This window comes from Coregonus clupeaformis, chromosome 24, assembly GCF_020615455.1.
Source record: "Coregonus clupeaformis isolate EN_2021a chromosome 24, ASM2061545v1, whole genome shotgun sequence".
In the NCBI taxonomy this organism is placed as follows: domain Eukaryota; kingdom Metazoa; phylum Chordata; class Actinopteri; order Salmoniformes; family Salmonidae; genus Coregonus; species Coregonus clupeaformis.
In genome coordinates, this window is record NC_059215.1 from 48370855 (window position 1) to 48515033 (window position 144179).

The following is a 144179-nucleotide window of genomic DNA, read 5'->3' on the forward strand; positions in this document are numbered from 1 at the left end:
TGCCTCCGGTAAGACAAGGGGTGGCGGTGTATATTTGTAAACAACAGCTGGTGCACAAAATCTAATATTAAGGAAGTCTCGAGGTTTTGCTCTTATGGGGTAGAGTATCTCATGATAAGCTGTAGACCACACTATTTACCAAGAGAGTTTTTCGTAGCTGTCTATTTCCACCACAAACCGATGCTGGCACTAAGACCGCACTCAATGAGCTGTATAAGGCCATACGCAAACAGGAAAATGCTCATCCAGAGGCGGCGCTCCTAGTGGCCGGGGACTTTAATGTAGGGAAACTTAAATCCGTTTTCCCTCATTTCTACCAGCATGTTAAATGTGCAACCAGAGGAGAAAGAACTCTAGACCACCTTTACTCCACACACAGAGACGCGTAATAAGCTCTCCCTCGCCCTTCATTTGGCAAATCTGACCGTAACTCTATCCTCCTGATTCCTGCTTACAAGCAAAAACTAAAGCAGGAAGCACCAGTGACTCGGTCAATAAAGAAGTGGTCAGATGACGCAGACGCTAAGCTACAGGACTGTTTTTTGCTAGCACAGACTGGAATATGTTCCGGGATTCTTCCAATGGCATTGAGGAGTACACCACTTCAGTCACCGGCTTCATCAATAAGTGCTTCGATGATGTCATCCCCACAGTGACCGTGCGTACATACCCCAACCAGAACCATGGATTACAGGCAACATCCGCACTGAGCTAAAGGGTAGAGCTGCCGCTTTCAAGGAGCGGGACCCTAACCAGGACGCTTATAAGAAATCCCGTTATGCCCTCCGAAGAACCATCAAACAGGCAAAGCGTCAATACAGGACTAAGATTGAATCGCACCACACCGGCTACGACGCTCGTCAGAAGTGGCAGGGCTTGCAAACTAGCACATACTACAAAGGGAAGCACAGCCGCGAGCTGACCAGTGACACAAGCCTACCAGACGAGCTAAATTACTTCTATGCTCCCTTCGAGGCAAGCAACACTGAAGCATGCATGAGAGCATCAGCTGTTCCGGATGACTGTGTGAGTAAGACCTTTAAACAGGTCAACATTGACAAGGCCGCAGGTCCAGACGGATGACCATGACATGTACGCCAAGCATGCGTTGATCAACTGGCAAGTGTCTTCACTGACATTTTTAACCTGTCCCTGACTGAGTCTGGAATACCAACATGTTTCAAGCAGACCACCGTAGTCCCTGTGCCCAAGAACACTAAGGTAACCTGCCTAAATGACTACCGACCCGTAGCACTCACGTCTGTAGCCATGAAGTGCTTTGAAAGGCTGGTCATGGCTCACATCAACACCATTATCCCAGAAACCCTAGACCCACTCCAATTTGCATACCGCCCCAACAGATTCACAGATGACGCAATCTCTATTGCACTCCACACTGCCCTTTCCCATCTGGACAAGAAGAACACCTATGTGAGAATGCTATTAATTGACTACAGCTCAGCGTTCAACACCATAGTGCCCTCAAAGCTCATCACTGAGCTAAGGACCCTGGGACTAAACACCTCCCTCTGCAAATGGATCCTGGACTTCCTGACGGGCCACCCCCAGGTGGTAAGGGTAGGTAACAACACATCTGCCACGCTGATCCTCAACACGGGGGCCCCTCAGGGGTGCGTGCTCAGTCCCCTCCTGTAATCCCTGTTCACCCATGACTGCAAGGCCAGGCACGACTCCAACACCATCATTAAAGTTTGCTGACGACACAACAGTGGTAGGCCTGATCACCGACAATGATGAGACAGCCTATAGGGAGGAGGTCAGAGACCTGGCCGTGTGGTGCCAGGATAACAACCTCTCCACCACCAACAAACTATCATGGTCCAAACACACCAAGACAGTTGTGAAGAGGGCACGACAAAGCCTATTCCCCCTCAGGAGACTGAAAAGATTTGGCATGGGTCCTCAGATCCTCAATAGATTCTATAGCTGCACCTTCGAGAGCATCCTGACTGGTTGCATCACTGCCTGGTATGGCAACTGCTCGGCCTCCGACCGCAAGGCACTACAGAGGGTAGTGAGTACGGCCCAGTACATCACTGGGGCCAAGCTTCCTGCCATCCAGGACCTCTATACCAGGCGGTGTAGACCCTCAAAATTGTCAAAGACTCCAGCCACCCTAGTCATAGACTATTCTCTCTGCTATTGCACGGTAAGCGGTACCGGAGCGCCAAGTCTAGGTCCAAAAAGCTTCTTAACAGCTTCTACCCCCAAGCCATAAGACTCCTGAAAAGCTAATCAAATGGCTACCCGGACTATTTGATTTGATTTGAATTGAGACTAGAAAGAGCAATACAAATGTGTCAAGCTAGAGAGGTGACACAGAGTCGGATACGGTCAATGGACAGGCGTGTTCTTACTGACACAGTATGCAAAAGTGGAGTATGTTAGCAAAAGGAAGAGCAATAGCTAAACGGCTAACTTCAAAGGACAGTGCCGACAGCAGTCAGCAGTTCACTTCAGGGGAACCAGCGCTCGTGCTGCAACTGCGGAGGAGAGATGCCAGTGCCCAGCATATAGAAAAGAGTGTCACAACTGTGGCATGAAGAACCAAAACGCAGACAGCGGAAACAACAAAATACAGTACACTGGGTGGACCTCTTTATGGTCCAGACGAGGACTGGACCGCTACCTACAAGACTAATGGACTGACATTGTGTTCAAACTTGACACTGGAGCACAGTTCAACATCATTCCAGGGACTGAATTGTTACGGTTACAGGTAAAACCAGTGGTGAACACAAAACTAAAAGGATAAGACTGAAAGCTTACAGCGGTGAAGCAATTGCCACTTCAGGGACATGCACATTGGTGCTGGAGGTAGATGATGGATTTCACAAGGTTCCGTTTGTCATAGTAAAGGGAGAAAAAAACACCCATCATTGGGTTAAAGTCATGTGACTTACTGGGGTCTAGTGAAACGGGTTCATACAGTGAATGGTGAAAAGACTAATGTTGAGGATCCATATGCTGATGTTTTTCAGGGAATAGGAAAACTCAAAGTTCAGTACAAAATGGAGTTAGATCAGCCAGAGAGACCAGTGATCCATGCACCTAGAACGGTCCCATTATCACCAAGAGACTAGCTAAAAGCAGAGCTGCTGAGGCTAGAGTCCTTAGATATCCTAGACAAAGTAGAACAGCCTACTGAATTGGTCCACTCACTAGCTGAGAAGAAAGACGGCTCTCAGACTGTGTATGGATCCAACAGAGATAAACAAGCATGTAAAAAGGGAACCCTTTCAGCTGCCTACCAGAGGGGAGATATTCGGGGACACAGCAGGGGCTAAATACCTCTCAAAGCTAGACGCCTCTTCAGGGTTTTGGAAGATCAGTCTAGACAAGGAGAGTACAAGGCTTTGTACTTTCAATACTCCTATTGGTAGGTAGTCGTTTAAAAGGCTCCCGTTTGGTCTCACTTCAGCACCAGAAGTCTTTCATAGGACAGTACCACATGATATCTGAGAGTGTGTCAGGCACCACAGTGTCCATTGATGATGTGTTAATAGGGTGTCAGGCTGTTGAAAGCAGCACTTGATCTAGCCAGAGATAAATCGGCTAAAGCTCAACACAGGACAATTGTGAATTCAGAAAGACAGAAATAACCTTCTTGGGTGAAAAAAAACGAACATGTGAAGGTGTTCAGATAGACCAGAGCAAAGTGACAGCCATCAATAACATGCCACCGCCTACCGATCAAGAGGGCGTACAAAGGTTCTTAGGTATGGTTAACTATGTGGGCAAATCTGTACCTAATCTGGCAACTCACACGAGCCAGGTGAGAGGTCTACTGTGTAAAACTACAGAGTGGTGTTGGAAACAGTAATCACCAGAAAGAGTTTTGAGGAGGTCAAGTCATTAATCATGCACGCTCCAGTACTGAGGTTTTAATGATGAAAAGCGCATTAACCAAAATCTCAGCAGATGCCTCCGAAGCGGGTTCAGGTGCAGTGTTGTTACAGCAGTACGACACTAGATGGCGCCAAGTCGCACATAACTCCAGGGCTCTGACAACTTCTGAGTGTAACTATGCTCAGATTGAGAAAGAGGCATTGACACTGTCATATGCATGTGAGAAATTCCATGTGTTTATCTGTGGTAAAACAGTGTGGGCCGAAAACAGATTGTAAACCTTTGATTACTATTGCAAAGAAGGGTCTAACACACACACCACCAAGGGAACAGAGACTGTTTCTAAAACTTCAGAAATATGACTTGCAACTCGAGTACAGGCCAGGGAAAGAATTGTTAGTGGCAGACACATTGTCCAGAGCTTTTAGACAGCTCAGAACCAAACCAGATATAGGAGCAGGACGAGACCGTACATGTAAACCTTATCAGAAAGAGGTTGCCCAGTCTCGGATGAAATGTGGACAGTTATTTCACGTGCTGCTGCAGAAGATGAGTGTTTGCAAAAGGTGATTCAAGCCGTAACATACGGGTGGTCTGTATAAGCTATACCATACCCCTTATTGGTCAATACAGGGATGAGCTATCTGGACTTGATGGAATTCTGTTTAAGGGTTCAATAATTGTGATACCAAGTGTGTTACAGAAAAACATTCTGATCAAAGTACACGCGGGCCATCTTGAGATGGAAAAGTCAAAACGACGTGCAAAAGCAGTCTTATTCTGTCTGATATATTGCAGACAGTTAGAGCCCGTGAAAACATGCCAGAAATACAGGTCAAAGAGGTACTGAGACCGAAGTAGGAATAGATCTCTGTTCTCTTGAGGGCAAGAACTACGTTCTACTGATGGACTGTTACTCTCATTATTTATTTTATTTATTTATTATACATTTAGCAGACGTTCTTATCCAGAGCGACTTACAGGAGCAATTAGGGTTAAGTGCCTTGCTTAAGGGCACATCGACAGATTTTTCACCTAGTCAGCTCGGGGATTAGAACCAGCGACCTTTCGGTTACTGGCACAACGCTCTTACCCACTAAGCTACCTGCCGCCCATTACCCAGAGAGCTTTGCTGAAGGACACTCCTGCTAGTCAGGTGATTACTGACATCAAGTCATCCTTTGCTCGCCATGGGGTCGCAGAGGTAGTCCGTACGGACAACGCCTCACAGTTTCAGCTTTCAGTGATTCTGCTAAACTGTGCGGGTTCAAGCATGTCACATCCAGCCCACTGTACCCACAGCCTAATGGGTTAGTCGAGAACGGTGTCAAAACGGTGGAACTATCGCTTAAGAAAGCTCTCGACTCAAAGACAGATCCGTATCGATCTTTGTTAAAACTACAGGGCTACTCCACTAAAACATGGTCTGTCTCCTGCAGAGCTCTTGTTCAACTGGAAACTCAAAACAAGGTTGCCTAAAAAACGGGACGACAAGAAACTATGACAAAGGTTCCAAGGTGCTCAGTGCACTCAGTCCAAATGATAGGGTGAAAATACATGATGGTAAAACATGGAGCGTTTGAGGCTTGTGTGGTGAAAACAGTGGCAACCAGGTCATTTGATGTAATGACACCTGAGGGAGTTACATACAGGAGAAATAGGAGACACTTGTTTCATGTACCTGAGCGTGAGCAAACAGACAGGCGAGAGTAGTGACATTACAGGTCAGACAACTTCAAGCCCAGACACTCCTGTGTCAGACCCACCTGTTGAAATGAGACGGTCAGGCAGGGAAGTAAAAGCACCTCAGAGGCTGATTGAGGAAGTAGAAATGTGTTATTGAAATGCAGTGTTCACTATGCAAAGAATTGTAACCAGGATTTATAGAGAACTGTTGTTGTTTTATCTTATAAGGGAAAAAGGCATATCTTGATAAGGGGGATGTGGCATGTTGTATCGGAGGCCACGTTATCACTTAGGGGACACGCAGCCCGAGCACAGCAGTGGGAGAGCGGGAGATCTCATCTCAATGCACTATACTTGTACGGCTCCGGTTAACTTGAATAAAGAAGGACTAATGTTTTAAAGAACAGTTGTTCTTCAACTTCCGGACCCCCTCCGGACCACCCCCCAGCCATCCTCACGTTCTTTGTGCCCCCTCAGATTTTTTGGGTGCATGATGCCCCTAAGCATTATTATTATTATTACTATTATTATTATAAGTATGTTAAGAAGGTATTCAAAACAATTAGTCAAGTTGTGTGCGTAGTTGCTTTCGTATTTTAGGGATTACTGTGAGTAGCGGCTTACTTTGCGTCATCACTGTAAGTAGCGGCTTACTACTGAGTCTCCCTTTATATGGCTCTTGTATAGGATAAATTACTTATGCTATATCTGTTGTGGAGTATATCTGTTGTAGCAAAGGGACGATTTTAGCTAGCTAGCCGCTGAAGGACAACAACACAACGAGATGCAACAATTCAAAAAAAAATTCTGTCAATAATGAGGTTTGGCTTGGGATGTGATTGGTCTGAAGCCAAATCCAAACTGGCTTCCCTTGACAGTTTTTTGTTGTTGTGGCCAGAACCATTCACAGCTGAGCTCACTCAGTTTAGCTCAACACTGATTGGCTATTATTTTATATATTTTTTGCCAAATATGCTCGCTGGCGGCAACAATGTATGAAATATGCTCGCTGGCGGCAACAATGTATGACATTGTTGCCGCCAGCGAGCATATTTGGCAAAAAATATATAAAATAATAGCCAATCAGTGTTGAGCTAAACTGAGTGAGCTCAGCTGTGAATGGTTCTGGCCACAACAACAAACAACTGTCAGATATATACACATACTGAGACAGAGGGGCGCTGTTTCATTCGCTTGGACGCTTTCTCCAGTGAGATATATTCAGCCTCTTGCGAATTGAAGGTAAATTATGAAACACAGAGAGAGACGACAGATACTTTATTTGTTATGTTTTTTTCTTTGGGGAAGCCTGACTTCCCTTGGCATCCATGAATACACGCCACTGCATGTCAAGTCTTTCCTTAACCCATACAGGAGCAATTAAGGTTAAGTGCCTTGCTCAAGGGCACATTGCCAGATTTTTTCAACTAGCCGGCTCGGGGATTCGAACAAGCAACCTTTTGGGTCCTGGCCCAACCCTCTTAACCGCTAGGCTACATGTGTCATGACTTACCTGGACCACCTATTGGGAAGTGCCTTCTGTTAAGTAAATCAGGTATTAAATGAGGTGAAAAGGAGACTGGAGTGCCAGTTTAACCCAGGTCAAGTCCCACTGTCCATGCTAAAACAGGCTTTGGGCCAAGTGCTCCCTCTATCCAACTCTATGGGTAAGCTCATTGACTACAGGTATAAATAAAGGATAAGACTTATCTACAGAACCCCTCTCTGGTTTCTAAACACCATCTGTTGAAGCTTAAACCACCATAATATCACCCACCACAGTGCCATAGTGTCAATTCAAAGCGAATGAAGATCATTTATCCCTGATTCATTCACTTTGAATTGACACTATAGGGATTGGTAGCAAGAGAGGTAGAGAGAGAGAGAGAGAGAGAGACAGAGACAGAGACAGAGACAGAGACAGAGAGAGACAGAGAGAGAGAGAGACAGAGACAGAGACAGAGACAGAGACAGAGACAGAGACAGAGACAGAGACAGAGAGAGAGAGAGAGAGAGAGAGAGAGAGAGAGAGAGAGAGAGAGAGAGAGAGAGAGAGAGAGAGAGAGCTCTACCAGGAAGGGACTGGGACCCTTTTTTTAAGCTGCTGCTACTTGCTGCTTATTACTGTATCTATGCATAGTCACTTTACCTAAAGTGTACCACTATCGAGTCGATGTACAGGTGTTCGAGGTAACTGAGGTATATACAGTGCATTCTGAAAGTATTCAGACCCCTTGACTTTTTCCACATTTTGTTACGTTACAGCCTTATTCTAAAATTGATTAAATATCTACACACAATATCCCATAATGAAGAAGCGAAAACAGGTTTTTAGAAATGTTAGCAAATTTATTAAAAAATAAAAAACAGAAATACCTTATTTACATAGGTATTCAGACCCTTTGCTATGAGACTTGAAATTGAGCTCAGGTGCATCCTGTTTCCATTGAACATCCTTGAGATGTTTCTACAACTTGATTGGAGTCAACCTGTGATAAATTCAATTGATTGGACATGATTTGGAAAGGCACACAACTGTCTATATAAAGTCCCACAGTTGACAGTGCATGTCAGAGCAAAAACCAAGGCATGAGGTCGAAGGAATTGTCCGTAGAGCTCCGAGACAGGATTGTGTCGAGGCACAGATCTGGGGAAGGGTACCAAAGAATGTCTGCAGCATTGAAGGTCCCCAAGAACACAGTGGCCTCCATCACTCTTAAATGGAAGAAGTTTGGAACCACAAACATTCTTCCTAGAGCTGGCCGCCCGGCCAAACTGAGCAATCGGAGGAGAAGGGCCTTGATCAGGGAGTTGACCAAGAACCTGATGGTCACTCTGACAGAGCTCCAGAGTTCCTCTGTGGATATGGGAGACCCTTCCAGAAGGACAACCATCTCTTGGGCTCCCGAGTGGCGCAGTGGTCTAAGGCACTGCATCTCAGTGCTTGAGGCATCACTACAGACCCCCTGTTTCGATTCCAGTCTGTATCACAACCGGCCGTGATTGGGAGTCCCGTAGGGCGGCGCACAATTGGCCCAGCGTCGTCCGGGTTTGGCCGGTGTAGGCCGTCATTGTAAATAAGAATTTGTTCTTAACTGACTTGCCTAGTTAAATAAAGATTAAATAAAAAATTTAATAAATTAAAAACTCCACCAATCAGGCCTTTATGGTAGAGTGGCCAGACGGAAGTAACTCCTCAGTAGAAGGCACATGACAGCCCACTTGGAGTTTGCCAAAAGGCACCTAAACGACTCTCAGACCATGAGAAACAAGATTCTCTGGTCTGATGAAACCAAGCGTCACATCTGGTGAAGCATGGTAGTGGCAGCGTCATGCTGTGGAGATGTTTTTCAGGGGTAGGGACTGGGAGACTAGTCAGGATCAAGGGAAAGATGAACAGAGCAAAGCATAGAAAGATCCTTGATGAAAACGAAGGTTCACCTTCCAACAGGACAACGACCCTAAGCACACAGCCAAGACAATGCACCCGGTCTAAGGTTGTTGATGAGTGGCCCAGCTAGAGCCCAGACTTGAACATTTTAGTCATTTAGCAGACACTCTTATCCAGAGTGACTTACATTTTTATTTTTTTCACACTGGCCCCTCATGGGAATCGAACCCACAACCCTGGTGTTGCAAACGCCATGCTCTACCAACTGAGCTACATCCCTGCCAGCCACTCCCTCCCCTACCCTGGACGACTTGTGCGCCACCCCATGGGTCTCCCGGTCAAGGCCGGCTACGACAGAGCCTGGATTCGAACCAGGATCTCTAGTGGCACAGCTAGCACTGCCTTAGACCACTGTGCCACTTGGGAACCTGATCAAACATCTCTGGAGAGACCTGAAAATAGTTGTGCAGCGATGCTCCCCATCCAACCTGACAGAGCTTGAGAAGAATGGGAGAAATGTGGCAAGTTTGTGGCGTCATTCCCAAGAAGACTCGAGGCTGTAATCGCTGCCAAAGGTGCTTCAGCAAAGTACTGAGTAAAGTCTGAATACTTATGTAAATGTGAAATTTCAGTTTTATATTTTTAATACATGTGCAAACATTTCTAAAAACCTGTTTTTGCTTTGTCATTATGGGGTATTGTGTGTAGATTGATGAGGAAAACAATTTTATATGTGGTCCTCTGTAGCTCAGCTGGTAGAGCACGGCGCTTGTAATGCCAAGGTAGTGGGTTCGATCCCCGGGACCACCCCATACACAAAAAATGTATGCACGCATGACTGTAAGTCGCTTTGGATAAAAGCGTCTGCTAAATGGCTTATTATTATTATCAATTTTAGGATAAAAGTGAAGGGGTATGAATATTTTCCGAATGCACTGTACATGTACATATTACCTCAACTAACCTGTACCCCCGCACATTGACTAGGTACCAGTACCCCCTGTATATAGCCTCGTCATTCTTTTTTTATAGTGTTTTATAGTATTTTTGTAACTTTTTTTTATTGTTTACAAATTGCACTTGTAAATTTCGTGCCAAGATGACCCCGTTATTAGCCAAAAAATAATTATCATGGGCATTTGCTTCAACTGCCCTATGGTCAGTCTGTTTCTGACCTCTACCTCACAAGCCCTAGCTTCGGCTAAAGGCAGTGTTACAAAAACAACCTGTAGTTAGTTAACAAATGAACAAATTGGTTTGAGGCGGCTTGCAGTGAATGGGCAGACGACACGGGTTCAAAGACCAGTCGGTCAACACATGGCACTGATTCTGCAAATAGTTCTGTGAACTAACAAGACCCAAAAAGGTCCAAGAGGCAATAGGATTGGCCCCGCTGGGTGTCTATTTACGTGGTTTTGGGTGCAGTGGGGGGCCTCTCATTCCTTTATCTTAGTCAGGGCCAAACGCCTCGTATTAAACAGTTAACCTCTTGACATGCAGAGCTTTTGGAGCTTTTCGCAGGCTTCAGGTAGTGATGGTAGAAAACCCTCTTATGGATGGGTCCTTATACTGTATACATGGTATGGGGATTCTGTTCGTGTTCTTCAATGACCACAAACACTACATGATCTAAGAATGGAGCATGTGTAACATGTGATCTGGGTGCTTGCGTGATGAGTAACTCAGCGGGGAAGGGTGTAACTCAGCGGGGAACCTCGCAGTGTTGTGGTGCGCAGATGACCCGGGTTCAAAGACCAACGGTACCCCAAAAAAAGGTGCAACACGCTGGAGATTGGCTCTGGGAGTCTGGGACTGGAGATTGGCTCCGGGAGTCTGGGACTGGAGATTGGCTCTGGGAGTTTGTCACCAGCTTGTTATTCAACTCTTGGCATGCAAAGCTTTGGGGGTCGTTCCATGGCTGAGCAGGGTGACCCAGTTGCCCAAAACAAGCCACAGTCCACCCACACAGATGGCCATCTGCCCAGCCTGTCCCTCCCTGGGTGGATCAGGGGCTCTGTGGGGGTAATCTCTTCAAAAGATCAGAACCTTGGTCTCCAGCGTGCGAAACCAACGTCTTAACACACCCGATACAAATAATCGACTAATCACTTTCTCTATCTGGACCATGACGATTAGCTGAATAAGGGGTGTTACTGCAGGGCTGGATCAAAACCCTGCACACCCACTAGCTCTCTAGGACAGGAGTTGGAGAAGAACCCCGGTCTAAGGTCGTGATGAGGTTGGTTAACCCTGGTCTAAGGTCAGCCCCTTAGAGCTTGACCTCTGAACTCTGACCTCTGTTGACCTCCAGGTCAACCCCCTGCTGTCAGGACCACAACAGTTAAGACAAGCTTATAACAGATACACTATATATAAAAGAGTTTGTGGACACCCCTTCAAATTAGGGGATTCTGCAATTTCAGCCACACCCGTTGCTGACAGGTGTATAAAATCGAGCACACCGCCATGCAATCTCCATAGACAAACATTGGCAGTAGAATGGCCTTACTGAAGAGCTCAGTGACTTTCAACGTGGCACCGTCATAGGATGCCGCCTTTCCAACAAGTCTGAGCATCAAATTTCTGCCCTGCTATAGCTGCCCCGGTCAACTGTAAGTGCTGTTATTGTGAAGTGGAAACATCTAGAAGCAACAACGGCTCAGCCGCGAAGTGGTAGGCCACACAAGAACACACAACGGGACGCCGAGTGCTGAAGCGCTTAACGTATTAAAATCGTCTGTCCTCGGTTGCAACACTCACTACCGAGTTCCAAACTGCCTCTGGAAGCAACGTCAGCACAAGAACTGTTCATCGGGAGCTTCATGAAATGGGTTTCCATGGCCGAGCAGCCGCACACAAGCCTCAGATCACCATGCGCAATGCTTACTTTATCCTATCCCAGGTATTGACTGGGCTGAGCGGGAACTGTGCTTCCGCAGAGGTAGGGGGGCCAGCAGGCCAGAGGTGGATGAACGCATTGCCCTCGTTTGGGTGTAGGGACTGATCAGAGCCTGAAGGTACGGAGGTGCCGTTCCCCTCACAGCTCCGTAGGCAAGCACCATGGTCTTGTAGCAGATGCAAGCTTCAACTGGAAGCCAGTGGAGTGTGCGGAGGAGCGGGGTGACGTGAGAGAACGGGGTGACGTGGGAAGTCACGATTCTTTAAGTTTTGTGTATATAGACTACAGTACTGGAAGCATCAGCGTAATAGGGGCTTGCATATACAAGAGCCCTTAAAGGGGAAATCTGCAGTTCAAACAATAACTAAATCGGTTAACGCCACTTTTGGGGGGTAAACAGCTCAGGGATGGGGCTGGAGAAATGTAACCACTCTTAAAATCATAGACACAGCTATGGATGCATCGGACTGACCATCCAGGAGATGAACCATGTTTTGGATGCATCGGACTGACCATCCAGGAGATGAACCATGTTTTGGATGCATCGGACTGACCATCCAGGAGATGAACCATGTTTTGGATGCATCGGACTGACCATCCAGGAGATGAACCATGTTTTGGATGCATCGGACTGACCATCCAGGAGATGAACCATGTTTTGGATGCATCGGACTGACCATCCAGGAGATGAACCATGTTTTGGATGCATCGGACTGACCATCCAGGAGATGAACCATGTTTTGGATGCATCGGACTGACCATCCAGGAGATGAACCATGTTTTGGATGCATCGGACTGACCATCCAGGAGATGAACCATGTTTGGATGCATCGGACTGACCATCCAGGAGATGAACCATGTTTTGATGCATCGGATTGACCATCCAGGGAGATGAACCATGTTTTGGATGCATCGGACTGACCATCCAGGAGATGAACCATGTTTTGGATGCATCGGACTGACCATCCAGGAGATGAACCATGTTTTGGATGCATCGGACTGACCATCCAGGAGATGAACCATGATTTTGGATGCATCGGACTGACCATCCAGGAGATGAACCATGTTTTGGATGCATCGGACTGACCATCCAGGAGATGAACCATGTTTTGGATGCATCGGACTGACCATCCAGGAGATGAACCATGTTTTGGATGCATCGGACTGACCATCCAGGAGATGAACCATGTTTTGGATGCATCGGACTGACCATCCAGGAGATGAACCATGTTTTTGGATGCATCGACTGACCATCCAGGAGATGAACCATGTTTTGATGCATCGGACTGACCATCCAGGAGATGAACCATGTTTTGGATGCATCGGACTGACCATCCAGGAGATGAACCATGTTTTGGATGCATCGGACTGACCATCCAGGAGATGAACCATGTTTTGGATGCATCGGACTGACCATCCAGGAGATGAACCATGTTTTGGATGCATCGGACTGACCATCCAGGAGATGAACCATGTTTTGGATGCATCGGACTGACCATCCAGGAGATGAACCATGTTTTGGATGCATCGGACTGACCATCCAGGAGATGAACCATGTTTTGGATGCATCGGACTGACCATCCAGGAGATGAACCATGTTTTGGATGCATCGGACTGACCATCCAGGAGATGAACCATGTTTTGAAGCTACTGTGTTTGTTTACAATTACATTGATAACAATGGAGTTAAACAACAAGCAACAAGCTCATGAGGCATTAAGTTATACTCTTCAAGCATCAATGCGCCCGAGTGGCGCAGTGGTCTAAGGCAGTGCTAGCTGTGCCACTAGAGATCCTGGTTCAAGTCCAGGCTCTGTCGCAGCTGGCCGCGACCAGGAGACCCATGGGCGGCGCACAATTGGTCCAGCGTCGTCCAAGGTAGTGGAGGGTTTGGCCGGCAGGGATGTGGGTTCGTTTCCCACGGGGGGCCAGTATGAAAAAACAAAACAAAAAACATGTATGCATTCACTAACTGTAAGTCGCTCTGGATAAGAGCGTCTGCTAAAATGTATATATAATGCATTTTATAAAGTCCTCTAATGGAGGTACCAGTCCCCTTTAATAAATCATAAACAAAAGCTCTGAAGAGCCATTATCTGGTGTCCAAGTTACAGAAAACAGAAAAAACTACTTTCCCGGCTCCAAAGTATCAACAGTCAGAGCATCTCTCCATCCCAAATCCCCAACCAACCCTAGTGGAGCCAACTGGGCCTGCTTTGGACTTTTCACTCCAGACCTAATTAGCTGTGTTAATAGGATTTGGCTTCTGGTGGTTCCATGTTGTAAGACATGAGCTTTAAACCACAGAGACTACCTGAGTGATATTTAGCCTCTGAAGCTGCAGAGGAGCGACACTTTGACTTAGTAACCCTTGAACAGTAGCCCACCTAACAACTCATTGTCTTTTTATCTGGAGATCTTGATCATCTAAGGGGTCTTCAATCACCTCAACGACCTGTCAATCAAACAATCTTCCTGTAGGAGATCGTTTGTTTTGTTTTAGCACACGTTTAGTGACTGCAAACCTGTTTCTGTGTTGCTAAGCACCCAGAACATCTAACCGCCAAGATGTCGATGGACGTGCCTGAGGATCTGGAGATGGAGGGAGAGGAAGGGATCGACTCCAAGGAGCTGAAGAAGCAGCTGGCAGAGTCCAAGGCAGTTAAAGTGCTGATGCTAGGTAAGTGAACCAACCCATTGGTGTGAATGTATGGGAGATGCTTCGGAGACATGCTCTTGTGATGAGTAGCCCTGTCTGAAACTTGTAAGGCTGGAGAATGTACTTTTTTGGTCTAATGGCTAAGATGTTGGGATCCCCCATTAGATTTGGTTCCTCTTCATAAAGGAACTGAAAGGCAATTATTTCAGCTAAATACCATGGAATCGTAAACAGGATATTTGTTGTGACGTGTGATGTGATATCAGAGATTTGGTTGAGGTCAGTGGTGGAAAAAGGTGCCCAATTGTCATACTTGAGTAAAAGTAGATACCTTAATAGAAAATGACTCAAGTAAAAGTGAAAGTCACCCAGTAAAATACTACTTGAATAAAAGTCTAAAGGTATGTGGTTTTAATATACTTAAGTATCAAAAGTAAATGTAATTGCTAAAATGTACTTAAGTATCAAAAGTAAAAGTACAAGTATAAATCATTTCAAATTCCATATATTAAGCAATCCAGACGGCACTATTTATTTGTATTTATGGATAGCCAGGGGCACACTCCAACACTCAGAAATTTTACAAACAAAGCATGTGTGTTTAGTGAGTCCGCCAGATCAGAGGCAGTAGGGATGACCAGGGTGGTTCTCTTGATAAGTGTGTAAATTGGGCCATTTTCCTGTCCTGCTAAGCATAAAAAAATGTAACGAGTACTTTTGGATGTCAGGGAAAATGTATGTGGTAAAAAGTACATTATTTTCTTCAGGAATATAGTAAGGTAAAAGTTTTCAAAAATATAAATAGTAATGTAAAGTACAAATACCCCAAAAAACGACTTAAGTATTACTTTAAAGTATTTTTACACCACTGGTTTGTCTTAAACTGCCACCCATTTCCATCAAAAACAGACAATAAGGCCTAGATTCAATCAGATCAAGCGTCAACAGGCGATAGCCGACACCCGCATGGCTGACGTTTTGGCGAAGTCGGAGGTGGAACTGCGTTGGAGCTGTTAAAATCGGTGAACAGCTCCAACACAGTTCCACCTCCGACACCGCCAAAACATCAGCTATGCAGATGTCGGCATCGCCGGTTAATCTGATTGATCACTGATCTGATTGAACACCCGCATTAGAAGTTCAGAACGAGAAAGTGTAGGCTATATAGAAATAATGACGCTCAAATTGAAAATCATTCAGCCTAACCAACGTGAAGATTACTTCTCACATTCCAGTGTTACAACTTGTAAACAAGTCTGCATGGGATTTCTATTGTTGCGACTGTGCAGCCAATGGCAATGTCCGCTTTAGGTTTAATGCCCGGCGTTATGAAACTGATGATTTGTCTCCAACAGATGGTTTGTTTACGTTTCTACCGTTGTGGCTAGATGGAGGCTTACAGCTCCATCTAGTGGTTGCGTCGGGGACAACAGTTGTTGACAACTAGCGTTGTAGCTAAACCGAACTCTAATCCTTTTCCAAACCTTAACCTCATTCTCCTAATTTGCTGCATTAATTCACCTAACCTGCCTTGCTAAGTCACCTAACCTGTCACTATAATTATCCTAACCTGCCACATAAATTATCCTAACCTGCTATGTAAACAAATCCTCATTACTACCACACCGGAACTGCTTGTGGATTTGACAGCTCTATAACAGTTCCGCCTCCAACACCGTCAGAACAACTGCTATGCAGATGTCGGCTGAAACGGATCTGATTGAACCGGGCCCTGAGTACTGATTCTGTCTGTGAATTGAATATGCACTTTGTCTGAACATTGACAGTTAAGAGCAAACAAACACACACAGATCAATGCATAATGTTCTTTCTCTCTGAATGTTTAAGCTATATGTGACTGAACCTATACAAGAAGGAACAGATTGTTTGTGGTTTCTTAAAGTACAGATTCAGACCTTGAGGTACATTGAGGTACATTGCTCCCGCCCAGTGAGTCCAGTCCAGGGGAAAGTCAGGACACAGTGAGATGGTCAAAGAATCACTACTAAAAGGTCCAAGCGAAACATGGAACCCTGCCGATGAGATGCCAAGCCGATTACACTAACTGGTTTAGCCCAGACAGTAGACCCATGCTCTCCTCTGACAGCATTCACCCTTTCACACTACTGTGCCAACCCAATCCAAACTGTACTGTGCTGGCTCAGAATTTAAGTATTATTTTTTACACAGTTATTTTTACAGCACAGCACTCTTCCAGAACCTATGATGTATGGATTCAGATGGGCTCTGGGCTCAGCTGGATTTAGCTGGGCTGAGCCTCAGTAGTGCCAAAGGGTAATTCCCTTAGCCTCTCTGCATGTCACTACTTAAAGGCTCAGTCAATGCCAATGATCCTAATCCAGAAACAGGTCTCAGTATATACATCCAGATACTGGAAATAGACAGATCTATTTTGATAAGCCTAACCAGACCTACTGGCTAACCCCGAGGTCTCCGCAAGCTGTTTTAGCAACTTGTACCCTTTTCACACTACTGTGCCGAACTAAGTCAAGATGAGCTGATTTGGCCTGGTTCCACTTCCACTGGAACCGTGCTGGAAAGGTGGTGTCATGTCTCACACAGTGCTCTCACTCCTACTAGTGGTAGTGTAAAAAATAGTGTTGTGTTCTTTAGCAGACAGTGTTAGTGTGACCGACTGACCGGGGTTCAAATTCTGTGTTAGCCCTCTGAGCTAAAGCCTAGACATTAGATTGGAGACAGGGGGAGATAACACAAATCTTAAGGTCTCAGGTTGCTGAGCAGGCAAGCATAGTTCAATTAACGACTTCTGTTACTTTAGCTCTTGTCTTGATACAAAGTGGCAAGATGACATGTTTCCAGGTTGCATTATGCTTGCTGTGTTAAGACACAGGACCAGGTTACATAATGCTTGCTGTGTTAAGACACAGGACCAGGTTACATAATGCTTGCTGTGTTAAGACACAGGACCAGGTTACATAATGCTTGCTGTGTTAAGACACAGGACCAGGTTGCATAATGCTTGCTGTGTTAAGACACAGGACCAGGTTGCATAATGCTTGCTGTGTTAAGACACAGGACCAGGTTGCATAATGCTTGCTGTGTTAAGACACAGGACCAGGTTGCATAATGCTTGCTGTGTTAAGACACAGGACCAGGTTGTATAATGCTTGCTGTGTTAAGACACAGGACCAGGTTACATAATGCTTGCTGTGTTAAGACACAGGACCAGGTTACATAATGCTTGCTGTGTTAAGACACAGGACCAGGTTGCATAATGCTTGCTGTGTTAAGACACAGGACCAGGTTGCATAATGCTTGCTGTGTTAAGACACAGGACCAGGTTACATAATGCTTGCTGTGTTAAGACACAGGACCAGGTTACATAATGCTTGCTGTGTTAAGACACAGGACCAGGTTGCATAATGCTTGCTGTGTTAAGACACAGGAGACACAAAGCCCATCCATAACACTCAGCAAGGGGGTACGTGAAGAGGAGGGTGGGCCAACCTTAATCTGGAAGGGTACTGAGCCCAATGGGTGCTGTCTGTGGCTAGGAGTGGCGCAGGGCTCATCCAATAGAAGCCTCTCCATCAGAGGCTTCTATTGGATGACGTCCCTCTATGGTCTCTATTACTGTTGTGTTGTTGAATAATCTAATCAACTTTACTACAATTACAGGATGACATTATATACTGACTGGCCTGGTTACAGGATGACATTATATACTGACTGGCCTGGTTACAGGATTACATTATATACTGACTGGCCTGGTTACAGGATGACATTATATACTGACTGGCCTGGCCTGGTTACAGGATGACATTATATACTGACTGGCCTGGCCTGGTTACAGGATGACATTATATACTGACTGGCCTGGTTACAGGATGACATTATATACCGACTGGCCTGGCCTGGTTACAGGATGACATTATATACTGACTGGCCTGGCCTGGTTACAGGATGACATTATATACTGACTGGCCTGGTTACAGGGTGACATTATATACTGACTGGCCTGGCCTGGTTACAGGATGACATTATATACTGACTGGCCTGGTTACAGGATGACATTATATACTGACTGGCCTGGCCTGGTTACAGGATGACATTATATACTGACTGGCCTGGCCTGGTTACAGGATGACATTATATACTGACTGGCCTGGTTACAGGATGACATTATATACTGTGCCTGGCCTGGTTACAGGATGACATTATATACTGACTGGCCTGGCCTGGTTACAGGATGACATTATATACTGACTGGCCTGGTTACAGGATGACATTATATACTGACTGGCCTGGCCTGGTTACAGGATGACATTATATACTGACTGGCCTGGCCTGGTTACAGGATGACATTATATACTGACTGGCCTGGCCTGGTTACAGGATGACATTATATACTGACTGGCCTGGCCTGGTTACAGGATGACATTATATACTGACTGGCCTGGCCTGGTTACAGGATGACATTATATACTGACTGGCCTGGCCTGGTTACAGGATGACATTATATACTGACTGGCCTGGTTACAGGATGACATTATATACTGACTGGCCTGGCCTGGTTACAGGATGACATTATATACTGACTGGCCTGGCCTGGTTACAGGATGACATTATATACCGACTGGCCTGGTTACAGGATGACATTATATACTGACTGGCCTGGCCTGGTTACAGGATGACATTATATACTGACTGGCCTGGCCTGGTTACAGGATGACATTATATACTGACTGGCCTGGCCTGGTTACAGGATGACATTATATACTGACTGGCCTGGCCTGGTTACAGGATGACATTATATACTGACTGGCCTGGCCTGGTTACAGGATGACGTTATATACTGACTGGCCTGGTTACAGGATGACATTATATACTGACTGGCCTGGTTACAGGATGACATTATATACTGACTGGCCTGGCCTGGTTACAGGATGACATTATATACTGACTGGCCTGGTTACAGGATGACATTATATACTGACTGGCCTGGCCTGGTTACAGGATGACATTATATACTGACTGGCCTGGTTACAGGATGACATTATATACTGACTGGCCTGGCCTGGTTACAGGATGACATTATATACTGACTGGCCTGGCTCTGGTTACAGGATGACATTATATACTGACTGGCCTGGCCTGGTTACAGGATGACATTATATACTGACTGGCCTGGCCTGGTTACAGGATGACATTATATACTGACTGGCCTGGTTACAGGATGACATTATATACTGACTGGCCTGGCCTGGTTACAGGATGACATTATATACTGACTGGCCTGGCCTGGTTACAGGATGACATTATATACTGACTGGCCTGGCCTGGTTACAGGATGACATTATATACTGACTGGCCTGGCCTGGTTACAGGATGACATTATATACTGACTGGCCTGGTTACAGGATGACATTATATACTGACTGGCCTGGTTACAGGATGACATTATATACTGACTGGCCTGGCCTGGTTACAGGATGACATTATATACTGACTGGCCTGGTTACAGGATGACATTATATACTGACTGGCCTGGTTACAAGATGACATTATATACTGAACTGGCCTGGCCTGGTTACAGGATGACATTATATACTGACTGGCCTGGTTACAGGATGACATTATATACTGACTGGCCTGGCCTGGTTACAGGATGACATTATATACTGACTGGCCTGGCCTGGTTACAGGATGACATTATATACTGACTGGCCTGGCCTGGTTACAGGATGACATTATATACTGACTGGCCTGGCCTGGTTACAGGATGACATTATATACTGACTGGCCTGGCCTGGTTACAGGATGACATTATATACTGACTGGCCTGGCCTGGTTACAGGATGACATTATATACTGACTGGCCTGGCCTGGTTACAGGATGACATTATATACTGACTGGCCTGGCCTGGTTACAGGATGACATTATATACTGACTGGCCTGGCCTGGTTACAGGATGACATTATATACTGACTGGCCTGGTTACAGGATGACATTATATACTGACTGGCCTGGCCTGGTTACAGGATGACATTATATACTGACTGGCCTGGCCTGGTTACAGGATGACATTATATACTGACTGGCCTGGTTACAGGATGACATTATATACTGACTGGCCTGGTTACAGGATGACATTATATACTGACTGGCCTGGTTACAGGATGACATTATATACTGACTGGCCTGGTTACAAGATGACATTATATACTGACTGGCCTGGTTACAGGATGACATTATATACTGACTGGCCTGGCCTGGTTACAGGATGACATTATATACTGACTGGCCTGGCCTGGTTACAGGATGACGTTATATACTGACTGGCCTGGCCTGGTTACAGGATGACATTATATACTGACTGGCCTGGTTACAGGATGACATTATATACTGACTGGCCTGGCCTGGTTACAGGATGACATTATATACTGACTGGCCTGGCCTGGTTACAGGATGACATTATATACTGACTGGCCTGGTTACAGGATGACATTATATACTGACTGGCCTGGTTACAGGATGACATTATATACTGACTGGCCTGGTTACAGGATGACATTATATACTGACTGGCCTGGTTACAGGATGACATTATATACTGACTGGCCTGGTTACAGGATGACATTATATACTGACTGGCCTGGTTACAGGATGACATTATATACTGACTGGCCTGGCCTGGTTACAGGATGACATTATATACTGACTGGCCTGGCCTGGTTACAGGATGACATTATATACTGACTGGCCTGGCCTGGTTACAGGATGACATTATATACTGACTGGCCTGGTTACAGGATGACATTATATACTGACTGGCCTGGCCTGGTTACAGGATGACATTATATACTGACTGGCCTGGCCTGGTTACAGGATGACATTATATACTGACTGGCCTGGCCTGGTTACAGGATGACATTATATACTGACTGGCCTGGCCTGGTTACAGGATGACATTATATACTGACTGGCCTGGCCTGGTTACAGGATGACATTATATACTGACTGGCCTGGCCTGGTTACAGGATGACATTATATACTGACTGGCCTGGCCTGGTTACAGGATGACATTATATACTGACTGGCCTGGTTACAGGATGACATTATATACTGACTGGCCTGGCCTGGTTACAGGATGACATTATATACTGACTGGCCTGGCCTGGTTACAGGATGACATTATATACTGACTGGACTGGCCTGGTTACAGGATGACATTATATACTGACTGGCCTGGCCTGGTTACAGGATGACATTATATACTGACTGGCCTGGCCTGGTTACAGGATGACATTATATACTGGCCTGGCCTGGTTACAGGATGACATTATATACTGACTGGCCTGGCCTGGTTACAGGATGACATTATATACTGACTGGCCTGGCCTGGTTACAGGATGACATTATATACTGACTGGCCTGGCCTGGTTACAGGATGACATTATATACTGGCCTGGCCTGGTTACAGGATGACATTATATACTGACTGGCCTGGCCTGGTTACAGGATGACATTATATACTGACTGGCCTGGTTACAGGATGACATTATATACTGACTGGCCTGGCCTGGTTACAGGATGACATTATATACTGACTGGCCTGGCCTGGTTACAGGATGACATTATATACTGACTGGCCTGGCCTGGTTACAGGATGACGTTATATACTGACTGGCCTGGTTACAGGATGACATTATATACTGACTGGCCTGGCCTGGTTACAGGATGACATTATATACTGACTGGCCTGGCCTGGTTACAGGATGACATTATATACTGACTGGCCTGGTTACAGGATGACATTATATACTGACTGGCCTGGCCTGGTTACAGGATGACGTTATATACTGACTGGCCTGGTTACAGGATGACATTATATACTGACTGGCCTGGCCTGGTTACAGGATGACATTATATACTGACTGGCCTGGCCTGGTTACAGGATGACATTATATACTGACTGGCCTGGCCTGGTTACAGGATGACATTATATACTGACTGGCCTGGCCTGGTTACAGGATGACATTATATACTGACTGGCCTGGCCTGGTTACAGGATGACATTATATACTGACTGGCCTGGCCTGGTTACAGGATGACGTTATATGAACAGGCAAGCTTAGTGGTTAAGAGCGTTGTGCCAGTAACCGAAAGGTCGCTGGTTCTAATCCCCAAGCTGACTAGGTGAAAAATCTGTCGATGTGCCCTTGAGCAAGGCACTTAACCCTGATTGCTCCTGTAAGTTGCTCTGGATAAGAGTGTCTGCTAAATGACTAAAAATATACTGGCCTGGCCTGGTTACAGGATTACATTATATACTGACTGGCCTGGCCTGGTTACAGGATGACATTATATACTGACTGGCCTGGTTACAGGATGACATTATATACTGACTGGCCTGGCCTGGTTACAGGATGACATTATATACTGACTGGCCTGGTTACAGGATGACATTATATACTGACTGGCCTGGTTACAGGATTACATTATATACTGACTGGCCTGGCCTGGTTACAGGATGACATTATATACTGACTGGCCTGGTTACAGGATGACATTATATACTGACTGGCCTGGTTACAGGATGACATTATATACTGACTGGCCTGGCCTGGTTACAGGATGACATTATATACTGACTGGCCTGGTTACAGGATGACATTATATACTGACTGGCCTGGTTACAGGATGACATTATATACGATGACTGGCCTGGTTACAGGATGACATTATATACTGACTGGCCTGGTTACAGGATGACATTATATACTGACTGGCCTGGCCTGGTTACAGGATGAGGTCGGTACCATAGTGTTGATTGATTAATTTAATTTATTTGATAAGTGAAAGTAAAAGGCCCCTCCAGCCAGAGACAACATTAAATACATTAAAACGATAAAAACACAATAAAGCCTGAGGACTTATTTCCATTACGGTCCTCTCTGAGTAACCTCTTTCCATTACGGTCCTCTCTGAGTAACCTCTTTCCATTACGGTCCTCTCTGAGTAACCTCTTTCCATTACGGTCCTCTCTGAGTAACCTCTTTCCATTACGGTCCTCTCTGAGTAACCTCTTTCCATTACGGTCCTCTCTGAGTAACCTCTTTCCATTACGGTCCTCTCTGAGTAACCTCTTTCCAGTATGGTCCTCTCTGAGTAGCCTCTTTCCATTATGGTCCTCTCTGAGTAGCCTCTTTCCATTATGGTCCTCTCTGAGTAGCAGTAGTAGTATGATGTTTAAATAAGTGACACCAAGGCCTTTGTCCTGAAGTGTCTGAGACCCAGTGAGGCCCAGAGACTTCAGTGAGGCCCAGTGAGACCCTGTGAGGCCCAGAGACTTCAGTGAGGCCCAGTGAGACCCTGTGAGGCCCAGAGACTTCAGTGAGGCCCAGTGAGACCCTGTGACTTCAGTGAGGCCCAGTGAGGCCCAGAGACTTCAGTGAGACCCTGTGAGGCCCAGAGACTTCAGTGAGGCCCAGTGAGACCCTGTGAGGCCCAGAGACTTCAGTGAGGCCCAGTGAGGCCCAGAGACTTCAGTGAGGCCCAGTGAGACCCTGTGAGGCCCAGAGACTTCAGTGAGGCCCAGTGAGACCCTGTGAGGCCCAGAGACTTCAGTGAGGCCCAGTGAGACCCTGTGAGGCCCAGAGACTTCAGTGAGGCCCAGTGAGGCCCAGAGACGTCAGTGAGGCCCAGTGAGGCCCAGTGAGGCCCAGAGACGTCAGTGAGGCCCAGTGAGGCCCAGTGAGACCCTGTGAGGCCCAGAGACGTCAGTGATCTCCTCACAGACTGTCCTCTTGCTCTATTGTCACTCTTCCTCATAATCTAACTGGGTCACATTAGTGAGTGGTGTTTATTATGTTTCAGTAGTGCACTATATAGGGAATAGGGTGCCATTTGGGACTTAACCTATATTTCTCTAGCCACCAGGTCCAAGAGTATTCTTAGCCTGAGGTACTGTAATTATGTTACATATTGTGTCACTGATAAAAGTCAAAAGATATGTAATGAAAAGGCTTTTGTTTTGACACTTTACCACCAGCAGGACTTACTGTTCTTCTAATGCATTACATTATCTGCCTGTGTCAGTGATGAAAGCCATGTAATGAAAAGTTAAATGGATGACATTTAACTGTCAATAAATTGTGTATTTTTGTTTTCTTTCAGGTGCTGAGGAGTCGGGGAAAACAACCATCGTAAAACAAATGAAGTGAGTTAATTAAAAACTGAAGCCTCTCACTGTGAATGTGGGGCAGCTGAGAGAAGTGAGCCACAGTGTCACAAATACACCACTAGGTGGCAGTTTGGATAAGTGAGCAACTAACTACTTCTTCTTCTTCTTCTTCTTCTTCTTCTTCTTCTTCTTCTTCACAGAATCCTCCACCTGGGTGGTTTTAATAAGGAGGAGAAGACGAAGTACAGAGAGGTGATCTTTGGTAACATCCTGCAGTCAGCTCTGTCCATCGTCAGAGGAATGAGCATCCTGGGGATCAAGTACGGATCACCAGCCGCAGAGGTGGGTACTGCAGGCTGGGTGTGTGTTTGTAGAACTATACTATAATATAATATACTCTACCATACTACAGTATATTATACTACACTGTATGGACCTGTTATACTAAACTGTACTGACATATGTGTTGTTCTCTGTGTCCAGGATGAGGGCAAGAAGCTGGAGAACCTTTCCAACTCTATTGAAGAGGGCACCATGCCTCCTGAGCTGGCTGAGTGCATCAAGAAGCTGTGGATGGACCCTGGCATCCAGGAGTGCTTCGAGAGAGCAGCTGAGGGCTACCAGCTCCTCGACTCCGCTCACTAGTGAGTTAATATATCTGCCTTTATTACTCAGGACCCGTATTCACTAGTGTCTCAGAGTAGGAGTGTTGATCTAGGATCTGTCTTATTCCTTTTGATCTAAAAGGCAAACCTGATCCTAGATCAGAACTTCTACTCTGAGACGCTTTATGAATACGAGCAGCTTTGCCATTTACAGCTCCCTCAGTGATCTGATCTTGATTGATTGACTCCGCGACTCTCCCACAGCTCCCTCAGTGATCTGATCTTGATTGATTGACTCCGCGACTCTTGATTGATTGACTCCGCGACTCTCCCACAGCTCCCTCAGTGATCTGATCTTGATTGATTGACTCCGCGACTCTCCCACAGCTTCCTCAGTGATCTGATCTTGATTGATTGACTCCGCGACTCTCCCACAGCTCCCTCAGTGATCTGATCTTGATTGATTGACTCCGCGACTCTCCCACAGCTCCCACAGTGATCTGATCTTGATTGATTGACTCCGCGACTCTCCCACAGCTCCCTCAGTGATCTGATCTTGATTGATTGACTCCGCGACTCTCCCACAGCTTCCTCAGTGACCTGGACCGCATCACCGTGGCTGACTTGATCCCCAATGACCAGGACATCCTACGGTGCAGGATCAAGACCGGCGGGGTTAACGAGGAGAGGTTCATCTGCAAAGACGTCAAATTCAGGTGAGTGTAACTGGTGCGATTGAACCGGGGACCTCTTGCACAACAACCCAACGTCTTAACCATTAGAGAAAATCCTTGTGATCTGAGAGCAGCATTTGGGCTTACAACTCTAAAGGCCGTGTTTACAGAGGCAGCCCAATTCCAATCTTTTTTTCTCACTAATTGGTATTTTGACCAATCAGATCAGCTCTTTTGCCATTACCAATTACGCGGCAAAAAAACAGAATTGGGCTGCCTCTGTAAACGCAGCCTGTCAGGGCTATGTCTTCACGAGAGTGTGATTCCAAATCACCTCCACTACACTAGCTCATTACCGTAAAGACTTATAGTGTGTGATTCCAAATCACCTCCACTACACTAGCTCATTACCGTAGAGACTTATAGTGTGTGATTCCAAATCAACTCCACTACACTAGCTCATTACCGTAGAGACTTATAGTGTGTGATTCCAAATCAACTCCACTACACTAGCTCATTACTGTAAAGACTTATAGTGTGTGATTCCAAATCAACTCCACTACACTAGCTCATTACCGTAGAGACTTATAGTGTGTGATTCCAAATCAACTCCACTACACTAGCTCATTACCGTAGAGACTTATAGTGTGTGATTCCAAATCAACTCCACTACACTAGCTCATTACTGTAAAGACTTATAGTGTGTGATTCCAAATCAACTCCACTACACTAGCTCATTACTGTAAAGACTTATAGTGTGTGATTCCAAATCAACTCCACTACACTAGCTCATTACTGTAAATACTTAGTGTGTGATTCCAAATCAACTCCACTACACTAGCTCATTACTGTAAAGACTTATAGTGTGTGATTCCAAATCAACTCCACTACACTAGCTCATTACTGTAAAGACTTATAGTGTGTGATTACAAATCAACTACACTACACTAGCTCATTACCGTAGAGACTTATAGTGTGTGATTCCAAATCACCTCCACTACACTAGCTCATTACTGTAAAGACTTATAGTGTGTGATTCCAAATCACCTCCCCTACACTAGCTCATTACTGTAAAGACTTATAGTGTGTGATGTATTTGTTTTATTTGTATGTGATCGCTGCTGGAATTGAACCATCAACCTTGGCATTGCAAGTGCCACGCTGTCACCATTTACACCAACTATGTGTAAAAAGCACACACTGGAGGAGCTGTGATATGTTCCTGATGCATGCTCACGGTGATGAAGTGATGTAGCTGCTGACAGCTCCTCTCCTGTAAAAAAAAAGGGCTTGATTGGTTAACTGATTGATTGCTGTCTCTCTCTCTCTGATGGACAGGATGTTTGATATGAGCGGTAGAAGAGAAGAGAGGAAGAAGTGGATCCACTGTTTCGAGGGCGTCCATTGCATCCTGTTCTGTAGTGCCCTCAGCGCATATGACCTGGTGCTGCTGGAGGACGAGGAGATGGTGAGTGATTACACACACACACACACACACACACACACACACACACACACACACACACACACGCACGCTTCAAAGTTAAAACTAAAGGAGACTACCTCACTGGGGACAGTTGAGAGGGAGATCATTCAACCACACCACAGGAGACGCTAATATGATTCAACCACACCATAGGAGATGCTAATATGATTCAACCACACCATAGGAGACACTGATATGATTCAACCACACCATAGGAGATGCTAATATGATTCAACCACACCATAGGAGATGCTAATATGATTCAACCACACCATAGGAGACGCTAATATGATTCAACCACACCACAGGAGATGCTAATATGATTCAACCACACCATAGGAGACACTGATATGATTCAACCACACCATAGGAGATGCTAATATGATTCAACCACACCATAGGAGATGCTAATATGATTCAACCACACCATAGGAGACGCTAATATGATTCAACCACACCACAGGAGACGCTAATATGATTCAACCACACCATAGGAGATGCTGATATGATTCAACCACACCATAGGAGATGCTAATATGATTCAACCACACCACAGGAGATGCTAATATGATTCAACCACACCATAGGAGATGCTGATATGATTCAACCACACCACAGGAGATGCTAATATGATTCAACCACACCACAGGAGACGCTGATATGATTCAACCACACCATAGGAGATGCTAATATGATTCAACCACACCATAGGAGATGCTAATATGATTCAACCACACCATAGGAGATGCTAATATGATTCAACCACAACATAGGAGATGCTAATATGATTCAACCACACCACAGGAGATGCTAATATGATTCAACCACACCATAGGAGATGCTGATATGATTCAACCACACCACAGGAGATGCTAATATGATTCAACCACACCATAGGAGATGCTGATATGATTCAACCACACCTCACTGGCTAGTGACAGCAGCTAGTTAAGGTTGTTGACTGTTTTGTAGCCCAACGATGATCATGATGATGATGATGATGATGATGATGATGCATCCTTCATTCCTCTGCCCTCCTCTTTTCAGAACCGCATGCACGAGTCTCTCCATCTATTCAACAGTATCTGCAACCACAGGTTCTTCGAGGCCACCACCCACGTGCTTTTCCTCAACAAGAAGGATGTCTTCCAAGAGAAGATCAAGCATGTCCACCTCAATGTCTGCTTCCCTGACTACGACGGTGAGTCCTACTCTGAGTCCCAAATGGCAAAAAGTTGTTTTCCCCTGAGCTTTTGACCTTTCGTTTGGAGTTTATTTACCATGTGTGACGAATGAATGAATACATTGGAAATCTTTCTCAGCCGATTTGTTTAAAAAGTTTAAAGTTGTCACGTGCACTAGTTCAGTGAAATGCCTTTCTTGCTAGCTCTTTCCCAACAATGCAGCAATCAATATCAGTTTATAAAAAATTGTCTAGGGTCAGTAGCTATATACAGGGACAGTTCCAGGGTCAGTAGCTATATACAGGGACAGTTCCAGGGTCAGTAGCTATATACAGGGTCAGTGCCAATCCCATATTTACAATGTGCAGGGATACTGGAGGGGTAGGGTTAGATATGTACAGGATTAAGGTGACTAGGCATCAGGGTATATGATTAACAGAGTAACAGCAGTGCAATATGATAATTGTATGTGCGCGTGTGTTTAGAGTCAGTATGAATATGTGTGCGTGTTATGTGTGTGTGAGCAAATTAAGTGTGTGTGTTTGAGTGTCAGTGTGAGTGAGTGTGTGCGAGTGAGTGTGTGTGAGTGTGTAGTGTGCATAGAGTAAGTGTGAATGCATAGAGTCAGTGCAAAACATTTTAATAAAATTGAAGGGTCAATGCAGATGGATGGCAGGAGTCTCAGCCCCATGGATGTACTGGGCTGTCCGCATCACCCTCTGTAGCGCCATGCGATCGAGGCCGGTGCAGTTGCCATACCAAGCAGTGATGCGGCCAGTCAATATGCTCTCAATGGTGCAGCTGTAGACCTTTTTGAGGATTTGACGGCCCATGCCAACCTCAGTGTTAATCCAGGGCATTTGAACATCAGGTATTCCAAGACAAGTGAACAATGGTTGAGACTGCCACAGTGCTAGAGTCAGCACACCATCTGTTGTTGATGAAGATGCATACCCCTCCCCCTTCTCGATCTCCCTGAATCCAACGTCCTGTCTGCTCAGTGAATGAAAAGCCATGTTTCAGTCTTCAGAAGGCTTGAGAGAAGAGGTGGTCTAGTTTTCCCTTCGCCTTAATAAAAATCGTCAGGGCTCCCGTCTCCTGCCTCTTTTTTGCCTGCGTTTCCTTTTGGATAGCCCGAAAATGGGGTCTGAATTACACAAAGAGCCCAGGGCGGATGAGTTGAAGTCGAAGTTGAAGGCGGAATTGAGGTCGAAGTTGAGATCTAAGTTGAGGTTAGCAACTGCCAATCTGATGTTCAAAAGGTATTCTCGATGGTAAGAAATGACAGCGGATACATTTTGTGCAAAAAAAAGTCAAGAAATAAAAAGTAGCAAAGTTGGGTCGGAGCTCACAAGACGGCAGACATACAGTACGGCGCCATCTTCCATCAGTGTGAACACAGCTTAAAACAACAATAAAAAAAAAACTCATTCCCTCTGGACGGCCAAACGCATACAAAGAGGTCAGCAACTACTCTCTCTGTCAGTTTTTGAACCTCTATATTTGTATTATCTCCATTTAGGGCCAAATACATATGAAGACGCCAGCAACCACGTGAAGATGCAGTTTGAGTCTCTGAACTTGAGGAAGGCAGAGAAACCCATATATACCCACATCACCTGCGCTGTAGACACACAGGACGTGAACCAGGCCTTCGACACCATCACAGACGTCATCAAGACCAACCTAAAGGACGCCGGGCTGTTCTGAGCAGCTCCTGACTGAAGGTATGACTATATTACTTCCTGATGCACGCACGCACGCACACACACACACATGCACACACACACACGCACACCCGCACACACACACACACACACACGCACGCACACACACACACACACACGCACACACACACACACACACGCACACACACACACACACACACGCACACACGCACACACACACTTCAGTGCCTAACAGGAAATCCCTGTCTGAGAACCGACATTAGTGCTGTGGCCTCACTGACACACTGTAACAAGGGCCAGACTATCGGCAATTCAACTTAAAACAACACAATGACATACTGTATTAGGTCTGACATATCTCAATGACATATTTATGGTTATAATTATTACAACCTAATTATACTCCTATTACACGGTCAGTTCAGACCATAGAAATTGATAACTAGAACCGACATACCATTAATATTTCCATGTCCGAGGCGCTTTGTCCCTTCTAGTCATTTTGTTTCTATGGTTCAGACCGTTTGGGACGACTGAAGGATGAGGATGGATGGATGAGTCATAAAGCTAACATTGACTCAATACTATCCCTGTCCATCGCATGACACTACCGTCCACTCTCCCGTCCACTCTCCCGTCCACTCTCCCGTCCACTCTCCCGTCCACTCTCCCTGTCCACTCTCCCCGTCCACTCTCCCGTCCACTCTCCCGTCCACTCTCCCGTCCACTCTCCCGTCCACTCTCCCTGTCCACTCTCCCGTCCACTCTCCCGTCCACTCTCCCTGTCCACTTCTCCCCGTCCACTCTCCCTGTCCACTCTCCCGTCCACTCTCCCCGTCCACTCTCCTGTCCACTCTCCCCCGTCCACTCTCCCGTCCACTCTCCGTCCACTTCTCCCTGCCCACTCTCCCGTCCACTCTACCGTCCACTCTCCCGTCCACTCTCCCGTCCACTCTACCGTCCACTCTCCCGTCCACTCTCCCGTCCACTCTCCCGTCCCGTCCACTCTCCCGTCCACTCTCCCGTCCACTCTCCCTGTCCACTCTCCCGTCCACTCTCCCGTCCACTCTCCCGTCCACTCTCCCGTCCACTCTCCCCGTCCACTCTACCGTCCACTCTCCCGTCCACTCTCCCGTCCACTCTCCCGTCCACTCTCCCGTCCACTCTCCCCGTCCCGTCCACTCTCCCGTCCACTCTCCCGTCCACTCTCCCGTCCACTCTCCCGTCCCCGTCCACTCTCCTCGTCCACTCTCCCGTCCCGTCCACTCTCCCGTCCACTCTCCCGTCCACTCTCCCTGTCCACTCTCCCCGTCCACTCTCCCCGTCCACTCTCCCGTCCACTCTCCCCGTCCACTCTCCCTGTCCACTCTCCCGTCCACTCTCCGTCCACTCTCCCGTCCACTCTCCCCGTCCACTCTACCGTCCACTCTCCCGTCCACTCTCCCCGTCCCACTCTCCCGTCCCACTCTACCGTCCACTCTCCCGTCCACTCTCCCGTCCCGTCCACTCTCCCGTCCACTCTCCCGTCCACTCTCCCTGTCCACTCTCCCGCCCACTCTCCCGTCCACTCTCCCGTCCACTCTCCGTCCACTCTCCCGTCCACTCTCCCGTCCCACTCTCCCGTCCACTCTCCCGTCCCCGTCCACTCTCCCTGTCCACTCTCCCGTCCACTCTCCCGTCCACTCTCCCGTCCACTCTCCCGTCCACTCTACCGTCCACTCTCCCGTCCACTCTCCCGTCCACTCTCCCGCCCCGTCCACTCTCCCCTGTCCACTCTCCCCGTCCACTCTCCCGGTCCACTCTCCCGCCCACTCTCCCGTCCACTCTCCCGTCCACTCTCCCGTCCACTCTCCCGTCCCCGCCCACTCTCCCGTCCACTCTCCCGTCCACTCTCCCTGTCCACTCTCCCGTCCACTCTCCCGTCCACTCTCCCGTCCACTCTACCGTCCACTCTCCCGTCCACTCTCCCGTCCACTCTCCCTGTCCACTCTCCCGTCCACTCTCCCGTCCACTCTCCCGTCCCACTCTACCGTCCACTCTCCCGTCCACTCTCCCTGTCCACTCTCCCGTCCACTCTCCCCGTCCACTCTCCCTGTCCACTCTCCCGTCCACTCTCCCGTCCACTCTCCCGTCCCACTCTCCCGTCCACTCTACCGTCCACTCTCCCGTCCACTCTCCCCGTCCACTCTCCCGTCCACTCTACCGTCCACTCTCCCGTCCACTCTCCCGTCCACTCTCCCTGTCCACTCTCCCGTCCACTCTCCCGTCCACTCTCCCGTCCACTCTCCCGTCCACTCTCCCGTCCACTCTCCCGTCCACTCTACCGTCCACTCTCCCGTCCACTCTCCCTGTCCACTCTCCCGTCCACTCTCCCGTCCACTCTCCCGTCCACTCTCCCGTCCACTCTCCCGTCCACTCTCCCTGTCACTCCCTCTCACATTGCCTCAACACTATCCCAACACTATTAGTCTCCAATGGACCATTACACAGACCTAATTCAACTATACTTCTCTCAAAACAAATGTGGTCAAATATACATTGGAGCAGGGGTGGGCGTTGACACTGCAGTCTTGGAGCGAGAGTGTAGGCTTTTGTTCCAGTTTGGGTGACCAAAACAAACTGAATTTGCAGGCATGATCTATGGCAACAGTAGCATTCACATAGGCACAACAGATTTTCAAAAAATCTCGTAAAAATATGTCTCCAATTGAATTCCTATTTTCTTCCCCTCTCCAGAATTTTCTTCCTACCATCCATCCATCCTTCCTTCCATCCATCCATCGGTTTTATTTGGCCACGGTGCTGGAGGAGGTGAACAGTTGGTGGACAACTGTTTATCTGCTGTCACTGTCACTGTCCTGGTTCCTCGGATGCTCCCTCAACATCAACAATGCTTCACCATCAAGGCATTGGTTTGAAACAAGAGTATCAAGGCAAATTACCTACGGCAGCAGCAGCGGGCCATGTGCTCTTCTTTGTGTGAGGCATTGGACAGCACTTAAATTGTGGAATGTACCTTTAAACCCCTGAAGCTAGTGTTTTTTTGTCTTACCTTCAGTAATCTCCTTTGGTCTCCATTTTAACTTTTAAAAGTTATAACGTAAACAGCTGATATTTCATCGTTTCTAAATGCTATTTTGATCTATTTTAATGGAATAATAACTTAGTAAATAATAGACCTTTATGTCGAGAATAAAGACTTTATCTGAAGTACTGCGAGAAAGAAGGGATCTGTTATTACATGAAATAAAGATGCATAGACTTCCCTTTTCGGTTTCTGATCATTGAAGGTTACACAATCCTATTACATTTACATTTACATTTTAGTCATTTAGCAGACGCTCTTATCCAGAGCGACTTACAGGAGCAAGTAGGGTTAAGTGCCTTGCTCAAGGGCACAACGACAGATTTTTTTTTTTTTTCACCTAGTCGGCTCGGGGATTAGAACCAGCGACCTTTCGGTTACTGGCACAACGCTCTTAACCACTAAGCTACCTGCCGCCCACCTTCCCTACTATTATTACATAGTAGGGAACATGAACATAAAGACACTTTCCCACGGTGGTTGAAGTGAAATGAAAAGATGCCGGTACACATTAGTGATGGGGGGAAAAAATCTATACAGTTATTTTTTATTTGTTTTGACAATATCGCAATATTATTTTTGCGCTAGCTGGCTATACCTGCAACAAAACTCCAGTATTTTTCCTTCATAGCTTGTTCTCCATCTTATTTTTAAATAGGCAGTCAATTCTTCTGCACTTTTATTTCCCTGACTGATCAAAACTCACGTTCTCATGCTCTCTCGTCTCTCCGCCGCAGACATACGGTGAGCAATATGTCTGAAAACACAGAATCGCAATAAATAAAAAAATCACAGTACCGAATTGCAATACACATAGAATCGTGAGAATCGCAATGCATATCGTATCGGCACCTAAGTGTGGTGATAACGTCTTATCGCGAGGTCCCTGGCAATTCCCAGCCCTAATACTCATAATATCTTAAAGAGCAGATATTCTAACGAGGGTGCCAGAACTCAAGCGGTAGAAAATGACAAGTTCTGGTGCTACAGCACCGGCCCACATCAAGCACTGCTTTGCCATTGGCTGGGTTGTAAAGACAAAAGACAGATAGAGATGAGCAAAGAGCTTTAGTGCCATCATTTAATGGTGTTAAGATTAACAACACATCTGTACAAAGTCAAAACTGAACCAGAAATATAACGTAACCCCCAACAATCTGATCCGTCTCCAGGGTCGTGTTCATTAGTGCACGCCGTTTCAAATATTGTTGCAAAAAAGTTATTATGAAAGTCTTATTGGACAATTCCAGGTATTCCCCTCCCTGTTTCAGTGTATTTTCTTCTGTTGGGGCCCCTAATTGTGTATATGACCCTGTAAGGTATGGTTCGGAAGTGGTGACAGTCTTTAACCCAGATAGAGTAGTTAGTGGTCATTTGGGAAACCGTTTTCTGGACAAGATTAACGCTCAGTGGAGTTCTCCTTGGTTCCGAACTAATCATATTAACCCAACCCATAACCACGTGGAATTACATACTTACTGTCTCATTTCTCGCCTAAACTTAACCAGTCACATTTGGATCTGTCCTCGAGGCAGAGTTGCCAAGATGGGATTAAGGAAAATTCCATTCTGCAAGTGGGGTCTGAGCGTAGCTTCCCCCCTCTGTAACAATACATTTTGTTACACACTTGATCTAGTTCCCTGGTCAGTTCATTCTTAACTGAAATCCACAGGATTAAAAAAAGCACTTTGAATGAAAAAAGTCTCTGAATTAATTATAAAAGGCCATAAAATATCAAGCTGTGAATTCCAAAATTCGCTTTCATGCAGGTAATCAATAATTCTTGTTTTATAAAGCGTTGTGATACAATTCTTAATCTCACTTGACAATAATCAATATTCAATTATCAATAAATGTACAATAATGTGCCATACTGAACAACAGTCCTAAATATAAAAATATTGTTCAATACAAAGTGGTCCATAAAAAAAATAAAAATAAAAAAAAGATTCTGAAATTAAGATGTAGCCTTGGTAAAACCTCATGTTAAAGTCTACACAAGACTATTGAATTCATGAAAGACGGCTGATTAAAATCTCAAAACGTGAGTAGTACATAGGTGCACATCAAATCAAAATCACATGAATTCCTGATCCATACGTGAACAATAGAGCATTCACACCACTCATAGATGGAAATAAGTGCAATCTGATATTCTTTAAATGAAAAAAATAAACTATTCCAACTATTTTATACAAAACAACATGCTATAAAATACATAAAATTAGGCATATTACTCAGATTACAACAGATTGGTGGGAGAAAAAAATTAAAATAAAAACAATTGTGAAATATTAAGATGAGATGTTCTGCTTGGTGGTTTGGTCCTTTTTGCATATATACCAGTATTGTGTTAATCTATAGAATGAAGAGAAGGGATGGTCAAAACTCTGGTCAAAAGTAGTGCACTATAATCGGGTATAGGGTGCCATTTGGGACAAAGGCAAGGATTATTTTTCTATCTGTGTGATTGGTTGGTTAATCACCAACTAAATGCCATAAAAACATCACTCCACTCCATATACATTACCTGGAACTAAAAACAGAAGTGCTCTGTAGTCTGACTTGGCAGTTCCCATAGAAGTCACAGTGAGTGTTTCACTAGCGAAGGTTTTACCCACAGTTCAGTTCTGTCCTGCTACTCGGTGTATCAGTGTTGAACATGGAGGAAAATAAAGTGGTCAAAAAAGGACCCAATCCCAAAATGCAGTATTCATCATGGAGCTGCATGCAGTGTCGCAACGAACAGTCTCAGGTTCTACTTTCTATAATCTTCTTCTACTTCCACGATCATCTAATTCAAACATCCCAAGTCATCACCATCCCCCTCCCATGAGGCTCACAGCCCACCAGACACCTACAAAGGATGAAGAGAGAGGACAGGATAAATGTTAACCATTATAAAACTCTGCCAAAGTCTCGTACCGATGACTGCATCTCAGCTGTGCACCTTTATCCAATACCAGGTCTAGGACCTGCACCTTTAACCTTATCCAATACCAGGTCTAGGACCTGCACCTTTAACCTTATCCAATACCAGGTCTAGGATCTGCACCTTTAACCAATACCAGGTCTAGGACCTGCACCTTTATCCAATACCAGGTCTAGGACCTGCACCTTTATCCAATACCAGGTCTAGGACCTGCACCTTTAACCAATACCAGGTCTAGGACCTGCACCTTTATCAATACCAGGTCTAGGACCTGCACCTTTAACCAATACCAGGTCTAGGACCTGCACCTTTATCCAATACCAGGTCTAGGACCTGCACCTTTAACCAATACCAGGTCTAGGACCTGCACCTTTATCCAATACCAGGTCTAGGACCTGCACCTTTAACCAATACCAGGTCTAGGACCTGCACCTTTATCCAATACCAGGTCTAGGACCTGCACCTTTAACCTTATTTAATACCAGGTCTAGGACCTGCACCTTTAACCATATCCAATACCAGGTCTAGGACCTGCACCTTTAACCATATCCAATACCAGGTCTAGGAACTGCACCTTTATTCAATACCAGGTCTAGGACCTGCACCTTTAACCTTATCCAATACCAGGTCTAGGACCTGCACCTTTAACCTTATCCAATACCAGGTCTAGGAACTGCACCTTTAACCAATACCAGGTCTAGGACCTGCACCTTTAACCTTATCCAATACCAGGTCTAGGACCTGCACCTTTAACCTTATCCAATACCAGGTCTAGGACCTGCACCTTTAACCAATACCAGGTCTAGGAACTGCACCTTTATTCAATACCAGGTCTAGGACCTGCACCTTTAACCTTATCCAATACCAGATCTAGGACCTGCACCTTTATTCAATACCAGGTCTAGGACCTGCACCTTTAACCTTATTTAATACCAGGTCTAGGACCTGCACCTTTAACCAATACCAGGTCTAGGACCTGCACCTTTAACCATATTCAATACCAGGTCTAGGACCTGCACCTTTAACCAATACCAGGTCTAGGACCTGCACCTTTAACCATATTCAATACCAGGTCTAGGACCTGCACCTTTAACCAATACCAGGTCTAGGACCTGCACCTTTAACCAATACCAGGTCTAGGACCTGCATCTTTAACCAATACCAGGTCTAGGACCTGCACCTTTAACCTTATTTAATACCAGGTCTAGGACCTGCACCTTTAACCAATACCAGGTCTAGGAACTGCACCTTTAACCAATACCAGGTCTAGGACCTGCACCTTTAACCTTATTTAATACCAGGTCTAGGACCTGCACCTTTATCCAATACCAGGTCTAGGACCTGCACCTTTAACCAATACCAGGTCTAGGACCTGCACCTTTAACCTTATTTAATACCAGGTCTAGGACCTGCACCTTTAACCATATCCAATACCAGGTCTAGGACCTGCACCTTTAACCTTATCCAATCCCAGGTCTAGGATCTGCACCTTTATTCAATACCAGGTCTAGGACCTGCAACTTTAACCATATCCAATACCAGGTCTAGGACCTGCACCTTTAACCTTATCCAATACCAGGTCTAGGAACTGCACCTTTAACCAATACCAGGTCTAGGACCTGCACCTTTAACCTTATCCAATACCAGGTCTAGGACCTGCACCTTTAACCTTATCCAATACCAGGTCTAGGACCTGCACCTTTAACCAATACCAGGTCTAGGAACTGCACCTTTATTCAATACCAGGTCTAGGACCTGCACCTTTAACCTTATCCAATACCAGATCTAGGACCTGCACCTTTAACCATATCCAATACCAGGTCTAGGAACTGCACCTTTATTCAATACCAGGTCTAGGACCTGCACCTTTAACCTTATTTAAAACCAGGTCTAGGACCTGCACCTTTAACCAATACCAGGTCTAGGACCTGCACCTTTAACCATATTCAATACCAGGTCTAGGACCTGCACCTTTAACCAATACCAGGTCTAGGACCTGCACCTTTAACCAATACCAGGTCTAGGACCTGCACCTTTAACCAATACCAGGTCTAGGACCTGCACCTTTAACCTTATTTAATACCAGGTCTAGAACCTGCACCTTTAACCAATACCAGGTCTAGGAACTGCACCTTTAACCAATACCAGGTCTAGGACCTGCACCTTTAACCTTATTTAATACCAGGTCTAGGACCTGCACCTTTAACCAATACCAGGTCTAGGACCTGCACCTTTAACCATATCCAATACCAGGTCTAGGATCTGCACCTTTATTCAATACCAGGTCTAGGACCTGCACCTTTAACCATATCCAATACCAGGTCTAGGACCTGCACCTTTAACCTTATCCAATACCAGGTCTAGGATCTGCACCTTTAACCAATACCAGGTCTAGGAACTGCACCTTTATCCAATACCAGGTCTAGGAACTGCACCTTTAACCTTATCCAATACCAGGTCTAGGACCTGCACCTTTAACCTTATCCAATACCAGGTCTAGGACCTGCACCTTTAACCTTATCCAATACCAGGTCTAGGACCTGCACCTTTAACCAATACCAGGTCTAGGACCTGCACCTTTATTCAATACCAGGTCTAGGACCTGCACCTTTAACCTTATCCAATACCAGGTCTAGGATCTGCACCTTTAACCAATACCAGGTCTAGGAACTGCACCTTTATCCAATACCAGGTCTAGGACCTTCACCTTTAACCTTATCCAATACCAGGTCTAGGACCTGCACTTTTAACCTTATCCAATACCAGGTCTAGGACCTGCACCTTTATCCAATACCAGGTCTAGGACCTGCACCTTTAACCATATCCAATACCAGGTCTAGGACCTGCACCTTTATTCAATACCAGGTCTAGGACCTGCACCTTTATCCAATACCAGGTCTAGGACCTGCACCTTTATCCAATACCAGGTCTAGGACCTGCACCTTTAACCAATACCTGGTCTAGGACCTGCACCTTTATCCAATACCAGGTCTAGGACCTGCACCTTTATCCAATACCAGGTCTAGGACCTGCACCTTTATCTAATACCAGGTCTAGGACCTGCACCTTTAACCTTATCCAATACCAGGTCTAGGACCTGCACCTTTATCCAATACCAGGTCTAGGACCTGCAACTTTAACCTTATCCAATACCAGGTCTAGGACCTGCACCTTTAACCTTATCCAATACCAGGTCTAGGACCTGCACCTTTAACCAATACCAGGTCTAGGACCTGCACCTTTAACCTTATCCAATACCAGGTCTAGGACCTGCACCTTTAACCAATACCAGGTCTAGGACCTGCACCTTTATCCAATACCAGGTCTAGGACCTGCACCTTTATCCAATACCAGGTCTAGGATCTGCACCTTTAACCATATCCAATACCAGGTCTAGGACCTGCACCTTTATTCAATACCAGGTCTAGGACCTGCACCTTTAACCAATACCAGGTCTAGGATCTGCACCTTTAACCATATCCAATACCAGGTCTAGGACCTGCACCTTTATCCAATACCAGGTCTAGGACCTGCACCTTTATCCAATACCAGGTCTAGGATCTGCACCTTTAACCATATCCAATACCAGGTCTAGGACCTGCACCTTTATTCAATACCAGGTCTAGGACCTGCACCTTTAACCAATACCAGGTCTAGGATCTGCACCTTTAACCATATCCAATACCAGGTCTAGGACCTGCACCTTTATTCAATACCAGGTCTAGGACCTGCACCTTTATCCAATACCAGGTCTAGGACCTGCACCTTTATCCAATACCAGGTCTAGGACCTGCACCTTTAACCAATACCAGGTCTAGGACCTGCACCTTTAACCAATACCAGGTCTAGGACCTGCACCTTTATCCAATACCAGGTCTAGGACCTGCACCTTTATCCAATACCAGGTCTAGGACCTGCACCTTTAACCTTATCCAATACCAGGTCTAGGACCTGCACCTTTATCCAATACCAGGTCTAGGACCTGCACCTTTATTCAATACCAGGTCTAGGACCTGCACCTTTAACCTTATCCAATACCAGGTCTAGGACCTGCACCTTTAACCTTATCCAATACCAGGTCTAGGACCTGCACCTTTAACCAATACCAGGTCTAGGACCTGCACCTTTATCCAATACCAGGTCTAGGACCTGCACCTTTAACCAATACCAGGTCTAGGACCTGCACCTTTATCCAATACCAGGTCTAGGACCTGCACCTTTATCCAATACCTGGTCTAGGACCTGCACCTTTAACCTTATCCAATACCAGGTCTAGGACCTGCACCTTTATCCAATACCAGGTCTAGGACCTGCACCTTTATCCAATACCAGGTCTAGGACCTGCACCTTTATCCAATACCAGGTCTAGGACCTGCACCTTTATCCAATACCAGGTCTAGGACCTGCACCTTTAACCTTATCCAATACCAGGTCTAGGACCTGCACCTTTAACCTTATCCAATACCAGGTCTAGGACCTGCACCTTTAACCAATACCAGGTCTAGGACCTGCACCTTTAACCAATACCAGGTCTAGGACCTGCACCTTTAACCTTATCCAATACCAGATCTAGGACCTGCACCTTTAACCTTATCCAATACCAGGTCTAGGACCTGCACCTTTATCTAATACCAGGTCTAGGACCTGCACCTTTAACCTTATCCAATACCAGGTCTAGGACCTGCACCTTTATCCAATACCAGGTCTAGGACCTGCAACTTTAACCTTATCCAATACCAGGTCTAGGACCTGCACCTTTAACCAATACCAGGTCTAGGACCTGCACCTTTAACCAATACCAGGTCTAGGACCTGCACCTTTAACCTTATCCAATACCAGGTCTAGGACCTGCACCTTTATCCAATACCAGGTCTAGGACCTGCACCTTTAACCTTATCCAATACCAGGTCTAGGACCTCCATTTTTAACCTTATCAAATACCAGGTCTAGGACCTGCACCTTTAACCAATACCAGGTCTAGGATATATACAGTGCTATGAAAAAGTATTTGCCCCCTTTCTAATTTTCTTTACTTTTGCATATTTGTGATACTAAATGTTATCAGATCTTCAACCAAAACCTAATATTAGATAAAGGGAACATAAGTGAACAAATAACACAACAATTACATATTTATTTCATTTATTCCATAAACAAAGTTATGCAACACCCAATTCCCCTGTGTGAAAAAATAATTGCCCCCTTACACTCAATAACTGGTTGTGCCACCTTTAGCTGCAATGACTCCAACCAAATGCTTCCTGTAGTTGTTGATCAGTCTCTCACGTCGCTGTGGAGGAATTTTGGCCCACTCTTCCATGCAGAACTGCTTTAACTCAGTGACGTGTGGGTTTTCAAGCATGAACTGCTTGTTTCAAGTTATGCCACAACATATCAATTGGGATTAGGTCTGGACTTTGACTAGGCCATTCTAAAACTTCCAATTTGTTGCTTTTTAGCAATTTTCATGTAGACTTGATTGTGTGTTTTGGATCATTGTCTTGCTTCATGACCCAACTGCGCTTCAGCTTCAGCTCACAGACGGATGGTCTGACATTCTCCTGTAGAATTCTCTGATGCAGAGTAGAATTCATGGTTCCTTCTATTAAGGCAAGTCGTCCAGGTCCTGAGGCAGCAAAGAATCCCCAAACCATCACACCACCACCACCATGCTTGATCTTTGGTATAATGTTCTTACTGTGGAATGCAGTGTTTGGTTTTCGCCAGGCATTACTGGAACCATGTCGTCCAAAAAGTTATACTTTTGAATCATCTGTCCATAGAACGTTCTTCCAAGAGTCTTGATGATCATCCAGGTGCTTTTTGGCAAACTTGAGTCAACTTTTTGGACGAGATGGGTCCCATTATGGGTGTTGCATAACTTTGTTTATGAAATAAATTAAATAAATATGTAATTGTTGTGTTATTTGTCCACTTATGTTCCCTTTATCTAATATTAGGTTTTGGTTGAAGATCTGATAACATTCAGTATCACAAATATGCAAAAGTAGAGAAAATTAGAAAGGGGGCAAATACTTTTTCATAGCACTGTATATATATATATTTTTTACAGGGATTCAGTAACTACAAAGTTCAAAGGTCACTGACCTGAACATCCCCGTCACCTCAGTAGAGTCCACACTCCTGGAGGTTGATCTTGATGATGACGTCTGTGACAGCGTCGAACACGAACTGGACGTTCTTGGTGTCGGTGGCGCAGGTAAAGTGGGTGTAGATCTCTTTAGTGCCCTTCCTCCTGTTCAGGTCCTCAAACTGACACTGGATGTAGGCTGCAGCCTCCTCATATGTACTGGCACCTGTAATAATAATAAGTGCATTATGGGTACTGTAGTACACTAGATATAGGCTGCAGCCTCCTCATATGTACTGGCACCTGTAATAATAATCATAATAATAATAATAAGTGCATTATGGGTACTGTAGTACACTAGATATAGGCTGCAGCCTCCTCATATGTACTGGCACCTGTAATAATAATCATAATAATAATAAGTGCATTATGGGTACTGTAGTACACTAGATATAGGCTGCAGCCTCCTCATATGTACTGGCACCTGTAATAATAATCATAATAATAATAAGTGCATTATGGGTACTGTAGTACACTAGATATAGGCTGCAGCCTCCTCATATGTACTGGCACCTGTAATAATAATCATAATAATAATAAGTGCATTATGGGTACTGTAGTACACTAGATATAGGCTGCAGCCTCCTCATATGTACTGGCACCTGTAATAATAATAATAATAATAATGATAATAAGTGCATTATGGGTACTGTAGTACACTAGATATAGGCTGCAGCCTATATGTACTGGCACTTGGGTTGATGAGACAGACAGACATCAGAACAAGAGCATTATGGGTAATGTAGTACACTGGATGTAGGCTGCCCCCTCCTCATATGTACTGGCACCAGGCAGGGTTGGTGAGGAGATGGGACACCATGATGTTAGCTTCAGAGCAATCATTACTAAGACACACCAGGCTCTTGTTCAATCGTCATGAAACTGAACAAAACAGGTAGGGACTCCCTGAACTTCAAAAATACCCCCACCTCTGCATCAACATAATCAAAAACCAAAGACATGCCAATAGTTACCAATTCTGTGCATTATATATATATATATATATATATATATATATATATATTTAATGTTTACTACTCCTATACAACTAATACAGAGGAGAAACCTCATTCAGTACAGTTCCCTAACTAATCAACCTACTCCATCCTACAGTGCATTCCCTTGTCTCCTTAAATCCTATCATAGGAGTGGAGATCAGGAGTAAGACAGGGGTCTGGGTCAAACTGACAAGCCTCAGAAAGAGCACTGATACAACAGGGGAGACACATGCATGTGTAAAACTCCTATTCTGACGTGATCTAATAGAGTTGGATGAAATTATTCAGAGACTAAGGGTTATATCCACATCTGGTTAGTATTAGAGGTATTAAACTCTATATTATTCAGTGTAAACTTATACCAGATGTAAAGTGTGTAGAAAGGATAATGGAGCTGTATACTCCGAGAATTGAAAACATTTCCATAACATAGACTGACCAGGTGAATCCGGCTGAAAACTATGATCCCTTATTGATGTCACTTGTTAAATCCACTTAAAATTAGTGTAGATGAAGGGGAGGAGACAGGTTAAAGAAGGATTTTTAAGCCTTGAGACAATCAAGAATGGTCCACCACCCAAAGGACATCCAGCCAACTTGACACAACTTTGGGAAGCATTGGAGTCAACACGGGCCAGCATCCCTGTGGAACGCTTTCTACACCTTGTGGAGTCCATGCCCTGACCAATTGAGGCTGTTCTGAGGGCAAAAAGGGGGGGGTGCAATGTTTTGTACACTCAGTGTATATTTAAATACATCTTTGAGATCTAACAAATCACCAAAATAAAAACTAGTCAGTCAGGAAGAATGTGTGGCATGGGGCCCCCATTGATTCTGTTATAATGTTTGAGTCACTTGTAACGCCAAGGTAGTGGGTTCGATCCCCGGGACCACCCCATACACCAAAAAAAATTATGCACGCATGACTGTAAGTCGCTTTGGATAAAAGCGTCTGCTAAATGGCATATTATTATTATTATTATTATTATTATACTTACATAGCATAATAACACGGCATAAGCCAAGGCAACATGTGTAGAATTGCAGGAAATTAGCTTTAAAACTGAAACATTTCTCTCAGCCCCATGTCAAAATGTGTAGAATTGCAGGAAATTAGCTTTAAAACTGAAACATTTCTCTCAGCCCCATGTCAAAATGTGTAGAATTGAAGGAAATTAGCTTTAAAACTGAAACATTTCTCTCAGCCCCATGTCAAAATGTGTAGAATTGCAGGAAATGAGCTATAAAACAGCAACATGTTGTCTCTAAGGCCAAGAGGGTGGCCTCTAAAACCGTGCCATTGCTGAAAAAATTAAAATCCTGTGTGTCTGTCAGTATGGTTAGTATTAGAGGTATTAAGCTCTGTATCAGTCTCTCTGTCAGTATGGTTAGTATTAGAGGTATTAAGCTCTGTATCAGTCTCTCTGTCAGTATGGCTAGTATTAGAGGTATTAAGCTCTGTATCAGTCTCTCTGTCAGTATGGTTAGTATTAGAGGTATTAAGCTCTGTATCAGTCTCTCTGTCAGTATGGTTAGTATTAGCAGCCTGGTCTCATAGACTAGAAGTAACATAGTAAATGAACAACTTTAGCATTATAACTAATTAACAACTTTTCAACTACTTACTACCTTTTAGCTATAACTCACAACCCAAAGGTTGCGTGTTCGAATCTCATCACAGACAATTTTAGCCAATTAGCAACTTTTCAACTACTTACTACTTTTTAGCTACTTTACAACTACTTAGCATGTTAGCTAATCATTCCCCTAACCTTAAACGTAACCCTTTAACCTAACTCCCAAACTTAACCCTAACATTTATTCATTTTTTACTTAACCCTAACCTTAACCCCTAACCTAGCTAACACTAGCCAGCTAGCTATCATACATTTTGCAAATTCGCAACATATTGTACATTTTGCTAATTCATAACATATAATACGAATTGTAATTCGTAACATATACGAAATGGGTGATTGACATCAACAAATTAATACATACCATACGAAACGTATCATATTAAATGGAGTATCTCGGATTTACGTACAGAATAATACAAAATGCTCTGAGACCAGGTTAGTATTAGAGGTATTAAACTCTATGTCTGTGACTGTCTGGTTAGTATTTGAAGTATTCAGCTCTGTATCTGTCTGTCTCTCTGTCCGTCTGGGCTTTCACGCCTTGTATTATATATAGCAGACCATAAAATTGTATTTTAAGACTGTCACTGAGCCAATGTCAACAAACATACAGGTAACTGCCAATATATTTAAAACACTTGAGTAAATGAGGGATACAAAGTATACTGTACAAAAATATAATTGCAACATGCAACAATTTCAAAGATTTTACTGAGTTACAGTTCATAGAAGGAAATCAGTCATTTGAAATAAATTAGTTAGGCCCTAATTTATGGATATCACATGACTGGGCAGGGGCGCAGCCATTGATGGGCCTGGGAGGGCATTGGCCCACCCACTGGGGCCCAGCCAATCTGAACTAATTTTCCCCCTTCTCCCTCAGACGATCCCGCAGGTGAAGAAGCCGGATGTGGAGGTCCTGGGTTGGCGTGGTTATATGTGGTCTGCGGTTATGAGGCCGGTTGGACGTACTGCCAAATTCTCTAAAATGACGTTGGAGGCGGCTTATGGCAGAGAAATGAACATTCAATTCTCTGGCAACAGCTCTGTCGGACATTCCTGCAGTCAGCATGCCAATTGCACGCTCCCTCAACTTGTGGCATTGTGTTGTGTGACAAAACTGCACATTTTAGAGTGGCCTTTTATTGTCCCCAGCACAAGGTGCACCTGTGTAATGATCATGCTGTTTAATCAGCTTGTTGATATGTCACACCTGTCAGGTGGAAGGATTAATTTGGCAAAGAAGAAATTCTTACTAACAGGGATGAAAACTAATTTGTGCACAACATTTGAGAGAAATAAGCTTTTATGCGTATGGAACATTTCTGGGATCTTTAATTTCAGCTCATGAAACCAACACTTTACATGTTGCATTTATTTTTTGTTCAGTATATATTGAAAGCAGGTGCTTCCACACAGATGTGGTTCCTGAGTTAATCAAGTAATTAACATCCCATCATGCTTAGGGTCATGTATCAAAATGCTGGCAGGCCATTATTTTGGCTAACATGGCAATGCCCCCATAGGATGACAATACCCCCATCCACACGGCACGAGTGGTCCCTGAATGGTTTGATGAGCATGAAAATGATGTAAACCATATGCCATGGCCGTCTCAGTCACCAGATCTCAACCCAATTGAACACTTAGGGGAGATTCTGGAGCGGCGCCAGAGACTGCGTTTTGCACCACAATCAACAAAACACCAAATGTTGGAACTTCCTGTGGAGAATGGCGTCGTATCCCTCAAATAGAGTTCAAGACACTTGTAGAATCTATGCCAAGGTGCATTGAAGCTGTTCTGGCTCGTGGTGACCCAACGCCCTACTAAGACACTTCATGTTGGTGTTTCCTTTATTTTGTCAGTGACCTGTGTAAATCGGTAGTACAAATGCAAGCCAAAGCAAAGTTCTGAGAAGTTCAGAAAAAAGCTAACAGTTGCTATTTAAATATGCTTTATTTAGGTTGCTAATGGAATGGACCCAAAATAGCAAACAAAATCGGCATCAGCGGCTTTCTCAACACAGCCTAAGGTTTTTTTTTTTTTTTAAGTACACAAGCTCCTTAGTTAAACCAGGAACACCTAAAGCACTTCCAAATATTTTACATCATGTATTTGGTGTGTGAGAGTGTGTTTGTGTGTGTACTACTCAATGTGTGTGATCCTCACCTGCGTACTCGGGGTAACAGATGGTGAGTGGACTCCTGCCGATCTTCTCATCAAACAGATCCTTCTTGTTGAGGAACAGGATGATGGAGGTGTCTGTGAACCACTTGTTGTTGCAGATGGAGTCAAACAGCTTCATGCTCTCATGCATCCGGTTCTGTAGGGGAGGACCGAACGGTTCATTAATAGGACCCAGGCCAGGTGGCAAGTAACGTAAATGCTAATGCTAAACTAAAAATGCTAAGTACCCTGAGCCCTGAGCCGGGTAGCACCGAGACGTTTTGAAAAGGAGGTGTGAGAATAGAGTAAGGGACATCTCCCTCACACTTGTATCTCTCAGTCTTCCACTGGAGACTGAGCCGACCCCACCACCACCCCCCTCCTCTATCTCCCTCTTCACCACCTTCTTCAGACTGAATTGAACCCCATCCCCTCCCTCCTCACCCCTCACTCTCTTCCCCTCTCCCTCCTCACCCCTCACTCTCTCCCTTCTCTCCCCCTCTCCCTCCTCACCCCTCACTCTCTCCCCCTCTCCCTCCTCACTCTCTCCCCCACTCCCTCCTCACTCTCTCCCTTCTCTCCCCCTCTCCCTCCTCACCCCTCACTCTCTCCCTTCTCTCCCCTCTCCCTCCTCACCCCTCACTCTCTCCCTTCTCTCCCCCTCTCCCTCCTCACCCCTCACTCTCTCCCCCACTCCCTCCTCACTCTCTCCCTTCTCTCCCCCTCTCCCTCCTCACTCTCTCCCTTCTCTCCCCCTCTCCCTCCTCACCCCTCACTCTCTCCCTTCTCTCCCCCTCTCCCTCCTCACCCCTAACTCTCTCCCTTCTCTCCCCCTCTCCCTCCTCACCCCTCACTCTCTCCCTTCTCTCCCCCTCTCCCTCCTCACCCCTCACTCTCTCCCTTCTCTCCCCCCCTCCTCACCCCTCACTCTCCCTTCTCTCCCCCTCCCCCTCACTCCCCCTCCTCACCCCTCACTCTCTCCCTTCTCTCCCCCTCCCCCTCCTCACCCCTCACTCTCTCCCCCTCTCCCTCCTCACCCCTCACTCTCTCCCCCTCTCCCTCCTCACCCCTCACTCTCTCCCTTCTCTCCCCCTCTCCCTCCTCACCCCTCACTCTCTCCCTTCTCTCCCCCTCCCCCTCCTCACCCCTCACTCTCCCTTCTCTCCCCCTCCCCCTCACTCCCCCCTCCTCACCCCTCACTCTCTCCCTTCTCTCCCCCTCCCCCTCCTCACCCCTCGCTCTCTCCCTTCTCTCCCCCTCCCCCTCCTCACCCCTCACTCTCCCTTCTCTCCCCCTCCCCCTCACTCCCCCTCCTCACCCCTCACTCTCTCCCTTCTCTCCCCCTCCCCCTCCTCACCCCTCACTCTCTCCCTTCTCTCCCCCTCTCCCTCCTCACCCTCACTCTCTCCCTTCTCTCCCCCTCCTCACCCCTCACTCTCTCCCTTCTCTCCCCCTCCTCACCCCTCACTCTCTCCCTTCTCTCCCCCTCTCCCTCCTCACCCCTCTGCTCCCCCTCTCCTCTCCTTACCATCTCTTCGTCCTCTGCCAACACCAGGTCATAGTCGCTGAGCGCCACACAGAAGATGATGGATGTCACTCCCTCAAAGCAGTGGATCCACTTCTTCCGCTCCGACCGCTGGCCGCCCACGTCAAACATCCTGGGGTGAAACAGAGACAAAGACACCGAGCGTGTGTTACAGCAGGGTCAGGGGTCAGGGGTCAGGGCAGGAGGGAGGTACTGCAGTGTGAAGGTACACATACAGCAGAACTATTGATAGATTTGACAAGATTTGACGACCGATTACCCATTTTGGTTGTTTTACTTTGCATGCATGCACCATACACCTCTCACTACTTTCACTTGAGCAAATTCAGGCTAATTTCTTGACCTGTACCCCACCATGGTCCCAGACTGTAGAGGACACGTTTACACTGAGCAACTCAACTCAACTGAAATAACACACAGACTGACAGACACACAGACAGAGAGACAACATATGCCCCTGCCTGCATTAACCCAGCCAATGCAGTCATCCCAGTCATTTCTAGGAAATAATCTTTGCTGAACATATCAACCGCATGAACAGACTGTGTCCAAACCACTTTTTAACTGTGCATTCCTTTTATTCTAGGGAGTTGTTCCACTGAAGCTTTGGCTTCTCTTTGACTGTCTGCTTACTGTAAACTAGCTGGTGTCTAAGGGCTGACTGATTATATGGCTGCACGGCTGTATTTGCTAGCCATTACCTGGTTGGCAATTAATTAACAACAAATGGGATTATGTTTGTCTAAACTAATTAGGTCTGATTAATGAAGCGATCTAATTAATTCATCATGTTGACACTGAAACTGTTGTTTGCCTCATTAGGCTCTGGCTTGGCACTGAGCTGAGTATTCTCAAATGACCAAAATCTGTCTGAATCAAAAGTGTGTGTGTGTGTGTGTGTGTGTGTGTGTAGATAGCAGTGGGTATACTGACTTGAAGTAGAGCTCTTTGAAGGTAAAGTGTGTCTCCACGATGCCGGTAGTCTTGACTCTGGTCCTCAGCACGTCTTGCTGGGTGGGGACATAAGTCTGTTGGGTGATACGGTCTAGGTCATTCAGATAACTGAGGGACAGAGACAGAAAGAGAAAGAGAGAGAGATCAATGAAAAAAACAATTGCATACATAATCCTTCCATACATGTAATCTGATTCAACAAGGGATTCCAATACGGCAGAAATTATTTTAACAATCAATACACAGTGAACACTTAATAACTGATTTAATGAATCAATGACCGTCCTACAACTGTTCACAGACAAAACATACATATAGTTGACCAGCTTCAAATACCACCATAGACAGCATGTCTAGACCATCTTCAAGCACCACCATAGACAGCATGTCTAGTCCCGCTTCAAGAACCACCATAGACGGCATGTCTAGTCCCGCTTCAAGCACCACCATAGACAGCATGTCTAGTCCCGCTTTAAGAACCACCATAGACAGCATGTCTAGTCCCGCTTCAAGCACCACCATAGACAGCACGTCTAGACCATCTTCAAGCACCACCATAGACAGCATGTCTAGTCCCGCTTCAAGAACCACCATAGACAGCATGTCTAGTCCCGCTTCAAGCACCACCATAGACAGCATGTCTAGTCCCGCTTCAAGCACCACCATAGACAGCACGTCTAGACCATCTTCAAGAACCACCATAGACAGCATGTCAAATCAAACTTTATTTATATAGCACATTTCAGACATGAATGGAACGCAATGGGCTTTACAGGAAAAACATTATAAATATTGAAAATAAAACAAATATTTACTAGACAACAAACATAAGAGGATAAAAAAAGAAAGAAAAAGAATAACAATAAAACTGAATGACTAAAAAAGCTCCCTGAGGAAAACTAAGCTAAAAAGGTTTGTTTTTGTTTGTTTTTTTGTACATACACTACCAGTCAAAAGTTTGGACACATCTACTCATTCAAGGGTTCTTCTTTATTTTTTTTCTATTTTCTACATTGTAGAATAATAGTGAAGACATCAAAACTATGAAATAACACATATGGAATCATGTAGTAACCAAATAAAAGTGTTAAACAAATCAAAATATATTTGAGATTTGAGATTATTCAAAGTAGCCACCCTTTGTCTTGATGACAGTTTTGCACACTCTTGGCATTCTCTCAACCAGCTTCATGAGGAATGCTTTTCCAACAGTCTTGAAGGAGTTCCCACATATGCTGAGCACTTGTTGGCTGCTTTTCCTTCACTCTGCGGTACAACTCATCCCAAACCATCTCAATTGGGTTGAGGTCGGGTAATTGTGGAGGCCAGGTCATCAGATGCAGCACTCCATCACTCTCCTTGGCCAAATAGCCCTTACACAGCCTGGAGGTGTGTTTTGGGTCATTGTCCTGTTCTAAAACAAATGACAGTCCCACTAAGCCCAAACCAGATGGGATGGCGTATCGCTGCAGAATGCTGTGGTAGCCATGCTGGTTAAGTGTGCCTTGAATTCTAAATATATCACAGACAGTGTCACCAGCAAAGCACCATCACACCTCCTCCTCCATGCTTCACGGTGGGAACCACACATGCGGAGATCATCCGTTCACCTACTCTGCGTCTCACAAAGCCACGGCGGTTGGAACAAAATATCTCAAATTTGGACTCATCAGACCAAAGGATAGATTTCCACCGGTCTGATGTCCATTGCTCATGTTTCTTGGCCCAAGCAGGTCTCTTCTTGTTATTGGTGTCCTTTAGTAGTGGTTTCTTTGCAGCAATTCAACCGTGAAGGCCTGATTCACACAGTCTCCTCTGAACAGTTGATGTTGAGATGTGTCTGTTACTTGAACTCTGTGAAGCATTTATTTGGGCTGCAATCTGCAGTTAACTGTAATGAACTTATCCTCTGCAGCAGAGGTAACTCTGGGTCTTCCTTTTCTGTGGCGGTCCTCATGAGAGCCAGTTTCATCATAGTGCTTGATGCTTTTTGTGACTGCACTTGAAGAAACTTTCAAAGTTATTGAAATTTTCCGGATTGACTGACCTTCATGTCTTAAAGTAATGATGGACTGTCATTTCTCTTTGCTTATTTGAGCTGTTCATAATATGGATTTGGTATTTTACCAAATAGGGCTATCTTCTGTATACCACCCCTACCTTGTCACAACACAACTGATTGGCTCAAACGCATTAAGAAGGAAAGAAATTACATTAATTAACTTTTAACAAGGCACACTTGTTAATTGAAATGCATTCCAGGTGACTACCTTGTGAAGCTGGTTGAGAGAATGCCAAGAGTGTGCAAAGCTGTCATCAAGGCAAAGGGTGGCTATTTGAAGAAACTCAAATATAACATATTTTGATTTGCTTAACACTTTTTTGGTTACTACATGATTCCATATGTTATTTCATAGTTTTGATGTCTTCACTATTATTCTACAATGTAGAAAAAATATTAAAATAAAGAAAAACCCTTGAATGAGTAGGTGTGTCCAAACTTTTGACTGGTACTGTATGTCCACAGTTTCGGCCCCCCTCCGGATCTCTGGCAGGCTATTCCAGAGGCAGGGGGAATAGTAACTGCCTCTCCATGCCCCTTTGGGATAGTTAAAAGGCCAGTGCCAGAGGACCTGAGGGACCTACTGGGTACATAACTCAAAAACATGTCTGATATGTATTGGAGTGCACAATCGTGGATTGATTTAAAAACCAATAGAAGAATCTTTAAATTAATTCTAAAGACTCACAGGCAGCCAGTGCAGATACTTTAAAACCGGTGCAATGTGTGCTCTCCGTCTGGTCTTGGTCAGTACCTGTACTGCAGCATTCTGTACATTTTGCAGTTGACCAATGGCTTTCTTGGGTAACCAGACATGAGAGCATTAAGGTAGTCAAGCCTGCTTGTAATAAAAGCATGGATGAGTCTCTCTGTATCAGCCTGAGATAGAAACCTGTTTCTCAGGTGGTAAAAAGCTATTTTGATCATATTCCTAATGTGTGATTCGAAATTGAGTTCATAATCTAAAATGACACCCAGGTTGTTTACCTGGTGTTTTATCTTTATTACCCGGTAATTAAAATGTGCGGCCAGATTCTCTCTGTGCTTTGGCTCCAACAATAAGTACATAATTCTTGTCTTGATTTAGCCGGAGGAAGTTGTGAGCCATCCAAGTAATTCAATCACTAATACAGTCTAATAATTTATCTGTGGCGCTAAAATCCTCTGGTGACACAGAAATGTAAAGTTGTGTATCGTCTGCGTAGCAGTGAAAATCAATGCCGTGCTTTTTGATAATGCTGCCAAGGGGTAACATACAGTACATTCGGAAAGTATTCAGACTCCTTTACGTTTTCCACATTTTGTTACATGCCTTATTCTAAAATTAATTTAAAAAATATATATCTTCATCAACCTACACACAATACCCGTTAATGACGAAGCAAAAACAGGTTTTTAGACATTTTTAGACATTTCTTAAAAAGGAAAAACTTAAATATCACATTTACATAAGTATTCAGACCCTTTACTCAGTACTTTGTTGAAGCACCTTTGGCAGCGATTACAGCCTCGATTCTTAGGTTTGACGCTACAAGCTTGGCACACCTGTATTTGGAGAGTTTCTCCCAATCTTCTCTGCAGATCCTTTCAAGCTCTGTCAGGTTGGATGGGGAGAGTCGCTGCACAACTATTTTAAGGTCTCTCCAGAGATGTTCGATTGGATTCAAGTCCGGGCTCTGGCTGGGCCACTCAAGGACATTCAGAGACGTGTCCTGAAGCCACTCCTGCATTGTCTTGGCTGTGTGCTTAGGGTTGTTGTCCTCGCCCCAGTCTGAGGTCCCGAGTGCTCTGGAGCAGGTTTTCATCAAGGATCTCGCTGTACTTTTCTCCGTTCATCTTTCCCTCAATCCTGACTAGTCTCCATGGTCCTGCCACTGAAAAACATCCCCACAGCATGATGCTGCCACCACCATGCTTTACCGTTGGGATGGTACCATGTTTCCTCCAGACGTGACACTTGGCATTCAGGCCAAAGAGTTCAATCTTGGTTTCATCAGACCATATAATCTTATTTCTCATGGTCTGAGAGTCTTTAGGTGCCTTTTGGCAAACTCCAAGCGGGCTGTCATGTGCCTTTTACTGAGGAGTGGCTTCCGTCTGGCTACTCTACCATAAAGGTCTGATTGGTGGAGTGCTGCAGAGATGGTTGTCCTTCTGGAAGGTTCCCCCATCTCCACAGAGGAACTCTGGAACTCTGTCAGAGTGACAATCGGGTTCTTGGTCACCTCCCCTTCTTCCACAATTTTGGCCGGGTGGCCAGCTCTAGGAAGAGTCTTGGTGGTTCCAAACTTCTTCCATTTAAGAATGATGGAGGCCACTGTGTTTTTTGGGACCTTCAATCCTGCAGAAATGTTTTGGTACCCTTCCCCAGAGCTGTGCCTCAACACAATCCAGTCTCGGAGCTCTACGGACAATTCCGTCGACCTCGTGGCTTAGATTTTGCTCTGACATGCACTGTCAACTGTGGGACCTTATATAGACAGGTGTGTGTCTTTCCAAATCATGTCCAATCAATTGAATTTACCACAGGTGGACTCCAATCAAGTTGTAGAAACATCTCAAGGACATGACCAATGGAAACAGGATGCAGCTGAGCTCAATTTCGAGTCTCATACAAAGGGTCTGAACACTTATGTAAATAAGGTATTTTTGTTTTTTATTTGTATACATTTGCATAAATTCCTAAAAACCTGTTTTCGCTTTGTCATTATGGGGTATTGTGTGTAGATTGATGAGCAAAAAAATTAATTTAATCTATTTTAGAATAAGGCTGTAACGAAGAAGAAAAAATGCACTGTATATAAACTGAATAGTACGAAAAACGTTGGAGTACTTTAAATGAAATGATGGACAGAAAGAAATTCAACTCCAGATGGCTTTTTCATCACAAAACCATTTGATGTTGCCAATTATTTTAATGATTCCTCCATTGGCAAAGTGGGCAAACTTGGGCAGGAAATGCCAACAACGAACAGTGAGCCATCGAATTCCTGCATTAAAAAAATCTACTAATGAAAGAAAAGCATTGTAAGTTAGAATTTTGTAAAGTTAGTGTGGGAGAAGCAGATTTTTTATTTTTATTTTTTTTATCAATAATGACAAACCTCCTGGCATTGGCAAACTTAGATTGAAAGCTACTGAGGATGGTAGCTGACTCTATAGCCACTCCTATCTGTCATATCTTTCATCTGAGTCTGGAGGAAGGTGTTTGTCCTCAGGCCTGGAGGGAAGTCAAAGTCATTCCGCTACCCTAGAGTGGTAAAGTGGCCTTTACTGGTTCTAACAGCAGACCTAATCAGCTTGTTGCCAGCTCTTAGCAAACTGTTGGAAAAAATGGTGTTTGACCAAATAGAATGCTATTTCTCTGTAAACAAATTGAAATAAGAGACTTTCAGCATGCTTATAGGGAAGGGCACTCAACATGTACTGCACTGACACAAATGACTGATGATTGGTTGAAAGAAATTGATAACAAGAAGATTGTGGGAGCTGTACTGTTAGATTTCAGTGCAGCCTTTGATATTACTGACCATAACCTGTTGTTGATAAAAAAAACTATGTTTTATGGCTTTTCAACCTCTGCCATATCGTGGATTCAGAGCCATCTGTGACCGACCACCTCAATCTTATGTAGCAAAATGTGAAAACGTTTTTATTTTTTATTTTTTACATCGGATAAAAATAGAGACTCAGAGCTAGAAAATGGTATATCATACACTGCAGTTGAGGAACAATGAGAAAGTGATTCTGCTTGGAAAGTTCATAGTTCCATATAGCTCAGTTGGTAGAGCATGGCGCTTGCAACGGCAGGGTTGTGGGTTCGATTCCCACAGGGGACCAGTATGGAGAAGAAGAAAAAAAAAAGTATGAAATGTATGCACTCATTACTGTAAATCGCTCTGGATAAGAGCGTCTGCTAAATGACGTAAATGTAAAATAAACTTGTAACCCCACTTTTGAGAAAATGGCCCTTGAATGTTTTGGTACACCTACTGGAGAGTTCTTCTTTGTCTACACCCATTCAGCATCGTTCACACCCTCTTAAGCTTTAGCCCCACCCATCTCTTTAAGGATTCACATGTGAGGCCATGTGCTAAACAGAGTGAGTCGTTTTGTAAACAACCAAAGATTAAGACTAAAAGTGGTAAAAGTAGTAGCCTACAATGAGGAAAAACTCTAGGTAAAAATATATTTTATCTAGTCCTTGGCCTATATCCTAATCTGACTTTGGTGCAGGTCATGTTGTTCTTCACATTACCGTCTCTGGTAAACACACACTATATTAAATAAAATCTATGTTTATTTGTCACATCCACAGGATACAGAAGGTGTAAACGGTACAGTGGTTACTTGAATAGTAGCAATATCAAAACACAGAAAGTGTCCAGATAAAAATATTTTATAAATATTTTACAATTATTCGATTACGCTTAACCAACACAATTGTCTAAATTGATGGGTCATGTGAAGGAAATGCTATAACCACCCCCCAGCCACATCTATCTAAGTGGATGGGTCACTATTGTCTAGACACATGTTCATGAATACAATAGATGGCTGTAATCACCCCCAGACACACCTGGCTAACTTGATGGGTCATGTAATCATCTGGCGAAGTGGAGTCTTTTGTTTAGCTAGCTAAACAATGAACCGGCATAATCTCAACTCATACTACTTCCAATACAAACATTTTCATAGCTGTAGTATGAATCTGCAGGTAGCTAAAGAGCTAACCAACTAGGTTCAATGTTAGCTAGCTAACATTATGCTATAACTAGCAATGCAAATGGTTTTCTGATTCGCATAATATTACTACACAGCTCCTACACATAACTTTAGCAAGCGAGCCAGCAAGCTAATGTTCGCTAGCTAGCTAACAGTACGCTTTAAAAACTTGCAATGAAAACAACTTATACAAAATTAGAAACGTATAATATCTGAAAATGTAGCGTTGTGTCAAGTCACTCAGTCTCTCTACTTTAACCGCGCCCTGGTTGTCTTTCTTTGTCTTTGGTTTGACCCCGGAGGTGAAGGAGCAGGAGGGAGAAGGAGAGCGTAAGAAAGGAAAATAGGCTTACAAGAAGGATTGAACTCCCCCAAAGACAAAGCTTGGAGGACCGTCCACGGGTAGCGAAGTATTTATTTGTTTGTTTTGGGTATGATTTGTCAAGAACGCTGCCAAAGCCTGATCGTAAAAACAGGTTTAACCCTTTACTTGGACTTGTGTTGTGTGGTTGTGTGTCTAAACCCTGCCTTGCAAAGAACCCGGCCCAGAAACCGCTACAATACATACAAAATAGGGGAGCGGCGTTGTGCCAGGTTTGCTGTTCATTTGAGCAATATGAGATGGAAGGGAGTTCCATGCTATAATGGCTCTATATAATACTGTACGCTTACATTTTTTTCTGGATTTGGGGATTTTCCTGGTGGCATGTGTGGTGGGGTAAGTGTGTGTGTGTCAGAGCTGTGTGTAAGTTGATTATGCAAACAATTTGGAATTTTCAACACGTTTCTTATAAAAAGAAGAAGTGATGCAGTCAGTCTCTCAGCCTTCTTATTACGATGAAGAGCAAGACGTGCTGCTCTGTTCTGGGCCAGCTGCATCTTAACTAGGTCTTTCTTTGCAGCACTTGACCACATGACTGGACAATAATTAAGATTAGACAAAACTAGAGCCTGCAGGACTTGCTTTTTGGAGTGTGGTGTCAAAAAAGCAGAGCATCTCTTTATTAAGGACAGACCGCTCCCCATCTTTACAACCATTTGAATCTATATGTTTTGACCTTGACAGTTTCCAATCTAAGGTAACACCAAGTCATTTAGTTTCCTCAACTTGTTCAACAGCCACACCATTCATTACCAGATTCAGCTGAGGTCTAGAGCTTAGGGATAGATGTGACTCGTTTCAGGCAACTAGGTGTCGCACGTCACTACTTCACAGGAGAGCCATTTGAACGTAAACATTCATTTTTTAAAATCAAAATGCGTTTTTTTTGGCAGAAATGCCTTCTGGAACATGTGAACTTTCATGTGCTTCAATAACAAACTTGTATTCTATCCGTAAATACTAATATAATTGTTAAATCACGAGCCTAGTTTGTTGAGCCACTGAAAAAGACCGGAACCTTCCCACTAGCCATTATTGCCTGAGATAATGGATGGGCTGGACATGCCGTGAGAGGAGTTTGGGTTGGTCTGCCATGTAGCATGCTTCTGTCTATAACGATAGGCTACTTTCTGCACACGCCATTGGTCAGTGTGAACCTGATTGGTTTCACCTGTCGCAGTTTGGCTCTGATTAGAGACAGGTGTGGCTGTTCTGCTGCAGTCTAGAAGTTTCCCCGGAGCTGTCTGTGGTCCTGCCTCTGGGTGAATACTTCGCCTTGCTGTCCGTGGTTCTGACAGCCAAAAAACTAAAAAGAAACCTTGCAGGCACATAACGTCCATCCACAACACGACCCCTGAAACCGCTACAGTATGTATTGATATGTAGGCCGTTTTTTAAATGTGTAGTTCTGTCCTTGAGCTGTTCTTGTCTGTTAACGTTCTGTATTATGTCATGTTTCATGTGGACCGCAGTAAGAGTAGCTGCTGCTTTCGAATCCAAATAAAATTTACAAAATTACAAGTACCGGACCCAAAAATTCCCTCAGCGTTATGTTCCCCAAAGGTTACAAAAAACTATTGACTGGTTAAATAGGTCCTAAACCAATTTAGAACTGGACTAGAGAAGCCAACCCACCTCTCCAGTCTGTCCAGGAGGACATCATGGTCACCAGTGTGGAATGCAGCACTTAAATCCAAGAGTACAAGGACAGAGAGCTGTTTGGCATCTGGGTTGGCTCTAAATCCTTTACCACTTTAACTAAGGCTGTCTCTGTGCTGTGGTGGGCACACAACCCAGATTGGATTTTTAAAAATCTTTTAGCTGTTTGAAAACCAATTTCTCCAGAATTTTGCTTAAGAATGGACGGTAGGGTGAAGGGGTTTCACCATAGCTGTTTTTAGTGCAGTGGGGAAAGTGCCTGTGAACAGGGAGTGATTAACAGCTTGCACTTCTTCAGACATGCAATTAAACATTGTTTTGAAGAAGGTGGTGGGGATAGGATCGAGAAGGCAGGTAGAATAATTAAGTTGTGATATCACCTTCCTGAGCATGTCTGTGTCAACCAGGGGAAATAACTCCATAGTGCCTTTGCGTGGTAGGCTAGTGTACGTATCATCAATCTTCTCATCAGGTCTTGCTTGACTGATACCCATCTCTGAAATATGCCGCAAAAGTCATCACATGTACATTTGGAGGAAAGGTTTGCGGGGGTAGGATTTATCAGGCCATCAATGGTCGAGAAAAGTACGCTCTGATTATTAGTGATCAAGTTAGAAAAACCAGCCTTTGCAATCAACCGTTGCTCTCTCAGAATAGGCTTCAATAACAGTGCTTTGTTGGCCTATACAACATTATGACCAGCACTGCTGGTTGACATTTAAACAGTATAGCATGACGCTCAAAAGACCCAAAGTTCCCAAACAAAATGTCCTTACAGCAGAGAGAATTAGTCAAAATAGAGGCTGTCTGAAAAGCTGTAGTCCGGGGAGAGACTTCAATAAGAGCGGCACTACAGTCTGAAGACAGCCATGTTTCAGTGAGAAACATCCAATCAACTTTGTGCTCAGCAATGAGGTCATTCACGAGAAAGGTTTAACTTGTGATTGCTCTAACATTTAAAAGCGCCATATTCAATGAGTGTGGGCCACTCTGCCTCGAGGTAACCAATGGAATAACAATCAAATTATTAACGTTACAACCACATTTTCTGACAGTCTCCAATCTATCAGAATGGTAGGAGATGACAGTTTGTATAAACTCACTAGAAGGTGGAGTTAAAGGAACATAAATTAGGTTACTCACAACAACCAAAGTGCCATTTCTACAGGAGTTGATATGCTTTCCAAGTCCTCTGTTGCTTATCCTGACAGGGAGAACTGGAGCGCTACCAGACCCTGTCCGTCAGTCTCTAAAACAGTTTGCGATGTTGCTGGAAATAATCCTGGATCCCCTGCGGTTAGGGTGAATCCTGCTTGTTGCTCCCACAGCAAATCAAAGTTGTCACAAAAGGAGACATTCCTGTCGTTGCAAAGTTTCTTCATGTACTCGTTTAGGGTTTGTAGTCCTCCATCAGATCGCCTAAAGCGAAGGTCATTAAAACCTACGTGAGTGACGATGGTGTCAATATTAGAGTAGTTGGCCAGAACCATTTACGTAAAGCCATTTTTACTACATGAACAACAGTTGTTCAAAAGAACATATTCTCTGAACAGAGACAGCCGAGGACTGTGAAATCCGTTATCCATGTGAATTCAGTCAAAATATGGGTTCATATGTAGATAAATGATAAACATTGGTTGCTAGTGAAAACAGAGAAGGCAGGTTAAGGTTAGACTGACTCACTGCTGGTCTCTCCAGCCAAGCAGCTATGCAACGTGCAAAGACAGAGCACCTACAGTGGGGAAAAAAAGTATTTAGTCAGCCACCAATTGTGCAAGTTCTCCCACTTAAAAAGATGAGAGAGGCCTGTAATTTTCATCATAGGTACACGTCAACTATGACAGACAAAATGAGAAAAAAAAGTATTAATTTTAATGAATTTATTTGCAAATTATGGTGGAAAATAAGTATTTGGTCAATAACAAAAGTTTCTCAATACTTTGTTATATACCCTTTGTTGGCAATGACACAGGTCAAACTTTTTCTGTAAGTCTTCACAAGGTTTTCACACACTGTTGCTGGTATTTTGGCCCATTCCTCCATGCAGATCTCCTCTAGAGCAGTGATGTTTTGGGGCTGTCGCTGGGCAACACGGACTTTCAACTCCCTCCAAAGATTTTCTATGGGGTTGAGATCTGGAGACTGGCTAGGCCACTCCAGGACCTTGAAATGCTTCTTACGAAGCCACTCCTTTGTTGCCCGGGCGGTGTGTTTGGGATCATTGTCATGCTGAAAGACCCAGCCACGTTTCATTTTTTATTTTTATTTTTTTATTTCACCTTTATTTAACCAGGTAAGCCAGTTGAGAACAGGTTCTCATTTACAACTGCGACCTGGCCAAGACAAAGCAAAGTAGTGCAACAAAAACAACACAGAGTTACATATGGGGGTAAAAAAAAAAAAAAAAAACATAAAGTCAGAAATACAACAGAAAATATATATACAGTGTGTGCAAATGTAGCAAGTTATGGAGGTAAGGCAATAAATAGGCTATAGTGCAGAATAATTACAATAGTATTAACACTGGAATGCTAGATGTGCAAGAGATTATGTGCAAATAGAGATACTGGGGTGCAAAAGAGCAAATTAAATAACAATATAGGGATGAGGTAGTTGGGTGGGCTAATTTCAGATGGGCTGTGTACAGGTGCAGTGATCGGTAAGGTGCTCTGACAACTGATGCTTAAAGTTATTGAGGGAGATAAGAGTCTCCAGCTTCAGAGATTTTTGCAATTCGTTCCAGTCATTGGCAGCAGAGAACTGGAAGGAATGGCGGCCAAAGGAGGTGTTGGCTTTGGGAATGACCAGTGAGATATACCTGCTGGAGCGCAGACTACGGGTGGGTGCTGCTATGGTGACCAATGAGCTAAGATAAGGCGGGGATTTGCCTAGCAGTGATTTATAGATGGCCTGGAGCCAGTGGGTTTGACGACGAACATGTAGTGAGGACCAGCCAACAAGAGCGTACAGGTCACAGTGGTGGGTAGTGTATGGGGCTTTGGAGACAAAACGGATGGCACTGTGATAGACTACATCCAATTTGCTGAGTAGAGTGTTGGAGGCTATTTTATAAATGACATCGCCGAAGTCAAGGATCGGTAGGATAGTCAGTTTTACGAGGGCATGTTTGGCAGCATGAGTGAAGGAGGCTTTGTTGCGAAATAGGAAGCCGATTCTAGATTTAACTTTGGATTGGAGATTCTTTATGTGAGTCTGGAAGTTGAGTTTACAGTCTAACCAGACACCTAGATATTTGTAGTTGTCCACATACTCTAGGTCAGACCCGTCGAGAGTGGTGATTCTAGTCGGGTGGGCGGGTGCTAGCAGCGTTCGATTGAAAAGCATGCATTTAGTTTTACTAGTGTTTAAGAGCAATTGAAGGCTACTGAAGGATTGTTGTATGGCATTGAAGCTCGTTTGGAGGTTTGTTAACACAGTGTCCAATGAAGGGCCAGATGTATACAAAATGGTGTCGTCTGCGTAGAGGTGGATCTGAGAGTCACCAGCAGCAAGAGCGACATCATTGATATACACGGAGAAAAGTGTCGGCCCAAGAATTGAACCCTGTGGCACCCCCATAGAGACTGCCATAGGTCCAGACAACAGGCCCTCCGATTTGACACACTGAACTCTATCTGAGAAGTAGTTGGTGAACCAGGCGAGGCAGTCATTTGAGAAACCAAGGCTATTTAGTCTGCCAATAAGAATGCGGTGGTTGACAGAGTCGAAAGCCTTGGCCAGGTCGATGAAGACGGCTGCACAGTACTGTCTATTATCGATCGCGGTTATAATATCGTTTAGGACCTTGAGCGTGGCTGAAGTGCACCCGTGACCAGCTCGGAAACCGGATTGCATAGCGGAGAAGGTACGGTGGTATTCGAAATGGTCGATGATCTGTTTATTAACTTGGCTTTCGAATACTTTCGAAAGGCAGGGCAGGATGGATATAGGTCTGTAGCAGTTTGGATCTAGAGTGTCACCCCCTTTGAAGAGGGGGATGACCGCGGCAGCTTTCCAATCTCTGGGGATCTCAGACGTTATGAAAGAGAGGTTGAACAGACTAGTAATAGGGGTTGCGACAATTTCGCGGCTAGTTTTAGGAAGAAAGGGTCCAGATTGTCTAGCCCAGCTGATTTGTAGGGGTCCAGATTTTGCAGCGCTTTCAAAACATCAGCTGTCTGAATTTGTGTGAAGGAGAAGCGGGGGGGGGGCATGGGCAAGTTGCAGCAGAGGGTGCAGAGTTGGTGGCCGGGTTAGTGGTAGCCAGATGGAAAGCATGGCCAGCTGTAGCAAAATGCTTGTTGAAATTCTCGATTATTGTAGATTTATCGGTGGTGATAGTGTTTCCTAGCCTCATCTTCAATGCCCTTGCTGATGGAAGGAGGTTTTCACTCAAAATCTCACGATACATGGCCCCATTCATTCTTTCCTTTACACGGATCAGTCGTCCTGGTCCCTTTGCAGAAAAACAGCCCCAAAGCATGATGTTTCCACCCCCATGCTTCACAGTAGGTATGGTGTTCTTTGGATGCAACTCAGCATTCTTTGTCCTCCAAACACGACGAGTTGAGTTTTTACCAAAAAGTTATATTTTGGTTTCATCTGACCATATGACATTCTCCCAATCCTCTTCTGGATCATCCAAATGCACTCTAGCAAACTTCAGACGGGCCTGGACATGTACTGGCTTAAGCAGGGGGACACGTCTGGCACTGCAGGATTTGAGTCCCTGGCGGCAGTGTGTTACTGATGGTAGGCTTTGTTACTTTGGTCCCAGTTCTCTGCAGGTCATTCACTAGGTCCCCCCGTGTGGTTCTGGGATTTTTGCTCACCGTTCTTGTGATCATTTTGACCCCACGGGGTGAGATCTTGCGTGGAGCCCCAGATCGAGGGAGATTATCAGTGGTCTTGTATGTCTTCCATTTCCTAATAATTGCTCCCACAGTTGATTTCTTCAAACCAAGCTGCTTACCTATTGCAGATTCAGTCTTCCCAGCCTGGTGCAGGTCTACAATTTTGTTTCTGGTGTCCTTTGACAGCTCTTTGGTCTTGGCCATAGTGGAGTTTGGAGTGTGACTGTTTGAGGTTGTGGACAGGTGTCTTTTATACTGATAACAAGTTCAAACAGGTGCCATTAATACAGGTAACGAGTGGAGGACAGAGGAGCCTCTTAAAGAAGAAGTTACAGGTCTGTGAGAGCCAGAAATCTTGCTTGTTTGTAGGTGACCAAATACTTATTTTCCACCATAATTTGCAAATAAATTCATTAAAAATCCTACAATGTGATTTTCTGGAATTTCTTTTCTCAATTTGTCTGTCATAGTTGACGTGTACCTATGATGAAAATTACAGGCCTCTCCCATCTTTTTAAGTGTGAGAACATAAACAATTGGTGGCTGACTAAATACTTTTTTCCCCCACTGTAGATACAAATCAGACCTGGGTCCAAATAATATTTAAAATCTTTCAAATACTTTCAGCCTTTTCTCTAGCCTGCCTGTAGTTCCAGTGGGGTGGATCTTTCACTCTTGGGACTATTATATTAGTCCATTAAGCCAGGCAAGCTCAATCAAGCACAGATAAAGTATTTGAAATGAATTTAAATACTATTTGAACCCAGGTCTGACGTGGACAGACAGCTCCAATCTACAACTACCACTACACTTCCTGTCTTCACACTAACCTACTTTACCCTGGGATATAGACGCCAAAAGGTAGCCATAACTTTTGCATTTATCAGAACCGTAAAATAAACTCACTGGGACAAGAAAAATACACCATTGTTTTTTGGTCTCATTGATCTTTCTCCTATCGTAAACATTGTCTAAATATTCAGTACATGTATAGATAGTTAGTTTCCTCTTTTAGCTCCTGGTGTACAATTACAGTATATTGTACTTACACTACTGCACAGTGTAATACACTGTGTGTAGACTACATTATGTAAGGGGTAACGAGGGGCTATGTGTACACTGAAAAATAATGCGTTCTCACCTCACACGTTGTGCGTCGAGCCCCCGAATTGATAACGCCGCTTATACCGAGGCTATTTTTGCCGCTAGAAATATGTTCATTTACCGGTAGAAATGTGTTCAACATTCACTGAAGTAGCTAGCAAGTTTACTAGAATAGCTACATTACAGTAGTTGCCTTAGTAACCAAACAAACAGACTCGCTAGCTTTTAGCAAACCAAACCATCAGTTCTCCTACAGTAGCTTGCTATTATGAAAATCGAATTCAACAATGCCAATAACGTTTTCAATTCTACTTTTGCTTTCAAAAAACTGCTCAAACATAGAACATGTAAGAATGAACTTCTTAGTCTACCACAGAATGAGTCATAATACCCATAAAACCTAGCGGTCAAACACGGAAATGGTTCCAATCGTTTTTTCCACCATTCATTTGATCCATTCTGGATTTTAGAAACACATCAAATAAGGGCTGTGTTTTATGTAGGCTTACCTTTGCGTAACATTTTGATAACCATGTAAATTTCTCTCGGACAAGGTGTCTATTTACTCCCCAAAATGTTTTTATTTATTTTATTTCACCTTTATTTAACCAGGTAAGCCAGTTGAGAACAAGTTCTCATTTACAACTGCGACCTGGCCAAGATAAAGCAAAGCAGTGCGATAAAAACAACAACACAGAGTTACATACGGTGTAGGCCGTCATTGTAAATAAGAATTTGTTCTTAACTGACTTGCCTAGTTAAATAAAGGTAAAATAAAAATGATGATCTGGACGAGACTGCCGAATCGAGGCAAAGTTAAGTATCTCTGGATTAACCATCTAAAGTTCTACAGCTGCACCATCGAGAGCATCCTGACCGGTTGCATCACTGCCTGGTATGGCAAATGCTCGGCATTTGACCGTAAGGCGCTACAGAGGGTAGTGCGTACGGCCCAGTACATCACTGGGGCCAAGCTTCCTGCCATCCAGGACATTTTTTATTTTTTATTTTTGTCATTTAGCAGACGCTCTTATCCAGAGCGACTTACAGTTAGTGAATACATATATTTTTTAAATATATACTGGCCCCCCGTGGGAAGCGAACCCACAACCCTGGCGTTGCAAACGCCATGCTCTATCAACTGAGCTACATCCCTGCCGGCCATTCCCTCCCCTACCCTGGACGACGCTGGGCCAATTGTGCGCCGCCCATGAGTCTCCCGGTCGCGGCCGGCTGCGACAGAGCCTGGATTCGAACCAGGATCTCTAGTGGCACAGTTAGCACTGCGATGCAGTGCCTTAGACCACTGTGCCACTCAGGAGTTACATATATACTAGGCGCTGTCAGAGGAAAGCCCAAACAATTGTCAAAGACTCCAGTCACCCAAGTCATAGACTGCTCTCTCTGCTACTGCACGGCAAGCGGTACTGGAGCGCCAAGTCTAGGACCAAAAGGCTCCTTAACAGCTTCTACCCCCAAGCCATAAGACTGCTGAACAATTAATCAAATGGCCACCCGGACTATTTACATTGACCCCCCCCATTTGTTTTTACACTGCTGCTACCCGCTGTCTATTATCTATGTATAGTCACTTTACACCTACCTACATGTACAATTACCTCGACTAACCAATACCGGTACCCCCTGTATATAGCCTTGTTATTGTTATTTTATTGTGTTACTTTTTACTTTAGTTTATTTGGTAAATATTTTCTTAACTCTCTTGAATTGCATTGTTGGTTAAGGGCATGTAAGTAATCACTTCAACCTGGAACACTATTCTCCTGCTTTGGTCTGTTAAATTCATTGCAGGAAGTCCTGAAGAGCAGGTGTGTGTGAATGGTTTTGTCCCAGCCCAGCTCGAACACCCGACTTAAATATTCAACATACCGAATCACGGCGATAGGCTATGCTTTGGTATATAAAGCATACTCCACTCTCCAGTTAAAGTTGAACTTGTTGACTGATGCCAAGGCGGCGGCTGCTAAGAAGAAGGGAGCAGCTGCGGACCAGAAGACTGCAGCCAAAGGCAGCACTGGTCCACACCTGCCCTGTCTGTCAGGTGAGTAGTGTTGGTTGGTACTGCGTGTGCCTTTAGGTTCCTCTCCATGTGTAGGCTATTGTATTGGCCTGTGTGGTACAGTCTTCATACGTGTAGTAGTTTGTTGCATCGTATTGCTTAGTTTATCATTTGTGCCAACTTTGAATTCGATCGAAGCCACAGATGAACTTCCTCCATTTTGCACTTGACCATTATAGATGTAGACCCGAAGACACTCAAGCAGCACTTTGAGAGCAGGCATCCCAAGTCTCCAATGGTCCCAGTACTGGTTGATATTCAGGCATCCCAAGTCTCCAATGGTCCCAGTACTGGTTGATGTTCAGGCATCCCAAGTCTCCAATGGTCCCAGTACTGGTTGATGTTCAGGCATCCCAAGTCTCCAATGGTCCCAGTACTGGTTGATATCAGGCATCCCAAGTCTCCAATGGTCCCAGTACTGGTTGATGTTCAGGCATCCCAAGTCTCCAATGGTCCCAGTACTGGTTGATGTTCAGGCATCCCAAGTCTCCAATGGTCCCAGTACTGGTTGATGTTCAGGTATCCCAAGTCTCCAATGGTCCCAGTACTGGTTGATGTTCAGGCATCCCAAGTCTCCAATGGTCCCAGTACTGGTTGATGTTCAGGCATCCCAAGTCTCCAATGGTCCCAGTACTGGTTGATGTTCAGGCATCCCAAGTCTCCAATGGTCCCAGTACTGGTTGATATCAGGCATCCCAAGTCTCCAATGGTCCCAGTACTGGTTGATGTTCAGGCATCCCAAGTCTCCAATGGTCCCAGTACTGGTTGATGTTCAGGCATCCCAAGTCTCCAATGGTCCCAGTACTGGTTGATATCAGGCATCCCAAGTCTCCAATGGTCCCAGTACTGGTTGATGTTCAGGCATCCCAAGTCTCCAATGGTCCCAGTACTGGTTGATGTTCAGGCATCCCAAGTCTCCAATGGTCCCAGTACTGGTTGATATCAGGCATCCCAAGTCTCCAATGGTCCCAGTACTGGTTGATGTTCAGGCATCCCAAGTCTCCAATGGTCCCAGTACTGGTTGATGTTCAGGCATCCCAAGTCTCCAATGGTCCCAGTACTGGTTGATATCAGGCATCCCAAGTCTCCAATGGTCCCAGTACTGGTTGATGTTCAGGCATCCCAAGTCTCCAATGGTCCCAGTACTGGTTGATGTTCAGGCATCCCAAGTCTCCAATGGTCCCAGTACTGGTTGATGTTCAGGCATCCCAAGTCTCCAATGGTCCCAGTACTGGTTGATGTTCAGGCATCCCAAGTCTCCAATGGTCCCAGTACTGGTTGATGTTCAGGCATCCCAAGTCTCCAATGGTCCCAGTACTGGTTGATGTTCAGGCATCCCAAGTCTCCAATGGTCCCAGTACTGGTTGATATCAGGCATCCCAAGTCTCCAATGGTCCCAGTACTGGTTGATGTTCAGGCATCCCAAGTCTCCAATGGTCCCAGTACTGGTTGATGTTCAGGCATCCCAAGTCTCCAATGGTCCCAGTACTGGTTGATGTTCAGGCATCCCAAGTCTCCAATGGTCCCAGTACTGGTTGATGTTCAGGCATCCCAAGTCTCCCATGGTCCCAGTACTGGTTGATGTGCAGGCCTAAGTGACCACACACACTCAAATGCACCTACAGCTGGGGTAAGATTCTTCCATCATTCACACACAGTAGACATAGAGGAAACCACCATGTTGTCAACAAAATGTTGTCCTCAATGCTTAGGTTGTATTGTCTATGGCTCAATTTGTGGAAATGCTGTGATCACTAATGGTCTTTGATGTTGTGATTCCCAGACACACAATGACCACGATTTGAATGCTGCAACTGAGACGGCATGAGACCCCGAGTATGACTGGACATGGGCCGGATATTTGTGACAACGACCTAAAAGTGGTGCAGAAGCACACCAGCACCTACTTTAATGTTTATTCCATGGCCAACCATCTAGCTACCCCTTATTCTACACTATGCCTTTTATGCCCCATGGTCCCTCAACTTAAGGACACGTTGGAATTCTCCATCTTATCTCTATAAACCCACCCTACCTTCACTCATTTTCCATATGCTGCTTTGTTCACTTGTTTCTTCTCCTGAGTTGATAACATCTAGACTCAGTAACACGTTTAAAAGTGTTGTGGTGTTTTTCCAAACTTTTTTTTCCCTTCCTTATTCTGGGGTTCAAACTGAATGCAGTGGTAAAATGTGCTGCTCATAGCAAAGTGTCTGAATACTTATGTAAATAAGGTATTTTATTTATTTATTTTTATACATTTGCAAGAATTTCTAAAACCCTGTTTTCGCTATGTCATTATGGGGTATTGTGTGTAGATTGATGAGGAAAATGTTTTTATTTAATCCATTTTAGAATAAGGCTGTAACGTAACAAAATGTGGAAAAAGTCAAGGGGTCTGAATACTTTCAGAATGCACTGTACATCAAGATAGCTAGCTAGCTAATATGAAGTTAGCTATCTGGTGATATTTAATTCACTTAGCTAGCTATATGTAAAGTTAACACTGAAGCCACAGGGCTCTTCTCTCAGGCTTTATTTCCCTACATGGGAGCATTGAAAACCATAGGTCGGGATTTTTTTACCTGGTTACATGTACAGTGCCTTCAGAAAGTATTCATACCCCTTGACTTATTCCACATTTTGTAGTGTCACAGCCTGAATTCAAAATTGATTTATTAGATGTTTCTCACCCATCTACACACAATGCCCCATAATAACAAAAGTAAAAACATGTTATTAGAAATGTTTGCAAATGTATTGAAAATTAAATACAGAAATTTCTCATTTAAATAAGTACTCACACCCCTGAGTCAATACATGTTAGAATCACCTTTGGCAGCGATTACAGATGAGACTTTCTGGGTAAGTCTCTATGAGCATTCGACACCTGGATTGTACAATATGTGCCCATTATCCTTTTCAAAATTCTTACCACCGGTTGTCAAATTGGATGTTGATCATTGCTAGACAATCATTTTCAAGTCTTGCCATAGATTTTCAAGCAGATTTAAGTAAAAATTAACTTGGCCACTCAGGAACATTCACTGTATTCTTGGTAAGCAACTCCAGTGTAGATTTGGCCTTGTGTTTTAGGTTATTGTCCTGCTGAAATGTGAATTCGTCGCCTAGTGGGTAGCAGACTGAACCAGGTTTTCCTCTAGGATTTTGCCTGTGCTTAGCTCCATTCCGTTTATTTTTTATCCTGAAAAACTCCCCAGTCCTTAATGATTACAAGCATACCCATAACATGGTGCAGCTATCACTATGCTTGAAAATATGGAGAGTGGTACTCCGTAATGTGTTGTATTTTCCCCAAACATAACTTTTTGTCCTGAATACAAAGTGTTAATTGCTTTGCCACATTTCTTGCAGTATTCCTTTAGTGTCTTGTTGCAAACATGATGCATGTTTTGGAATATTTTTTATTCTGTAAAAGCTTCCATCTTTTCACTCTGTCAATTAGGTTAGTATTGTGGAGTAACTACAATGTTGTTGATCCATCCTCAGTTTTCTCCTATCACAGCCATTAAACTCTGTAACTGTTTTAAAGTCACCATTGGCTTCATGTTGAAATCCCTGAGCGGTTTCCTTCCACTCCGGCAACTGAGGTAGGAAGGACGCCTGTATCTTTGTAGTGACTGGGTGTATTGACACACCACCCAAAGTGTAATTAATAACTTTGTCTGCTTTTTTCTTTTACCCATCTATCAATAGGTGCCCTTCTTTGCGAAGCATTGGAAAACCTCCCTGGTCTTTGTGGTTGAATCTGTGTTTGAAATTCACTGCTCGACTGATGGACCTTACAGATAATTGTATGTGTGGGGTACAGAGACGAGGTAGTCATATTAAACATTATTATTGCACCGAGTGAGTCCATGTAACTTACTATGTGACTTGTTAAGCACATTTTTTACTCCTGACCTTATTTAGGCTTGCCATAACAAAGGGGTTGAATACTTATTGACTCAAGACATTTCAGCTTTTCATTTTTTATTAATAAGTAAAACAATTCAATAAACATAATTCCAAAACAAATCAAATTCTATTTGTCACATACACGTGTTTAGCAGATGTTATAGCGGGTGTGCTTCTAGCTCCGACAGTGCAGTAATATCTAACAATTAATATCTAACAATTTCACAACATACCCAATACACACAAAACTAGTAAGGAATGCAATTTAAGAAAATATACATATATGGACAAGCAATGACAGAGCGGCATGGACAAAGATACAGTAGAATATTATAGAATAGAATGCAGTATATACATATGAGATGAGTAGTGCAAGATATTTAAACATTATTAAAGTGACTAGTGTTCCATTTCTTAAAGTGGCCAGTGATTTCAATATGCAGCAGCAGCCTCTAATGTGCTAGTGATGGCTATTTAACAGTCTGATGGCCTTGAGATAGAAGCTGTTTTTCATTATCTCAGTCCCAGCTTTGATGCACCTGTACTGACCTCGCCTTCTGGATGATAGCGGGGTGAACAGGCAGTGGCTTGGGTGGTTGATGTCCTTGATTATCTTTTTGGCCTTCCTGTGACATCGGGTGCTGTATGTGTCTTGAGGGCGGGTAGTTTGCTCCCGATAATGCGTTCGGCAGACCGCACAACCCTCTGGAGAGCCCTGCGGTTGCGGGCGGTGCAGTTGCCGTACCAGGTGGTGATACAGGCCAACAGGATGCTCTCAATTGTGCATCTGTAAAAGTTTGTGAGGGTTTTAGGTGCCAAGACGAATTTCTTCAGCCTCCTGAGGTTAAAGAGGCTCTGTTGCGCCTTCTTCACCACACTGTCTGTGTGGGTGGACCATTTCAGTTTGTCGGTGATGTGTACGCCAAGGAACTTGAAGCTTTCCACCTTCTCCACTGCGGTGCCGTCGATGTGGATAGTGGGGTGCACCCTTTGCTGTTTCCTGAAGTCCACGATCATTTCCTTTGTTTTGTTGACGTTGAGTGAGAGGTTATTTTCCTGGCACCACACTCCAAGAAACCCTCACCTCCTCCCTGTAGGCGGTCTCGTCATTGTTGGTAATCAAGCCTACTACTGTTGTGTCGTCTGCAAACTTGATGATTGAGTTGGAGGCGTGCTTGGCCATGCAGTCATGGGTGAACAGGGAGTACAGGAGGGGGCTGAGCACACACCCTTGTGGGGCCCCAGTGTTGAGGATCAGCGAAGTGGATATGTTGTTTCCTACCTTCACCACCTGGGGGCGGCCCATCAGGAAGTCCAGGAACCAGTTGCACAGGGTGGGGTTCAGACCCAGGGCCTCAAGCTTAATGATGAGCTTGGAGGGTACTATGGTGTTGAATGCTGAGCTATAGTCAATGAACAGCATTCTTACATAGGTATTCCTCTTGTCCAGATGGGATAGGGCAGTGTGATTGCATCGTCTGTGGATCTATTGGGGCGGTAAGTAAATTGAAGTGGGTCTAGGGTGACAGTTAAGGTAGAGGTGATATGATCCTTGACTAGTCTCTCAAAGCACTTCATGATGACAGAGGTGAGTGCTACAGGGCGATAGTCAATTAGTTCAGTTACCTTTGCTTTCTTGGGTACAGGAACAATGGTGGCCATATTGAAGCATGTGGGAACAGCAGACTGGGAAAAGGGAGCGATTGAATATGTCCATAAAAACACCAGCCAGCTGGTCTGCGCATGCTCTGAGGACGCGGCTAGGGATGCCATCTGGGCCGGCAGCCTTGCGGGGTTTAACATGCTTAAATGTCTTAATCACGTCGGCCACGGAGAAGGAGAGGCCACAGTCCCTGGTAGTGGGCCTTGTCAGTGGCACTGTGTTATCCTCAAAGTGGGCGAAGAAGGTGTTTAGCTTGTCTGGAAGCGAGACGTCGGTGTCGGCGACGTGGCTGATTTTCCTTTTGTAGTCCGTGATTGTCTGTAGACCCTGCCACATACGTCTCGTGTCTGAGCCGTTGAATTGCGACTCCACTTTGTCTCTATACTGATGTTTTGCCAGTTTAATTGCCTTGCGGAGTGAGTAGCTACACTGTTTGTATTCTGCCATATTCCCAGTCACCTTGCCATGGTTAAATGCGGTGGTTCGTGCTTTCAGATTTGCGCAAATGCTGCCATCTATCCACGGTTTCTGGTTAGGGTCGATTTTAATAGTCACAGTGGGCACAACATCACCTATAGACTTCCTGATAAACTCAGTCACTGTTTCAGTGTATTTGTCAAAATAATTTTCGGAAGCTACCCGGAACATATCCCAGTCCGCGTGATCAAAAGTTGAAGCGTGGATTCCGATTGGTCAGACCAGCGTTGAATAGTCCTTAGCACGAGTATTTCCTGTTTGAGTTTCTGCCTATAGGAAGGGAGGAGCAAAATGGAGTCGTGGTCAGATTTGCCGAAAGGAGGGCAGGGGAGGGCCATATAACCATCCCGGAAGTTCGAATAGCAATGGTCGAAGATTTTGGCAGTCGATATGTTGATAGAACTGGTCAGCCTAGTCCTCAAATTTGCTTTGTTAAAATCCCCTGCTACAATAAATGCAGCCTCAGGATATGTGGGTTCCAGTTTGCATAAAGTCCAGTGAAGTTCTTTGAGGGCCATCGTGACATTATGGGTGTAACAGAAAAAAAACTATATTTAATCAATTTTAAATTCAGGCTGTAACACAACAAAATGTGGAAAAAGTAAAGGGGTGTGAATACTTTCTGAAAGCACTGAACAACACAGCAGCTTATAGGCATGTTTTGTGTAACAAAAAATCGACAACGAAGTTGGCTCTTTTACAATGGGGGTCAATGGAAAATAATGTTTGTTTTCCCAAATTTGTGGGCGTGGTCGAGGGGTATTTCTTCTTATGATATGAATACCAATACCAATAAATTACAATACATTACTCTTCGATGTAGGTTCTAAATCATAACTGTAACTGATTTAAATCATAACGGAAACCACAACACAGCAGCTGGACAACCACAATATACTACAATCCACGGTGTAATACATTAAGTTACACTGTCGACCAACTAACATTTCATAACTGAAATGATAACAGCTGGACAAACAGCTGAGTAATGTTAGTGTTGACGTTGTTCATCATAATCTCCCACTGCGATGTGGAATGCAAATCAGCTGTATCAGGTAGCTAGGCTTACATTCTGAAAAAGCTGTATTCTACATTCTAACAAGCTCGTACAAGACAAGACCCATCTTGTTTCTCTCTACTGTTCCTGTTTCTGCACCTCCTCTAAGGTTTAGCATGACATGAAAAAATGTAACCTCTCAGAGACAGTGTTTTGCACAAGTACATAGAGTGGCGAAATAGAAAAAGTAGTCAGCCCTTGGGATCCCGAGGACCGATTTTGGGCCTACATTGTCAGGAATATTTTCAAGTAAGAGAACATTAAAACCTAACATTTAACCAGTCTTCTCTTGAGATTATAAAGTCTTATTGACAGTTTAACTGCAAGATTTGAATTGCCACAATGTTGTTTGTTCTTCAAATTACAGTGCATTCGGAAAGTACTCAGACCCCTTGACTTTTTCCACATTTTGTTACGTTACAGCCTTATTCTAAAATTGATTTAAATAGTTTTTTCCCCCATCATCAATTTACACACAATACCCCATAATGACAAAGAAAAAACAGGTTTCTATAAATTTCTGTTAATTTATTACAAATAAAAAACAGAAATAACTTATTTACATAAGTATTCAGACCCTTTGCTATGAGACTCGAAATTGAGCTCAGGTGCATCCTATTTCCATTGATCATCCTTGAGAAATTTCTACAATTTGATTGGAATCTACCTGTGGTAAATTCAATTGATTGGACATGATTTGGAAAGGCACACACCTGTCTATATAAAGTCCCACAGTTGACAGTGCATGTCAGAGCAAAACAAGCCAGGAGGTCAAAGGAATTGTCCGTAGAGCTCTGAGACAGGATTGTGTCGAGGCACAGATCTGGGGAAGGGTACCAAAACATTTCTGCAGCAATGAAGGTCACCAAGAACACAATGGCATCCATCATTTTTAAATGGAAGAAGTTTGGAACCACCAAGACTCTTCCAACAGCTGGCCGCCCGGCCAAACTGAGCAATCGGGGGAGAAGGGCCTTGGTCAGGGAGGTGACCAAGAACCCGATGGTCACCATTCTTCTATGGAGATGTGGAGATGGGAGAACCTTCCAGAAGGACAACCATCTCAGCAGCACTCCACCAATCAGGCCTTTATGGTAGAGCGGCCAGACGGAAGCCACCCCTCAGTAAAAAGGCACATGACAGCCCATTTGGAGTTTGCCAAAAGGCACCTAAACGATTCTCAGACAATGAGAAACAAGATTCTCTAGTCTGATGAAACCAAGATTGAATTCATTGGCCTGAATGCCAATCGTCACGTCTGGAGGAAACCTGGCACCATCCTTATGGTGAAGCATGGTGGTGGCAGCATCATGATATGGGGATGTTTTTCAGCGGCAGGGACTGGGAAACTAATCAGGATCGAGGGAATGATGAACGGAGCAAAGTACAAAGAGATCCTTGATGAAAACCTGCTCTAGAGCACTCATGACCTCAGACTGGGGCGAAGGTTCACCTTCCAACAGGACAACGACCCTAAGCACACAGCCAAGACAATGCAGGAGTGGCTTCGGGACAAGTCTCTGAATGTCCTTGAGTGGCCCAGCCAGAGCCATGATTTGAACCCGGTCAAACATCTCTGGAGAGACCTGAAAATAGCTGTGCAGCGACGCTCCCTATCCAACGTGACAGAACTTGAGAAGATCTGCAGAGAAGAATGGGAGAAACTCCCCAAATACAGGTGTGCCAAGCTTGTAGCGTCATACCCAAGAAGACTTGAGGCTGTAATCGCTGCCAAAGGTGCTTCAACAAAGTACAGAGTAAAGGGTCTGAATACTTATGTAAATGTTTTTAAAAATGTATTTTCTTCGTTGAAATTTGCAAAAATGTCTAAAAACCAGTTTTTGCTTTGTCATTATGGGGTATTGTGTGTAGATTGATGAGAAAAAACAAAACAATTTAATCAATTTTAGAATAAGGCTGTAAAGTATCAACATTTTGAAAAGGTCAAGGGGCCTGAATACTTTCCGAATGCACTGTATGTATTTTATTAAAACAGAAAAATTAAGTAAATAGGACATATTATCTTGAAAAATAATTTAAAGGTTAAATAGAAAAAATAAAAGGGTTATATCAGTCTTAACTATTATATCTTTCAGATTTTACATAGCCTAAATCAATAAAAAATTATCATTCGGTAGGGCTCTATAAAATCTGTTATTTCTTTCCATGATTCCATTTTGTTCTTTCCCAAATTCCGTTTAGATTTTCCAGGTTTCCGTTTATCCCATTTTTTCCAGGTATTCACTCTCAAAATCACTTTTTTTTTTTTTTAAGAAAAACTAATAAATTGGACGTTGTAAGTCCACAACAATGCTTAAAACACATTAGAGACCACTTTTGAGGTCTGGGAAAAAACGGATTTTTAAAAATGTTTATTCAAGTGCACAACTAGCAAGAGACTGTTGTTTAGTGCACATGTGATGGACAGCGGAGTCGGAGTCCCTGCCCATCTTTTGAAAACGTCCGAAACGTCTGAAGAGTTTCTTAAATAAACTCTCATGGCACCATCGACTCCCCTCTCCTAGCACTGACTTCGCTGATAAATCCTTTGTTGAGGGAAAATGTACATCATACGATTGTGATGTGCTTGTCTCACATAGCTATGTTAAGATATAAATGCACTAATTCTAAGTCGCTCTGGACTAAAATGTAAAAATGTGTGTGTGTGTGTGTACTCTGTCAGTCCGTCCGTGTGTGTGTGTGTGTGTGTGTGTGTGTGTGTGTGTGTGTGTGTGTGTGTGTGTCTTACTAGGAGGCCGAGTCGTTGAGCTGGTACTCTCTGGAGCGCAGGAAGCAGGTCTGGACCCCGCTGTCCGTCCACAGTCTCCGCATCACGCCGGTCAGATCTGATGATACCACACCCTCCGCTGTCGTACCAGCCAATACAAACAGCTGACGGGCATCGTCCTGGCAACAGAGACATGCCCATTAGACCACTGATTGATTGATTGATTGGTTGGTTGATTACGTTTCAAGTTTTAATGTCACGTGCACAAGTACAGTTAAATGCCTTTCTTGCAAACTCAAAACCCAAGAATGCAATCATCAATAACAATGTAATACTAGAAAAAAAACAAGAGAAATAAGAATAAGATGAAATACACAAAGCAAGTAAGTAAGCAGGCATACTATATACAGGAAATATTTAAAAAGTTAAAATTTGCAAATCAATTCATTAAAAATCCTACAATGTGATTTTCTGGATTTTTTTTCTCAATTTGTCTGTCATAGTTGACGTGTACCTATGATGAAAATTACAGGCCTCTCATCTTTTTAAGTGGGAGAACTTGCACAATTGGTGGCTGACTAAATACTTTTCTCCCCCACTATATACAGGAAATATTTAAAAAGTCAATTCCAATACCATATTTACAGTGATGGAGGTAGATATGTATAGGGGTCAGGTGACTAGGCATCAGGATATATGATAAACAGAGTAGCAGCAGCTTGTATGTGAATGGGTGTCTTTAGAGTCAGTATAAATGTATGTGCATATGATGTGTGAGTGAGAACATGATGGAGTGACAGTGCGTGTGTGTGTTTAGGGCCCTGTGAGTGTGCACAGAGGTCAATAAAGATACAAGATAAACTCGGTCCGCTATTTGCCAGTCTTATGGCTTCGGGATAGAAACTGTTCAAGAGCCTGTTGGTGTCAGACTTGATGCACCGGTACCTCTTGCCTTGCGGCAGCAGAGAAAATAGTCTATGGTTTGGGTGGTTGGGGTCTTTGACGAATTTCCAGGCCTTCTTTTCACACCGCCTGATATAGAGGTCCTTGATGGCAGGCAGCTCGGCCCCAGTGATGTACTGGGCTGTCCGCACCACCTTCTGTAGCACCATGTGATCGAGGGCGGTGCAGTTGCCATACCAAGCAGTGATGCAGCCAGTCAATATGCTCTCAATGGTACAGCTGTAGAACCTTTTTCAACCTCCTGAGGGGAAAGAGGCACTGTCGCGCCTTCTTCACCACTGTGGATGTGTGTTTGGACCATTTTAAGTCTTTAAGCGATTTGGACACCGAGGAACTTGAAGCTGTCTACCTGCTCCACGGTTGGATTCTGGGGGCCAGTTCCAGATACTTCATATATTCCAGAACAAGCCAGCCCCTTGATTAGTTCAAATCAGGTGTGCTAGTCTAGAATAGATAGAATAAGTGGAACACATAGACAGAACTATATGCCTACTGCTCGTGAAGACCAATTTCTGTTTCGATGGACAACAAAGTTGTGTGTTGTGTTGTGTTGTGTCGTGTCGTGTCGTGTCGTGTCGTGCCGTGTCGTGCGCCTACCGCTCGTGCGGCGTCCCCAAAGTCTATCTTCAGGCGTCCCATGGCTCTGATGATGGCGATGATGGACTGGATGGTGTTGCTGTACACCACCACTCTGTACTGCTTACACTCCTCCTCAGAGTAGCCGGCCTCGTGGATGATCCTGAATAGGAGGACACAGAGGATGATCTTTTAGATCAGTGAATGATTTCGTGAAACGTTATTTTTAAATACTTTATCTGTGCCTAGGTGAGCTTGCCTGGCTTAATAAACCATCTGGCACACCAGGCAGACTCAAGAAAACACTTAAAAGTATTTGAAAGGACTTTTCAAGTATTTGAGCCCAGATCTACTTCAGATAAACCCAAGTAACATTTAATGCTTCACAGAAGTCACTGGGTGTGTTCCGATATCAATATTCACTTAGTATGAAGCAATGTATTAGGCATTCACTCTATGTGGTGAGGACATTGGATCATAGCCACTCTCTAATAAAGCAAACCTGATCAAGAATGGGACAACATTCAGGATGATCTTTTAAGATTTCAGATAAACCCAAGTAGGGTTGCGACTTTTCCAAAGTTCCTGGTTGACGGAAATCTTGGTTGGAGAATTTATTTTTAGCTTATTCTCTTCTAATTCCGGCAATTCTTCAACTGGGATTTCTGGAAATAAACCTAGTAATTTTAGGGAAGGTTTCTGGAATTCAAGTTACATGTATTGGCTTCCTGTATGCGTGGACATTTAGGACAATACAAGTCATTTCAAAAAGCAACCTACTTTTAATAGCATGGTGAATTGTGCATGAACGACGAGGCGTGGGCTTTCTTTAACGTGGGAATCCAGGGTTGGGAGTCTATTCAGGCCGTGCCAGGCTAGCCTCTGTGACCATTGTTTAGCGTGTTATGTAACGGGTGCTTCCCTCCATACTCTCTCTGCCTGAGCAGCACCGTGTTAAATGAGGCTAGCGTCTCTCTATGCATCCACAGCACACGGTCACACACACACACCGCACGCACACACACACACACACACACACACACACACACACACACACACACGCACGCACTGAGTGACGGAGATTAACTCAGCTGGCGATGCCGATTCTCCCTGAACTATTAAGGCTTCACTAAATACTGTCCTTGGATATTATTATTATTATTATTATTATTATTATATTGTTATCATATTCCGAATGCCATTTGTATCGGTTAACTGTTCGATAAGTTAAAATGATCAGTTATACAACTTATTAAAAATCACCAGAAATGGTATCAGTAACCTTTGACGTGGTTCATGCAAGTTTGTTAGAATCCAGTTTGGGCTGCAACGTGCTACCATCGTGGTGTAGGTGAGATTGATAGAATTCCATTTGGAACTAATGCTGAGCAATAAAAAAAAAAATGTTTTCTCTTCCGATAATTAAACAACTAATTGACCGATTCAATTACTTCAATTCCCATTTTACTTTGTTTTTTTTGGGGGGAAGGAGCTCAACGAACCGTTTCTCTACAGACAAATCCTACCAAGCACGAGAGACATCACATCAAGAATGAACTGTGGGACGCTGTAGGGAGTTGTAGTTTTCAATAGGCCAATATTCAACCCAGTTCAGTGCAGAAAACATGGTAATGAACTACAACACAGCAACGATAAGAGACAGTGCTGGAAGTATAGCTCTACTAACCGACTGATAGTTGTAGCAGTCTTGAAAGTATGCCTAATCTCCTTTGAAGAACTACTAAAATTGTGATTTCGTCAGACAGCTCAGCAGCACGGGCAGCTGTGGCAACTGTGGGTTCGGGGGCATGGAAACGTTGCTCAATTGACTGACTGGATGTTATTTGTTTGTCGCACCATCCTCGGTAAAACCCTAGACACTGTCATGCGTGAAAAGCCCAGGAGGACGGCCGTTTCTGAGAGACTGGCCCCGATGATCATACCACGCTCAACGTTGCTTAGTAGGTCACTCGTCTGCCTGCTTTATATATAGCAAGCCACGGCCATGTGACTGTCTGTAGGAGCGAACCATTTTCGTGAACGGGGTGGTGTCCCTAATAAACTGGCCACTGAGTATATATACACAGCAAAAATATTTGATTTAAGCAAAGTAATGTAAATATCTGATGGTTAATAAGTGATAAGCAGTAATGGGCAGTCACTACCATCACGGGGCTCTATATTCTGTGTTGTTAGAGACAATGGAATGTTTTCACTGTTTTACCAACTAAATGTTATCAATATTTGGGTTTGGGATTTCAATTAAAAAAGCTCTAAAATAATTTCAAGGTCATATTTCATAATGCATTTAAACAATCTCAAAAAGCACTAATCTCTCAGCACCCGCTGCAACATTCTAACCATTGGAAACATAACGAATAGAACAGGCTTGGAACCTCATCACCACATCATCCGGGTTCTGTGCTACTCCCATCATGGAGTGGGCGTTTGATAGAATGCAGTTAGGACTACAAAGTGCTCACATCGTTGTTGTTATACGTGTTGAACTTACTTCATCTGCTTCACTATGGTACTTTTCCCAGACTCCCCAGCCCCTGAAAAGAAAAAGAGACAGAAATTACAGAACTAGTAATGACATAACAATCGTCAGAGAACTAGGCCTACATTTCTCACCTATCACAGCCCTCCATGACCTTTATTTCTGTCCGTCTGTCGGTCTCTGAGACTTTCTCTCTCTCTCTGCCTGTGTGAGTCTCTCTCTCTGCCTGTGTGAGTCTCTCTCTCTCTGCCTGTGTGAGACTCTCTCTCTCTGCCTGTGTGAGTCTCTCTCTCTGCCTGTGTGAGTCTCTCTCTCTCTGCCTGTGTGAGTCTCTCTCTCTCTGCCTGTGTGAGTCTATCTCTCTCTGCCTGTGTGAGTCTCTCTCTCTCTGCCTGTGTGAGTCTCTCTCTCTCTGCCTGTGTGAGTCTCTCTCTCTCTGCCTGTGCGAGTTTCTCTCTCTCTGCCTGTGCGTCTCTCTCTCTCTCTGCCTGTGTGAGTCTCTCTCTCTCTGCCTGTGCGAGTTTCTCTCTCTCTGCCTGTGCGTCTCTCTCTCTCTCTGCCTGTGTGAGTCTCTCTCTCTCTGCCTGTGTGAGTCTCTCTCTCTCTGCCTGTGAGTATCTCTCTCTCTGCCTGTGTGAGTCTCTCTCTCTCTGCCTGTGTGAGTCTCTCTCTCTCTGCCTGTGTGAGTCTCTCTCTCTCTGCCTGTGTGAGTCTCTCTCTCTCTGCCTGTGTGAGTCTCTCTCTCTCTGCCTGTGTGAGTCTCTCTCTCTCTGCCTGTGTGAGTCTCTCTCTCTCTCTCAGATGTCACCATGAGAGCACCAGCATGGACACAGATAGGAGCGTGCTGTCTCTCTCTCTCTGATAGGAGCGTGCTGTCTCTCTCTCTCTGATAGGAGCGTGCTGTCTCTCTCTCTCTGATAGGAGCGTGCTGTCTCTCTCTCTCTCTGATAGGAGCGTGCTGTCTCTCTCTCTCTGATAGGAGCGTGCTGTCTCTCTCTCTGATAGGAGCGTGCTGTCTCTCTCTCTCTGATAGGAGCGTGCTGTCTGTCTCTCTCTCTGATAGGAGCCTGCTGTCTCTCTCTCTCTCTCTGATAGGAGCCTGCTGTCTCTCTCTCTCTCTCTGATAGGAGCCTGCTGTCTCTCTCTCTGATAGGAGCCTGCTGTCTCTCTCTCTCTCTCTGATAGGAGCCTGCTGTCTCTCTCTCTGATAGGAGCCTGCTGTCTCTCTCTCTCTCTGATAGGAGCCTGCTGTCTCTCTCTCTCTCTGATAGGAGCCTGCTGTCTCTCTCTCTCTCTGATAGGAGCCTGCTGTCTCTCTCTCTCTCTGATAGGAGCGTGCTGTCTCTCCCTCTCTGATAGGAGCGTGCTGTCTCTCTCTCTCTGATAGGAGCGTGCTGTCTGTCTCTCTGATAGGAGCGTGCTGTCTCTCTCTCTCTGATAGGAGCGTGCTGTCTGTCTCTCTGATAGGAGCGTTCTGTCTGTCTCTCTGATAGGAGCGTGCTGTCTGTCTCTCTCTGATAGGAGCCTGCTGTCTCTCTCTCTCTCTGATAGGAGCCTGCGGTCTCTCTCTCTGATAGGAGCGTGCTGTCTCTCTCTCTCTCTGATAGGAGCGTGCTGTCTCTCTCTCTCTCTGATAGGAGCGTGCTGTCTCTCTCTCTCTCTCTCTGATAGGAGCGTGCTGTCTCTCTCTCTCTCTCTCTGATAGGAGCGTGCTGTCTCTCTCTCTCTCTCTCTGATAGGAGCCTGCTGTCTCTCTCTCTCTCTGATAGGAGCCTGCTGTCTCTCTCTCTCTCTGATAGGAGCCTGCTGTCTCTCTCTCTCTCTGATAGGAGCCTGCTGTCTCTCTCTCTCTCTGATAGGAGCCTGCTGTCTCTCTCTCTCTCTGATAGGAGCCTGCTGTCTCTCTCTCTCTCTGATAGGAGCGTGCTGTCTGTCTCTCTGATAGGAGCGTGCTGTCTCTCTCTCTCTGATAGGAGCGTGCTGTCTGTCTCTCTGATAAGAGCGTTCTGTCTGTCTCTCTGATAGGAGCGTGCTGTCTGTCTCTCTCTGATAGGAGCCTGCTGTCTCTCTCTCTCTCTGATAGGAGCCTGCGGTCTCTCTCTCTGATAGGAGCGTGCTGTCTCTCTCTCTCTGATAGGAGCGTGCTGTCTCTCTCTCTCTCTGATAGGAGCGTGCTGTCTCTCTCTCGCTCTCTCTCTCTGATAGGAGCGTGCTGTCTCTCTCTCTCTCTATGATAGGAGCGTGCTGTCTCTCTCTCTCTCTCTGATAGGAGCGTGCGGTCTCTCTCTGATAGGAGCGTGCTGTCTCTCTCTCTGATAGGAGCGTGCTGTCTCTCTCTCTCTCTGATAGGAGCGTGTTGTCTCTCTTTGATAGGAGCGTGCTGTGTCTCTCTCTGATAGGAGCGTGCTGTGTCTCTCTCTGATAGGAGCGTGCTGTCTCCCTCTCTCTGATAGGAGCGTGCTGTGTCTCTCTCTCTCTCTGATAGGAGCGTGCTGTCTCTCTCTCTCTGATAGAACCATGATGTCTCTCTCTCGCTCTCTCTCTGATAGGAGCGTGCTGTCTCTCTCTCTCTCTCTCTCTGATAGGAGCGTGCGGTCTCTCTCTGATAGGAGCGTGCTGTCTCTCTCTCTGATAGGAGCGTGCTGTCTCTCTCTCTCTCTGATAGGAGCGTGTTGTCTCTCTTTGATAGGAGCGTGCTGTGTCTCTCTCTGATAGGAGTGTGCTGTGTCTCTCTCTGATAGGAGCGTGCTGTCTCCCTCTCTCTGATAGAAGCGTGCTGTGTCTCTCTCTCTCTCTGATAGGAGCGTGCTGTCTCTCTCTCTCTGATAGGACCATGATGTCTCTCTCTCGCTTTCTCTCTGATAGGAGGGTGCTGTCTTTGAGGAGAGGTGTCTCTCTCAATTCAATTTCAATTTAAAGGGCTTTATTGGCATGGGAAACATATGTTTACATTGCCAAAGCAAGTGAAATGGATAAGTAACAAAAGTCAAATAAACACAAAAAAATACAGTAAACATTACACTCGCAAAAGTTCCAAAAGAATAAAGACATTTAAAATGTCATATTATCTGCAAATAGTTCAAGTACACAAGTGAAAATAAATAAACATAAATATGTGTTGTATTTACAATGGTGTTTGTTCTTCACTGGTTGTCCTTTTCTTGTGGCAACAGGTCACGAAATCTTGCAGCTGTGATGGCACACTGTGGTATTTCACCCAGTAGATAAGGGAGTTTATCAAAATTGGGTTTGTTTTCGAATTCTTTGTGTATCTCTGTAATCTGAGGGAAATATGTGTCTCTAATATGGTCATACATTTGGCAGGAGGTCAGGAAGTGCAGCTCAGTTTCCACCTCATTTTGTGGGCAGTGTGCTCATAGCCTGTCTTCTCTTGAGAGCCAGGTCTGCCTACGGCGGCCTTTCTCAATAGCAAGGCTATGCTCACTGAGTCTGTACATAGTCAAAGCTTTCCTTAAGTTTGGGTCAGTCACAGTGGTCAGGTATTCTGTCACTGTGTACTCTCTGTTTAGGGCCAAACAGCATTCTAGTTTCTCTGTTTTTTGGTAAATTCCTTCCAATGTGTCAAGTAATTATCTTTTTGTTTTCTCATGATTTGGTTGGGTCTAATTGTGTTGTTGTTGTTGTCCTGGGGCTCTGTGGGGTATGTTTGTTTTTGTGAACAGAGCCCCAGGACCAGCTTGCTTAGGGGACTCTTCTCCAAGTTCATCTCTCTGTAGGTGATGGCTTTGTTATGGAAGGTTTGGGAATCGTTTCCTTTTAGGTGGTGGTTGTAGAATTTAATGGCTCTTTTCTGGATTCTGCTCTGCATAAATTATTTGGTGTTTTACGATGTACACGTAAAACACTCTCTGATAGGAGCATGCTGTCTCTCTCTCTCTGATAGGAGCGTGATGTGTCTCTCTCTCTGATTGGGGCGTGATGGGTCTCTCTCTCTGATTGAAAGGTGATGTCTCTCTGATAGGAGCATGCTGCCTCTCTCTCTCTCTGATAGGAGCATGCTGTCTCTCTCGCTCTCTCCCTTTGATAGGAGCGTGCTGTGTCTCTCTCTCTCTCTGATAGGAGCGTGCTGTGTCTCTCTGATAGGAGCGTGCTGTGACTCTCTCGCTCTGATAGGAGCATTCTGTGTCCCTTTCTCTCTCTCTCTGATAGGAGCGTGCTGTCTCTCTCTCTGATAGGAGCGTGCTGTCTCTCTCTCTCTGATAGGAGCGTGCTGTCTGTCTCTCTGATAGGAGCGTGTTGTCTCTCTCTGATAGGAGCGTGCTGTCTCTCTCTCTCTGATAGGAGCGTGCTGTCTGTCTCTCTGATAGGAGCGTGCTGTCTCTCTCTCTCTGATAGGAGCCTGCTGTCTCTCTCTCTCTTATAGGAGCCTGCTGTCTCTCTCTCTCTGATAGGAGCGTGCTGTCTCTCTCTCTGATAGGAGCGTGCTGTCTCCCTCTCTCTGATAGAAGCGTGCTGTGTCTCTCTCTCTCTCTGATAGGAGCATGCTGTCTCTCTCTCTCTGATAGGAGCGTGCTGTCTCTCTCTCTGATAGGAGCGTGCTGTCTCTCTCTCTCTCTCTGATAGGAGCGTGCTGTCTCTCTCTCGCTCTCTGATAGGAGCGTGCTGTCTCTCTCTCTGATAGGAGCGTGTTGTCTCTCTTTGATAGGAGCGTGCTGTGTCTCTCTCTGATAGGAGCGTGCTGTCTCCCTCTCTCTGATAGAAGCGTGCTGTGTCTCTCTCTCTCTCTGATAGGAGCGTGCTGTCTCTCTCTCTCTGATAGGAGCGTGCTGTCTCTCTCTCTCTGATAGGACCATGATGTCTCTCTCTCGCTTTCTCTCTGATAGGAGGGTGCTGTCTCTCTCTGATTGGAGCATGCTGTGTCTCTCTCTCAATTCAATTTCAATTTAAAGGGCTTTATTGGCATGGGAAACATATGTTTACATTGCCAAAGCAAGTGAAATGGATAAGTAACAAAAGTGAAATAAACACAAAAAAATACAGTAAACATTACACTCGCAAAAGTTCCAAAAGAATAAAGACATTTAAAATGTCATATTATCTGCAAATAGTTCAAGTACACAAGTGAAAATAAATAAACATAAATATGTGTTGTATTTACAATGGTGTTTGTTCTTCACTGGTTGTCCTTTTCTTGTGGCAACAGGTCACGAAATCTTGCAGCTGTGATGGCACACTGTGGTATTTCACCCAGTAGATAAGGGAGTTTATCAAAATTGGGTTTGTTTTCGAATTCTTTGTGTATCTCTGTAATCTGAGGGAAATATGTGTCTCTAATATGGTCATACATTTGGCAGGAGGTTAGGAAGTGCAGCTCAGTTTCCACCCCATTTTGTGGGCAGTGTGCTCATAGCCTGTCTTCTCTTGAGAGCCAGGTCTGCCTACGGCGGCCTTTCTCAATAGCAAGCCTATGCTCACTGAGTCTGTTCATAGTCAAAGCTTTCCTTAAGTTTGGGTCAGTCACAGTGGTCAGGTATTCTGTCACTGTGTACTCTCTGTTTAGGGCCAAACAGCATTCTAGTTTCTCAGTTTTTTGGTAAATTCCTTCCAATGTGTCAAGTAATTATCTTTTTGTTTTCTCATGATTTGGTTGGGTCTAATTGTGTTGCTGTCCTGGGGCTCTGTGGGGTCTGTTTGTGTTTGTGAACAGAGCCCCAGGACCAGCTTGCTTAGGGGACTCTTCTCCAAGTTCATCTCTCTGTAGGTGATGGCTTTGTTATGGAAGATTTGGGAATCGTTTCCTTTTAGGTGGTGGTTGTAGAATTTAACGGCTCTTTTCTGGATTTTGATAATTAGCGGGTATTGGCATAATTCTGCTCTGCATAAATTATTTGGTGTTTTACGATGTACACGTAAAACACTCTCTGATAGGAGCATGCTGTCTCTCTCTCTCTGACAGGAGCGTGCTGTCTCTCTCTCTGATAGGAGCGTGATGTGTCTCTCTCTCTGATTGGGGCGTGATGGGTCTCTCTCTCTGATTGGAGCGTGATGTCTCTCTGATAGGAGCATGCTGCCTCTCTCTCTCTCTCTCTGATAGGAGAGTGCTGTGTCCCTCTCTCTCTCTCTCTCTCTCTGATAGGAGCGTGCTGTCTCTCTCGCTCTCTCCCTTTGATAGGAGCGTGCTGTGTCTCTCTCTCTCTCTGATAGGAGCGTGCTGTGTCTCTCTGATAGGAGCGTGCTGTGACTCTCTCTCTCTGATAGGAGCGTGCTGTGTCTCTCTCTCTCTGATAGGAGCGTGCTGTGTCTCTCTGATAGGAGCGTGCTGTGACTCTCTCGCTCTGATAGGAGCGTGCTGTCTCTCTCTCTCTCTGATAGGAGCGTGCTGTGTCTCTCTCTGATAGGAGCGTACTGTGTCTCTCTCTGATAGGAGCGTGCTGTGTCTCTCGCTCTCTCTGATAGGAGCGTGAGGTCTCTCTCTCCCTCCCTCTCTGATTGGAGCGTGCTGTGTCTCTCTCGCTCTGATTGGAGCGTGCTGTGTCTCTCTCGCTCTGATTGGAGCGTGCTGTCTCTCTCTCTCTGATTGGAGCATGCTGTCTCTCTCTCTGATTGGAGCGTGCTGTCTCTCGCTCTGATTGGAGCGTGCTGTCTCTCTCTCTCGCTCTGATTGGAGCGTGCTGTGTCTCTCTCGCTCTGATTGGAGCGTGCTGTGTCTCTCTCGCTCTGATTGGAGCGTGCTGTGTCTCTCTCGCTCTGATTGGAGCGTGCTGTCTCTCTCTCTCTGATTGGAGCGTGCTGTCTCTCTCTCTCTGATTGGAGCGTGCTGTCTCTCTCGCTCTGATTGGAGCGTGCTGTGTCTCTCTCGCTCTGATTGGAGCGTGCTGTGTCTCTCTCGCTCTGATTGGAGCGTGCTGTGTCTCTCTCGCTCTGATTGGAGCGTGCTGTGTCTCTCTCGCTCTGATTGGAGCGTGCTGTGTCTCCCTCGCTCTGATTGGAGCGTGCTGTCTCTCTCTCTGATTGGAGCGTGCTGTCTCTCTCTCTCTGATTGGAGCGTGCTGTCTCTCTCTCTCTCTGATTGGAGCGTGCTGTCTCTCTCTCTCTGATTGGAGCGTGCTGTCTCGCTCTCTCTGATTGGAGCGTGCTGTCTCTCTCTCTGATTGGAGCGTGCTGTCTCTCTCTCTGATTGGAGCGTGCTGTCTCTCTCTCTGATTGGAGCGTGCTGTCTCTCTCTCTCTGATTGGAGCATGCCGTCTCTCTCTCTCTCTGATAGGAGCGTGCTGTGTGTGTGTCTCTCTCTCTCTGATAGGAGCGTGCTGTGTGTCTCTTGCTCTCTCTCTCTCTGATAGGAGCGTGCTGTCTCTCTCTCTCTGATAGGAGCGTGCTGTCTGTCTCTCTCTCTGATAGGAGCGTGCTGTGTGTGTCTCGCTCTCTCTGATAGGAGCGTGCTGTCTGTCTCTCTCTGATAGGAGCGTACTGTGTGTCTCTCTCTCTCTCTCTCTCTGATTGGAGCGTGCTGTGTCTCGCTCTGATTGGAGCGTTCTGTGTCTCTCTCGCTCTGATTGGAGCGTGCTGTGTCTCTCTGATTGGAGCGTGCTGTCTCTCTCGCTCTGATTGGAGCGTGCTGTCTCTCTCTCTCTCTGATAGGAGCGTGCTGTGTGTCTCTTGCTCTCTCTCTCTCTGATAGAAGCATGCTGTCTGTCTCTCTCTGATAGGAGCGTGCTGTCTGTCTCTCTCTCTGATAGGAGCGTGCTCTATCTCTCTCTCTCTCTCTCTCTCTCTGATAGGAGCGTGCTGTGTGTGTCTCTCTCTCTCTGATAGGAGCGTGCTGTGTCTCTCTGATTGGAGCGTGCTGTCTCTCTCTCTGATTGGAGCATGCTGTATCTCTCTCTCTCTTCCTCTCTCTCTGATAGGAGCATGCTGTGTCTCTCTCGCTCTGATTGGAGCGTGCTGCGTCTCTCTTGCTCTGATTGGAGCGTGCCGTCTCTCTCGCTCTGATTGGAGCATGCTGTCTCTCTCTCTGATTGGAGCGTGCTGTCTCTCGCTCTGATTGGAGCGTGCTGTCTCTCTCTCTCGCTCTGATTGGAGCGTGCTGTGTCTCTCTCGCTCTGATTGGAGCGTGCTGTGTCTCTCTCGCTCTGATTGGAGCGTGCTGTGTCTCTCTCGCTCTGATTGGAGCGTGCTGTGTCTCTCTCGCTCTGATTGGAGCGTGCTGTGTCTCTCTCACTCTGATTGGAGCGTGCTGTGTCTCTCTCGCTCTGATTGGAGCGTGCTGTGTCTCTCTCGCTCTGATTGGAGCGTGCTGTGTCTCTCTCGCTCTGATTGGAGCGTGCTGTGTCTCCCTCGCTCTGATTGGAGCGTGCTGTCTCTCTCTCTCTGATTGGAGCGTGCTGTCTCTCTCTCTCTGATTGGAGCGTGCTGTCTCTCTCTCTCTGATTGGAGCGTGCTGTCTCTCTCTCTCTGATTGGAGCGTGCTGTCTCTCTCTCTGATTGGAGCGTGCTGTCTCTCTCTCTGATTGGAGCGTGCTGTCTCTCTCTCTGATTGGAGCATGCTGTCTCTCTCTCTGATTGGAGCGTGCTGTCTCTCTCTCTCTGATTGGAGCATGCCGTCTCTCTCTCTCTCTGATAGGAGCGTGCTGTGTGTGTCTCTCTCTCTCTGATAGGAGCGTGCTGTGTGTCTCTTGCTCTCTCTCTCTCTGATAGGAGCGTGCTGTCTGTCTCTCTATCTGATAGGAGCGTGCTGTCTGTCTCTCTCTCTGATAGGAGCGTGCTGTGTGTGTCTCGCTCTCTCTGATAGGAGCGTACTGTGTGTCTCTCTCTGAAGCATGCTCTCTCTCTCTCTGATTGGAGCGTGCCGTCTCTCTCTGATTGGAGCGTGCTGTCTCTCTCTGATTGGAGCGTGCGGTCTCTCTCTCTCTGATAGGAGCGTGCTGTGTGTCTCTCTCTCTGAAGCATGCTCTCTCTCTCTCTGATTGGAGCGTGCTGTGTCTCTCTCGCACTGATTGGAGCGTGCTGTGTCTCTCTCTGATTGGAGCGTGCTGTGTCTCTCTCTGATTGGAGCGTGCTGTCTCTCTCTGATTGGAGCGTGCTGTCTCTCTCTGATTGGAGCGTGCTGTCTCTCTCTGATTGGAGCGTGCTGTCTCTCTCTCTGATTGGAGCGTGCTGTTTCTCTCTCTGATTGGAGCGTGCTGTCTCTCTCTCTCTCTGATTGGAGCGTGCTGTCTCGCTCTCTCTGATAGGAGCGTGCTGTGTCTCTCTCCCCGATTGAAGCGTGCTGTCTCTCTCTCTCTGATTGGAGTGTGCCGTCTTTCTCTCTCTGATAGGAGCGTGCGGTCTCGCTCTCCCTCTCTGATAGGAGCGTGAGGTCTCTCTCTCCCTCCCTCTCTGATTGGAGTGTGCTGTGTCTCTCTCGCTCTGATTGGAGTGTGCTGTGTCTCTCTGATTGGAGCGTGCTGTCTCTCTCTCTGATTGGAGCATGCTGTATCTCTCTCTCTCTTCCTCTCTCTCTGATAGGAGCATGCTGTGTCTCTCTCGCTCTGATTGGAGCGTGCTGTGTCTCTTTTGCTCTGATTGGAGCGTGCCGTCTCTCTCGCTCTGATTGGAGCATGCTGTCTCTCGCTCTGATTGGAGCGTGCTGTCTCTCTCTCTCTCGCTCTGATTGGAGCGTGCTGTCTCTCTCTCTCGCTCTGATTGGAGCGTGCTGTGTCTCTCTCGCTCTGATTGGAGCGTGCTGTGTCTCTCTCGCTCTGATTGGAGCGTGCTGTGTCTCTCTCGCTCTGATTGGAGCGTGCTGTCTCTCTCTCTCTGATTGGAGCGTGCTGTCTCTCTCTCTCTGATTGGAGCGTGCTGTCTCTCTCGCTCTGATTGGAGCGTGCTGTGTCTCTCTCGCTCTGATTGGAGCGTGCTGTGTCTCTCTCGCTCTGATTGGAGCGTGCTGTGTCTCTCTCGCTCTGATTGGAGCGTGCTGTGTCTCCCTCGCTCTGATTGGAGCGTGCTGTCTCTCTCTCTCTGATTGGAGCGTGCTGTCTCTCTCTCTCTGATTGGAGCGTGCTGTCTCTCTCTCTCTGATTGGAGCGTGCTGTCTCTCTCTCTCTGATTGGAGCGTGCTGTCTCTCTCTCTGATTGGAGCGTGCTGTCTCTCTGATTGGAGCGTGCTGTCTCTCTCTCTGATTGGAGCATGCTGTCTCTCTCTCTGATTGGAGCGTGCTGTCTCTCTCTCTCTGATTGGAGCATGCCGTCTCTCTCTCTCTCTGATAGGAGCGTGCTGTGTGTCTCTTGCTCTCTCTCTCTCTGATAGGAGCGTGCTGTCTCTCTCTCTCTGATAGGAGCGTGCTGTCTGTCTCTCTCTCTGATAGGAGCGTGCTGTGTGTGTCTCGCTCTCTCTGATAGGAGCGTGCTGTCTGTCTCTCTCTGATAGGAGCGTACTGTGTCTCGCTCTGATTGGAGCGTTCTGTGTCTCTCTCGCTCTGATTGGAGCGTGCTGTGTCTCTCTGATTGGAGCGTGCTGTCTCTCTCGCTCTGATTGGAGCGTGCTGTCTCTCTCTCTCTCTGATAGGAGCGTGCTGTGTGTCTCTTGCTCTCTCTCTCTCTGATAGAAGCGTGCTGTCTGTCTCTCTCTGATAGGAGCGTGCTGTCTGTCTCTCTCTCTGATAGGAGCGTGCTCTGTCTCTCTCTCTCTCTCTCTCTCTCTGATAGGAGCGTGCTGTGTGTGTCTCTCTCTCTCTAATAGGAGCGTGCTGTGTCTCTCTGATTGGAGCGTGCTGTCTCTCTCTCTGATTGGAGCATGCTGTATCTCTCTCTCTCTTCCTCTCTCTCTGATAGGAGCATGCTGTGTCTCTCTCGCTCTGATTGGAGCGTGCTGCGTCTCTCTTGCTCTGATTGGAGCGTGCCGTCTCTCTCGCTCTGATTGGAGCATGCTGTCTCTCTCTCTGATTGGAGCGTGCTGTCTCTCGCTCTGATTGGAGCGTGCTGTCTCTCTCTCTCGCTCTGATTGGAGCGTGCTGTGTCTCTCTCGCTCTGATTGGAGCGTGCTGTGTCTCTCTCGCTCTGATTGGAGCGTGCTGTGTCTCTCTCGCTCTGATTGGAGCGTGCTGTGTCTCTCTCACTCTGATTGTAGCGTGCTCGCTCTGATTGGAGCGTGCTGTGTCTCTCTCGCTCTGATTGGAGCGTGCTGTGTCTCTCTCGCTCTGATTGGAGCGTGCTGTGTCTCCCTCGCTCTGATTGGAGCGTGCTGTCTCTCTCTCTCTGATTGGAGCGTGCTGTCTCTCTCTCTCTGATTGGAGCGTGCTGTCTCTCTCTCTCTGATTGGAGCGTGCTGTCTCTCTCTCTGATTGGAGCGTGCTGTCTCTCTCTCTGATTGGAGCGTGCTGTCTCTCTCTCTGATTGGAGCATGCTGTCTCTCTCTCTGATTGGAGCGTGCTGTCTCTCTCTCTCTGATTGGAGCATGCCGTCTCTCTCTCTCTCTGATTGGAGCGTGCTGTGTCTCTCTGATTGGAGCGTGCTGTCTCTCTCGCTCTGATTGGAGCGTGCTGTCTCTCTCTCTCTCTAATAGGAGCGTGCTGTGTGTCTCTTGCTCTCTCTCTCTCTGATAGAAGCGTGCTGTCTGTCTCTTGCTCTCTCTCTCTCTGATTGGAGCGTGCTGTCTCTCTCTCTCTCTGATAGGAGCGTGCTGTGTGTCTTTTGCTCTCTCTCTCTCTGATAGGAGCGTGCTGTGTGTCTCTTGCTCTCTCTCTCTCTGATAGGAGCGTGCTGTCTCTCTCTCTCTGATAGGAGCGTGCTGTCTGTCTCTCTATCTGATAGGAGCGTGCTGTCTGTCTCTCTCTCTGATAGGAGCGTGCTGTGTGTGTCTCGCTCTCTCTGATAGGAGCGTGCTGTCTGTCTCTCTCTGATAGGAGCGTACTGTGTGTCTCTCTCTCTCTCTCTCTCTCTCTCTGATTGGAGCGTGCTGTGTCTCGCTCTGATTGGAGCGTTCTGTGTCTCTCTCGCTCTGATTGGAGCGTGCTGTGTCTCTCTGATTGGAGCGTGCTGTCTCTCTCGCTCTGATTGGAGCGTGCTGTCTCTCTCTCTCTCTGATAGGAGCGTGCTGTGTGTCTCTTGCTCTCTCTCTCTCTGATAGAAGCGTGCTGTCTGTCTCTCTGTGATAGGAGTGTGCTGTCTGTCTCTCTCTCTGATAGGAGCGTGCTCTGTCTCTCTCTCTCTCTCTCTCTCTCTCTCTGATGGGAGCGTGCTGTCTGTCTCTATGATAGGAGCGTGCTGTGTGTGTGTGTGTGTCTCTCTCTCTCTCTCTGATAGGACCGTGCTGTCTCTCTCTCTGATAGGAGCGTGCTGTGTGTGTCTCTCTCTCTCTCTCTCTCTGATAGGAGCGTGCTGTGTGTGTGTGTCTCTCTCTCTCTGATAGGAGCGTGCTGTGTCTCTTGCTCTCTCGCTATATGATAGGAGCGTGCTGTCTCTCTCTCTCTGATAGGAGCGTGCTGTCTGTCTCTCTCTGATAGGAGCGTGCTGTGTGTCTCTCCCTCTCTCTCTCTCTCTCTGATAGGAGCATGCTGTGTGGCTATTTTAAGACTTTTGAAGCGAGATGAAATACAGATGAAAGATTAGGATGCTGTCATCAACCTGTCTGGCTGCTCTTTACATAAGATCCTATTAAATTACACTATTCTAATGATTAATTATATGGTTCTGCACAGCCAAGATGATGGTGATGGTGTTGTGAAGCACAGGCAATGAGCTCAATGTGATGATGTTTTAACATAGTCAAACCTTTTACTGACTGAAAAAATAGCCTAGTCCAAGAATAATTTGTTTTAGGCGAATCAACGTTTTCATATCTGGATACTGAGCAAGATGGTGAAATCTCTTTTGTAGCGGTTTGCGTGAAAGCAGAATGAGGGTGTATAGGGTTCGAGAAGCATCTAGTAGAGATACTGGTGGGCTATTGGATGCACCAGCTGGGCAGAGGTTTGTTGTGCGCTGTTAAACAAGAGAAGGTAGCTAGATTCTGCCTGTGAAATCAGACTCTCTCGTCGGCCCATATTTATAGTGCAGTGTGCATTGGGCTACAGGAAGGCGCATGGGGCACTGGTATCATGTGGAAGAATCCTCATAGACAGAACTATACCATGATGCAGCCTGGGATGTGAGAGTGCAGTAGAGCCGCCAGGCACTAAAGGGAAAGCTTGGATAGTGTCGGTCAGATATCAATGGAGCGTCCCTTAAAAAGAGGAGACAGAAGGAGAATGGGAGTATTTCTGTACACTAGGGCAGGGACCATACCAGTATCGATATCGGCAAAGAAACAAAACACCAAGCGGCTGTAACTTTATTTAGGAAAACAGCCCATAATGTTGTCATCCCCCCCCCCCCATAGCACACACTGTTTTACATACAGCAGGTTTTAAAAAGGACCAAAGAGTTTGGTCAGCTTCGTGTTTTCATTTTTGCCATGGAAAAAGATAAAATCGCAATAATGGTATCGTCCCGGCCCTACTGTATATAGGGATGGCCTAACGAATGTCAGTTCACTGTAATGAGGTAGTACTTGACTTAACAATACTGTGCATGTGAGATGCTGCAGACTGCAGTACTCCAGTATGTTATCCCTTCCATGAACAACAATAAAAAATATCTAGCCAACAATATCATTTATGAAAGGAAATGTTTTTTAGTTTTTTTCCATTCATTGCCGCACAAGAGCCAATCCCAGATATCATGTTGTACTGTAGGGTGTTCAGTAGTACAGAGGGCACACAAACAACTCAACCATATTATTGAAGGTCTGTTTGAAATGGAAAGGAAACATACAGTTGCCTATATTGACATGAGGATTAGCTGTCCGAGTCTGCTACTGTAGAACTATTTTGTTAACAAAAAGATGTGTTTGCGTTTTTTGCGTGTGAGCGCTCTTGTGTAGTCTTGTCCTTCTGTCCTCGTAGGGACCTAAAATCCCCAAAAAGTCCCCTCAAGGATAGTAAAACAACAAACACGTCCCCACGAGGACAAAGGCTATTCTAAGGTTAGGGGTTAGGGTTCAAATTAGGTGTTAAGGTTAGGTTAAGGAAAATAGAAATCAATTTTAGGTCCCCAAGAGGATAGAAAAACAAGTGTGTGTGTGTGTGTGTGTGGGTTCTTCTTTCCTTGTGGGTATCTAAAATCCCCAAAATTCCCCACAACGATAGTAAAACAAGGAAGATTCTCCCTCGTGGGGACATTTCCCACGTCCCCATGAGGACAAAGGCTATTTTAAGCTTAGGGGTTAGGTTTAGGGTTAGAATTAGGGTTAGCGGTTAGGGAAAATAGGATTTTGAATGGAAATTAATTTTAGGTCCCCACGAGGATAGAAGAACATGAAGCGTGAGCGCTCGTCTCCTAAACAGAGCACAGATCACCACAGAGAGACATTCATCTCCATAAACATGGAGGGTTGAATCAGCGTGGGAACAGCATAGTATGAAAGTGTTTCAACTCGAGAGCCACAGTATTCAGGCTAGCTCTCATTAGACAGGGAGGCCACAACACAGTTGGAGTTGGGGGTGGACAGAACTATAGTGGTTGGACTGGCTATCATTTAGAGGTTTGGACAGGGAATCAATATAACAATAACCGCTTGTCTTTCAGCTAAGGAATCTACATCTAAATGATCTGTTCATGATCTGTTCCCTTCCAGACAGTTTGAGGAATTAAGGCTTCATAATCAGCTACTGTGTTCTGCACCGTGTCAGGACAACTCTGTAAAGCAACAAAAAAAGCTTTAGGTCAGGGGTGGAGATTATTAGAGAGGAAAAGCTTGGTTTTGATTGCGTCTTCTCTACTAACTTTCTCATTCACTAACCTTCTAATACTATAACAATTTGCCTTGAAATAGCAACATTCACCAGATTTGACATGGTGTGTGTTTGACAGAATTCTATTTTGGAACTGCAAAGTGCTCCCGCTGTTAGGACTACGTGATCACGTTAACATTTATGGATTATCTTGTGCATTTCAGACTTCGCCATCTAAACTTAAAAAGAGTATCCTTGGGGACCTTTCACATGTTCTTAAGTAAAAGCACAGCCTCAGAACAAGCCTCAGTTTAGCAGGAGTTTTGAACGTGCGATAACAAGATGACATAAAAACAAAAGAAGTTGTAGCCTTTATTACCCAAACCTACAGTACACCTAGGGCGACTTTTCACATGCAAGACCATTTCACTTGCAGGCTAGCCTAAGACTGAGTTAGAAGGAGTTTTGAATGGAGGAAGTTAGTCGTGAATCACATTCATGTGGTCTAGCACAAGGATGAATTTAACTGGACACTAAGGTTGAGTCCCAAATGGCACCCTGTTCCCTTTATAGTGCACTACTTTAGACCAGGGCCCCCATAGCAATGTAGTGCACTACATAGGGATTAGTGTGTCTTTTGGGACTTCGGGCCTACCCTAACGACTCTCCGGTCTTCCAAGGGAGCTGTGATTTGGTTTCGTGTTGGGCGGGGAAAATAATCCTAATAGCCTGGTCCCAGATCAGTTATTATCCTAGGCCTAATACTGTATAGCCAACTTCCAAACAGATCTGGGACCAGGCTATAGTCCTAACAGCTCCCTTGTTTTTCCCCAATAAATTCCCTTTGTTCCATGCCAGGCCTGGGAGAGAGAAATGAGGACAGAGCCTGGAAATGGAAAACCACTTTTCTGTGTGGTTGGTCAATAGAGAGAGCTGTGTGGTTGGTCAGTAGACAGAGCTGTGTGGTTGGTCAGTACAGAGAGCTGTGTGGTTGGTCAGTAGACAGAGCTGTGTGGTTGGTCAGTACAGAGAGCTGTGTGGTTGGTCAGTAGAGAGAGCTGTGTGGTTGGTCAGTAGAGAGAGCTGTGTGGTTGGTCAGTAGACAGAGCTGTGTGGTTGGTCAGTACAGAGAGCTGTGTGGTTGGTCAGTACAGAGAGCTGTGTGGTTGGTCAGTACAGAGAGCTGTGTGGTTGGTCAGTAGACAGAGCTGTGTGATTGGTCAGTACAGAGAGCTGTGTGGTTGGTCAGTACAGAGAGCTGTGTGGTTGGTCAGTACAGAGAGCTGTGTGGTTGGTCAGTAGACAGAGCTGTGTGGTTGGTCAGTACAGAGAGCTGTGTGGTTGGTCAGTAGAGAGAGCTGTGTGGTTGGTCAGTAGACAGAGCTGTGTGATTGGTCAGTACAGAGAGCTGTGTGGTTGGTCAGTAGTAGGGTTGAATGGTGTCAACCCGGTTCCTGAGATTTACCACCCAAAACCACTCCCTTTTCCTGGGATAAATAACTGTGGGAAACCGGTAAATTATAATACATTATTTATATGACCAGCATGGCGTGAAATGGAACTGTTAAATTATATGTGATGTCTAAATCTGGCTTCTCTACGGCCTCTGCATGATGAAGCGTTAACGCTCAGGGTGGGGACAGACAGCCCATCTCAGTATGGAGCGCAGCTCACAATGCATCTATCATCTCATCATGGTGACAATGCATGTAGACCTATCATCTCATCATGGTAAACTGTTTTTCTCGTGACAGGCCTACATTTGCTGCAGCATAGTTTAATATAAAGACAGAATGCACGTCTAATTTACCCATCTCCATCCGGCTTTCGGGGGAGGTGAATCGTTTTAAAACAGCCCATCACTCGATTATCGTTGCTTTAAATCAGTGCACGCTCTCGCAGTCTCTCCATCAATTCCACTCAAATTGCCTCCAAAATAGATCATCCTGTTCTAGATTGCTATAAAGCCTACCTCATTCAGGTAATACATTAAATGCACTATTAGCCTTATATTTAGCTAATTAATGATGAGTTATGCATAATAAAGAGTCTAACTTATAGCCTCTGTCTCTTGCGCAATACGCAACCACCCGTGCCCTGCTGGCCTCTACATAAGAAACGCTCTTTAGCTCTTGGAGTCCCATGCAGGAAACGCTAGACTAGGATAGCTCGCTGGACATTATTCTTTGGCATTTCTTATACCAATAGACTATTTCGAAGAGGTACTCAAGCGCTTTTTTTTTCTTCTGAATGTTAAATACGGGAGCCAATAGAAATCTTGGGGTAGTTTGAAAGAAGAGGGAACGAGCGACGGCGTTAGGCTACAGCAGTTATTTATTCAGAGCCTTCTGCATCTAATTCTAGTCCTATATTATTCAAGGATGTCATTAGAATGATGAAGATAAGGACAACGAAACGTATTTCATTTAACTGTTGAAAGAGAGGAAAGAATAAAGCAACAATAGAGAGAGAAAGAGGACGTAGGCTAGGTAGCTTAGTGGTTAAGAGCGTTGTGCCAGTAACCGAAAGGTCGCTGGTTCTAATCCCCGAGCCGACTAGGTGAAAAATCTGTCGATGTGCCCTTGAGCAAGGCACTTAACCCTAATTGCTCTGGATAAGCGTGTCTGCTAAATGACTAAAATGTTAATGTTCTCTGTGTGCTCCATACTGTGCAGCCTTTACTCTTCCTATTGAGCTAGCCTGCCTAAATATGCTGCAGAGCTATCTGACTAAATAATAATAATAATCATTTGCCATTTAGCAGACGCTTTTATCCAAAGCGACTTACAGTCATGCGTGCATACATTTTTTATCATCTGACTAGTTCTTAAAAAGTAGATAAGGCAAACTTTCACCAACTGTCTCTGTCCCTCTTGTCGTTGTGACGTGCACATTTCTCTCTCAATGCGGTCTGTATATGTGTATCTGACCTAAGATAGCAGCTGAATCTGCCCAGAGATGTGTGTCCTCTGCTCCTGTGAGTCGCTCTGGATAAGAGCGTCTGCTAAATGACTAAAATGTAAATGTAAATGCTAATAACATTAGGGGGAATATTATGAAAGGTGTACGTGTCAGCCTACTAATTATACAAATAGAGCCCCATTATATTTCAAAAATGTTAATCAAATTCACTAGCCTATACTTGTAACTTTGTAGGCCCAGAATGTGCACCAGAATCCCATGTTCTCTCTCTGCTTTATCGTGGTTTGAACGATGTGCATAATTCCAGTCCATATAATACAATACAGTAATACAGTTCACACAAGATTAGCCTAGTTTCATTTATTTACCCAAGAGAGCATATAGCTAGCTATATCTATGGGCTTTTATGTTTTTCTGTTGTGCGAAATGTGCAGTAGCCTATATCATATATGTATTGGATAACGGCACAATCATTAGGTTTTTTTGGGGGGCTTATAAAATGTATTTAATGTATGGCTTATAAAATGTATTTAATGTATGGTTTATAAAATGTATTTAATGTATGGTTTATAAAATGTATTTAATGTATGGTTTATAAAATGTATTTAATGTATGGCTCATCCGGCCCAGGTAGCATCAGGATTACATTTTCAAACAAAACTCGAATCAAATCCAGACATAGGCCTATTTATATGCTTTATAATGCTTCTGAATGACACTTCCGGTACCAGGTTACCCGGTGATTTATTCTCGGGATGGAACATTTGTAAAATACCGGGAAAATATTCAACCCTAGTTAGTAGACAGAGAGCTGTGTGGTTGGTCAGTACAGAGAGCTGTGTGGTTGGTCAGTACAGAGAGCTGTGTGGTTGGTCAGTAGAGAGAGCTGTGTGGTTGGTCAGTAGAGAGAGATGTGTGGTTGGTCAGTAGAGAGAGCTGTGTGGTTGGTCAGTAGAGAGAGCTGTGTGGTTGGTCAGTACAGAGAGCTGTGTGGTTGGTCAGTACAGAGAGCTGTGTGGTTGGTCAGTAGAGAGAGCTGTGTGGTTGGTCAGTACAGAGAGCTGTGTGGTTGGTCAGTAGAGAGAGCTGTGTGGTTGGTCAGTAGACAGAGCTGTGTGGTTGGTCAGTAGACAGAGCTGTGTGGTTGGTCAGTACAGAGAGCTGTGTGGTTGGTCAGTAGACAGAGCTGTGTGGTTGGTCAATAGAGAGAGCTGTGTGGTTGGTCAGTAGACAGAGCTGTGTGGTTGGTCAGTAGACAGAGCTGTGTGGTTGGTCAGTAGAGAGAGCTGTGTGGTTGGTCAGTAGACAGAGCTGTGTGGTTGGTCAGTACAGAGAGCTGTGTGGTTGGTCAGTAGACAGAGCTGTGTGGTTGGTCAGTACAGAGAGCTGTGTGGTTGGTCAGTACAGAGAGCTGTGTGGTTGGTCAGTAGACAGAGCTGTGTGGTTGGTCAGTAGAGAGAGATGTGTGGTTGGTCAGTACAGAGAGCTGTGTGGTTGGTCAGTACAGAGAGCTGTGTGGTTGGTCAGTAGACAGAGCTGTGTGGTTGGTCAGTAGACAGAGCTGTGTGGTTGGTCAGTACAGAGAGCTGTGTGGTTGGTCAGTACAGAGAGCTGTGTGGTTGGTCAGTAGACAGAGCTGTGTGGTTGGTCAGTAGAGAGAGCTGTGTGGTTGGTCAGTAGACAGAGCTGTGTGGTTGGTCAGTACAGAGAGCTGTGTGGTTGGTCAGTAGACAGAGCTGTGTGGTTGGTCAGTAGAGAGAGCTGTGTGGTTGGTTAGTAGAGAGAGCTGTGTGGTTGGTTAGTAGACAGAGCTGTGTGGTTGGTCAGTAGAGAGAGCTGTGTGGTTGGTTAGTAGACAGAGCTGTGTGGTTGGTCAGTAGACAGAGCTGTGTGGTTGGTCAGTAGAGAGAGCTGTGTGGTTGGTCAGTAGACAGAGAGCTGTGTGGTTGGTTAGTAGACAGAGCTGTGTGGTTGGTCAGTAGAGAGAGCTGTGTGGTTGGTCAGTACAGAGAGCTGTGTGGTTGGTTAGTAGACAGAGCTGTGTGGTTGGTCAGTAGACAGAGCTGTGTGGTTGGTCAGTACGGAGAGCTGTGTGGTTGGTCAGTAGAGAGAGCTGTGTGGTTGGTCAGTACAGAGAGCTGTGTGGTTGGTCAGTAGACAGAGCTGTGTGGTTGGTCAGTACAGAGAGCTGTGTGGTTGGTCAGTAGACAGAGCTGTGTGGTTGGTCAGTAGAGAGAGCTGTGTGGTTGGTCAGTAGACAGAGCTGTGTGGTTGGTCAGTAGAGAGAGCTGTGTGGTTGGTCAATAGAGAGAGCTGTGTGGTTGGTCAGTAGAGAGAGCTGTGTGGTTGGTCAGTAGACAGAGCTGTGTGGTTGGTCAGTAGAGAGAGCTGTGTGGTTGGTTAGTAGACAGAGCTGTGTGGTTGGTCAGTACAGAGAGCTGTGTGGTTGGTTAGTAGAGAGAGCTGTGTGGTTGGTCAGTACAGAGAGCTGTGTGGTTGGTCAGTAGAGAGAGCTGTGTGGTTGGTCAGTACAGAGAGCTGTGTGGTTGGTCAGTAGACAGAGCTGTGTGGTTGGTCAGTACAGAGAGCTGTGTGGTTGGTCAGTACAGAGAGCTGTGTGGTTGGTCAGTAGACAGAGCTGTGTGGTTGGTCAGTAGAGAGAGCTGTGTGGTTGGTTAGTAGAGAGAGCTGTGTGGTTGGTTAGTAGACAGAGCTGTGTGGTTGGTCAGTAGAGAGAGCTGTGTGGTTGGTTAGTAGACAGAGCTGTGTGGTTGGTCAGTAGACAGAGCTGTGTGGTTGGTCAGTAGAGAGAGCTGTGTGGTTGGTTAGTAGACAGAGCTGTGTGGTTGGTCAGTAGACAGAGCTGTGTGGTTGGTCAGTACAGAGAGCTGTGTGGTTGGTCAGTAGAGAGAGCTGTGTGGTTGGTCAGTACAGAGAGCTGTGTGGTTGGTCAGTACAGAGAGCTGTGTGGTTGGTCAGTAGACAGAGCTGTGTGGTTGGTCAGTAGAGAGAGCTGTGTGGTTGGTCAGTACAGAGAGCTGTGTGGTTGGTCAGTAGAGAGAGCTGTGTGGTTGGTCAGTACAGAGAGCTGTGTGGTTAGTCAGTACAGAGAGCTGTGTGGTTGGTCAGTACAGAGAGCTGTGTGGTTGGTCAGTACAGAGAGCTGTGTGGTTGGTCAGTAGACAGAGCTGTGTGGTTGGTCAGTAGAGAGAGCTGTGTGGTTGGTCAGTAGACAGAGCTGTGTGGTTGGTCAGTACAGAGAGCTGTGTGGTTGGTCAGTAGACAGAGCTGTGTGGTTGGTCAGTAGAGAGAGCTGTGTGGTTGGTTAGTAGAGAGAGCTGTGTGGTTGGTTAGTAGACAGAGCTGTGTGGTTGGTCAGTAGAGAGAGCTGTGTGGTTGGTTAGTAGACAGAGCTGTGTGGTTGGTCAGTAGACAGAGCTGTGTGGTTGGTCAGTAGAGAGAGCTGTGTGGTTGGTCAGTAGACAGAGAGCTGTGTGGTTGGTTAGTAGACAGAGCTGTGTGGTTGGTCAGTAGAGAGAGCTGTGTGGTTGGTCAGTACAGAGAGCTGTGTGGTTGGTTAGTAGACAGAGCTGTGTGGTTGGTCAGTAGACAGAGCTGTGTGGTTGGTCAGTACGGAGAGCTGTGTGGTTGGTCAGTAGAGAGAGCTGTGTGGTTGGTCAGTACAGAGAGCTGTGTGGTTGGTCAGTAGACAGAGCTGTGTGGTTGGTCAGTACAGAGAGCTGTGTGGTTGGTCAGTAGACAGAGCTGTGTGGTTGGTCAGTAGAGAGAGCTGTGTGGTTGGTCAGTAGACAGAGCTGTGTGGTTGGTCAGTAGAGAGAGCTGTGTGGTTGGTCAATAGAGAGAGCTGTGTGGTTGGTCAGTAGAGAGAGCTGTGTGGTTGGTCAGTAGACAGAGCTGTGTGGTTGGTCAGTAGAGAGAGCTGTGTGGTTGGTTAGTAGACAGAGCTGTGTGGTTGGTCAGTACAGAGAGCTTTGTGGTTGGTTAGTAGAGAGAGCTGTGTGGTTGGTCAGTACAGAGAGCTGTGTGGTTGGTCAGTAGAGAGAGCTGTGTGGTTGGTCAGTACAGAGAGCTGTGTGGTTGGTCAGTAGACAGAGCTGTGTGGTTGGCAGTACAGAGAGCTGTGTGGTTGGTCAGTACAGAGAGCTGTGTGGTTGGTCAGTAGACAGAGCTGTGTGGTTGGTCAGTAGAGAGAGCTGTGTGGTTGGTTAGTAGAGAGAGCTGTGTGGTTGGTTAGTAGACAGAGCTGTGTGGTTGGTCAGTAGAGAGAGCTGTGTGGTTGGTTAGTAGACAGAGCTGTGTGGTTGGTCAGTAGACAGAGCTGTGTGGTTGGTCAGTAGAGAGAGCTGTGTGGTTGGTTAGTAGACAGAGCTGTGTGGTTGGTCAGTAGACAGAGCTGTGTGGTTGGTCAGTACAGAGAGCTGTGTGGTTGGTCAGTAGAGAGAGCTGTGTGGTTGGTCAGTACAGAGAGCTGTGTGGTTGGTCAGTACAGAGAGCTGTGTGGTTGGTCAGTAGACATAGCTGTGTGGTTGGTCAGTAGAGAGAGCTGTGTGGTTGGTCAGTACAGAGAGCTGTGTGGTTGGTCAGTAGAGAGAGCTGTGTGGTTGGTCAGTACAGAGAGCTGTGTGGTTAGTCAGTACAGAGAGCTGTGTGGTTGGTCAGTACAGAGAGCTGTGTGGTTGGTTAGTAGACAGAGCTGTGTGGTTGGTCAGTAGACAGAGCTGTGTGGTTGGTCAGTAGACAGAGCTGTGTGGTTGGTCAGTACAGAGAGCTGTGTGGTTGGTCAGTACAGAGAGCTGTGTGGTTGGTCAGTAGAGAGAGCTGTGTGGTTAGTCAGTACAGAGAGCTGTGTGGTTGGTCAGTACAGAGAGCTGTGTGGTTGGTTAGTAGACAGAGCTGTGTGGTTGGTCAGTAGACAGAGCTGTGTGGTTGGTCAGTACAGAGAGCTGTGTGGTTGGTCAGTAGACAGAGCTGTGTGGTTGGTCAGTACAGAGAGCTCCAAATAAAATGAAAGTTTCCACTAGATATTTAGGCCTATTTAAATCAAATAAAATTGTATTTGCCACATGCGCCGAATACAACAGGTGTAGACCTTACAGTGAAATGCTTACTTACAAGCCCTTAACCAACAATGCAGTTTTTAAGAAAAATACGTTTTAAAAAATAATTAAAGAGCAGCAGTAAAATAACAGTAGTGAGGCTATATACAGGGGGTACCGGTACAGAGTAAATGTGCAGGGGCACCGGTTAGTCGAGGTAATTGAGGTAATATGTACATGTAGGTAGAGTTAAAGTGACTGTGCATAGAGAATAAACAGAGAGTAGCAGCAGCGTAAAAGAGGGGGTGGGGGGGACAATGCAAATAGTCCGGGTAGCCATTTGATTAGCTGTTCAAGAGTCTTATGGCTTAGGGGTAGAAGCTGTTAAGAAGCCTTTTGGACCTAGACTTGGCACTCCGGTACCGCTTGCTGTGCGGTAGCAGAGAGAACAGTCTATGACTAGGGTGGCTGGAGTCTTTGACCATTTTTAGGGCCTTCCTCTGACACCGCCTGGTATAGAGGTCCTGGATGGCAGGAAGCTTGGCCCCAGTGATGTACTGGGCCGTACGCACTACCCTCTGTAGTGCCTTGCGGTCGTAGGCCGAGCAGTTGCCATACCAGGCGGTGATGCAACCAGTCAGGATGCTCTCGATGGTGCAGCTGTTTAACTTTTTGAGGATCTGAGGACCCATGCCAAACCCTAACTGCATTGTGCCTAGCCTGTACCCATAGACTGTACTGTATAACGTTTCACACGTCCCACTATTAATAAACATAAGTTGTTTTCTCACACAGTGTGATATCCTAGCTATATTTCTACTTATTGGCGCCATTGGCAACAACATGCGTTATAGGGGAGGGGCAAGGCTAACATGTTTCTTCTTGACATCATGTCTTCCTTAGCAGGTAGTATGTTCTGAAGATTATAGTCAAACTTGTCATCTGTTTACCTGACCCAGGGCAGACCATAAGGTATAAAAATAACTGCTCCATCTCCCCCCACTGTCCTGACACATTCTATGCAAATCTCACTAGACCACAAACACCTGATTCATGGCAGGAATGTTGTTTATCCTTACCACAACTCCATCACAATGAACATAAGCATTGGCTTTTTATTTGCCACCATAGTCGACACTTTGTAGTGTTAATACACTTCCATTGAGAGGTGGTGTTTGTTTGCATTCTGAAGTGTCGCTCTAAGAGGCTCTACAGCAGTGAGGGGAGGCAGGAGAGGAAACGGCCAAGAGCGCGATTTACTTACAACTGATACAAACTCAGCAGCATGTCTAAGCTTAGGCAATGGTCATAATATAACAGCTGTATTTGACAGAGACTGTGTGTAGGTGTGTGTGTGTGTGTGTGTGTGTGTGTGTGTGTGTGTGTGCGTGTTATAGGATTAGCAATGCCAATAAGGATTAGAGCATAATCAATTGGGGGAAAAATGACATATATGGGATACATAAGAGTTTATTGAACAAGTGGAGAAAGCTCCTCAACTACATAGAATTCAGATGTCACATATATAAAATAATGTTGCAGGAAGTAACGTTAATCAACTGAGATCAGATCACATGAAAGCAAGCAAAGAACGCTCAAATTAACTAATACAAACAAAGCATTTTCTCCCTGTAGATTCTGGTGCTATATTGTCACTCCTTTTTAGTTGGGGAAAATAGAAAACTTTCTAAAAATACAACGATAGCTATGACTTACCAAGTAGCAGAAGTTTCACTTCCCTGGATGCTTTGTCTCGGTCTTCTCGTAGGTTCCGATCAATTATTTTACTCCTTTCCATCGCTGCTTTGTCCTCTTGGCTGATCGTGCAACCCATTTTTAACACTTACTTGAGGTTTCTTGAAGATCTAGTTTGAATGGCAGCTACCGTTCATAAGTTGTTGGGGAGAAATACAAAACGTTCGGGTGCTTCCACGATAAGTTTCCCCCAGTCAGAGAGACAGAAAAAGGCGTTGGCACTCCGTTTGTATCGACAACAAACAGACAGAGATGCTGGTAAACTCACGCCAGCAAACCAAGTGTGGTTTAGCGCTGAAAGACACTTTGCAATCGATTTCTAGCTAAAAACCTTGTAAAGAAAGTAGCTACACAACATTACTTTTCTATTCGAAATATTGACGTAGTCACCCAATATTTTTTTTTTTTACTATTAACTAGCTCGTAATAAACCTCAAAGCTACCGAGTAACTGAGTCATAGAATATCTATCTAGCTATCAATTCTTCTTGATTTGACTTGTTGTTGCATGAAGGCATCTGACCTACCAGCTGAGCTCATGCACGTCACGACATGCTGGGACAGAGGAACGCAAAGAAAAAAGAAAATCTATATTTTGGGGATGGATGGGAAATGTAGTCTAGACTCACAGTCAATTTGCTATTGCTTCTCTGAAAATAAAATAATATCGGCCTACATTCTTCAACTCTCATTAGCATATGCTCAGGAGAGTTTAATATGCTCACGTTTGAAAAATATTTTTGCAGCAATCCAGAAGCCTCTGTTTGAGGGAATACTATACCGAATTTTGTTTTGGGGGCAGAGGAACTTTTTTCTTTGGTATGACCGCCCCCCAGTGGAATTATATCTTCATCACAGGCAGCTCAGACATGAGAGAGCAGATCTGCATGCTGTAAACATAACGAGACGGGTATCTTCATACATACGTTTTATTGACAATTGCATCATTTAATTGACAAATTAGATTAACATAGCATACGGATTGTAAAAGGCAGACGCCATGATTTTAGAAGAAACACACACCCTTTAAACGCTTTAGAGTAAAAAATATAACAATTCTTTGGTTCTCTGTAGAACTTTTTGATCTTGAGAAATCAGGCCTGGGTCAAGTCTAGAAAAACTGACTCTGTAGCTGATTGGCCGCTTGTCAGGCAATTGAGAACTAAATGCACCTCCTCAATTAAGAAAGTTTAATCCTGCTACTTTCTAAGTCCTATCTCAGACTGCTGGTGATCCGTCAACATGTTGGAAGACAGTTAATGCACTGAAGCATTACAATTCTATCACATTAATCAAATTGATTTATTAAAACAATTTTTACATCAGTCGTTGTCACAAAGTGGGCCCCGTGTAGCTCAGTTGGTAGAGCATGGCGCTTGCAACGCCAGAGTTGTGGGTTCGTTTCCCACGGGGGCCAGTATTAAAAAAAACAAAAAAAACATGTATGCACTCACTAACTGTAAGTCGCTCTGGATAAGAGTGTCTGCTTTAAAATAAGAAATAAATAAAAATCAAGTGCTTATACAGAAACCTAAAACCCCAAACAGTAAACAATGCAGACGTAGAAGCACGGTGGAAAAAGTCCCTAGAAAGGCTGGAACCTGGGAAGACATCTAGAGAGGAACCAGGCTCTGAGGGGTGACCAGTCCTCTTCTGCCTAAGCAAGTTGTGTCAGACTCTGGCATCATTACTGAGATAAGTGATGCTTTTAATCAACATTTTATATCTGCAGGCCATTTATTTGAAATCAATTGTAGTTTAATTGACTCTGGTCAGTAGTGCTGAGCAATTAGTGGTTTTTGAGGTCGATTCGGTTTCGGTTCGATTATAACAAAAAAATGATTTTTAATGGTATTTACAAACCCAAGAATAGGGAACATTGAATTGCCAAAACATTTAAAATATTCCATTGTCTCTGTCAGGTCCACATTGGGTAGACATCAATAGAAAAATAGGAAATTACTATGAAATAATACAATATTTCAGTTGTGTATATTACTTAGTTTTTATTTGATGACTTTATATTATTTTTAATTCCTTAAAGTCATCGTCTCAACTCTGCTCTGGCAGTAGCAGTCAGTCAGCCAGACATACCATCTGACGTTACCTGTGTGCTCCATACTGTACAGCCTTTACTCTTCCTATTAAAGCTAGCCTGCCTAAATATGCTGCAGAGCTGTCTGACTAAATCATCTGACTAGTTCTTAAATAATATGCCATTTAGCAGACGCTTTTATCCAAAGCGACTTACAGTCATGCGTGCATACATTTTTGTGTATGGGTGGTCCCGGGGATCGAACCCACTACCTTGGCGTTACAAGCACCGTGCTCTACCAGCTGAGCTACAGAGGACCAAAGTAGATAAGGCATACTTTCACCAACTGTCTCTGTCCCTCTTGTCGTGGTGATGTGAACATTTCTCTCTCAATATGGTCTGTATATGTGTATCTGACCTAAGATAGCAGCTGAATCTGCCCAGAGATCTGTGTCTGAGCCCAAAAAAAAAATTGTAGTCATTCTTCTTCTTATTTTTATTTATTTAACCTTTTTTTTTTTTTAACCAGGAAGGGATCATTGAGATTTGAAATCTCTTTTTCAAGAGCGTCCTGGCCAAGACAGGCAGCACCAAGTCATTACACAGTTACAGACGGACAACATGAACAACCACAGGTCATCTAGTAAACATCCATAGACATCACAGGAACATAACAAAATCATAAAACAGCAATTAAAAAACATTGACAGGTCAAGGAATCAGCCTCAAAACCCTTCATCAATAATCCTGGAGGGTGTTGTTGATTTGGCCAACTGTTGTGAAGGGGTTTTTCTTCACCAGCGAAATAATTATTCTGTCATCCACCACGGTTGTTTTCTGTGGTCTTCCGGGCCTTTTGGTGTTCCTGAGCTCACCAGAGCGTTCTTTCTTTTTAAGAATGTACCAAATAGTTGATTTGGCCACACCTAATGTTTTTGCCATCTCTCTGATGGATTTGTTTAGATTTTTCAGCCTAATGATGGCTTGCTTCACTGGCAGTGACAGCTCTTCGGACTTCATATTGAGGGTTAACAGCAACAGATTCCAAATGCAAATGCCACACTTGAAATCAACTCTAGACCTTTTATCTGCTGACTTGTAAATGAACTGATGAGGGAATAACACACACCTGGCCATGGAACAGCTGAGCAGCCAATCACACACCTGGCCATGGAACAGCTGAGCAGCCAGTTGTCCAATTACTTTTTGTCCCTTAAAAAGTGGGGGACCACATATAAAAAGTGCTGTAATTCCTACACCGTTCACCCAATTTGGATGTAAACACCCTCAAATTAACTCTAAAACATATGTTTTTTTGTGGCCTCCACCGCCATCAAAGTTGCCCATCCCTGCTCTAGAGGAAGGGCGCATTGGGCTCACACAAAAAATTAACGAACTAAATGGAATTCAAGTAATTGAACCGACGTCGGTCAATTAGTTGTTCAATTAGTTGGTTAATCGCTCAGCACTACTGGTCAGTCAATCAACGGCTCTTCCCTCTCCCAGCCTCCAGTTGGCTCTATGGAAGATCAGTCCATTTCTAGTGAATCTTTGTTTTCATTTCAACAACTCTCTACTTGTGATGTGCTAAATGCCCATCTTAAGATTTATGTTTTTTTTTTTTTATCCACTGGGGCTGATTTGCTTGATCCTTTCTTGCTGCAGCTTTCTGCTCCCCTGATTGTGAAGTCATTGACACATATTTTCAACCTGACACTTATCTGGGGTGCTATCCCCAGGGTCTGGAAGGCCCCTGTCCGCCACAAAGGTGGTGACCCCTCTGACATGGATCATTATATCCCGATCTCTAAACTGTCTTTCCTAGTGACATTTTTAACATTTTTAATCAACACTCAAAATGAATTGTAAGTGTCCATCAGTCTGGTTTCAGGTCAGGTCATAGCACTGTCTCTGCTGCTTCTTTGGTGTTAAATGACGTTGTAGCTTGCAAAGTGGAATTATGTTGTTTTTTTCTCAAGATTTCTACAAATTAATTAAAAGTGAAAAGCTGAAATGTCTTGAGTCAATATGCATTCAACACCTTTGTTATGGCAAGCCTAAATAAGTTCAGGAGTAAAAATGTGCTTAACAAGTCACGTAATAATTTCTATGGACTCACTCTGTGTTTTTGAATGACTACCTCATCTCTGTACCCCACACATTCTATTATCTGTAAGGTCCCTCAGTCAAGCAGTGAATTTCAAACACAGATTCAACCACAAAGACCAGGGAGGTTTTCCAATGCCTCGCAGAGAAGGACACCTAGAGATAGGTAGATCTGCATTCAGTTTTTTTTGCACCGTACTTGTGGAATGATCTCCAGAACAACAACATCAATGGATGTTTTGGTGCTGCTAGGGCAGCTGGTTGATGACTTTTTTTACTGAGGAATGTGTTTGTTTTTCATGATTGTGTTATGTACTGTAAGTTACTTTTTCTTAAATTGCTTGTAGATTTTGTATGTTTTATTGCGTTTGAATTTTAAATATTGTGAATTCGTATGATTGTGTGCAGGCTCCCTTCTAAAATATGCATTGTTTTCAATGGGATTCTCTGTTTAAATAAATGTAAATTAAACATTAAAATAAAAATGTAATTAGATACGAACAAAACTTCCTATCTCCTTAAGAAAATAAGGATCTAGAAATACATTCCTATGTATTGTGCCACCCATACACAAAAATGTATGCACGCATGACTGTAAGTCGCTTTGGATAAAAGCGTCTGCTAACTGGCATATTATTATTATTTATTATTTATTGTCATATTTTAGAAGATGTTATATCATATCTACACAGACCTGATCTGTAGATGTCTATTGAGAATAAGAGAGACTGCCTCATCCTCTGTAGAGGGGGGTGGTGGGATGAAGTGATGGAATGAGAGATGGATGAGAGATGGATGAGAGAGGAGAGAGAGGAGAGAGAGGGAGCATATCAGGATCCTCTCCTCCTCTCGTCCTCTTGCTCCTCCTACCACGCTCCCTCCGAGCTGTCATTGGTGACAGGTTGTCATGGAAACAGTGGGTGGCTTTCAGTAAAGAAGTAAGAAATCAAGTGAAGAAGCCCATGTTGTCTGGATTCAACCCCGGTCAGTGAGGACTGGATTCACCCTAGCCAGTGAGGACTGGATTCACCCCAGCCAGTGAAGACTGGATTCACCCCGGTCAGTGTTGACTGGATTCACCCTGGTCAGTGTTGACTGGATTCACCCCAGCCAGTGAGGACTGGATTCACCCCAGCCAGTGAGGACTGGATTCACCCCGGTCAGTGTTGACTGGATTCACCCTGGTCAGTGTTGACTGGATTCACCCCAGGCAGTGAGGACTGGATTCACCCCAGCTAGTGAGGACTGGATTCACCCCAGCTAGTGAGGACTGGATTCACCCCAGCCAGTGAGGACTGGATTCACCCCAGCCAGTGAGGACTGGATTCACCCCAGCCAGTGAGGTAAACTATGCCTACACTCCAGTACAAGATAATTGATTGCAAATCCTTACCTGACACCCAGGTATAAGCCATACTGACATCACTCATTACCTGACAACCAGGTATAAGGCATGACATCATTCCTTACCTGACAACCAGGTATAATGGGACTATGCCTCCTCCTATTCAACAGCCCCCTAAACGGAGACAGAAGTCACTTCACAGCTCTTTGATCCTGCTGCAGTTGAAAGGTCAGAGAGCGTTTGAACTGCTGCACCAACCTCCAGGAGGCGCTTTCTCTCTCATCTCTCTCTCTCTCCCTCCCTCTCTTCCTCTCTCCCTCTCTCTCCCTCCCTCTCTTCCTCTCTCCCTCTCTCTCCCTCCCTCTCTTCCTCTCTCCCTCTCTCTCTCTCCCCCTCTCTTCCTCTCTCCCTCTCCCCCTCTCTCTCTCTCTCCCCCTCTCTTCCTCTCTCCCTCTCTCCCTCCCTCTCTTCCTCTCTCCCTCCCTCTCTCTCTCTCCCTCTCCCCCTCTCTCTCTCTCTCCCTCTCTCTCTCCCTCTCTCCCTTTCTCCCTAATAATTTTCCCATAATCTCCAAACTTTCAATTGCTACCGTGCTTATGCTTTTCATATTTATTCTGTAAGAAACATTTACATTTAGCCCTATCCAAATAGGCCAATTCCCACGTATGTAAAGGGTTAACCCCCTAGAGTCGATTGACGCACAAAAAATGTCCCATCAAAATCTGATAAAGATATGTTTTTTTCTCATTGGATGCATCTCAATCCACCACATCCGCCAGTGTCGCACTTCCGCATCTGCGGTGAAAGGTGGCAGAGCTAAAGCTGTGTTTGTCAGACCATGAGACATCCCGAAAATCGGTCTTCTCACGAAAACGTCTGCAGCGTCCGAACAGTTTGACCTACAAATTATTATGTGTTCTTCGTTTTGTTCTACGACCCGCCACAAGTGTCACGGGACTCGTCTGAAGGTAACCGGTACTCTTAAAAAACGAATGGAAGTACGGAGGTAGTTTTGTGCCTACCCCCAAAAAAGGGGTTAAATATATGTACCAAAAAATATATATACAATGAGGGAAAAAAGTATTTGATCCCCTGCTGATTTTGGACGTTTGCGCACTGACAAAGACATGATCAGTCTATAATTTTAATGGTAGGTTTATTTGAACAGTGAGAGACAGAATAACAACAAAAAAATCCAGAAAAACGCATGTCAAAAATGTTATAAATTGATTTGCATTTTAATGAGGGAAAAAAGTAGTTGACCCCTCTGCAAAACATTACTTAGTACTTCGTGGCAAAACCCTTGTTGGCAATCACAGAGGTCAGACGTTTCTTGTAGTTGGCCACCAGGTTTGCACACATCTCAGGAGGGATTTTGTTCCACTCCTCTTTGCAGATCTTCTCCAAGTCATTAAGGTTTCGAGGCTAACGTTTGGCAACTCGAACCTTCAGCTCCCTCCACAGATTTTCTATGGGATTAAAGGTCTGGAGACTGGCTAGGCCACTCCAGGACCTTAATGTGCTTCTTCTTGAGCCACTCCTTTGTTGCCTTGGCCGTGTGTTTTGGGTCATTGTCATGCTGGAATACCCATCCACTACCCATTTTGAATGCCCTGGCTGAGGGAAGGAGGTTCTCACCCAAGATATCTGTTTTTTTCTCATTGGATGCATCTCAATCTACCACATCCGCCAGTGTCGCACTTCCGCATCTGCGGTGAAAGGTGGCAGAGCTAAAGCTGTGTTTGTCAGACCATGAGACATCCCGAAAATCGGTCTTCTCACAAAAACGTCTGCAGCGTCCGAACAGTTTGACCTACAAATTATTATGTGTTCTTCGTTTTGTTCTACGACCCGCCACAAGTGTCACGGGACTCGTCTGAAGGTAACCGGTACCCTTAAAAAATGAATGGAAGTATGGAGGTGGTTTTGTGCCTACCCCCCAAAAAAGGGGTTAAATATATGTACCAAAAAATATATTTGCAATGAGGGAAAAAAGTATTTGATCCCCTGCTGATTTTGGACGTTTGCCCACTGACAAAGACATGATCAGTCTATAATTTCAATGGTAGGTTTATTTGAACAGTGAGAGACAGAATAACAACAAAAAATCCTGAAAAACGCATGTCAAAAATGTTATAAATTGATTTGCATTTTAATGAGGAAATAAGTATTTGACCCATCTGCAAAACATTACTTAGTACTTGGTGGTAAAACCCTTGTTGGCAATCACAGAGGTCAGACGTTTCTTGTAGTTGGCCACCAGGTTTGCACACATCTCAGGAGGGATTTTGTTCCACTGCTCTTTGCAGATCTTCTCCAAGTCATTAAGGTTTCGAGGCTGACGTTTGGCAACTGGAACCTTCAGCTCCCTCCACAGATTTTCTATGGGATTAAGGTCTGGAGACTGGCTAGGTGTCACGATCGTTATGAGAAGCGGACCAAGGCGCAGCGTGATAGGCGTACATACTTTTATGAAGTGTACACAACACGAACAAAAAACAACAAAACGATACGTGAAGTCCTAGGTAATACAACAAACCATACGGAACAAGATCCCACAATAAACTAGTGAACACAGGCTGCCTAAGTATGGTCCCCAATCAGAGACAACCAGCTACAGCTGTCTCTGATTGGGAACCACCCTGGCCAACATAGAAATAAACGATCTAGAACAAAACCCATAGAAAACTAAACATAACAAGTCCACACCCTGGCTCAACATTTAAGAGTCCCCAGAGCCAGGGCGTGACACTAGGCCACTCCAGGACCTTAATGTGCTTCTTCTTGAGCCACTCCTTTGTTGCCTTGGCCGTGTGTTTTGGGTCATTGTCATGCTGGAATACCCATCCACGACCCATTTTCAATGCCCTGGCTGAGGGAAGGAGGTTCTCACCCAAGATTTGACGGTACATGGCCCCGTCCATCGTCCCTTTGATGCGGTGAAGTTGTCCTGTCCCCTTAGCAGAAAAACACCCCCAAAGCATAATGTTTCCACCTCCATGTTTGACGGTGGGGATGGTGTTCTTGGGGTCATAGGCAGCATTCCTCCTCCTCCAAACACGGCGAGTTGAGTTGATGCCAAAGAGCTCGATTTTGGTCTCATCTGACCACAACACTTTCACCCAGTTCTCCTCTGAATCATTCAGATGTTCATTGGCAAACATCAGACGGCCCTGTATATGTGCTTTCTTGAGCGCCTTGCGGGCACTGCAGGATTTCAGTCCTTCACGGCGTACTGTGTTACCAATTGTTTTCTTGGTGACTATGGTCCCAGCTGCCTTGAGATCATTGACAAGATCCTCCCGTGTAGTTCTGGGCTGATTCCTCACCGTTCTCATGATCATTGCAACTCCACGAGGTGAGATCTTGCATGGAGCCCCAGGCCGAGGGAGATTGACAGTTCTTTTGTGTTTCTTCCATTTGCGAATAATCGCACCAACTGTTGTCACCTTCTCACCAAGCTGCTTGGCAATGGTCTTGTAGCCCATTCCAGCCTTGTGTAGGTCTACAATCTTGTCCCTGACATCCCTGGAGAGCTCTTTGGTCTTGGCCATGGTGGAGAGTTTGGAATCGGATTGATTGATTGCTTCTGTGGACAGGTGTCTTTTATACAGGTAACAAGCTGAGATTAGGAGCACTCCCTTTAAGAGTGTGCTCCTAATCTCAGCTCGTTACCTGTATAAAATACACCTGGGAGCCAGAAATTTTTCTGATTGAGAGTGGGTCAAATACCTATTTTCCTAATTAAAATGCAAATCAATTTATAACATTTTTGAAATGCGTTTTTCTGGATTTTTTTTTGTTATTCTGTCTCTCACTGTTCAAATAAACCTACCATTAAAATTATAGACTGATCATTTCTTTGTCAGTGGGCAAACGTACAAAATCAGCAGGGGATCAAATACTTTTTTCACTCACTGTATATTTCCTGATTTTTTAAAATATCTCCTAGATTTAGGACGGACACTTCAAAACCTTGTTTCTTATGATTTTTTGACTGTCCTTTTTTAATGTACTTTTTGACTGTCCTTTTTGACTGTCCTTTTTGCCATTTCTGAATGTGTTATTCAATGCTGTTCTATGGGCTTTAGTAGTAAAGGCCAAAATCTATATTTTATCCCAAGAAAATGTGTATGCAGTATATTTTTTTGATACCTAAAGGGGTCCTAAAATTCAAAATCAAATAGCTAAATGATCCATAGTGTGACCATCTTAAAACAATTCCATATGTCATCTTAGCACCCCCCAATGTCTTAGACTCTAAATAATTAACTACTGATAATTTGTTCTTATTTTCCAAGAGAAGGTTGATGCAGATTATTTGAATTACTGTTCAGAATAGGAACTGTATAATGACAAATCTAGCTTTTCCATTTTTCATATTTCCACAGCTCCATGCGTCATTCAAAATGTCAGCTGAGAGTTAGACAGCAGCACACAGCTGTTGAAGCCGCTTAGAACGGGACAATAGGGCCAGATTCTAAAGATTAGGTCGCCGTCCCAAATGCCACCCTATTCCCTACGTAGCGCACTACTTTTGACCAGAGCCCTATGAGGCACATCCTAGCACCAACTGCCAACCTCCACCGATGCCCCTGGTGTTTAGAGGTAAACGTTGGCGAGTGCCAGACAGTACATGCTAAGTGTTCCGTGTTGTTTACCCAGAAACACCCACGGCTTGTTGTGGCTACACAGCACAGGTGACAGATAGACAGGTGTGATGAATGATGCTGACACATGGCATGCTTTGGCCTTTGCCCTCTTTTCTCCTCACAAACTGCATTCTACCTCTCGCTCTCTCTCCCCCCCCTCTCGCTTTCTCTCTCTCTCTCTCCCCCCTCTCTCTCTCTCTCTCTCTCTCTCTCTCTCTCTCTCTCTCTCTCTCTCTCTCTCGCTGTCTCTCTCTCTCTCCCTCTCTTCCTCCCTCTCTCTCTCTCCCTCTCTTCCTCCCTCTCTCTCTCTCTCTCTCTCTCTCTCTCTCGCTCTCTCTCTCTCTCTCTCTCCCTCTCTTCCCCCCTCTCTCTCTCTCTCTCTCTCGCTGTCTCTCCCTCCCTTCCTCCCCCCCTCTCTCTCTCTCTCTCTCGCTCCCCCCTTCTCTCTCTCTCTCTCTCTCTCTCTCTCTCTCTCTCTCTCTCTCTCTCTCTCTCTCTCTCTCTCTCTCTATTTCTCTTCAATGCAGATCTTGTGTAATGACATCAGTGCTGACTTTTGTTTTTCATTTGGGCTGTTTCTATTTCTAGCATTTGTTTCACATGAAATAAATATGTTTATTTTGCGTCAAAAGAAAATGGTATAGTGAGGCGACTCCCAAATTAGTCAAAATGTGAATAGTAAGTGGTTGTCTGTGTGATATGACAGGTACATACCAACGAGGGATTCTGCTAAAATAAATACACCAAATAATAACCTCGTGTATTCAGTGTGGAGTCAAATAATAACCTAATGTATCAATGTGGAGTCAAATAATAACATTGTGTATTCAGTGTGGAGTCAAATAATAACCTAATGTATTCAATGTGGAGTCAAATAATAACCTTGTGTATTCAGTGTGGAGTCAAATAATAACCTAATGTATTCAGCGTGGAGTCAAATAATAACCTCATGTATTCAGTGTGGAGTCAAATAATAACCTCATGTATTCAGTGTGGAGTCAAATAATAACCTAATGTATTCAATGTGGAGTCAAATAATAACCTTGTGTATTCAGTGTGGAGTCAAATAATAACCTAATGTATTCAATGTGGAGTCAAATAATAACCTTGTGGAGTCAAATAATAACCTAATGTATTCAGTGTGGAGTCAAATAATAACCTCATTTATTCAGTGTGGAGTCAAATAATAACCTAATGTATTCAGTGTGGAGTCAAATAATAACCTCATGTATTCAGTGTGGAGTCAAATAATAACCTCATGTATTCCGTGTGGAGTCAAATAATAACCTCATGTATTCAGTGTGGAGTCAAATAATAACTTTGTGTATTCAGTGTGGAGTCAAATAATAACCTTGTGTATTCAGTGTGGAGTCAAATAACCTCGTGTATTCAGTGTGGAGTCAAATAATAACCTCATGTATTCAGTGTGGAGTCAAATAATAACCTCATGTATTCAGTGTGGAGTCAAATAATAACCTCATGTATTCCGTGTGGAGTCAAATAATAACCTCATGTATTCAGTGTGGAGTCAAATAATAACCTCATGTATTCAGTGTGGAGTCAAATAATAACCTCGTGTATTAAGTGTGGAGTCAAATAATAACCTCATGTATTCAGTGTGGAGTCAAATAATAACCTAATGTATTCAGTGTGGAGTCAAATAATAACCTAATGTATTCAGTGTGGAGTCAAATAATAACCTCATGGATATGCTCATGCATATGTACTGTATATGCTTGCTATAAATACCATTGGCAAGGATCAGTTGTGAAATGATCCTGTTAACACATTGTCTGCCTCCCAAATGGCACCCTATTCCCTACATAGCGCACTACTTTTGACCAGGGCCCATAGTGCTTCAGATTGAGTGCAGTCAGAAATGGCTCTGAATGTTGTTGTTTTTATGTCTACCCGAGGAAAACATCTAAATCTGCATTCATTACCTTGGTTGCATTAGGAAGAGGAGGATGGGACTGGAACAGGGAATATACACAAATGTATTCTGTTCTCTGCTGTGACCAGTGTGTTGATCTGGTTCTTAACCCTTTGTCTGATACTATATGGAGGCCTATAGGATTGATGCTTTACATTTGTCTAACGGATCGTCTTGGGGGTTCTTTCAGACTTTGACAAAGATAATTTGTGCTATCCACACTAAAACAAAGATTCTCAAGTGCTAATATGTTAGATGTTCTCTCACTCTTTCCCAGACCAACATATAATTCAGTAGCAATAGATACATTGACTGACTGAAGAACACAGTGTCAGTAGACTGGCATTATATATTTTTATGTAAGGGTTTCGGTCTTAACAGACTGTCAATAGAATCAGTTGGGGTCAATTACATTTCCATTCAGTCAATTCAGGAAGTAAACCTCATAGAAAAGCACGGAGGATGATTGGAATTTGAATTTTCAGTTGATATCCTGAGTTTACTGAATTGAAACGGAATTTCCCCCAACCTTATCTCCCGTAGAGGAACCCTGATTCTAGTGACAGTACAAAATAATGAACATAGAGCTTTATCAATAATAACAACCTGAATTCTTCAAAAGAAGATACAAACTCTGTAGCTGTAGCTTTTTGCTCATAAGCACTGTCTCTTACTTACAATGTACACGTATGTCCCATAATCACACTGTAGCAAATGTGGACACAACACCATCAAGCCTAGCATCAAATAGAATACTCTAAATAACATGTAATCTATCTGCCGTTTCCACCATAGGACTTTACACCGGTGCTTGGCCTACAGACTAAGAATTTAGTGTTTCCACCTCTGAGGCCTGGCCCAAATAAAGGCCTACTGTACACATGAGTGGCCGGTGTTTGCTACAGCTCAGTCCTGTTTACCCTGAAGCAGTGGTCCGCTAGGTTGATGTCATTGTTCAGAGTCAGATGCTGCTGCTCCAAGAACTCAGAGGTCTCCTCGATAATCTGTCCAGGGATGTGGAAGTCAACAGGCGTGTGTTCCTGGACCAGCGTGTTCTTCTGACAAGGTCCATCTTGAAGAGGGTCCCTCTCCCCCGCCTCCTCCTTCTCCTCTGGCCTGCTGGCCCTGCTGTGTGCCTGGGATCCGCTGGGCTCCAGATTGCACCCTGTCCCCTGGAGGAACTGGAGGAAGTTCTCCTCGATGGAGGCCTCTCGGCTGGCCAGCTGATCCCCGTCGCCCGGCCCCGCCCACTTAAAGAGACAGGCCAGGCTTCGGCCCAGCTCCGTGCGGATCTGCCGGTTCAGACAGCCGTAGAAGAAGGGGTTGGAAGTGAAGCAGAAGTAACCGATCCAGGTCACGACTTCCTCCAGCTGGGCCGAAGCCAGGGAGGCCGGGGAGGTGGAGACCAGGGCGGAGTACAGGTGGAAGGAGAAGTAAGGTAGCCAGCAGCATAGGAACTGGCCTCCAACTGCCACCAGGACTGCCGCGGCTTTACCCCCGTTGAAGGTCCTCTGACTGGGGGTGCGGGGTTGAGGACCCCCAGGGCCACCTCCGGGGCCTCCCAGGCTGGCAGCCATGGTGGAGTGGCTGCTGAGGGAGTCAGAGCGGTGAGGGCGGGGCCCAGGTGTGTCCATCCAGGTAGGTAAGGGGCCATGCTGCATGGCTGCCACCCTGGCTACTTTAAACATGTTACAGTACACAACCAGGATGATCAGTACTGGACACAGGAAGTAGACAAAGGTGAAGAAAACCATGAAGATTAACCATGTGGTCCCTCCTCCTCCGGTCCAGTGTAGGGAGCAACGTCTCTGGCTTGGAGGACCCGGGAACATGGGACCCCCTAGTCCCCCTCCGAGTCCGACCCCTACCCCCTGGCTCCCCTGGAGCACCCAGCCCAGGAGCGGCAGAGCCGACATGACAATAGCTTTGACCCAGATCCCGACCAGCACCGTCACAACCACCCCCACGGTCATCTTGACCTCATGGCGCATGGGGTGGACTATATAATAGTACCTCTCCACGTTGATGGCAGAGATAGACAAGATGGCGGCACTGATCAGCCCCACGCTAAGACAGAGGTAGCTCCGGCACAGTGCCTCATCGTGCGCCAAGACCCGGTCCGACAGCATGCCCAGAGGCATCAGAATCAGAGCCGCCAGCAGGTCAACCAGACACAGGTGGAACACGAAGGCGAACTTCCTCAGCTGCGGCGTCTTGGTGATGACGGCCATGACTGCTAGGTTGCCTACAACTGCTAAGAGGTCCATGAGAAGCATGGCACACAGGGCCAGGGACTGGGTCAGGGACAGGGGGGCTCCGCTGGTGCCGGTGCCCACAGGAAGGCTCACGTTAGAGGCATTGGGGTGCAGCGAGGCGGGGAGCCAGGGACCTGAATGAAAAAATTAATGCATTGTATTACACAGATTTTAAATACATATAGAGTAGCCTATAAATACATAAAGAAATTATCAAAGATCAAGAACACATTAAAGTCCAGAGAACTGTCTTTAACCAAGTTAAGTTAAGATAAAGTCAGTACTCAGGCAGAAAAATGAGGATAACTGTCCCAAAATTCCCAGGTTTTCCAGAAATCCTGGTTGGAGGATTCCAGATTTCCTGCTTATTCCTTCATAATTCCGGGAATCTTCTAAATAGGGAAAGTTACCAGAATTTTGCAACCTTAGTTGGTACCGACCTGGAAGTCCGGAGAGGGAGGACTGGGAAGAGTTCCAGGGGGAGGTGGAGGTGTCAGCAGGAGGCTCCATGAGAGGATGGGAGAGAAGGAAGGAGAGAGACCAGGGAGACTCACAGGTCCATCACCCATCCTCCCCTGCTTCGAGCTGGGGCTGAGGAACCGGGGACTGGGGGGTTTGGGGGGTGGGTTGGGGATGAGGAACAGAGCCTCAGGTGGAGTGGGTACTGTCTGTCGGGGCAGATAGAGCTGGACAGGTCATGGACAGGTCACCCTGGGCAGGTGGAAGTCTGGCAAAATTCCACTTTCATTCTAGAGATTAAAGTCTGGTCGTGCACCTGGTAACCCGACTAGATGGTGGAAGTCTGGACTGTGGATGAAATGGGATGGGCCTCTGGAGTGGTAGGAGAAGGAATGGGATGGGCCTCTGGAGTGGTAGGAGAAGGGATGGGATGGGCCTCTGGAGTGGTAGGAGAAGGGATGGGATGGGCCTCTGGAGTGGTAGGAGAAGGGATGGGATGGGCCTCTGGAGTGGTAGGAGAAGGAATGGGATGGGCCTCTGGAGTGGTAGGAGAAGGAATGGGATGGGCCTCTGGAGTGGTAGGAGAAGGAATGGGATGGGCCTCTGGAGTGGTAGGAGAAGGGATGGGATGGGCCTCTGGAGTGGTAGGAGAAGGGATGGGCCTCTGGAGTGGTAGGAGAAGGGATGGGATGGGCCTCTGGAGTGGTAGGAGAAGGGATGGGCCTCTGGAGTGGTAGGAGAAGGGATGGGCCTCTGGAGTGGTAGGAGAAGGGATGGGCCTCTGGAGTGGTAGGAGAAGGGATGGGATGGGCCTCTGGAGTGGTAGGAGAAGGTGTGATGTTGAGAGGTTTCTAGTTGGAGAGGTTGGACTCTGAAACAAAGGAGAAGAAACATTACTGGCAATAAAAAAACAGCTGTTATGAACTGTGAGGTAAACCCATTGTTGAAATCGACTACAGTATGTCTGCATATGCATGAAGAAAGAGCTTAATTACAATACTATTTTGAATGTGATTCACTTCACTGTCTGACCTACTTCCAAATAATGTAATTTAAACATTACAAAGCCACATCAACATCAAAACAGCCTTCTAAGCAATCAAAGAGAGGGATTCTCCTATATATGAAGCAGGGTCAAAATACAGCTTCCTCCTTTTCTGTTTGTAATTATAAAATGTAGAACAAGGCATTTTAACACTCAAATTCGAACACTTGCATATTAAAACTTTAACACTCACATTTTAACAGTCGTCGTGTTATTGTAGAACATGCACAACATATTTATAAACATGCCACAGTAATCCTCATCTTGTGTATGGGTACAAACTCCATTTCACCCCCCTGTGTTTATAATGAAGCCACAGACCACAGTCACGTATGTATAGCCATTTCTTAATTTGTTACATAATGTGACATCTGCATCTTCTCAAGCTTGTTTTTCAGAACAGTCAGCCCTGCGGGGAGAAGCTAAAGGCACGGAGGATGTAGCCCACCATATGTCTCAGAAACAGAAAATACATAGTGTTGGGAGAATGTGTCAGCTGTGGGCATACTGGTGAATTCATGGTTTATAGCAACATAAATTAAGCAGAAATGATAATGGTATCTTTAAAAGTATGAAATATAGAGAGGTTACTGAGTCACTGCAAAGATAGGAGCATCTATCCATATGGGAGTTTTGTTCATTCAAACTAGGCTATTTGGAAAATGTCAGGCCACACTATCTAGTATCACAGAATCAGTAAGCAAATGTTTATGTACTATAAATACGAACTGTGTCATTCTGGGTTATTAAAGCTACTACTTTAAAGTGGGCCAAGGAGTAGTCTAAATGGAGTAGCTGTAATGAAACATGGTGTTGTAATGCTAGTCTAAATGGAGTAGCTGTAATGAAACATGGTGTTGTAATGCTAGTCTAAATGGAGTAGCTGTAATGAAACATGGTGTTGTAATGCTAGTCTAAATGGAGTAGCTGTAATGAAACATGGTGTTGTAATGCTAGTCTAGGGGGAGTAGCTGTAATGAAACATGGTGTTGTAATGCTAGTCTAGGGGGAGTAGCTGTAATGAAACATGGTGTTGTAATGCTAGTCTAAATGGAGTAGCTGTAATGAAACATGGTGTTGTAATGCTAGTCTAGGGGGAGTAGCTGTAATGAAACATGGTGTTGTAATGCTAGTCTAGGGGGAGTAGCTGTAATGAAACATGGTGTTGTAATGCTAGTCTAAATGGAGTAGCTGTAATGAAACATGGTGTTGTAATGCTAGTCTAGGGGGAGTAGCTGTAATGAAACATGGTGTTGTAATGCTAGTCTAGGGGGAGTAGCTGTAATGAAACATGGTGTTGTAATGCTAGTCTAGGGGGAGTAGCTGTAATGAAACATGGTGTTGTAATGCTAGTCTAAATGGAGTAGCTGTAATGATACATGGTGTCGTAATGCTAGTCTAAATGGAGTAGCTGTAATGATACATGGTGTTGTAATGCTAGTCTAGGGGGAGTAGCTGTAATGAAACATGGTGTTGTAATGCTAGTCTAAATGGAGTAGCTGTAATGAAACATGGTGTTGTAATGCTAGTCTAAATGGAGTAGCTGTAATGAAACATGGTGTTGTAATGCTAGTCTAGGGGGAGTAGCTGTAATGAAACATGGTGTTGTAATGCTAGTCTAGGGGGAGTAGCTGTAATGAAACATGGTGTTGTAATGCTAGTCTAGGGGGAGTAGCCGTAATGAAACATGCTGTTGTAATGCTAGTCTAGGGGGAGTAGCTGTAATGAAACATGGTGTTGTAACGCTAGTCTAGGGGGAGTAGCTGTAATGAAACATGGTGTTGTAATGCTAGTCTAGGGGGAGTAGCTGTAATGAAACATGGTGTTGTAATGCTAGTCTAAATGGAGTAGCTGTAATGATACATGGTGTCGTAATGCTAGTCTAAATGGAGTAGCTGTAATGAAACATGGTGTTGTAATGCTAGTCTAAATGGAGTAGCTGTAATGAAACATGGTGTTGTAATGCTAGTCTAGGGGGAGTAGCTGTAATGAAACATGGTGTTGTAATGCTAGTCTAGGGGGAGTAGCTGTAATGAAACATGGTGTTGTAATGCTAGTCTAAATGGAGTAGCTGTAATGAAACATGGTGTTGTAATGCTAGTCTAGGGGGAGTAGCTGTAATGAAACATGGTGTTGTAATGCTAGTCTAGGGGGAGTAGCTGTAATGAAACATGGTGTTGTAATGCTAGTCTAGGGGGAGTAGCTGTAATGAAACATGGTGTTGTAATGCTAGTCTAAATGGAGTAGCTGTAATGATACATGGTGTCGTAATGCTAGTCTAAATGGAGTAGCTGTAATGATACATGGTGTTGTAATGCTAGTCTAGGGGGAGTAGCTGTAATGAAACATTGTGTTGTAATGCTAGTCTAAATGGAGTAGCTGTAATGAAACATGGTGTTGTAATGCTAGTCTAAATGGAGTAGCTGTAATGAAACATGGTGTTGTAATGCTAGTCTAGGGGGAGTAGCTGTAATGAAACATGGTGTTGTAATGCTAGTCTAGGGGGAGTAGCTGTAATGAAACATGGTGTTGTAATGCTAGTCTAGGGGGAGTAGCCGTAATGAAACATGGTGTTGTAACGCTAGTCTAGGGGGAGTAGCTGTAATGAAACATGGTGTTGTAATGCTAGTCTAGGGGGAGTAGCTGTAATGAAACATGGTGTTGTAATGCTAGTCTAGGGGGAGTAGCTGTAATGAAACATGGTGTTGTAATGCTAGTCTAGGGGGAGTAGCTGTAATGAAACAGGTAAGAGAAGCCAGCGAAATGTATGAAACCCTGGCGTTACAAGCGCCATGTTACAATTGAGCTACAGAGGACCACGTGGTGTTGTAATGCTAGTCTAGGGGGAGTGTCACGCTCTGGCTCCGGGACTGTGTTGTTTGAGCCAGGGTGTATTCATTTGGTTGTGTTGGGTTAGGGTGTGTTCATTTGTTGTGTTTGGTTTTGGTTTTGTTTCCGTGTTTGGTCAGTGACTCCCAATCGGAGGTAACGAGTGTCAGCTGTCGGCTCGTTATCTCTGATTGGGAGCCATATTTATACTGTGTGGTTTCACCTTGTGGTTGTGGGTTTTTGTTCCGTTTCAGTCATAGTCACTGTTGGACTTCACTATCGTCTTTTGTTTTGTATTTACGTGCTTTATCAATTAAAGTCATCATGTTCACTCAACGTGCTGCGTATTGGTCCGCTTCCTCAGACGATCGTGACAGAAAAACCCACCATAAAAGGACCAAGCAGCGTATCCAGGAACACCCGCAGGAGAGAACGCTGGTGGATGTCCTCCTCGGCTGGGGACATATTACGCAGGAGGAGGCCGTCCGGTACCGGAGGGCGATGAAGGGGGAGAACCTGGCAGGAGAGGAGCAACGGCGTCAGCAGGGCCATCGTCGGAGGGACGAGAGGCAACCCCAAAAAGTTTTTTGGGGGGGGCACATGGCTTGGGCGGCTGGGCAGCAGGAGGCTGCCACAGGGAGACGTGGAGAGAAGGCTATCGGATTACGGGAGCCATTGGCGAGTAGGGGAAGGGAAGTTGTTGTGGCACGGCGTGAGAGACTGATGTGTGTTACCAGTCCGGTCCGGCCCGTTCCTGATCCCCAGTTAAGGCCAGTGGTGTGTGTTCCCAGTACGGACCGGCCTGTTCCTACTCCACGCACCAAGCCCACGGTGTGCGTCGCCAGCCCAGCCCGGCCTGTTCCTGCTCCACGCACAGAACCTACGGTGTGCGTCGCCAGCCCAGCCCGGCCTGTTCCTGCTCCACGCACAGAACCTACGGTGTGCGTCGCCAGCCCGGTTCGGCCTGTTCCTGCTCAACGCACCAAGGCTATGGTGTGCGTCGCCAGCCCAGCCCGGCCTGTTCCTGCTCCACGCACAGAACCTACGGTGTGCGTCGCCAGCCCAGCCCGGCCTGTTCCTGCTCCACGCACAGAACCTACGGTGTGCGTCGCCAGCCCGGTTCGGCCTGTTCCTGCTCAACGCACCAAGGCTATGGTGTGCGTCGCCAGCCCAGCCCGGCCTGTTCCTGCTCCACGCACAGAACCTACGGTGTGCGTCGCCAGCCCAGCCCGGCCTGTTCCTGCTCCACGCACAGAACCTACGGTGTGCGTCGCCAGCCCGGTTCGGCCTGTTCCTGCTCAACGCACCAAGGCTATGGTGTGCGTCGACAGCCCAGCCCGGCCTGTTCCTGCTCCACGCACAGAACCTACGGTGTGCGTCGCCAGCCCAGCCCGGCCTGTTCCTGCTCCACGCACAGAACCTACGGTGCGCGTCGCCAGCCCGACCCGGCCTGTTCCTGCCACTCGCACCAAACCGACGGTGCGCGTCGCCAGCCCGGTCCGGCCTGTTCCTGCCACCCGCACCAAGTCTACGGTGCGCGTCGCCAGCCCGACCCGGCCTGTTCCTGCCACTCGCACCAAACCTACGGTGCGCGTCGCCAGCCCGGTCCGGCCTGTTCCTTCTCCCCGCACTAGCCCTGAGATGCGTGTCCTCAGCCCGGGACCACCAGTTCCGGCACCACGCACTAGGCCTTATGTGCGTTCCCAGGGTCCAGCATGCCCTGTTGCTTCTCCCCGCACTAGCCCTGAGATGCGTGTCCTCAGCCCGGTACCTCCAGTTCCGGCACCACGCACCAGGCCTACGGTGCGCCTCCGACGGCCAGAGTCTGCCGTCTGCCCAACGGGGCCTGAACTGCCCGTCTGCCCAACGGCGCCTGAACTGCCCGTCTGCCCAACGGCGCCTGAACTGCCCGTCTGCCCAACGGCGCTTGAACTGCCCGTCTGCCCAACGGCGCCTGAACTGCCTGTCTGCCCAACGCCGTCTGAACTGTCCGTCTGCCAAGCGCTGCATAAGCCGCCCGTCTGCCATGAGCCTTCAGAGCCGTCGGCCAGCCATGAGCAGCCAGATCCGTCGGCCAGCCATGAGCAGCCAGATCCGTCGGCCAGCCATGAGCAGCCAGATCCGTCGGCCAGCCATGAGCAGCCAGATCCGTCAGCCAGCCATGAGCAGCCAGATCCGTCGGCCAGCCATGAGCAGCCAGATCCGTCGGCCAGCCATGAGCAGCCAGATCCGTCGGCCAGCCATGAGCAGCTAGATCCGTCGGCCAGCCATGAGCAGCCAGATCCGTCAGCCAGCCATGAGCAGCCAGATCCGTCAGCCAGCCATGAGCAGCCAGATCCTTCAGCCTGCCATGAGCCGTCCAGCCAGGATCCGCCAGAGCCGTCCAGCCAGGATCCGCCAGAGCCAGCCAGCCAGGATCCGCCATTGAGTCCGGTGCTGTCCCTTAGCCCGGTGCTGCCCCTTAGTCTGGTGCTGCCCCTTAGTCCGGTGCTGCCCCTTAGTCCGGTGCTGCCCCTTAGTCCGGTGCTGCCTCTTAGTCCGGTGCTGCCCCTTAATCCGGTGGGGGTCAGTTGGAGGAGGCTACAAGCGGGTAGTGACTATGGTGGGGTGGGGACCACGACCAGAGCCGGAACCACCGCCGAAGAGGTATGCCCGCCCAGCCCTCCCTTGTTTAGCCCGTATTGAGGCGCGGTCGCAGTCCGCGCCTTTAGGGGGGGGTACTGTCACGCTCTGGCTCCGGGACTGTGTTGTTTGAGCCAGGGTGTATTCATTTGGTTGTGTTGGGTTAGGGTGTGTTCATTTGTTGTGTTTGGTTTTGGTTTTGTTTCCGTGTTTGGTCAGTGACTCCCAATCGGAGGTAACGAGTGTCAGCTGTCGGCTCGTTATCTCTGATTGGGAGCCATATTTATACTGTGTGGTTTCACCTTGTGGTTGTGGGTTTTTGTTCCATTTCAGTCATAGTCACTGTTGGACTTCACTATCGTCTTTTGTTTTGTATTTACGTGCTTTATCAATTAAAGTCATCATGTTCACTCAACGCGCTGCGTATTGGTCCGCTTCCTCAGACGATCGTGACAGGGAGAAGCTGTAATGAAACATGGTGTTGTAATGCTAGTCTAAATGGAGTAGCTGTAATGATACATGGTGTCGTAATGCTAGTCTAAATGGAGTAGCTGTAATGAAACATGGTGTTGTAATGCTAGTCTAAATGGAGTAGCTGTAATGAAACATGGTGTTGTAATGCTAGTCTAGGGGGAGTAGCTGTAATGAAACATGTGTTGTTGTTGCTAGCCCTTACTGTCTCTCCAGCCCTCTGAGGGTGTGTGTGTGTACGTGCTCATGTGTGTCTGTGTGTTTCTGTGTGCGTGTGTGTGTTTGTGCAGAACCGTGAGGCCTGTTCTGATGTTTACTGTCAACCATACACACAGCATCACACACACTGTGGAACACACACACACAGCATCACAAGAACTAAAACAACCAACCGCACAGGCTGTTGTTATATATCCATACTTGTTCACCCCCTGCATATGCAATTCTTCCATGTCACAAGTTGTGACGAACAAAAACTTTGTTGCACGTACATAGCTGATTCTGATCCAGCTCGTCACCAATGGCCGCTGTGCATTCACATCACGGACGTCGCACGCACAAAGAATCACTGACTGAGGATGCATCTCAATGGCACCCTATTCCCTATATAGTGCACAAATGTTGACCAGGGACCATTGTGCTCTCGTCAAAAGTAGTACCTATACAGGGAATATGATGCGATTTGGGACGCAATCTGACTTTTGCCCTGAGGTCTTTGTAATATAGGTCAGAGTGTCAGTACAACCTTCAACCGGACAATGTGAAAAACCATTAACAGTGTCTTTCTTAGCTGTGATGTACTGTAGTGTAAAGGAGGATTAACACCCTAAAGACACTATCCTATCAGCATAACCTATCAGCATTACCTATCGGCATAACCTATCGGCATAACCTATCAGCATAACCTATCGGCATAACCTATCGGCATAACCTATCAGCATAACCTATCGGCATAACCTATCAGCATAACCTATCGGCATAACCTATCAGCATAACCTATCGGCATAACCTATCAGCATAACCTATCGGCATAACCTATCACCATAACCTATCAGCATCACCTATCAGCATCAATAGGTTTACAGCCTGTAAAAACAGATGTTTCCTCCCAAATGACACCCTACACTCTTATTTTAAAAAAAAAGTGCTATCTAGATCCTAAAAGGGTTCTTCCGCTGTCCCGATAGGACAGGGATCATCGACAAAATGTTTTCTTGATTGGATGGTCAGGGGGCCGGAACATAATAACAAATAATTTGTAGACTGCAAATTGACCGAAGCCCAAACAGATATAACATTTGACTAAAACATAATCATTTCAAACCTTGCTTACATTTGTCTCTACAAGGTGTCGAAAGCGTTCCACAGTGAAGCTGGCCCATGTTGACTCCAATGCTTCCCACAGTTGTGTCAAGTTGGCTGGATGTCATTTGGGTGGTGGACCATTATTGATACACACAGGAAACTATTGATTATGAAAAACCCAGCAGTTCTTGACACAAACCGGTGCGTCTGGCACCGACTACCATACCCTGTTCAAAGGCACTTTAATATTTTGTCTCGCCCATTCACCCTCTGAATGGCACACGTACACAATTCATTTCTCAATTGTCTCAAGGCTTAAAAATCCTTCTTTAACCTGTCTCCTCCCCTTCATATACACTGATTGAAGTGGATTTAACAAGTAACACCAATAAGGGATCATAGCTTTCACCTGGATTCACCTGGTCAGTCTATGTCATGGAAAGATAGTTTTTTTGTACACTCAGTTTCTATCTCTCTATTATGTGTGGGAATACATTGGAACAGATTTCCTAAAATTAAAATCACTTGAAGCTGATTTGCTGGTGTTTTTACAGTATTTTACGTCCAACACATACACACACAGCACAGGAATGAAATCATCAACATGTATTGATCACATCTTTACTAATGCTGCAGAGATGTGCTTGAAAGCAGTATCCAGATCCATCGGATGTAGTGATCACAATATAGTAGCCATATCTAGGAAAACCAAAGTTCCAAAGGCTGGGCCTAATATTGTGTATAAGAGGTCTTACAATAATTTTGGAAGTGATTCCTATGTTGTTGATGTAAAGAATATTTGTTGGTCTGTGGTGTGTAATGAGGAGCAAACAGACGCTGCACTTGACACATTTATGATATTGCTTATTCCAGTTACTAATAAGCATGCACCCATTAAGAAAATGACAGTAAAAACTGTTAAATCCCCATGGATTGATGAGGAATTGAAAAATGGTATGGTTGAGTGGGTTGAGGCAAAAGGAATGTCAAATAAGTCTGGCTGCACAACCGATTGGCAAACGTATTGCAAATTGAGAAATCATGTGACTAAAATGAATAAAAAGAAGAAGAAACTACACTATGAAACAAAGATAAATGACATAGAGAATGATAGTAAAAAGCTTTGGAGCATCTTCAATGAAATGTTGGGGGAAAAGGCAAACTCAGCTCCATCATTCATTGAATCAGATGGCTCATTCATCACAAAACCAACTGATATTGCCAACTACTTTAATGAGTTTGTCATTGGCAAGATTAGCAAACTTAGGCATGACATGCCAGCAACAAACGCTGACACTACACATCCAAGTATATCTGACCAAATTATGAAAGACAAGCATTGTAATTTTGAATTCCGTAAAGTGAGTGTGGAAGAGGTGAAACAATTATTGTTGTCTATCAACAATGACAAGCCACCGGGGTCTGACAACTTGGATGGAAAATTACTGAGGATGATAGCGGACGATATTGCCACTCCTATTTGCCATCTCTTCAATCTAAGGATACAGGAAAGTGTGGCCCTCAGGCTTGGAGGGAAGCTAAAGTCATTCCACTACCCAAGAATAGTAAAGTCCCCTGCATTGGCTCAAATAGCCGATCAATCAGCCTGTTACCAACCCTTACTAAACTTTTGGAAAAAATGGTGTTTGACCAGATACAATGCTATTTTACAGTGAACAAATTGACAACAAACTTTCAGCATCATTATAAGGAAGGACATTCAACAAGCACAGCACTTACACAAATGACTGATGGTTGGCTGAGAGAAAATGATGATAAAAATATTGTGGGGGCTGTTTTGTTAGACTTCAGTGCGGCTTTTGACATTATCGATCATAGTCTGCTACTGGAAAAACGTATGTGTTATGGCTTTACACCCCCTGCTATATTGTGGATAAAGAGTTACCTGTCTAACAGAACACATAGGGTGTTCTTTAATGGAAGCCTCTCCAACATAATCCAGGTAGAATCAGGAATTCCCCAGGGCAGCTGTCTAGGCCCCTTACTTTTTTCAATCTTTACTAATGACATGCCACTGGCTTTGAGTAAAGCCAGTGTGTCTATGTATGCGGATGACTCAACACAATACATGTCAGCTATTGCAGCGACTGAAATGACTGCAACACTTAACAAAGAGCTGCAGTTAGTTTCAGAGTGGGTGGCAAGGAATGAGTTAGTCCTAAATATTTCTAAAACTAAAAGCATTGCATTTGGGACAAATCATTCACTAAACCCTAAACCTCAACTAAATCTTGTAATAAATAATGTGGAAATTTAGGAACTTGAGGTGACTAAACTGCTTGGAGTAACCCTGGATTGTAAACTGTCATGGTCAAAACATATTGATACAACAGTAGCTAAGATGGGGAGAAGTCTGACCATCATAAAGCACTGCTCTTAACATCTTAACAGCACTATCAAACAGGCAGGTCCTATAAAAAATTTATAAATTGATTTGCATTTAATGTTTTTGCAGAGGGGTCAAATACTTATTTCCCTCATTAAAATGCAAATCAATTTATAACATTTCTGACGTGCGTTTTTCTGGATTTTGTTGTTGTCATTCTGTCTCTCACTGTTCAAATAAACCTACCATTAAAATTATAGACTGATCATGTCTTTGTCAGTGGGCAAACGTACAAAATCAGCAGGGGATCAAATACTTTTTCCCCCTCACTGTAAGTTCAGGAAAACATCAATAATTGTGTATGATCTTCTGTGTAGAAAAGAACATCATGATGTCGGGGCGGCAGGTAGCTTAGTGGGTAAGAGCATTGTGCCAGTAACCGAAAGGTCGCTGGTTCTAATCCCCGAGCCGACTAGGTGAAAAAATTCTGTCGATGTGCCCTTGAGCAAGGCACTTAACCCTAATTGCTCCTGTAAGTCGCTCTGGATAAGAGCGTCTGCAAAATGTTATGTTATGTTTAATGTTATGTTCTTTTTCCACCGGTCTGATTTACTTCCTGGTCTCTGTTCTGGGGGTTCTGAGGGAAACAGAAGACACATATGTGATCTTGAGAGTCTTATCTTTCAGGAATGGGGTCAAACTATTTTGTAGCTCAAAGTGTTAAGTGTTTCTAGGAAGAAAACAGAAACCGCTCTGTTTATTACAACCGTATCTAGCCGGCTACCAGAAGTTACTAACGTAACCTCGGTTCTATGAACAAAGCAAAAAAAGTTTTTCCAGTTTCTCTCACAACCCCATTTTCAAACCAGGCGACACCACACGGGGACAGTCGAAGAACCCCTTTGGAACCCCTGTTTCTAAGAGTGTTCACACCACTGAATTTAAAATGGATTAAATTGTGATTGTGTGTCACTGGCCTACACACAATACCCCATAATGTCAAAGTGGAATTAAGATGTTTTTTTTTACAAATAAAAATAAAATAAATGCTGAAATGTCTTGAGTCAAGAAGTATTCAACCCCTTTGTTATGGCAAGTCTAAATAAGTTCAAAACTAAAAATGTGCTTAACAAGTCACATAATAAGTTGCATGGACTCACTCTGAGTGCAATAATAGTGTTTAACATGATTTTTGAATGACTACCTGATCTCTGTACCACCCCACACATACAATTAGCTGTAAGGTCCCTCAGTCGAGCAGTGAATTTCAAAAACAGATTCAAACACAAAGAACAGGGAGGTTTTCCAATGCCTTGCAAACAGCACCTATTGGTAGATGGGTAAAAATAAAAAAGCAGACATTGAATATCCCTTTGAGCATGGTGAAGTTATTAATTATACTTTGGATGGTACTACAAAGATACAGGCATCCTTCCTAACTCAGTTGCCAGAGAGGAAGGAAACCGCTCAGGGATTTCACCATGAGGCCAATGGTGACTTTAAAACAGTTAAAGAGTTTAATGGCTTTGATAGGAGAAAACTGAGGATGGATCAACAACATTGTAGTCACCCCACAATACTAACCTAACTGACAGAGTGAAAACTAGGAAGCCTGTACAGATTAAAACATATTTCAAAACATGTATCCTGTTTGAAACAAGAGAATAAAGTAATACTGCAAAAAATGTGGCAAAGCATTTTGGGGCAAATCCAATACAACACATTATTGAGTACCACTCGCCATATTTTCAAGCATGTGTGTACATTAGTGATCATCATCATATGGGCTCCCGAATGGCGCAGCGGTCTAAGGCACTGCATCTCAGTGCTTGAGGCGTCACTACAGACCCCCTGGTTCGATTCCAGGCTGTATCACAACCGGCCGTGATTGGGAGTCCCGTAGGGCGGCGCACAATTGGGCCAGCGTCGTCCGGGTTTGGCCGGTGTAGGCCGTCATTGTAAATAAGAATTTGTTCTTAACTGACTTGCCTAGTTAAATAAAGGTACAAAAAAAATAATAAATAATAGTGGTGGCTGCATCATGTTATGGGTGTGGTTGTAATCGTTAAGGACTAGGGAGTTTATCAGGATTAAAAAATAAACTGAATGGAGCTAAGCACAGGCAAAATCCTAGTGGAAAACCTGGTTCAGTCTGCTCTCCACCAGAAACTGGGAGACGAATTCATCTTTCAGCGAGACAATAACCTGAAACACAAGGCTAAATCTAGACTGGAGTTGCTTACCAAGAGGACAGTGAATGTTCATGAGGGGCCGAGTTACAGTTTTGACTTAAATCTGCTTGAAAATACATGGCAAGACCTGAAAATTGTTGTCTAGCTGTGATCAACAACCAATTTGACAGAGCTTGAAGAATTTGGAAAATAATTATGGGAAAATGTTGCACAATCCAGGTGTGGAAAGCTCTTAAAGACTTAACCAGAAAGACTCACAGCTGTAATTGTTGCCAAAGGTGATACTAACATGTATTGACTCAGGGGTCTGAATACTTATCTAATCAAGATATATTAGTGTTTTATTTTTCATAAAACATTTTACAAATCCACTTTGACATTACAGAGTATTTTGTGTAGATCGTTGACAAACAAAAAGACAATTTAATCAATTTTAATCCCACTTTATAACACAACAAAAATTAGAAAGAATTCAAGGGGTGTGAATACTTTCTGAAGGCACTGTATATAAGTAGCAATATCATTTAGTAAAATAAGGATGTTTCTCTATACACAGCTTGTATTTTTACAGAACAGAATCTCCCGTTTGTAATACGATCAGGAGTACTGTCAAATTAAAAGTTAAAATAGTATTGAAACACTACCTCACTGTCCCAGCAAGGAGCTCCAAGCATTAATGTGAAAGAAAGAAGGATTTGCCTTCAGGCCATGGTAGAATCTCAGTCGGTCTGTTGCCGCTAATTGAGAACCATATGACCCTCCCATCGCATGACTGTCTGTGTGTTTACGGCTAGAAGGAAAACTGAACCGTTGTTGTTTATTGTTGTAACAACAACTCAGCTTGTTTGTCCATTGAGAGAGGTCTAGAAGTTAAATGGTTTCACCTTCCCAATGTACAGGCTAATGTTAGAGTTGGGTTGCCATAACACATTTATCTACCCTCAGCTAGCCAGCTAGGACTGCCCTGTCCAACACCTTTACCCCCATGTCAACCTCCTCTCCTCTCCTTCTCTTCCCCTCCCGTTTTCTCCTTGTTGAACCTCTCCTGACCTCCTCCTCTCTCAGTGACTCCTCTCCCATGCACAAACAGAGTCTAGCATTCAGTGAATATGTTGTTGTCACGAGAGGAGAGGTAAGTAGCCTAGCACTCGAGCACTGGTAAGTATAGAATGTTGTCATGACTGATAGTCACGTTGTGATACCTCCACAGTCTTGTAATGTGTATAGTCCTGTGCTAAGCTAAAGCAGAGCAGTGTGGTGAGAATGAGACGATGGCATACCTTTAATAGTTAGTGTGGAGACGGGCTGCTCCTTCCTCTCCAGGTTCACTGTCTGCTTGGATGAGGGAAGTGGACCGATTTGGCTCTATGTCTCTCACACACAAACACACACACACAGACTACAGCGCGTCAGAGAGAGAGAGAGAGCGAGAGAGAGAGAGAGGAGAGAGAGAGAGAGGAGAGAGAGAGAGAGAGAGAGAGAGAGAGAGAGAGAGAGAGAGAGAGAGGAGAGAGAGAGAGAGGAGAGAGAGAGAGAGAGAGAGAGAGAGAGAGAGAGAGAGAGAGAGAGAGAGAGAGAGAGAGAGAGAGAGAGAGAGAGAGAGAGAGAGAGAGAGAGAGAGAGAGAGAGAGAGGGAGAGGGAGAGAGAGAGAGACAGAGAGAGAGAGAGAGAGAGAGAGAGAGAGCGAGAGAGAGAGAGAGAGAGAGACGCTCCTGTGTCTCTTCCTCACCTGGCTCTTTGATCTCATCTTCCCCTGCCTGACCCACCCACCCCCACAACACACACACACCCCCACACCCTCAGTTCTTGTCTTGTTCAGGTGTCCACGGCAGAGCAACAGCAGAATGGAAGAAACACTGAGAGCAGGACAGCATGCTCCTCTCCTCCTCTCCTCCTGCTGCTGAGGCACAATGCACACACACTCACACTCCACACTCACACTCCACACTCACACTCCACACTCACACTCCACACTCACACTCCACACACACACTCCACACTCACACTCCACATACACACTCCACACACACACTCCACACTCACACTCCACACACACACTCCACACTCACACTCCACACACACACTCCACACACACACTCCACACTCCACACCACACACACACACACTCACACACCAAACCACACCACACATACACACATGCGCTCACTCCGGAATGCGCTCAGGGCTCAGGGTAACTGCAGAGCAGTGCGGAGCAGAGAGGCAGTGAGGGTAGGGAGGGAGGGAGCACCCAGCCACGGTGCTTCTCCACTGGGTCTTAGTGCTCACGTTCCTGTTCTGGCTGGATGGATGACTGGCTCCTTCTGGATGTTTCCCTATCTCTCTCTATCTGCCTGAATCCTCCAAAACAAACTCCTAGCCCCTAGCCCCTACCCACTACCCACTGGGCACAGACGTCAATTCAACATCTATTCCACACCAGTGTGTGCCCAGTGGGTAGGCTCTTCTGTCTATCTGAAGTAAGCATTTCACTGTAATGTCTGCACCTGTTGTATTCGGCGCATGTGACCAATACAATTTGATTTGATTTGATTTGAAAGGATGGGTGGGTGATTGAGGATAGGAACCAATACGGTCCAAATTCCACCTAGCCTATCAGAAGGCAAGGTTAATTAGTTTCCATATTGCTTCAACCTATCAAATTATACCTGGTGCTGACATGCACCCTTTGTGATGATCTTGTCCACATTCTAATTGTGCCCACATTTTTCAGACAGTCGTAGAAGATTAAAAAAACACATTGTGATCAGATTGTGATCAGATCCTTCTGACCAACATCGGGATGTAGTCAGGCACGCATTGTGTCTGGTCATCAATCAAGTGTAAACAGATCTGGATGGTCAAACCGTCGACTCATGGCTTCAGTAATTTATCTTAAGATAAATAAAATCACATTATTTTGAAAGAATGTCTGTCAAATAATTTGCACACAGTGAGGTACCAGCTAATCTGGTCACACAGAGGAAGGATAAGAGACATTTTAATACAACGTGTAGACGCGACATACCTTGATCAGATAGTGACTGGATCACATTGATCATATCATGAAAACTCACATGTGAGCGCGTGGTGTAAATAAGGCTATTGATCTGCACGAGAGGGTAGGGTGCAGAGGCTATAGGGGTTGAATTGGGATTATTGTGTTTGGTTGAGTTCCAAATAGCACCCTATTCCCTATGTAGTGCACTACTGTTGACCAGGGACAAAATACAATGTAGGGAATAGGGTGCTATTTGGGACACAGTCTCTCTCTCTCTAGCCTCAGTGAAGGTCACCTCAGGGCAACAAATCACCTTTGCTCTGTGTTTCTCTTTTATCACTCTCAATGGCTCTAATTCTCTCTCTATCGCCTTGTATCCCACAGGGCGGCGCACAATCGGCCCAGCGTCGTCCGGGTTTGGCCGGCGTAGGCCGTCCATTGTAAATAAGAATTTGTTCTTAACTGACTTGCCTGGTTAAATAAAGGTTAAATAAATAAAATAAAATAAAATAAAAATTGGGGCTTGTTGCTAAGATCTCCCTTTACTTCATTACAATCCCAGAAAAGCCCTCTGAAGATCTCCCTGGTTCATTACAATCCCAGAAAAGCCCTCTGAAGATCTCCCTGGTTCATTACAATCCCAGAAAAGTCCTCTGAAGATCTCCCTGGTTCATTACAATCCCAGAAAAGCCCTCTGAAAATCTCCCTGCTTCATTACAATCCTGCTTTAGCCTTCTCACAAGAATTATTGATCTGCTGGAGGGAGGATTATTGATCTGCTAGAGGGAGGATTATTGACTGATGGAGGGAGGATTATTGATCTGATGGAGGGAGGATTATTGATCTGATTGAGGGAGGATTATTGATCTGATTGAGGGAGGTTTGATCTGCTGGAGGAAGGATTATTGATCTGCTGGAGGGAGGATTACTGATCTGATGGAGGTGCCAAAACGACAATGGTTAATGGTAATGAGATGAGATTGTCGTTGACTAAGCCCAGTACATAGTACAGACCATAGTAGTAGATAGCCTACAGTACATATATTTGGCTCTTTAATTCATTATTTCATGCAGAACAATCAAAGTGAAAGTGAGATTAACGTTTACTAAACCCCAGACCGTCGTACAGCACAGTACTATACAAGCGTACTATGTTTTTCTCTCTTTAATTCATTATTTCATGTAGAGGGGATTTTATTTAACTTTATGTCAGGTATTACATTATTGACTCATATACAACATACGACTACGGCATGCAGAACTGACCGAGATATTATGTGGTACACTGCCATTATAAACGGCTAAAACAAAGTCTCCTTGTCATGACACTTTCTCTCAGCCATGGGGTGAAGGGCATCATCTGGATAACATGTATAACACATCATACATAATGTATCCCATATGTCTTTTGAATGGAATGACAAAAAGATCACCAAGGACATCAACCACCCGAGCCACGGCCTGTTCACCCCGCTATCATCCAGAAGGCGAGGTCAGTACAGGTGCATCAAAGCTGGGACCGAGAGACTGAAAAACAGCTTCTATCTCATCGCCATCTGACTGTTAAATAGCCATCACTAGCCGGCCTCCACCCAGTACCCTGCCCTGAATATAGTCTCTGTCACTAGCCGGCTACCACCCGGTTACTCAACCCTGCACCTTAGAGACTGTTGCCCTATGAACATAGAGTCATTGAATACTGGTCACTTTAATTATGTTTGCATACTGTTTTACCCATTTCATATGTGTATACTGTATTCTAGTCAAGACCATCCTATTGAACTATTGCTGTACATATGCAATTCTATCCTACGTCTTCTTCAGATATACTATATATTCTAGCCACATACTGTCCACAATGTCTATACATCCCATCATCATCATTCTATATATATATATATATATATATACTACCAGTCAAAAGTTTGGACACACCTACTCATTCAAGGGTTTTTCTTTATTTTTACTATTTTTTACATTGTACAATAATAGTGAAGACATCAAAACTATGAAATAACACGTATGGAATCATGTAGTAACCAAAAAAGTGTTAAACAAATCAAAACATTTTTTATATTTGAGATTCTTCAAATAGCCACCCTTTGCCTTGATGACAGCTTTGCACACTCTTGGCATTCTCTCAACCAGCTTCGTGAGGTAGTAACCTGGAATGCATTTCAATTAACAGGTGTGCCTTCTTAAAAGTTAATTTGTGGAATTTCTTTCCTTCTTAATGCGTTTGAGTCAATTAGTTGTGTTGAGACAAGGTGGGGGTGGGGGGGGTGGGGGGGTATACAGAAGATAAAATACCAAGTCCATATTATGGCAAGAACAGCTCAAATAAGCAAAGAGAAGCGACAGTCCATCATTAGTTTAAGACATGAAGGTCAGGTGGAATGTGTCCTTTGGTCTAGAGTCCAAATTTGAGATTTTTGGTTACAACCGCAGTGTCTTTGTGAGACGTGGAGTGGGTGAACGGATTATCTCCGCATGTGTAGTTCCCACTGTAAAGCATGGCGGATGAGGTGTTATGGTGTGGAGGTGCTTTGCTGGTGACACTGTCTGTGATTTATTTAGAATTCAAGGTACACTTTGTGCAGCGATACGCCATCCCATCTGGTTTGGGCTTAGTGGGACTATCATTTGTTTTTCAACAGGACAATGACCCAACACATCTCCAGGCTGTGTAAGGGCTATTTTACCAAGAAGGAGAGTGATGGAGTGCTGCATTAGATGACCTGGCCTCCATAATCCCCCGACCTCAACCAAATTGAGATGGTTTGGGATGAGTTGGACCAGCAGAGTGAAGGGAAAAGCAGCCAACAAGTGCTAAGCATAAGTGGGAACTCCTTCAAGACTGTTGGAAAAGCATTCCAGGTGAAGTTGGTTGAGAGAATGCCAAGAGTGTGCAAAGCTGTCATCAAGGCAAAGGGTGGCTATTTGAAGAATCTCAAATATAAAATATGTTTTGATTTGTTTAACACTTTTTTGGTTACTACATGATTCCATATGTGTTATTTCATAGATTTGATGTCTTCACTATTATTCTGCAATGTAGAAAATAGTAAAAATAAAGAAAAACCCTTGAATGAGTAGGTGTGTCCAAACGTTTGACTGGTAATATATATACTGTATATACAGTTGGAGCTAGGAACAGAAGCATTCTGCTACACCCGCAATAACATCTGCATCTGTGCATGTGACCAATAACATGTGATTTGATTTGATATGACATAGTAAAATCATACTGTATGGCGAATCCCATATGTCTTTAATATGACATTACATTTGTGGGATTGGATTCTCTCGACAATACGTTCATCACAGGACTACCTAAACCTAATCTACATGTGACGCCCTCTAACCGTAACCCTAATCTACATGTGACGCCCTCTAAACGTAACCCTAATCTACATGGGATGCCCTCTAACCATAACCCTAATCTACATGTGACGCGCTCTAAACATAACCCTAATCTATATGTGACGCCCTCTAACCATAACCCTAATCTACATGTGATGCCCTCTAACCGTAACCCTAATCTACATGTGACGCGCTCTAACCATAACCCTAATCTACATGTGATGCTCTCTAACCCTAACCCTAATCTACATGTGATAATAACACGTTAAATAACCTAATCTACATGTGATCCCCTCTAACCCTAACCCTAACCTACATGTGATCCCCTCTAACCCTAACCCTAATCTACATGTGACCCCCTCTAACCATAACCCTAATCTACATGTGATCCCCTCTAACCCTAACCCTAACCTACATGTGATCCCCTCTAACCCTAACCCTAATCTATCTTTTCCTGCTCTTTGCTCTTGTATTCCCAAACAGCTAGTCTCATCAACAGAAGTGCTGCTCTATTGCTGGCTGGGAAACAACACACGCTGACTCTGATTAAGACATGAACCCTGTGGCTTCCCCTCATTGGCCAGTCAATTACTCAATCAACCAGTTACATGATTAATCATGTTTGTCACTGCTTTTTTGTAAACTAATCAATATATGATTCGGAAATATTATGTGTGTGTGTGTGTGTGCAGTGGTGTAAAGTACTTTAGTAAAAAATACTTTAAATTAACACTTAAGTAGTTTTTTGGGGGTATCTGTACTTTACTTTACTATTTATATTTTTGACAACTTTTACTTCACTACATTCCTAAAGAAAATGATGTACTTTTTACTCCATAAATTTTTCCTTACACCCAGAAGTACTAGTTACATTTTGAATGCTTAGCAGGACAGGAAAATGGTCCAATTCACACACTTATCAAGAGAACATCCCTGGTCATCCCTACTGCCTCTGATCTGGTGGACTCACTAAACACTAATGCTTTGTTTGTAAATGATGTCAGAGTGTTGGAGTGTGACCCTGGCTATCCGTAAATAAAGACATTTGTGCCGTCTGGTTTGCTTAATATAAGGAATTTTTAATTATTCATACTTCTACTTTTACTTTTGATACTTAAGTATATTTAAAACCAAATACTTTTAGACTTTTACTCAAGTTGTATTTTACTGCGTGACTTTCACTTTTACTTGAGTCATTTTCAGTTAAGGTATCTTTTACTTTTACTCAAGTATGAGATTTGGGTACTTTTTCCACCCCTGTGTGTGTGTGTGTGTGTGTGTGTGTGTGTGTGTGTGTGTGTGTGTGTGTGTGTGTGTGTGTGTGTGTGGTATGGACGTGTTTAACTATACTTGTGGAGATCAGAAGTACCCACAAGAATAGTAAAATATTTGTTTTTTGACCAACTGGGGACATTTTGTTAGTCCCCACAAGGTCAAATGTTATTTCTAGTGGGTTTAGGGTTAAGATTAGAATAAGTGCTATGGTTATAATTAGGTTTAGGGTTAGGGTTAGGAGATATGGTTAGGGGTTAGGGAAAATAGGATTGTGTGTGTATATACAGTATATGCGTGTGTGGATGTACTTGTGTGGTCCTATGACTGAGCGTGTGTGCCTGTTGTGTCTGAGGTGTCTAGTAATGACAGAAATAGCAGATACTTGCTCACTCCAGCCGATCCAATCACAGAGGAGGAACGTACAATGATTACCATGGCAACCTGGGCCTCACCCCCATTCTCTCTCTCTCTCTCTCTCTCTCTCTCTCTCTCTCTCTCTCTCTCTCTCTCTCTCTCTCTCTCTCTCTCTCTCTCTCTCTCTCTCTCTCTCTCTCTCTCTCTCTCTCTCTCTCTCTCTCTCTCTCTCTCTCTCTCTCTCTCTCTCTCTCTCTCTCTCTCTCTCTCTCTCTCTCTCAATTCAATTCAATTCAATTCAATTCAATTTACGGGCTTTATTGGCATGGTATGTTAACATTGCCAAAGCAAGTGAAGTAGATAGTAAACAAAAGTGAAATAAACAATAAATATTAACAGTAAACATTACACTCAGAAGTTCCAAAAGAATAAAGACATTTCAAATGTCATATTATGTATATATACAGTGTTGTAACAATGTGCAAATAGTTAAAGTACAAATGGGAAAATAAATAAACATAAATATGGGTTGTATTTACAATGGTGTTTGTTCTTCACTGGTTGTCCTTTTCTTGTGGCAACAGGTCACAAATCTTGCAGCTGTGATGGCACACTGTGGTTCTTCACCCAGTAGATAAGGGAGTTTATCAAAATTGGGTTTGTTTTTGAATTCTTTGTGGATCGCTGTAATCTGAGGGAAATATGTGTCTCTAATATGGTCATACATTTGTCAGGAGGTTAGGAAGTGCAGCTCAGTTTCCCCCTCATTTTGTTGGCAGTGTGCACATAGCCTGTCTTCTCTTGAGAGCCAGGTCTGCCTACGGCGGCCTTTCTCAATAGCAAGGCTATGCTCACTGAGTCGGTACATAGTCAAAGCTTTCCTTAAGTTTGAGTCAGTCACAGTGGTCAGGTATTCTGCCACTTTGTGTTCTCTGTTTAGGGCCAAATAGCATTCTAGTTTGCTGTTTTTTTGTTTGTTCTTTCCAATGTGTCATGTAATTATCTTTTTGTTTTCTCATGATTTGGTTGTGTCTAATTGTGTTGCTGTCCTGGGGCTCTGTGGGGTCTGTTTGTGTTTGTGAACAGAGCCCCAGGACCAGCTTACTTAGGGGACTCTTCTCCAAGTTCATCTCTCTGTAGGTGATGGCTTTGTTATGGGGGTTTGGGAATCGCTTCCTTTTAAGTGGTTATAGAATTTAACGGCTCTTTTCTGGATTTTGATAATTAGCGGGTATTGGCCTAATTCTGCTCTGCATGCATTATTTGGTGTTTTTCGTTGTACACAGAGGATATTTTTGCAGAATTCTGCATGCAGAGTCTCAATTTGGTGTTTGTCCCATTTTGTGAATTCTTGGTTGGTGAGCGGACCCCAGACCTCACAACCATAAAGGGCAATGGGTTCTATAACTGATTCAAGTATTTTTAGCCAGATCCTAATTGGTATGTCAAATTTTATGTTCCTTTTGATGGCATAGAAGGCCCTTCTTGCCTTGTCTCTCAGATCGTTCACAGCTTTGTGGAAATTACCTGTGGCGCTGATGTTTAGGCCGAGGTATGTATAGTTTTTTGTGTGCTCTAGGGCAACGGTGTCTAAATGGAATTTGCATTTGTGGTCCTGGCAACTGGACCTTTTTTGGAACACCATTATTTTTTGTCTTACTGAGATTTACTGTCAGGGCCCATGTCTGACAGAATCTGTGCAGAAGATCTAGGTGCTGCTGTAGGCCCTCCTTGGTTGGTCTCTCTCTCTCTCCTCTCTCTCTCTCTCTCTCTCTCTCTCTCTCTCTCTCTCTCTCTCTCTCTCTCTCTCTCTCTCTCTCTCTCACTCTCTCTCTATCTCGCTCTCTCTCTCTCTCTCCCTCTCTCTCTCTCTCTCTCTCTCCCCCCTCTCTCTCTCTCTCTCTCTCTCTCTCTCCCTCTCTTTCTCTCCCCTCTCTCTCTCTCCCTCTCGCTCTCTCTCTCCCTCTCTTTCTCTCCCCCTCTCTCTCTCCCTCTCCCTCTTTCTCTGTGTCTTTATGTACTACCAGTCATGAAAGGGACAGAGCCATACATAGAGCCATCATATCTATATATAGCTCCTTAAAGGGACAGAGCCATATATAGAGCCATCATATCTATATATAGCTCCTTAAAGGGACAGAGCCATACATAGAGCCATCATATATATATAGCTCCTTAAAGGGACAGAGCCATATATAGAGCCATCATATCTATATATAGCTCCTTAAAGGGACAGAGCCATACATAGAGCCATCATATCTATATATAGCTCCTTAAAGGGACAGAGCCATACATAGAGCCATCATATCTATATATAGCTCCTTAAAGGGACAGAGCCATATATAGAGCCATCATATCTATATATAGCTCCTTAAAGGGACAGAGCCATATATAGAGCCATCATACCTATATATAGCTCCTTAAAGGGACAGAGCCATACATAGAGCCATCATATCTATATATAGCTCCTTAAAGGGACAGAGCCATACACAGAGCCATCATATCTATATATAGCTCCTTAAAGGGACAGAGCCATACATAGAGCCATCATATCTATATATAGCTCCTTAAAGGGACAGAGCCATATATAGAGCCATCATATCTATATATAGCTCCTTAAAGGGACAGAGCCATACATAGAGCCATCATATCTATATATAGCTCCTTAAAGGGACAGAGCCATACATAGAGCCATCATATCTATATATAGCTCCTTAAAAGGATAGTGCACCACTATTTCTGCATTGAAATACTTTTGCTGGAGTTACAAAACAGGTAATATTAGAATTGACAACTGGGAGCCCTAATCTGATTAGATTATCTGTCATCAACAACCCCTGGGTGCAGTACTGTAGTGTGACCATATGCCTGTACGATGATGTGGACGCCGCTGTAATATCAAATGTGACCAGTAGAGGGTACTCTTAGATCTCTGAAGTAATGACAAAGCCCTGGCAGAGAGAGCAGAGCAGCAATGGGAGAGAAGAAGAGACAGGGCGTAACTTGTTAACTCCAACTCCTAACCGCTGGTTTGCTAAATAATACTCAGTCAAGCACACATACAATTCCTTTCTAGCGTTAGTGAAACGTGTGGATGAATTGTCAAGGCAAAATCCAGTCAATCTTGAGAGATAAAGATGGATGAAGCAAAGAAGATTTGTGCCTTGAAAACATATTCAGAACCATTGGATTTCTTCACATTTTATTGTGTCACAAAGTGGGATTCAAAATGGAAAAAGTGGAAGAAAAAATATTAATTTTTTATAACTAAAATATAGTCGTTGCATAAGTGTTCAGCCCCTTTGTTTAGGCAAGCCTAAATTACATAGTTCAGGAGTAAAATTGGGCTTAACAAATCACATAATACGTTACATGGACTCACTCTGTGTGAAATAATAGGGGTTGACATGATTTTTGAATTACTACCCCTTCCTCTGTCCCCCACACATACAACATCTGTAAGGTCCCTCAGTCAAGTGTTGAATTTCAAGCACAGATTCAACTACAAAGACCAGGGATCTTTTCGAAAGCCTCATAAAGAAGGGCAGTGATTGGTAGATGGGTAACAATAACAAATCAGACATTGAATGTATTTTTAAGCATGGTCAAGTTAATAA

At 44.9% G+C, this 144179-nt stretch overlaps 3 protein-coding genes across 3 annotated transcripts; 1 reads left to right on the forward strand and 2 right to left on the reverse strand.

The window, feature by feature from the left end:
- Window positions 1-14142: 14142 nt before the first annotated feature.
- Window positions 14143-33577, forward strand: LOC121537724 (guanine nucleotide-binding protein G(t) subunit alpha-2-like). Its single transcript, XM_041845328.2, has 9 exons — window positions 14143-14526; window positions 24668-24710; window positions 24875-25016; window positions 25158-25318; window positions 25867-25995; window positions 27292-27421; window positions 28487-28640; window positions 30146-30350; window positions 33048-33577. The coding sequence occupies exons 1-8, from the start codon at window positions 14415-14417 to the stop codon at window positions 30331-30333; spliced, it is 1059 nt and encodes a 352-aa protein (XP_041701262.1). The 5' UTR covers window positions 14143-14414; the 3' UTR covers window positions 30334-30350; window positions 33048-33577.
- An 886-nt stretch (window positions 33578-34463) lies between these two features.
- Window positions 34464-105521, reverse strand: LOC121537723 (guanine nucleotide-binding protein G(i) subunit alpha-3). Its single transcript, XM_045207295.1, has 9 exons — window positions 104938-105521; window positions 80544-80586; window positions 78053-78194; window positions 76514-76671; window positions 49764-49892; window positions 48813-48942; window positions 47288-47441; window positions 42437-42645; window positions 34464-36253 (listed from the first exon to the last, which is right to left on the reverse strand). Exons 1-8 carry the CDS (start codon window positions 105053-105055, stop codon window positions 42455-42457), a joined length of 1065 nt encoding a protein of 354 aa, XP_045063230.1. The 5' UTR covers window positions 105056-105521; the 3' UTR covers window positions 34464-36253; window positions 42437-42454.
- Window positions 105522-117689: 12168 nt separating this feature from the next.
- LOC121537722 (G-protein coupled receptor 61-like) lies at window positions 117690-134340 on the reverse strand. The gene is made up of 4 exons (XM_041845326.2): window positions 134302-134340; window positions 133852-133970; window positions 119742-120631; window positions 117690-119435 (listed from the first exon to the last, which is right to left on the reverse strand). The coding sequence occupies exons 3-4, from the start codon at window positions 119809-119811 to the stop codon at window positions 117946-117948; spliced, it is 1560 nt and encodes a 519-aa protein (XP_041701260.1). The 5' UTR covers window positions 119812-120631; window positions 133852-133970; window positions 134302-134340; the 3' UTR covers window positions 117690-117945.
- Window positions 134341-144179: the final 9839 nt, after the last annotated feature.

What these genes read in the sequence shown, in the direction of transcription:
- LOC121537724 (XM_041845328.2), top strand. Translation starts at nt 14,415, where the DNA reads ATGTCGATGGACGTGCCTGAGGATCTGGAGATGGAGGGAGAGGAAGGG. An exon ending in ACGGATCACCAGCCGCAGAG is followed by an intron (nt 25,017 to 25,157) that starts GTGGGTACTGCA and finishes CTCTGTGTCCAG; the next exon opens with GATGAGGGCAAGAAGCTGGA. An exon ending in CTGCTTCCCTGACTACGACG is followed by an intron (nt 28,641 to 30,145) that starts GTGAGTCCTACT and finishes ATCTCCATTTAG; the next exon opens with GGCCAAATACATATGAAGAC.
- LOC121537723 (XM_045207295.1), bottom strand. Translation starts at nt 105,055, where the DNA reads ATGGGTTGCACGATCAGCCAAGAGGACAAAGCAGCGATGGAAAGGAGT. An exon ending in ACCATAGTGAAGCAGATGAA is followed by an intron (nt 78,195 to 80,543) that starts GTAAGTTCAACA and finishes CCTCCTATTCAG; the next exon opens with GATCATCCACGAGGCCGGCT. An exon ending in CTGTTACCCCGAGTACGCAG is followed by an intron (nt 42,646 to 47,287) that starts GTGAGGATCACA and finishes TTATTATTACAG; the next exon opens with GTGCCAGTACATATGAGGAG.
- LOC121537722 (XM_041845326.2), bottom strand. Translation starts at nt 119,811, where the DNA reads ATGGAGCCTCCTGCTGACACCTCCACCTCCCCCTGGAACTCTTCCCAG. An exon ending in CTCCCTCTCCGGACTTCCAG is followed by an intron (nt 119,436 to 119,741) that starts GTCGGTACCAAC and finishes TTTTTCATTCAG; the next exon opens with GTCCCTGGCTCCCCGCCTCG.